Source organism: Dendropsophus ebraccatus, chromosome 6 (genome assembly GCF_027789765.1).
Source record: "Dendropsophus ebraccatus isolate aDenEbr1 chromosome 6, aDenEbr1.pat, whole genome shotgun sequence".
Taxonomy (NCBI): domain Eukaryota; kingdom Metazoa; phylum Chordata; class Amphibia; order Anura; family Hylidae; genus Dendropsophus; species Dendropsophus ebraccatus.
Genome location: NC_091459.1, coordinates 16,213,837 through 16,323,492, shown reverse-complemented (window position 1 = coordinate 16,323,492; position 109,656 = coordinate 16,213,837). Strand labels below are relative to the sequence as shown.

Genomic DNA, 109,656 nt, shown 5'->3' with positions numbered 1-109,656 from the left:
TCATTTCTCTCCTCCTCAGGGCATTCCCGGCGCTGCCCTGCATCTGCCTCCTGGGTTGTGGCTGTCCCTCAGCCACCTCACCGCTCAGCCCACCCCCTGTGACGTAAACCCTCTTCTTTGGAACTACAGCTCCTGAGATTGTACCCATTAAGCAGGGCTGGCTCCAGGTTTTTGTGGGCACTTGGGCAACAGAGCCACAACGAGTCCCTCATCCATCCACTATGGACAAATCACTTGAGACACCACTAACATAAACACAAACTTACTGACACACACTAAGGCTGGGTTCAAACTACGTTTTTGCAACCCGTTTTTTTCATCCGGTGTGTGCATCCATTTTTCCATTGAATTACATTATAAAAAAAAAAAAAAAAAAAAAAAGATCAAAACGGATCAGTTTTTTTTACAGACACAAAAATGAAGTCGACTACGTTTTTGTGTACGTTAAAAAAACAGATCCATTTTGATCCGATTTTTTTATAATGAATTCCATGGAAAAACAGATCAACACGGATACACACGCATCCGTTTTTTGCTAAAAACGGGTGAAAAAAAACGTAGTTTGAACCCAGCCTTACTGACATATGCACTACTGACTCACACACATTACACACACACACACACACAGCACTTACTGCTCAGTCTTCTCCCTCTTCCTCTGTTAGGCTGCTCTCCACACTGTAGTATTGAGGACCTGGACATCCACTGGAGTGTATACATCACCTTCTCCATGCTCAGGCTTGCTTCGTGGGTTCCCAGCACGTCCCGCTCGGCCAATCAGTGCGCTGATTGGCTGAGCGGGTCGTGAAGACGCCGGGAGCCCTGAAGCAAGCCGGAGCGGGGAGCAGGTGAAGTATAAGCTCTGACAGTCGGGGGGTTAATGGGGCGGGCTGTTGATATACTCGCAGCGGGATGTCCATCCCACTGCGAGTTTGTCTGCCCATACAGGGTACAGGGCAGGGATCCGCAGCGAGAAATCTGGTGCGGATCCGTTACATGTGACGGCACCCCTAAGTTAAAATGGAAGAAGGGACAGATGATTCAGTAGTCATAGGGGATGTGGGGGAAAAGCACTATGCGGGAGATTTATCAAACATGATGTAAAATTAAACTGGCTCAGTTGCCCCTAGCAACCAATCAGATTCCTCCTTTCATTTTCTGTGAGGAATGAAAGGTGGAATCTGATTGGTTGCTAGGGGCAACTGAACCAGTTTCACTTTACACCACATTTGATAAATCTCCCCCTATGTCTACCGCCGAAGAAGCTCCAGGTGGCTTTCACCACATCTAAACAATATAGGACATAGACACTTTAAATAACAAATAAAACCCAAATTATGCAGTTTGAGGTTTGTACAGAGTGAAAAAGGAACTTTGTGCCCAATAACTTCCTCTCCACCATGAAGGGAGTGAAAACTATAGTGGTGTGGCGGTGTATTAGCGAGGTGTGAGTGTGGCAGTGAACAACTTTGTGAGTAGGTCCTAGGGTTTCCTCAATGGCAGCCCTGGGTCCTTCTAATTCTTATTACATGACTCATGCAGGGTGCGATCCATTTCCTGGTCTCATGGACATTGGAACTGGTCTTCCCTGGCTCCTCCGGACTCACCCTACCAGGACTATGATAGTTCTCTGGTAGAGATGAGCGAACCGGGTTTGGGTTCGAGTCCAGCTGAACCCGAATGATCGGTATTTGATTAGCTGGGGCCGCTGAAGTTGGATAAAGCCCTAAGGCTATGTGGAAAACATGGATACAGTCATTGGCTGTATCCATGTTTTCCAGACAACCTTAGAGCTTTATCCAAGTTCAGCAGCCACCACTAATCAAATACCGATCATTCGGGTTCAGCTGGACTCTAACGCAGTTCGCTCATCTCTATTCTCTGGCCATGTGTTGATATTGACTTCCTGATTTAGTGGTTTTCGAGGATCCAGGAATGGTTGTGTCCTTGATGTTTTAATGTTGGTATCTGAGTTTGTGTGTGTTCACACCCAAAACAAAATGTAAAAATTAAACCTTTAAAAAAAAGGGCACTGAGAGAGCTTCCCACGGGGCTGTGCAGTTACACTTGAGAGTAATATTTGCCCACAATGCCTTGCTTGGAGCCTCCTGACTGTCCCTTGTTGGAGATGGGTGAAACTGGAAGTGAATACTGGCAGCAGCATTTATTTTTATCTCAGAAAGTCCCTGTAACTGTGTACAGGAAATCCTCCAGAAACTTTATACATGTGTTAGATCAGCCAGCAATCCGTGGCTCCCATACATATTACACTGTCATCACAAATTTCATTCTATAAAAAGAAGGTGCACACCATCAACGAGAATGTATGCTTACCCCCCAAAAGAAGATGAAAGGCTTCATTTTAGTAACGTATTTTAATATTACATGATTTCACTTAAAACTGTAAATCATAATTTTCCACTTATTTAGGCTGCGTTCACACGTAACGGTTTCTCACTGCGGATCCCTGCCCTGTGGCAGCACGCCCCGTTAACCCCCCCCTGGCGGCCGGAGCGTATACTTCACCTGATTGGCTGAGCGGGACATGAAGACATGGGGAGCCCCAAAGCAAGCCGGAGCGTGGACCAGGTGAAGTATAGGCTACGGCGGCCGGGGGCTTAACGGGCTTAACCCAATCCTGTGGATAGGGGAAAAGTTAACTTTCCTCGAATCAAGTTCAGATATCAACTTACACAGAGTGAATAATACTACGGAATATAAAACATCTCTATTACAGCAACTGAAAAAGCCAACGTCCAGCACCCTAGCATGGTTATGAGATAAAGCTCCTGTAGGTCATGACCTTAGGCAGTAGTACCGACACAGCTGGTCTTGCGTCTTTTCTCTATTCCTCTGGGCCATACACAGCTTTGTTCTGCGCAGGTTCTCTGTCGGTGCCCCCACCTTTCACATTAGGCAGCACCGCCTCCACATAGAATCTTTCCAGCTTTGGTTCCGTTTCTTTCCAAAATTCTACGTCAAATTTCACAGGAACAACTGCAGTCTCTTTGTTAGTATGGACGACAAAGTCTGCCTCGCCTATACCAGTGACGGCCATCTGGCACTGTACCTGGGTATAGTAGGCATGCTGTGTCTTCAGAATATAGAAATCTCCATCCAAGGTTAAGCAGAAGTTACGGTCTTTGCAGGCTTCATGTACCGTGCGCTCTCTGTGCTTATACGGACACTTCACCTCTACAATGTTTAAGGTCTGCCCTGTGTGCACGTCCTTCACCAGCCCATCGGGACTTGCTGCCAACCAGTTTTTGGTCGGGTGAATGAATAAACCACATGGTTCCACCCGCACTTTTCTTCCTTTATTGCGTGATGCCAGCCTCTCATAGACAGCCACAGCCTTTTCCTCATTTCTTATACCCCAGTTCATGGCAGCAGTCTGTACGCTGGGTGCTGTACCCAGTATGGCTTTCAGATAGGACTGTGGAATATCATTGGTCTTTCGATTGGCAAATTTACTGTGAGCTACTTGATGCGCTAAAGAAGCAGTGATGCGGTTCTGACGCCAGTGATACCACTCCTGATTGTCTCTCTGCCCGAGGGTCTGCCGTTCGATTTTATCGACATCTTCTTTAGATAATTGTGCAGGTGTCCTTCCGTTCTGCCTTTTCGGGCTTTTGGGTTCCTTTAATGTTGGTGAATACTTCTTGTCCGTGGCGGCCGTTCTTGTAACATCTGAGGAGCCTTCTGCGCTTCTTGTTGTTGGATGAACACCTTGTCTGCTGACTCTCTCAGGTGGCTCACTGGCGCTGCGGGGCCCTTGGGGTTTTTCCGGCCCTTTACTCCCGTGAGGTGTTCTGGCTGATGCGCTACTTTCAGGCCTGTCTATAGCCGGCGAAGCGCTTCCTCTTGGCGCAGCCTTTTGTGGATGTTTTCCTTCAGGTGGCGGCATTGTAAATTTTAAAGAAGTTTAAAAACCTAAGGGAAAAAAATTAATCACGTTGATTGTTAAAATTGTGACAAGTGAATAAGGCCTAAAGTGTGGGCTTAGAAAATCCTATGCATGATCCTTCAGATGGTTCCATATTTTATGTAGAACAATTCTGACCATATATTGAGACTGAAAGGAGGAACTTTGAGGGAAACGTTAAAGAGGTACTCCAGCGAAAAAAACTTTTTCTTTCAAATCAACTGGTTTCAGAAAGTTATATCGATTTGTAATATACTTCTATTTAAAAAATCTCAAGTCTTTCATTACTTAACAACTGCTGTTTGTCCTGCAGGAAGTGGTGCATTCTTTCCAGTCTGACACAGTGCTCTCTGCTGCCGCCTCTGTCCATGTCAGGAACTGTGCAGAGCAGGAGAGGTTTTCTATGGGGATTTGCTGCTGCTCTGGACAGTTCCTGACATGGACAGAGGTGGCAGCAGAGAGTACTGTGTCATGCTGGAAAGAATACACCACTTCCTGACAGACATACAGCAGCTGATTAGTACTGGAAGACTTGAGATTTTTAAACAGAAGTAAATTACAAATTTATATAACGTTCTGAAACCAGTTAAAGGGGTATTCCACTCAAACAAAACTTTTGATATGTTGCTGCCCATGGTGAGACTAACAATTCCTTCCATACTTATAATCTATTCATTCTCCTTCCCCCAGTTCTCAGCTACTGCTGTCTGCTGGAGACACAAAAATCTGTGTGTGAGCTTTTCTCTCTTTCTCCCCTCCCCTCCCCCTCCCTTCTGAGACAGCTGATGTAAAAAAAAAATCCCCGACTGGCTTTCTCTGCAACAATGTAGCTTCTTTGTAATGCTGGGAGGATTAATCACAGGGAGTTCATCAGCAACTTGACCTCGGAATAACCCTCCCAGTATTACAAAGAAGCTACAATGTTGCAGAGAAAGCCTGCCAGGGATTTTTTTACATCAGCTGTCTCAGAAGGGAGGGGGGAGGAGGGGAGACAGAGAGAAAAGCTCAGACACAGATTTTTTTTTGTCTTCAGCAGAAAGTATAATCTTTGGTGCACTGGGGGCAGGACTACAGCCTTTGGTGCACTGGGGGCAGGACTACAGCCTTTGGGGCACTGGTCTGCCCACCCTCTTTATGAATATTTAAGTGGAGCTCTGCAGTGACTGGATATTCATTAAGAAGAGGGGGCAGACCAGTGCACCCAAGGCTTTAGTCTGCCCCTAGTGCACCAAAGGTTGTAGTCCCGCCCCAGTGCACAAAACCATCTTTCTTCTTCAAGAGTCCTCGGACCTATAGGGACATAGCATAATAGATTCTTCTAATCTGCTGTTAGTTTCCCTTCAAATGAGAAGTCCCGGAGAGGTTAAGCAGCACTGTGGTGGCACGGGAAGAGGTAAGTAGTGCTTGTTTAAAGGGAAACCTGCTGCCCCCTATATTGCCACGGTCACTGAGGAGGAAGATATGTGTCTTACCTTCCTCCTCGGCGCCAGTCTCCCACTGTGAGTTGGCGTAATCTTTGGCCAGGAGCAGTGCCCCGCCCCCACAGCGTCATCCAGCCCACCTGCTGCACTGATTATCAATGGACGGATGACACTGTGAGGGGCGGGGCAGTGATCCTAGACGAAGATTATGCCGACTAACAGCGCATACCATCCTCCTCCTCCTCATCCTGCTGCGTCTCTGATAACCGCACCGCTCTGTGTGAACGGGTCTGATGATCAGCAGTCACTGAGACTAGTGTTATGTGATCTATAGCTTCCATTATTCCTACCTGTCACTCACTGCCTGTAGATCACAAGAACAGACCCCCCCCCCCCTGGCAGGTGTGAGGAGGATAGAACCCCCCCACCACCACCACCACCACCAACCCAGCAGGTGTGAGGAGGACAGGACAGTACCCCCCCCCCCACCACCGGCAGGTGTGAGGAGGACAGACCCCCATGGCAGGTGTTAGGAGGACAGACCCCCCCCCCCCCCCCCCCGGCAGGTGTGAGGAGGACAGACCCCCCCATGGCAGGTGTTAGGAGGACAGACCCCCATGGCAGGTGTGAGGAGGACAGACCCCCGGCATCTTACCCAGGGCGTATTGACAGCTGCTGCTGCCCTAGGCACTAAACCTGAAGTGGTTTTGGCCACATGCATTTCTCTACATGTAGAAATATTGTCTGAATTGTGTTTTTCATGGTTTTTAACTGCTTAAAAAATAAACACATTTCCACATTGAATCAATGATTAGAGCCGTCTGCATATTGTCTGAGGGAATTCTCACCACAGGATTGGTAAATGGGTAGGTAATAGCTTCAGACATGAACAGTTTCACCAAAAAGACACCAGGTTTACTAGCAAGTCTGAATGGGAGGTGGGAGCCCCCCCAAAAAAAGTTGTTTCTTTCCCCCTGCTCTCTGGTGCTGCCCCATGCACCCGACCATGGGGGCCTAGTGGTAAATACAGCGCTGATCTTACCTGCAGTCACCGCTCGCTCCTCGGACACTTCTCACAGATCAGTTACTGAGTTTCGTTTCTTCCTCTTTGCTTCCCCTGTGTCATGTGTATCCATCCTCCTCCTCCTCCCCCGCCCCTTCTCTCTCAGCTAAAAGTAGAGGAGGACATGTCAGGACATACCCCGCACTGCCGGCTCTATGTCGGGGGTCACACACAGCACTGGGGGGCGCTATATGCTGTATCCGAAGCCTCAAATGTTTCCTATAAGGAAAGAAAAGGAAAAATACTGAGAAAGTTACATGGCTGTCAGGTACAACATGGTGTACATACTGTACATAAACATGGGGCATATACATAGTGTACATATACATGAGCCATATACATGCTGTACATAAACATGAGGCATATACATAGTGCACATATACATGTGGCATATACATAGTGCACATATACATGAGGCATATACATAGTGTACATATACATGTGGCATATACATAGTGTACATATACATGAGGCATATACATAGTGTACATATACATGTGGCATATACATAGTGCACATATACATGAGGCATATACATAGTGTACATATACATGTGGTATATACATAGTGTACATATACATAGTGTACATATACATGTGGCATATACATAGTGTACATATACATGTGGTATATACATAGTGTACATATACATGTAGCATATACATAGTGTACATATACATAGTGTACATATACATGTGGCATATACATAGTGTACATATACATGTGGTATATACATAGTGTACATATACATGTGGCATATACTTAGTGTACATATACATGTGGTATATACATAGTGTACATATACATGTGGCATATACTTAGTGTACATATACATGTGGCATATACTTAGTGTACATATACATGTGGCATATACTTGTGTACATATACATGTGGCATATACATATTGTACCACAGGAATGTATGAGGTGAGGTGTATTTTCTATTCTCATAGAAAATACAAGGCAATGGATCCACAGCAGATATCGCTGCAAATTCGTAACGTAAAATCCGCTGCGGATCCGGTACATGTGAAGGGAAACTATCAGCAGGTTAGAAGCATTTAACCTGCTCATATGTCCCTATAGTGCATGGGGCCTTGAGGATGAAGGTAAGTTTTCTTAGGGCCCTATTACATGGCCGATATTAGAAGCAAGTGAGCGCCGACCTGTCAGGTAAGCGCTCGCTTGCTCCTTGTTCTGTGCTCGCTGACGGCGCTATTACATGCATAGACAGAGCGAAGAGCAGTGCTGGGGACCCCAGGAAGCAGCGTGAGGGCCTCTCTCCCATAGGAGAGTGCGGCGGTCTGCTGCCACTGCTCCTATTACATGGAGCAATGGCCAGCAAAGTGTCGCTGTTGTTATCAGCAGAGGCGGTCTTGGCATTTCTGGGGCCCCAAGCGAATTTATGTCTGCCCCCCTCCCCTCCTCAACACGCACTCCACAACAATAGACCGCTGTGTGCTGCCCCCAGTAGTATATACCCCTTGTGCGCAGCCGCCAGTAGTATATACCCCTTGTGCGCAGCCGCCAGTAGTATATACCCCTTGTGTGCTTCCCCTCAGTAGTATATACCCCTTGTGTGCTTCCCCCAGTTATATATTGCCCCCCGTGTGCTCCCCCAAATGTATATAGACCCCCTGTGTGCTATAGATGCCTGTGTGTTCCCCTAGTTATATATAGCCCCCCCAAGTGCTCCCCCAAAAGTATATAGACCCCGTGTGTGCTATCCCAGTTGTATAGAAACCCCCTGTGTGCTGCCCCCAGTCGTATATACCCCGTGTGCTGCCCCCAGTTGCATTTACCCCCTGTGTGCTCCCCCACTAGTATATAGACCCCCTGTGTGCCCCCCACTTGGATATAGACCTCCTGTGTGCTCCCCCACTTGGATATAGACCCCTGTGTGCTCCTCCAGTAGTATATAAACCCCATGTGTGGTTCCCCCAGTAGTATATAGACTCCCTGTGTGCTCCACCAGTATTACATAGATCCCTGTGTGCTCCCCCAGTAGTATATAGACCACTGTGTGCTCCTCTAGCAGTATATAGACCCCCTTGTGTGCTGCCCCAGTTATATATAGACCCCCTGTGTTCTGCCCCAGTAGTATATAGACCCCCTGTGTGCCCCACCAGTAGTATATAGACCCTCTGTGTGTTCCCCCAGTATTATATAGACCCCCTGTGTGCCCCACCAGTAGTATATAGACCCCTGTGTGTTACCCCAGTAGTATATAGACCCCCTGTGTGCCCCAACAGTATTACATAGATCCCTGTGTGCTCCCCCAGTAGTATATAGACCACTGTGTGCTCCTCCAGCAATATATAGACCCCTTGTGTGCTGCCCCAGTTATATATAGACCCCCTGTGTGCTGCCCCAGTAGTATATAGACCCCCTGTGTGCCCCACCAGTAGTATATAGACCCTCTGTGTGTTCCCCCAGTAGTATATAGACCCCCTGTGTGCCCCACCAGTAGTATATAGACCCCTGTGTGCTACCCCAGTAGTATATAGACCCCCTGTGTGCCCCACCAGTAGTATATAGACCCCTGTGTGCTACCCCAGTAGTATATAGACCCCCTGTGTGCTACCCCAGTAGTATATAGATCCCCTGTGTGCTCCCCCAGTAGTATATAGCCCCCCTGTGTGCTCCCCCAGTTGTATATAGACCCCATTCTGCTACCCCAAGTAGTATATAGACCCCTCTGTGAAGCCCCAGTAGTCTAGAGCCCCCTTGTGTGCTCCCCCAGTTATATATAGCCCCCCTGTGTCTTCCCCCTTATATAGCCCCACTGTGTGCTCCCCCCATTTATATAGACCCCCGCTGTGCACTCCCCCAGTTACACAGGCCCCTGTGTGCTTACCCTCCCATATAGTATATAACACAATAAAACAAACACTTATACTCACCTGGGTCCGGGCGTCTCCTCTTCTCTTCACTCTTGTGGCCGCGCTCCCCTTGTCCTGGCGCCGATGCTCCAGTGATGTCACACTTCCTGCGGCCACAAGAGTGACTGACAGGAAGGGAGCCAATGGCTCCCGCCCTGTCAGTGCTGCTGCTGCATGTAACTGTGAGCGCTCATTACGAGTGCTCATAGTTCAGATCACAGCAGCGAGCGGGTCCCTGTCTAGCGGTCTTGAGCACAAGAGAAGAGTGGGGCGTGGGGGCTCCCCTGGACGTTGGGGGCCCCAAGCGTTTCTGTAATATTAGCTGTTTATCTTCTACACTTATTAGGGGTTATTCCACACAATCGCTGAATTACCATAGTAGATAAACTGCTCATATGACAGAAATGGCGGCCAGGGGCAGATCGGTGCACTACTGCCCTGTGCACCAACATGCCTAATTAGTGTAGAACACAGGCCTTCCAGCTGTTACAAAACTACAATTCCCATCATGCTAAAGCCTTGCTGTCCAGGCATGATGGGAATTGTAGTTTTGCAACAGCTAGAGGGCCTGAGTTTGACACCCCTTAGGGTGATGGTAAGTAGAAATGAAGGGACACAGTGCTCAAGTGCTTCTGTACCTATGTTCTAGCAATTGTGGGGTTCTCAGTGGTCACACTTACCTATCACAACTGACACATCTACTGCTGTATCAGTCATGTGGCAATTTAAGGGTAAATTCACACAGGCGGATCTGCAGCGGATTTAACGCTACGGCCCTGCCACAATCACTGATTGGCTGCCTGATTGGCTACTGATTGGCTGCGTGATTGGCTACTGATTGGCTGCGAGGGACCTCCGGGAGCCGGGAGCCGCAGATGACGCTGGATCGCGGTGCTGGTAATGTATCATCCCGGGCGGCGGGGGTTAATGCGGCCGGCACTTACATACTGGCAGCGGGATGACAAGCGGGATCCGCCCGTGTGAATATAGCCTTCAAGCATTTTTTATTGCTGCAAATCTCCCGTTTAGACAGAGTGATGTGTAAATGATAATTATTTTACAGATCTTGCAAATGATCAAATCAGGCGACGATCAGCTGATCATCGGCCCTTTTGCACAAGCTACTTATGGGGTGAATTAAACGATAATCAGATCTAAAGCTGCATTCACACATTCACGGTAGGTTCACACGTACCGGATCCACAGCGGGGGTTAAAGGGGCCGGGTCCCATACAGGCAGCGGATTCGCTGTGTGTATGGGACCCACTCAGCTTCACACTACAGGATCCGCAGAGGATTTCGCTGAAAATCGCAGCATGAAATCCGCTGCGGATCCAGTACGTGTGAAGCTACCCTCACTGTTTTTCCTGGTCTGTGAATGTAGTCTTCTAGCTACCTCTGTGATCCGTGAAAAATCGTCCGTGTTTACATCCGTTTTTCATCCACGTTTTTTCACGTATCTGTTGAAAGCATTTTAAATTACACTGATTACATCACATTTGTGAAAAAAAAACAACACATATCTGATAGATTTCTATGGGGAATCTGTGCCGTGCTTTTGTTCCAAATTATGACATGTCCTATTTTTAAACGGAACGGATTGGACATCCGTGAAAAGCCCAATACAAAGCAATGGCCTATAAATTTGTCCGTGCACATCGTCAACTTGATGGAACGTGTGAATGCAGCCTTAGGGGCTTAAAACGAATGCACTATTTGCTAAGAGATTTTTTTTTTTTTTACCACCTTGTTAGTACCAGCGCAGAGATCCTGGTGGCACAGGAAGACACTGGGGAGGGAGCATGGTCAGGTCGGCCCGGCATCACTAAAGTAGCAATTCGCTGTCGGCAGCCAATGATATTTACACTAATTTGCCTGATCTGGCCTGATCTGTGTAATAAGGCCCTTATGCTGTACAGATCACTTTACAGCAGCCTCCTCTTATCACCACACAGAACAGGAAGTCTCAGCTTTGTTTTAGTTTTAGAGGTGGAAAGGAAAACAAGATTTCTAGATTCAGGGGTGTCAAACTCAGGCCCTCCAGCTGTAGCTGCGGCTGTCCAGGCATGATGGGAACTGTAGTTTTGCAACAGCTGGAGAACCTGAGTTTGACACCTGTGACATAGATCCTAAATCATAAATGGAAAAATTTAAATCCATGTGTACCATAAAGCTTAATTCAAACAATATTTTATTTATTGATGACACATTATGTAATGTTCAAGAGTGTTTTTATTAAAAAAAACACAAAAAAACAGTTTTATTAAGAAACTAAACATAAGAACAAGGGGACACAATCTGAGGTTAGTTGGGGAAAAGATCAGAAGCAACAAGAGAAAATATTATTTTACTGAAGTAGTAGTAAATGCTTGGAACAAACTTCCAGCTGATCGGGTTGGCAGGTCCACAGTAATTGAATTTGAAGGGGTGTCATTCTTAAAGTGTCACTGTCATTATAAAAAAAAAATCTTTTAACATACCTAAGAGACATGTCAAAAGTTTTGATCAGTCTGGGTCTGAGTGTTCACACCTATACCGATTGAGAGAGCAAGCGGGGAGAAGACCGTGCTTCAGCGCATCCACTCTGCTCGGAATTAAAAGAGACTTTTAATGGGTTCCTATGGAGGCCGATTTGAAAGAATTTTTTTTTTCTTGTAAACAACACCTTTAAACACACAAGGAATAAATATATTCTAAGCTAAAAACAAAAACAAAAAAAAAACATAGCAGGCTAGATGGACTAGGTGATCTTTTTCTGCTCTCAATATTCTATATTGACATATTCTATAATTTAAAAAAAAAATGCAAATAAATATTTGAATTAAACAAACCCTCCCCCAAAAAATAAACTGATATGCTGTGTCATCCCTGGTGAAGAGCCTGAAGCAAACGTGCAGCACTTCTCTTTCTTCTGATGTTTTTCGAGCCATATGCCATCCCCACCTAGTGTAGTTCAGCCCACAGCTAAATATCACGTCATAGCCGAGTGAGGGTTAGGCAGAGTGCCCACCACGTACAGCACCATAGGGGGAAACGATACAATTCTTCATGTATCTACAGCCAGCACATCGCTATGAATAATTTAGTACTTGTTTATTCCTCTTTTTTAAAAAAAATATTTGTTTATTTTTATTTTCAAATTTTTTTTTTACAAAAACATGAGATAATAGAAAGGGCAAGAATCAAAACTCACCCATTGGTCAGAAGAAGAGTACACAAACTCAGTGATATAAAGACGGTATATGAGTACTCCAAGAGCGGAATATTTTTTTCCCCAATAAGATAAAGACAAGAGATATATAGACCAACATTCCAAACATTTGGATCAGGCAACAACAATAACACCCCTCCCCCCTCCCCCCTGCCCTTGGCCGTAGGATACATTAGTAGCTGCACGTTATAGAAAGTACCATAAACTGGAAGCACTGCCAAGACTTATCATGGGACTCTTAGTCTCCCCAAAGTACCTGCTACATCTTTCTTACGGTACCACAGAGTGTCCTTAAACGGAAGCATTAACTGTGATATCTCAGATGAGGAAAGGAAGCTACAAATAAAAGTCTTCCATTTCTTAAAGAACCCAGGTGTCGTTTTTTCTTTATTTCGTAAGACTTCTAACTGGTCCATCTGCATGTATCTCTTTACTTGAGTCCTCAGGGGTGGGCATATATGGGACCAGCCAGTGCGACAGAAGACATCGCTTGGCCACTAGAATAAAGGTGTGGGTGAGTAATGTCAGTGTGTCATCAGCGTGTGGGATATGAAACATGAGCAGAAGAGGGTCTAGAGATAGGGTAATTTTCAATTTCTGGGACAGAAGTTCCTTTAGTCGTACCCAGAAGTGCCTTACCAAAGGGCATGAGACCAGGCCATGGACCAGATCTGTAGCTCTCGCATTGCAGTTGGGACAGGCCTCGAGTCGCTCAGGGTGTTCAGGAGTTTTAGGTACAGTAAATCCATAGATGGCGTTGTGCATAAATTTAAATAGCGTTTCACGCCATATCTCGTTGATAACTGCTTTACGCACGGGGGACCAACCATCTAAGATCGGTTTTGTTAGATCTGTTCGACCAAAATGTGTCTCCCAATGATGAAAAATATTCTGCTCTATGCTTCTCGAGGCCTGTCTCCGCATCGCCCAGGACAAATAAGAAAGGGAGTGAATTGGCGAATCCACCTTGAGGACGTCATCTAGAAATGACGTGTGATATAGTGAGGTTAGATCCCGCAATCTAGGTTTCAGAAAGGCCATTAGTTGGTTGTACACTAGGAAGTGTCCCGCATCAAGACCATATGTGGTAAGTATCTCTTCAAAAGTATCTGGAAAATTAAGCCCCCCTCTGATGTAGATGTAGCTGTAGCTTTTTCATTGCGATACGAGGGCGCTTACCCCCCCCATATGAACCGCAAGAAAGCAGAGGTGAGTTTTCGAACATCGGCATGTTTCAGAAGGACAGGAACCATCAGATACCGGGGTGTCTAGCATTTGAGGGGTGAGTCTAGATGAACTAGCACGCAGTACTAATAGCGCACTCTTAGAAATGTTCACTCGAAATCCCGAACGAAGGCCAAAATCAAGCAAACACTCAAAGACCACGGGCAAGTCCCTAATCGGATTGTCTAGGAAGACCAAAAGGTTGTCCGCAAAAAGTGCTACCTTTACAGAGATGCCCCCTACCTCGATCCCGTCCACTGGCAGCTGTTGGGCCAGAACTCTAGAAAGAGGCTCAATGGCTATATTGAACAGCAGGGGAGATAGTGGGCATACCTGACAAGTACCCTTTTCTGGAGAGAAGGGGGGCGATAACAATCCAGGGGTGCCTAATCTTGCTTGTGGGGAAGCATACAGGAAATGTAGATATAACATAAATGACCCATCAGAACCCATGGCGCCCATGACCCCCCACACCCACTCCCACCGCACATTGTCAAACGCATTCTCCGTGTCGATCGACAAGATAGCAGGGGAGGGGTGTAGGTCAGGTCGCAAGTGGACCTCGTCCAAGACACTGATGACTTTGCGGAGGTTGGTCACTGCCGAGCGCCCCTGGACAAAGCCCACTTGATTTGAGGAAATCAAGCTAGGTAGCACAACCGCCAATCTATCCACCATGATTTTAGATATAACTTTAAGGTCTAGATGTAGATGTGTCTCTTGCAGAAACACCACATCGGGAGCGAGTTTCTTCAGGTGGCGCGGCACCATATGCCTCTTGTGAGGGGATCTGAGCCCATTTACATTCTAGGAAATAATACGGACCATATTGTGAAAGCAAAGGAAAATCTAGCTACAGCTACCAATGTATTCCATCCAAAGGCCGAGAGCAACCCCACCCGCCCCAAACCTCCCCCAAGAACACTGAATCCAAACAAAACTTGACCAAAAATACAACGTGACCTACTCTAGCAGAGCGGAGAGAAGCGGTCCCTCTGACTGGCAAGGACCAAGTGACTTCACTTTTTTCCATGTGTGGAAAACCAGAGACATATGCATAATATGAAACATCCCCTTCCATCCCCCTATACCCCATGTAATATATAACTTAACAGAGGGGAATTGGTAACCAGTAAAGTAACCAGAGAAAGTAACTTGGAGGAGAGATTAGATAGATCAAGATGAAGATGGAAGGAAAGGGAGACTGTGGAGACCAGAGAATAAGAGAAAAGCAGTCATAGATTGCAGAGAAGGGAGCAGCCCCCCACAGAATGGGGAGAGGAGACCCATAAGGGGAAGAAATACCTCCTACTTAGTACGCTAACAGTGACCAGTAGAGCCAAATGTACTTATATAGCCTAGCAAAATGGGGAATACAGCAATGGGCACATGGCTATTTGTTCACTCAAACGCCCCCATCATCCATTTTAGATACCCCAAGTCCCGAACATACGGGGTCCGCTAGAGTCAGGTAGGTTCCACGGATGGTCTCCGGAGCCTCTGCTCCTAGGGGGAGGCTTTACAATGTCGGTGAAACATGGGGTCCGAAGAAGAGGTTCCCACATCAAGTTGAGGCGGTGGACGCTTCCTGACAGGCGAGGACGCTGGACGCCCAGGCTGGTTGGATAACACCCATGACTTGTCTTTGCTTAGATACTCCGTAAGGGAAGCAGAAGCCTCGTCCACACTTGTAAAGGTAGAAAACGAGCCATCCTGGTGGAACACTTTCAGTGTGGCAGGATATATCAAAGCAAAGCGCACCTGCTGTTGGTAGAGGGCCGTGCAAATCGGCGAAAACAGCCTGCGCCGTCTGGTGACTTCGGCGGAGAAATCTCCAAAGATCAGAAGCCTATGGCCATCCAGCTCCAGGGGTTCCCGTCTATTCCTGAAGGCTTTCCGGATGGCTACTTTATCAGTAAAATCCAGGTATTTTACAATGCTCAGTCTGGGCCGTTCCTTTTGCTGCAAACCTGGAGGGATGCCTTTATTGGGACCAGAGCGCATATTTGGCCCTAACCTGTGAGCCTTCTCCACTTTACATGGATGCTGTATCCCCAGCATAGTAGGTAAAGTAACCTCACACAAGTGTAGCAAGTCAGATTGCTTGTAAGATTCTGGGACCCCCACAATACGAAGGTTATTCCTCCTTGATCTGTTCTCCAAGTCTTCTACCTTGTCCCACAATCTCTTATTTTCATGCTCAATGGCCTCAATCCTTGATTGAGGAAGTCGTTTTTTCCTCTTTGGTATCATCACTGATTTTGCAAGGCCGGGACTGCAATAGGACTTTTTCTCAAAGTAAGGTAGAATGTTACCAGTGAAGAAGGTTTCTAGTTTGGCCTCTGTCTCTTCCCAAACACTATAGTCAAAATGCACCGGCAGAATAGCCGTCTCCTTATGTGTATGGACAAGTAGCTCTGCGTGTGACGTGTTAGTGATCGCCATATGGCACTGAATTTCGGTGTAGTAGGCATGGTCCATTCGCAGGGTATAAGATGTGCCGTCCCATCTCAAGCAGAAGGAGCGATGTGTGCATGCCTGTCTCAGTGTACTATCAGGATACTTGTGCAGACACTTCACCAGCAGCGGCCAGCTCGTTTTATCCTCCCTGTTTGTCACCCATCGGCAATAACTTACCAGCCAAGACTTTTCAAGATGGCGGAGAACGTCGTATCTTTCTACCTGTAGTTTGTGATTCAGCTCTTTGTACTTTTCAATGGCTTCTTCCTCCATACAATGAATCCAGCTTTGTCTTGTCCTCAGTTTCCTAACTCCCGAGCTCAGCAGAGTATTTACCTGGGATACCGGCATATGCTCATTTGTATTTTTGGCAAAGCGACTGTGAATTATGTCGTGCACAGAGGAAGCCATTATGCATTTCTTACACCGGCGCATCAATGTCCGTCGTTTCGGTTTATACTGATAATGTGTTATGCGATTGAACGGGTTACATATTCTCCAGACGCTGTTGAATGCAAAGGACCTCTTCACAAAAGGCTTTCTTGTTGCAGTTTTCTTCTTGAAACTACTTTCCAGATCCATCATAGCATGATCTTCTCTGTCAAGACGTAGAGACGGCTTCTGGACGAGTTTAGGAGAACATTTGTTTATGGACATCGACGATGGACGTGTCTGGCGTTCTTCATAGGATTTGTCAAACTTTTTAACTCTTATTGGTGGAGGAGAACTTGTTGGAAACAGAAGCTGGTCGAGATTAATTTCAATGGGTGTTGTTTGTCCAGTCAATGGTTGCCCATCGATAATGTAATATCTGAACGATTTCCTTTTAGAATTTACAAAGGGATTGCACTCGGAACGATTGTGGGTTTTACGTCGGTTCTTGATGGCGGGTTTTGGCGTGGATGGTAAGGCAGCGGGTATAATCCTAGCTATTGGATGAGGCTGGATGTTGGTAGGACTGGATATGAATGATGTGGTGGGCTTGAAATGTGGGGGCACGGTAGCTTTGTTCTGTTTCTTGGTTTTATTTTTGCTTTGCTGTTGAGAGTTCTTTGAACTTGCCTTAACATTCTTTTTGTTCTTGTGTTTTTTTGTGGCTGGATCAGAACCGCCGTTGACATTTGGATTTGTTTTGCTCTGATTTTTTGGAGTTTTTGGAGCACTATTATCCAGAATAGGTTGATCTCCGGCCTTCGTTGTAAGTGTTTTATTGCTTTTGCAGTGGAGTGTTGTTGCAGAACCCAAACCTTGCATATGGTGATTTGCATTCTCAGTAACCTTAGGAGCCGCGTTGCTTTCAGTTATTGAAGCCGTATTACTCTGAACAGTTTGATCTGCATTCTTAACATGGGGACTCTTATTATGATCAGTCCTTGGAGCTGGAGAAGCTCCATTACACTCTACGGATTGATTTGGGCTCTTTGTATTAACAGATTTGGTCACTGGGATTGGTATAAAGTTGCTATAAACTCTATTTAAAGTGAAAACGTTGGTAGCCAGGTACATTGGTGAAATACTGCAGTACAAGTTGCCTGTGGACGTGCAATAGACGTGTCCTGTTGCTGGACATTGTAGATACCTTCTGTTTGGGTTCTGGGAATCTGTTGGCACTGGCAGAAACAGCCACGATTTATCCAAAATAGGAAACACTGGAGCTTCTTCACCATTCATGATCAATGGAATATGAGGTTTTTATATCCAGCAATGAAATAAAGTATATATGACTGTAGTGACTGCCTGGATATAAGCAGATGTGCTGCTCAGTTAAGGCTGAAAGCAGAGATGGTATACGATGCAAGTAACTCTGAAAGATAATAAATGTTATATATAATATTACATTATAAGAGGTCATTTCTACCATATACTATAACAATAAACACAAATATACAATATGCCTATTGCAGACATCCGAACGTGTTTGTGTTACTGATGCATCTCAATGGGCCTGACTTGTGGTAGTCACCAATTTTAAATATTTATATAGTCCAACATTCTTATGAGGACTCGTCCTCATGGATTGGAGGAAAAAAACTCCATCATTTTTGGTTTTTATTTTTAGGGAGTTTCCTGTGCAGTAGAAATAACATGTTAATTTAGTTTTTGTTATGTTTTTGTATTTTATTTTTTTATATAAAGGGGGGCTCCAGCGTTTTTTTTCTTCCAAATCAACTGGATTCACAAAGTAATATGGATTTGTAAATTACTTCTATTTAAAAATCTCCCGTCTTTCAGTAGTTATCAGCTGCTGTATGTTCTGCAGGAAGTGGTAGATTCTTTGCATTCTGACACAATTCTCTCTGCTGCCACCTCTGTTTGAAACAGGAACTGTCCAGATCAGTAGCAAATCCCCATAGAAAACTTCTCTTGCTCCAGACGGTTCCTGGCATGGACAGAGGTGGCAGCAGAGAGCACTGTGTCTGAATGTAAATAAAACAACACTTCCTGCAGGACATACATCAGCTAATAAGTATGGGAAGACTTGAGATTTTTAACCCTTTAAGGACATGGCCCATTTTCGTTTTTACGTTTTCGGTTTTTCCTCCTTGTGTTTAAAAGGTCATAGCACTTGCATTTTTCCACCTAGAAACCCACATGACCCCTTATTTCTTGCGTCACTAATTGTACTTTGCAATTAAAGGCTGAATTTTTGCATAAAGTACACTGCGAAACCAGAAAAAAATTCAAAGTGTGGTGAAATTGAAAAAAAAAACGCATTTCTTTTATTTGGGGGAAATGTGTTTTTACGCCATTCGCCCTGGGGTAAAACTGACTTGTTATGCATGTTCCTCAAGTCGTTACGATTAAAACGATATGTAACATGTATAACTTATATTGTATCTGATGGCCTGTAAAAAATTCAAACCGTTGTTAACCAATATACATTCCTTAAAATCGCTCCATTCCCACGCTTATAGCGCTTTTATCCTTTGGTCTATGGGGCTGTGCGAGGTGTCATTTTTTGCGCCATGATGTGATCTTTCTATCGGTACCTTGATTGCGCATATACGACTTTTTGATCGCTTTTTATTACATTTTATCTGGATTTGATGCGACCAAAAATGCGCAATTTTGCACTTTGGGATTTTTTTGCGCTGACGCCGTTTACCGTACGAGATCAGGAATGTGATTAATTAATAGTTCGGGCGATTACGCACGCGGCGATACCAAACATGTTTATTTATTTATTTATTTGTTTACTTTTATTTAAAACCTGGGGAAAGGGGGGTGATTCAGACTTTTATTAGGGGAGGGGGATTTTTACTATTAACAACACGTTTTTTTTTTTTTTACACATATACTAGAAGCCCCCCTGGGGGACTTCTAGTATATACACTTTGATCTCTCATAGAGATCTCTGCAGCATAGATATGCTGCAGAGATCCATGAGATCGGCACTCGTTTGCTTTCGGCTGCTGCAGCCGGAAACAAACGTGTGCCGAGCCGAGGACGGCGCCATCTTGGACGCGTCCCCGGCCGGCATCAGCAACGGAGATCGCTCCTCCGGGACAAGGTCCCGGAGGAGCGATCTCCCCCACTAGACACCAGGGAAACGTTGCCTCCGGTAATCGGAGGCAGCTGTCAACTTTGACAGCTGCCTCCGATTAGCTAATTAGCGGGCACGGCGATCGGACCGTGCCCGCTAATAGCGGCGGTCCCGGGCTACACGCGGCACCCGGGACCGCGGCGCTTCAAAGCGGGGCCGCCGCGCGGCCCCGCTTTGAAGTGCTAATGAGGACATAGGACGTACCGGTACGTCCTATGTCCTTAAGAGGTTAAATAGAAGTAAACTAAAAATCTATGTAACTTTCTGAAACCAGTTGATTTGAAAGAAAAGGATTTTCGCAGGAGTACCCCTTTATTGACAGAGGAGGACTCCCTTAATCCAACTACATGTGGTGGTTGTCGGCTGTAGTTACCAGCCATCATCTGTCTGAGTATATAGCAGGTTCAGCTTCAGACCCCGCACATTAGTCCCATGTCCCCCTCTAGGATCTTTGGGTATTACATGTCTCTGGGACTAAGGCAACAGGGGAAAGACATATACATAATGCATCTAACATATCTAGATATTTACTCCTCATGTGCACAATGTAAAACCAACTACATTTAGGCTATATTCACACTACGTATATTTCCGGCCGTAATTTGTACGCAGCCGGACATGTGCGGCTGAAACTACGGCCGTGGGAAAAATAGACATGCAGCCGGATTGCGAACATGCGGGCGAACCGCGAACATACGCCCGTAGTACAGTTATGCTTCCCTAGCTTGTTTCGAAGCGATCTGAAGCAGGTCATTTACTTGGAAATCTTCGCCCAGCCCAATAATACACACAGAACCTTTTGGATCTAAAAATCAAGTTCAATTTGTCTGAAATAAGTACTCCGTACGGGACCGCATGGAAATCCACGGCCGTGAGTTGGAACAGTTCCGGCCTCAAACAACGGTCTTGTTCATTTTTCAGGGCGCCGTATACGATCTGGCCGTAAGCTCATACGTAGTGTGCATTGTGCGGGCGTATATCGTATACTTTCAAGCGAACGCATCAACCTCAAAACTACGGGCGTATATTCGCGGTTCGCACTATGGCCGGAAATATACGTAGTGTGAACATAGCCCTATATTGTGTTGGAGAAACTACTTTATGTAATGTAGCATGGGGTTGTTCTATAATTCTTTCTATTTGATACTGATATCAGAGGTAATGGAATCTTTTATTTATCTGTCTCCACCTTGAGTTTTGTTCTCTGGCATTGAAAGGAAACAACACCCATCCTGCCTTGTAAGTTTGCTTAAAAAACAAATCCTATGTTACTGTTTTTGTCTCAGCATAATAAGGTACTTAATAAGGTCTAAAGGGTCCTATTATACAGGATGATTTAAAATTGTGATATAGCAGTACGGCTGGATGAACATCATTGGATTTCAATTGGAATGCAGGCAAATTCGGGTGTGCCCGCAATCCAATTAGCCATAACCCACAATGTAATGTATGGCCAGGAGCCGTATTTATACTGTGAGTACAGGCTATCCTGTACTGCTGCTGTTCACCGAATAGCGGCCGCACACAATATGGACATATACATACACTACACCATGATTCCATACACACTAATGCGATTCCACGCTGTCAATAAACAACTGCCATTGTTCATTGTAAAAATACACTGTGTGAACGTGGCCTTAATCTACATTGGAGGTCTTTTTCTATCCTATCTCCCCTTTACCCCATTCCACTAGTGGTCCTTATTATTCTCTTCTTACTCCTTTGTCTATAACTCATATTGGTGATTTAGCTAAACCATTCCATGGGCTTTATGGGAACAATGTTTTCTGCCATCATTTCTGTACGATTAGAGAAAAGTCTATTCCTATAACCCAGCATTACATTCCTGCTATCACGCTGCACTACACGTCCCATATCACCCTACCTGTGCAGATTTGCCTTCCGTCTCTCCTTTCCTTGCATGCGTCCTGCTGCTGTCAGCTCGGCAGAGTATTACCATCCTGTGGTTACGTCACTCTGTGTGGTTGTTCCTGTGAGTTTCGTTTCTCTCTGATAACTTGTTTTTTTCTCCTGACCTCTAGTGGAGATGTAGTAATAGAACACTCTACGTCAGGGGTGTCAAACTCAAATACACAGTGGGCCAAAATGAAAAAATTGGACAAAGTCGCGGGCCGACTTTAAGAATTATTGAAGCGTGAATGCCGCGGTGTTGACGCTGTCAGAGCAGTGTGCGTTGTTCCTGGCACTGTCAGTGGTGTGCGTCTCCCAGCCCCGTGCACTATAATAAATCACATGATAAATTGCTATATGATTAAACTTAAACCCATATAATAGCCAATCTCCCAAAAATTGCCCCACATATTAGCCAGCCCTCCCCAGTAGTCTCATATAGTAGCCAGCCCTCCCCCATAGTCTCCTTATATAGTAGCCAGCCCTCCCCCATAGTCTCCTTATATAGTAGCCAGCCCTCCCCCATAATCTCATATAGTAGCCAGCCCTCCCCCATAGTCTCCTTATATAGTAGCCAGCCCTCCCCCATAGTCTCTTATATAGTAGCCAGCCCTCCCCAATAGTCTTATATAGTAGCCAGCCCTCCCCAATAGTCTTATATAGTAGCCAGCCCTCCCCCATAATCTCATATAGTAGCCAGCCCTCCCCTGTATTCTCATATAGTAGCCAGCCCTCCCAAATAGTCTCTTATATAGTAGCCAGCCCTCCCCAATAGTCTCATATAGTAGCCAGCCCTTCCCAATAGTCTCATATAGTAGCCAGCCCTCCCCATAGTCTCTTATATAGTAGCCAGCCCTCCCCATAGTCTCTTATATAGTAGCCAGCCCTCCCCCATAGTCTCTTATATAATAGCCAGCCCTCCCCCATAGTCTCTTATATAGTAGCCAGCCCTCCCCCATAGTCTCTTATATAGTAGCCAGCCCTCCCCCATAGTCTCTTATATAATAGCCAGCCCTCCCCCATAGTCTCTTATATAATAGCCAGCCCTCCCCCATAGTCTCTTATATAGTAGCCAGCCCTCCCCCATAGTCTCCTATATAGTAGCCAGCCCTCCCAATAGTGTCCTATATAGTAGCCAGCCCTCCCCATAATCTCTTATATAGTAGCCAGCCCTCCCCCATAGTCTCCTATATAGTAGCCAGCCCTCCCCCATAGTCTCTTATACAGTAGCCATGGCAGGCCAGATGCAATTAAAACTCTGTATTGCCTGGCGGGCCAAAAATAATGGCACCATAAGCCAGATTTGGCCCGCGGGCCACAGTTTGACATGACTGCTCTACGTGCTTTATAAAGCTATCAACTGCGGGAGCATATAAAGTGCACAATAAAAACTGGAATATTATAAGAGCTGGCACCAAGAAACCAGGATTCTGAATGAGTTCTCTACAAACACAGTGCAGCTATGTATACTCTGATATATAGAGACTTATAGATACAGATAAACATGTTCAGAAGAGCAGAACACGTACTTGGTGTTCTTGGTCTCTGGACTTTAGCTATTGTGACCCTAGTAATATAAAGGACTGCTTTATGAAGTGGTAACCTTTAGCCAACAGTATTGTCCGCTTTGTAGGCTGATTGATATTTAAAGGGGTTGTCCAGCAAAACTCTTTTTCTTTCCATTCAACTGGTTTGAGAAAGTTATATATATTTGCAATTTACTTCTATTTAAAAATCTCCAGTCTTCCCATACTTATCAGTTGCTGTATGTCCTGCAGGAAGTGGTGGATTCTTTTCAGTCTGACACAGTGCTCTCTGCTGCCACCTCTGCCCATGTCAGGAACTGTCCAGAGCAGGAGAGGTTTTCTATAGGCATTTGCTACTGCTCTGGACAGTTCCTGACATGGACAGAGGTGGCAGCAGAGAGCACTGTGTCAGACTGGAAAGAAAACAACATTTCCTGCAGGACATACTTCAGCTGATAAGTATTGGAAGACTGAAGATTTTTAAACAGAGGTAAATTAAAAATCTATATAACTTTCTGAAACCAGTTGATTTAAAAGAAAAACATTTTCAAAAGAGTAGGATATGCCAAAAATATTTTATATCTGTAAGTCAAACCTTTGGGACCAGCACCTATCTCAAGATCAAAGGTCCCCAGGCCCCCTCTGATCTGGTTGCAGCTACAAGTATATACCACTATTATTACTCTCTCACCCTTATCCCCTACCCTTGATTTTTTTCTGACAGGAAGGAGAAGGTGGAAGAAATGCGCAGATTTGAAGAAATCCTGAGTTGGCAAAATATGTCACATGGAACACGTCAGAAATTTTGGCCAGTAAGGCTGGGTTCACACTGCATTTCTGCAGTCCGTTTTTTATTATTTAACGTTTTATGCAAAAAAAGGATTAAAATCAGTTTGTTTGTTTTTTTTTTGGGGGGGGGGGGGGGGGGGGGGGGGGGGTTAGTGTACAAGAAAATTCCAAATCCTGCGGCTACACTAGATTGGCCTCTCTGCTGAGCCAATCACTGGCCGGGAGCGCTGCAGCCGCTGGTTGGCTGATTGGCCTTTCAAGTTAAGACAGGCCGCTCTAAAGCTGGAGAGCGCAGGAGAAGACCGGGAATGTAGAGAGGTAAGTATTAACTGTTTGTTCAATCGTGAGCCCTGGGCCGCACATCGCTATCACACGTAGCGATGCGCGGTTGGCGGCCGATGATTTTAAGTCTGGACCTAAAGAAATGATCAACCGATTTGGACGATTATTGCTCTGTGTAATAGAGCAAGAAGACATCAAGGAATTCCAGACTTTTAGTGTCCGGCTCATTTCCTTTTTTTTTTTTTTCCAGTTTTCTTTCATCATCATCATCATCATCATCATCATCATCAAAATTAAATTCCAAATCATCACAAGGTTGTCTCTGCTGAAATATAGAGACGGTATTACTTCTTTTTTGTATCTCGGAGGCCATTTTTTCCTAGAATTAGGCAAAGAGCAGACTGGATACATTTTTTGTTTTTCTTTTGGCCTGTTTTCTGGAAAGTTTTGGTGGATCCGGTGTGGGAGACACTTTCTCTGGAAATAAAATGTCTTGAAAATAAACTTGCATTAGTATGTTAGTGGCACATGTGGTATAAAGTGGGTATGTTAGTGGCATATGGGGTATGTCAGTGGCACATGTGGTGTGTAGTGGATATGTTAGTGGCACATTTGGTATGTAGGGGTTATGATAGTGCCACATGTGGTGTAAAGTGGGAATGTTAGTGGCACTTGTGGTATGTAGGGGTGTGTAAATGCCACGTGTGGTATAAAGTGGGTATGTTAGTGGCACATGGGGTATGTAGGGGGTATGCTAGTGGCATATGTGGTATGTAGGTGGGTATTTTAGTGGCACATGTGCAGGGGCGTAACTATCACTGTAGCAGCCATAGCAGCTGCTATGGGGCCCACTGCATCAGGGAGCCCTATAGCCTACTCCTGCAATACTCTGGGCCCCTTGAGCTCTCATCATTTGCAGAACAAGTTGGCCGAGTGGGCCTCCCGGGATCTGCAAATGTCCCTTTAACTGAGAGCACTGCAGTTATGACTACACTTCACAGCTTAGTGGTCAGTTGGGAGGGGGCCCAATCAAAAGATTGCTATGGGGCCCAGCCATTTCTAGTTACGCCACTGCACATGTGGTGTGGTGTGTAGTGGGTATGTTAGTGGCACATGTGGTATGTAGGGGTGTGTTAGTGCCACGTGTGGTATAAAGTGGGTATGTTAGTGGCATATGTGGTATGTAGGTGGGTATGTTAATGGCACATGTGGTGTGTAGTGGATATGTTAGTGGCAGATGTGGTATGTAGTGGGTATGTTAGTGACGCATGCAGTATGTAGCAGGTATGTTAGTGGCATGTGGTATGTTTGTGGTATGTGCACTATGTAGCGGGTATGTTAGTGGCATGTGGTATGTTTGTGGTATGTGCACTATGTAGCGGGTATGTTAGTGGCACGTGGTATGTTTGTGGTATGTGCACTATGTAGCGGGTATGTTAGTGGCATGTGGTATGTTTGTGGTAAGTGCACTATGTAGCGGGTATGTTAGTGGCATGTGGTATGTTTGTGGTAAGTGCACTATGTAGCGGGTATGTTAGTGGAATGTGGTATGTTTGTGGTATGTGCACTATGTAGCGGGTATGTTAGTGGCATGTGGTATGTTTGTGGTATGTGCACTATGTAGCGGGTATGTTTGTGGTATGTGCACTATGTAGCGGGTATGTTAGTGGCACGTGGTATGTTAGTGGCACATGTAGTATGCAGCTCGTGGAGTATACCAGTAACAGCTGCAGCAGTAGCTTTACATACCGGAAATTCTTTTATGCCGTGCTGACGCTTTTTATTCTGTAGAGAAGGCTTTTCAGCAGTCTCCTCCTTATCATCATGGACAGGATTACAATGACAGTATAAACATACAAGATCAGACTATTCACATTAGGAGTTGTTCAGAGACCTCCCCGCCCCCACACACAGCTGGGGAGTCAAGCAGTTTACATTACCTGTCCACGAGAACAGGAGAAGACCGGGAACATGGACAGGTAATGTATTGGGCAGGACAGGTACTGTTTCAGCAAACAAAAAAGACAAATTCGGTAAGCTCTCCTACAACACTATTCACACTAGGCAGGAGCACGTTGCTATGGCTGAAACTGCAAACACACAAACACAGACAAAAAAAGCAACAGCTCACCGCTAATGGCAAGATACAGATATGAAAAGCGCTAAAAGCACCCCCCAACTGCTAAAAAAATCTCCACAAAATTAATGAGTCTCTTGGTTACCATTTGCAAATAGTGTAAACCATCCCACCACGATAAGGTGGCCTCATGCTCGGATGGACCCACACATCTCACATCACGCCATTTAACCCCTAAGGTTCCACAGTTAACGGTAACTGCTGCCATAAATCACTGCTAGGATCCATGGGGCCTGTACGGAGCCTCATGAATCCTGTATGGACCCCCCAATACTCACTCTGCCAGTGGGAGCTGTGTGGAGTAGCTACCATAGATACCATGGATCACCGCCTCCTCCCCCAGATGAGTATACTCCTTTAAAAAATACAAGCCCTCACACAGCTAACCCTTCCTGACCAATTATACGAATTGAGTGTACTCACTGTCACTGACTGGTATTGGAGCTCACTCTCCACTCATTTAAAGGGGTTTTGTCACAACCAGTCTATAGTGATGCATTATGTTAAAAGAAACATATTTTCACTGTACAAGCATTGCTTAAAATGTATAATTTCAGAGACTCAGTCCTCCCTCCATTAGTTTTATAACCTCTTGCCCTAGGTAGCAGCCTGCCAGGCATCCTCTTTCTTGCGTTGCACATGCTCAGTTCAATCACAGTCACATGATCTGTCTAATTAGTACTGGCAGTTGGTTTTCACTTCAATTGTAGGCAAGGGGGATTGTGGCAAAGTGTCTGCACTGTTGCCTGGCAACAACATGTCATTGCATGCTCATGACATCACATCAGAACATGACAAGCAGTGACATCAAGTAAGTGACATAATTGGTGATGTCATCCCAGGGCCCTAGAAAAGAAGGTGCAGAGCCCCAGACTCTCTGTTCTTAGGAACTCACTAGCGATCACACTGCCTGTACTACCTGTGCGTTCTGCCTGTGTATACTGACAGTTTATTTCTAGTGTTTTGTTACTTTTATCAATCCATGGAGAGAGAGGAGAGGATTGACAGGGATCTTGCCATTTTTGGCAACCTCCTGTGTTATGTGGTTCCAATCCTGGTGGGCTGTCTTTCCACCAGACACCCGCTAGTCTTGATTGAACCCTTCTTCAACCCGCTGAGCTGGGGCAATTCCATCAGTGACCCGCTCAGCTGGGACAACGCCACCAGGGACCTGCAGTGGCCAAATGCTACGATCAGAGACCTCCCGACGTGGAACTCTACCATCAACAACCTGAAGTGTCCCAACCTAACCACCAGAAATTTTCAGAGGCCCAGCTCCAGCACCAGCAACCTACAGGGTTCAATTACCACCACTGGAGAGCTGCTGAACTGGAATGTGACCACCGGCGACCCAATAAGCCTGATCTCCATCACTGGCCATCTGCAAAGCATGGAAAGCGCCTTCTTTGCTCTGCTTAGATGGATCACCGCTATTAGTGATGTGCTCAGCTGGGTGTCCACCACCAGTCGCCTGCTGAGCTGGATTTTCACAGCCTCCTGCTCACCTGGATCACTGCCACTGTTCAGCAGCTGAGTTGGATCACCACCACCAATGATTTAATATCCTGGGTCTGCACCACCAGTGACCTGATTATCTGGACCACCACCCTCACCTGCAGCAGCTACCTGCACATCTGGACAAGCGCAACCAGCTGAATCACCACTGCTACCACAGGAGAGCTGCTAAATTTGATGAGCAGAGTCAGTGAAAATCTGGTCTGGATAGCCTTAAGTATTCAGCTTCTCACCTGGGTGACCAGCCTCTGCAACCGGTGGGTCTGGCTCATAACCGCCAGTGAGACTTTAAGCTGGATCAACACCACCTGCAGAATGCTGATCAGCTGTATGAACACCACCAGACTGATTGTACGATGCTTCACCAGCACCAAGGAGCTGAGGAGATGCATCGCCGTCCTCTCCCAGGAGCTGCTCATTGGCTTCCCCGCCACCACACCACGTTCTAAAGGGCATCCGTACCGCCGCCAGCGAATTATTTAGAATGCTAAATAAATGTTTTATTTGCCAAAAATGTGTACTTTTTGTTATTAGGAAATAGATGTAGGGGGAATTTATTATAGACCAGAATTTTATTTGTTGATTTGAAGCAAAAATACATCTTGAGGTGTCCCAAGGGTGTAAGGGTCCTATTCCACGGGCTGAGAAGGGCCTGATCAACGATGTAAACAAGCACTGATCTGCTAGATCGGTGCTAGTTTACTTGGCCTATTCCATGGCCCGACAATCGTTTAGCGAGGGCTGCAGGGACATCGTTACCGATGTCCCTGCAGCCCTTGTTTCATACATTACCTGCCTGGGCGCAGGTCTTCTCCTTCTCCGAGTCCGGCACCACAGCAGCTTCAGAGCGGCCTGTCTGAACTGACAGACCGCTTAGCCAATAACTGTCCGCAGCGGTCCCGGCTGAGTGGCCTGTCAGTTCAGACAGGCCGCTCTGAAGCTGCTGCGGCGCGGAACCTGGGGAGAAGGAGAAGACCTCCAGGTCTTGTACAGGTAATGTATGATGTTTGTGAAATCGTCGGTCGACCGCCGCACACCGCTATTCCACGTAGCGATGCGCGGGTGGCAACCGATGATTTTAGGCTGATCGTTCCATCTATTCCACGGACCGATAATCGGGCGAATCGGGCCGATTTGGCCGATTATCGCTCCGTGGAATAGGCCCCTAAGTGTGTAAAAATGACTATAAACACCATGCACCACCTCTCTTACACTATACCTGTCAGCTCTGCGCCGCCTGGTGAGGAGTAAAGGGCAACTACAACAAACGTGGACGGCACACAGGAGCTCCCCCTGCTGGTCACTCTCCTCCTCCAAATCTTCTTTCTCCCACTGGTTGTAGGAGTATACTCTGCCTGTTTATTCTGCCGGACACCAGACAAAAACACCCGGTGGGGTCTCGGTAGATTTTTTCACACAGATAGCAACCAATCACAGCTTAGCATTCTCATATTAATTTGCTCTTGTAAAGTGAAAAGGGAGCTCTGATTGGTTGCTATGGGCTACTAAGGGAGATTTATTGTGCTGTCTTATAGTAAGAGACCCATAGCAACCAATCACAGCTCAGCTTTCATTTCTCACAATGCTCTGGGAAAATGAAAGCTGAGTTGTTATTGGTTGCTATGGGCAACAAAGAGACTTTTACCATTAGAAAGGGTAAAAAGAGCCTATCACAACATTTTTACTTTATATTAATGCAGAGGCCTTAAGTGCCATTTCATAACTGTAACTATATGTAATTATTTTTATGGCCTCTGTGAGGCGCTATAGCAATTTTTAAGAACTGTCACTTTTACAGATAGGTAAAGTGCGGCGGAATCACTGTGCGCTATACAAATAAAAGCATTATTATTTCCAAAGAGTCGGAGCGTGACAGCCCCGCCGCATGTTCCCATCATCCCCTGGGCTCTTGAGCTACAAAGCAATCTCGCTCTGAAGTTCTCACTGTTAATAATGTCCCAATCAGGGCTGAGCAAGCTGGAAGCCATGTGATGCGCTTCAGCCAATGAAAAGGCTGCTGGTGCGCAAGTGCACCAGCAGCCTTCTCTTTCCCATTCACTTTACAAGAAGATGCCGAGGAGGAAGAAGACCTGGCCCGCCCCTGCTGTGACAATATTGTCACAAAATGTGTTCATTTGAGCCCCACAGCCTCTTCTTTGCTTACCAGTGCTAGTAGCTGCATCACTTTATTTGTTTATTTATTTAACTTTCCAAATAAAGAAATTACTACACTATATCACTATAATATTTTTAATTACACTTTCCAGCAAACAAATCACAAACAGCACCTGCAAAGGTGCAAATAATAACATATAATAACAATAGGACAACATATTTCAACGAAAAAGATGGTGCAAAAACGATAATCGTAATATAGAAAATAAGGGCCATCACTTTATTTTTAGTAGCAAAGGTTCAAGGTATTGCAGAGTTGTCCCATTCAAGCGAACAGGAAGATGCTGAAGAACCTTTCACTATTGCTGCTAAATGGACAGCAATGAAGGTATGAGAGCGCTGTGGCACCTTCACCAATCTAAGGATGGACCATCAATTCTATAAGGTTGGATAATTCCCATGAAAGCACTAGCTGAAATCATCTTCATATGCACTGTAAAATAGTGAAACCATGCATATATAGTAGTAATATAAATTCAGACCACTACATCATACACTTATAGTTATTAGGTTATTCTTTTATTAGGTCACTAGTGTTTTTGCAGTGTTAGGCTATGTTCACACAATGTATTTTTTCGACTTTATACGGCAGTTGTTGCAATCGGCAACAACGGGCGTATGAATACGAAAAAATACGTTGACCGGGTGTCTATGGTATCCTGGCCGGAGCGTATACACATAGTATTAGCGATGTCCGTGCAGCCCTTGCCCTAAACTGGTAAAACCTGTCCACGCTCCCAGTCTTCTGCTTACTTCCTGGCGCCATGGCTGCAGCTTTATGGTGCGTTCACACCTACAGGATCTGCAGCTGATTTTCTGCAGCAGATTTAATTTAAATAACTGAACACAGCATCAAATCTGCTGCAGATCTGCTGCAGATCCTGTAGGTGTGAACGCACCCTTAGGGTAGCTTCACACGTACCGTATCGCTGCGTTTTTATCGCTGCGTTTTTAACACTGCGTTTTTATCGCTGCATTTTTGCTGCGTTTTTTACATGCGCGTTTTGATTTTCACATGATTTTCATGTGAAAATCAAAATGCGCATGTAAAAAACGCAGCAAAAACGCACCGTTAAAAACGCAGCGATAAATACATGTGAAGGCACCCTTAGAGTGGCCTGAGCTGACAGGCTGCTCAGCCAATCACTGGCCGGGACCGCTGCAGCCAGTGATTGGCTGAGCGGCCTGTCAGCTCAGACAGGCCACTCTAAGGGCCCTATTCCACCGGACGATTATCGTTCAGATTATCGTTAAATTGTTCGAATCTAAACGATAATCGTTCGGTTGAAATGCAGTTAACGATTAACGACTGAACGAGAAATTGTTGATCGCTTTATAAGACCTGGACCTATTTTTATCGTTGCTCGTTCGCAAATCGTTTGCTTTGAAAAAGACGTTGTTCGGTCGTTCGCAGTAGATACGAACACAATAGCGAATAAATAGCAAAGAAAAAAGGATCGCAAATATGATCATAAGTAACAATTATCGTTCCATGGAAATGAGCAAACGTTTTCAGGTCTTTTGCAATATCGGTCGTTTGAGATCGTTAATAGTTAACGATTATGCGAACGATAATCGTCTGGTGGAATAGGGCCCTTAAGCTGCAGCCATGGTGCCGGGACTCGTGCAGGAGAAGACCGGAAGCGTGGAGAGGTAAAGTATTAATTGCTTGTTCAACTGTGAGCTGCCGGTCGTGCATCACTATTACACGTATCGATGCACAGTCGGCGGCTGATGATTTTAGGTCTGGACCTAAAGAAACGATCAGTCGATTCCCCCGATTATCGCTCCTTGTAATAGGGCATATCAAGGAATTCCATTTTTTTTGTGTCCACCTTATAGTTCATGAAGTCCTGGGATTCCGTGAATTTACCTCCCCAGATGACACATCATTCACCAAACTGTAGTAGCATTTGAGCGCACAGTTCATGTACAGCAAATCATCACGCAGTCTTTACATGACCTGAAGGTTTGAATTTAATCCTCAAATATGTTTGTATGCACGAGGCGCTGGCACATAATTTTCTTCTTTTTTACAGTTTTCCTTGTAAAATCATCATCAAAATTACATTCCAAATACATCATCACAAGGTCGTATCTGCTGAAATATAGAGTCGGTTTTAATTTTTTTTTGTATCTTGGAGGCCATTTTTTCCTGGAAGAGCTCACCGGAATAATTTCTGTTTTTCTTTTGGCCTGTTTACTGGAAAGTTTTGGTGGATCCGGTGTGGGACATAAAATATCTTGAAAATGAGCTTGCATTGGTCGTACTGACTTAATCCCGTAATGCAGATAGAACTGGACGTACACGAACGATTTTCGCTTATTTTCTGGGGAGGGATTATAGACGCGATGACAGACGTCTTCACCTTTCTTGGGGGTTTGGCTTGATAAAGCTGTGTTCTCGAAGCGTAAATAATTCTTTACGTATGGTGTGGTAGGCTTCAGTTTCAGGACCACAGTCGGTTTCTTCTGTTTGCTGGACGCAGGTTTCTTCTCAGAACCTGCACTCTGATTTTGCTTTTCCTTTTTCTTTTTTGCTCTTTTACTACGTGCCTTCTTTTTTTTGTTTGTTGTTGAATCAGAATTACCCTGAATAAATGCAGGAGAACTCTTTGCACCTGGTACAGGTGGATCGGCTTGAGTAGGTGTAGTGGCCTTACTCTTGCTGGGAAGTAAACTGGGAAGTAAACAAGGCCCCCTCCCTTGAAGTAACGATGAAATACTGTCAGATAGCGGTATAATTTGTATCCTCCTGTATAGGCTTCCTGTTGACGTGCAATAGACGTGGCCTGTTGCTGGACATTGCAGATATCTTCCACTTTGGTTTGGTGGATCTTCTGGTAAATATACAAAGAAATATGATTTATCCAACATTAGAAATATTGGAGCTTCTGGCTGATCCATGTTTAGTGGAATGAGATTAATATATTAGGGATGAGAAGGATGATGCAGGTGCTGTAATGGCTGGCTGTATAGAAGCTGGATAGGTAAATCACTCTCTGCTTGTAGAGGCTGAAGAGAACAATCTAAGCAAAAAACAAGAACAAAGATATTTGTCACATTCTCATTTCATGATTTACTCATCACAAATGTGAGATCACATACAAAGAGACTGTAAATGACAAAACCAATAAATATTATACATTACACTTGGGATGCCGGTGGCGCGATCCTTTTTTCGAATTGCTGCCCGATGCCAGTATTTTCAGGAGGACCGCCCCGTCCCGGAGCACTGGGGGCAGGCCCACCGACCGCGCAGTGTGACGATATCCACTCTGTGACGTGGCTCAAATAATTCTAATGAGGGAAGGGGATAACGCCACACTGGGGGGCGGCAGGCCTGCCCCCAATGCTTCAGGGAAGGTAGGTGCTCCAGAAAAGACTGGAGGGGAGCGAGGGGACGAGGAGGCAATTCAAAAAAGGACCACGCCACTGGCATGCACGCAGCGGTGCTGATCGATACAAGAAAAGCAGCGATGTACCTGATAGTACATTAAGTTTAACCCCTTAACGACCGCAGGCGTGTATTTACGTCCTGCGGTCGTTAAGGGTGTTCAGAGCGAGGCTGCGCGGCGACCCCGCTCTGAGCCGCCGCAGTCCCGGGCTACATGCGGCACCCGGGACCGCGACGGCTCAGAGCTATTAGCGGGCACGGTCCGATCGCTGTGCCTGCTAATAAGGTAATCAGATGCAGCTGTCAAAGATGACATCTGATCCCGACTCGGCATTCGGTTGCTTCCGGCTGCAAGCAATCGAGTGCCTATCTCATTGATCTATGCTGTATATCCTATACAGCATAGATCTCAATGAGAGATCAGTGTGCTTATACTAGAAGTCCCCCAGGGGGAATAACCCTAACCCAAGGGGGAATAACCCTAACCCCAGGGGGACTTCTAGTATAAGTGTAAAAAAAAAAAAGTGTTATTATTAATAGAAAAAAACCCTCCCCTAATAAAAGTTCGAATCACCCCCCTTTTCCCATGTTATAAATAAAAATAAATAAATAAACATGTTTGGTGTTGCCGCGTGCGTAATGGCCCAAAGTATTACTTTATCACATTCCTGATCTCGCACGGTAAACGGCGTGAGCGCAAAAAAATCCCAAAGTGCAAAATTGCGCATTTTCACATCAAATCCAGAAAAATTGTAATAAAAAGCGATCAAAAAGTCGCATATGTGCAATCAAGGTACCGATAGAAAGAACACTTAATGGCGCAAAAAAAGACACCTCACACAGCCCCATAGACCAAAGGATAAAAGCGCTATAAGCCTGGGAATGGAGCGATTTTAAGGAACATATATTTGTTAACAATGGTTTGAATTTTTTACAAGCCATCCGATACAAGAAAAGTTATACATGTTACATATCGTAACGACTTGAAGGACATATATAACATGTCAGTTTTACCCCCAGGCGAACGGCGTAAAAACAACCCCCCCCCCCCCAAATAAACAAAATGCGTTGTTTTCTTTTTCAATTTCACCACACATTTATTTTTTTTCTGGTTTTCCAGTGTACTTTATGAAAAAATTCAGCCTGTCATTGCGAAGTACAATTAGTGGCGCAAAACAATAAAGGCTCATGTGGGTTTCTAGGTGAAAAATTGCAAGTGCTATGGCCTTTTAAGCACAAGGAGGAAAAAACGAAAACGCAAAAAACTAAATAGGCCCGGTCCTTAAGGGGTTAAACAGCAAAGTAGTTCTCTTTCAATGCAGCTAACACAGAGGGAGTCTTAAAGCTTATAGAAGATGGGTTTGTAAGTACTTGTACACATTCGATCTTTGGAGCCTCCATCAGCTGAGACACATTGGATAGCATTTGGCCAACTGATATTGAAGGTGTATGCCAACCTTAATAAATGAAATGAAAAATGTATAAAACATTTAGGTGGCATGGATGCATTCAGTTATGCTTATTATAAGAAACAACCACTTTAATGCCCATGAGGGTCACTCTCTCCGCCAGGTCCCTGGCACTGGAGTCACTCATGCACTTGCAGAGCCTGGAGGAAAAGGAGACTGTAGTAGACCGCCATGGAGCCAGATGAGTATGTGTGTTTTTCTTTTTCACAATGGAGGGGGTGCCTACTGAGGTTTGGGAGGCTTACTAAGGGGGGCGGGGTTACCTACCAAGGGGGGTGCCTACAGGGATGCGAGAGGTTTACTAAGAGGGGTGTATTTAATTACAAGGGGGATGCATACAGGGGGAATGCCTAAGGAGGGATAGCCTATGAGGGGTGTTACCTATGGAAGATGGCATTGCCTAGAGGGTGATTGTCTACAGGCGGATTACCTATAGGGGGATTGCATGTAGGAAAATTTTCTGCTGTTTTTGTTGCATTCTTTAGGTCCAATCATCTATGTTGAAGGTACTCTCAACAGAATCAGGTCTGAATCCAACCTTGCATATACACTCATACATACTGTATTCCCTGGGGTGAAAGGGACCTTCCAGCAAGACAATGCAACGTGTCTCACATCTACAAATGTCTGACATTGAAGTGTTGGTCATGATCTTACAACCAAAGTACAACCCTGGTCCTCAAACTCTCAAACTTGAACCCAGTTGAGTATCTCTAGGAACATCTCGATAGTAAGACTGGATGCGACCCTGTGAGCGGTCAGCCGCCCATGACGGGGTAAAACAGCCATGATGGGGTTAATAGCGGGGGAGGAAGGGCTTAGAGAGCGGGAGTTGCTAGGGGTGGAGAATAGGTGGATCTGGAGGGTGTAAATAGGTCCTACTCATGTTAACACTCGGGAGGAGAGGGCAGGTAGCAGAGTCCCGCCCGCCCTCCCTAATGTAAGTTGGTAGTGGAGGGGTGGCTTTTGTCATGCACATAGTACAAAAATAGCTGTAGGTGATGCCGCCGTCCCTTTAAAACCACTTTTTATTCGTATCGGGCAAAAATATCCATACAGATGGAAAAAAGTGACATGTTTCGACGTATACATGTCTTAATCACTGCACAAAAGACATAGGGGGACATTTATTAAGTTCGGCATTTTTTGCGCTGGGCGTAAAAATGTCCCAGCAGCGCCGACAGTATGGAGATTTTTGTAGAGGTGCACCGCCTCTACATAAATCCCGCGCGCACCAGTGTGTGCGCCAGGAAACCTTCGCCAGCGCAGAGGCGGCGTAGGTTTCCTTATGATTTTTCGGCGAGACCCAGAGGCTGTGCCCCCTTTCCACCCCCTCCCCGCCATAAATTTATTCGCATCTGGCCATTTTACTCCAAAAATACAACTTTTTCCTTTAATAAATTTCCCCCATAGTGTGCACACCAGGACGGCAGAATTGCCTACAGCTTTTTTGGACTATGTGCATTGCAACCCAGCGAGTCTCTAGGTAGGGGCGAAGCCTCCCTGTTCCACATGTTATTTCTAGGAGATGGTTCACACTGATTGTGGTGGCATGACTATGGTTGAAGAGGTTTTTGCTTGTTTTTAAATGTTTTTTGTCATAGCTGCTCTTTGGCGGGTCCTTAGGGGTTGGTATCAGAAACTGATGGGGGTGGTGGTGGTGGTGGGGGTATGTAGTAAGCAATCCCCCAATGTACTTGTATTATCCAGCACCAGTTGATTTGAAAGAAAAAAACCCGATTAATGACAGATAAGCTACTGCTCTAATGGCCAGAATTGGAGAAACCTCAATAGCGACAGCATCTACATGGTTTCAGACATTTTTGACAACCCACCCAAAGGCATGATGGGGCTGCCATAGTAGCCTAAGGTGTAACATTTGATCTACAAAGTACAGACGCATATCAGGCTGCCTGCCAGAAAATTAGTCCCAGGTGTAATACACTGCATGTTATAAGTAGTGCCGTCTAGTATGTAAACAATGAAACAATTGCATTGTTAACTGTAAATAATTAAAGAAACTTTAGACTTCAAACCCGCAGCCTGATGAGGAGAATGCAGATAGGAAAGAAGTGATTCAATTCATTCCTACTGTAAATTGACTCATCTCTAGATTACCATTCAGTTATTACTGTATATAAACCAGCTATTGCGCCAGCAGTTCCCGTGGTTCTTACCTCAGCAGCCTTCTCTCTCTCTGACTCTCATCTGCTGTATCAGAGGACGAGCCTGGAGTTATTCTGCTTTTGCTGGTTGCTGTTCTAAGTTTCGTTTTCCTTTCTGTGAACTCATCTTCTCTCCCTGGCTGGTGACTATAAATAACACTCTGTATCTAACACATAGTCATAAAGTCCACATAGGTATGAGAAGGAAAACAATCCCTTCACACTAGAGCTGAGCGATAAAGCCAAAAAGAAAATCTCCATTTTTTTAAAAAGATTATTTATGGACGATTCTATGGACCATTTTTTGCCTCAGATACTATTTTAATGATGTTTGAGACAACAACTGTATAGCTGAGTGTTGTAGTAGTACAGGTATAGATGAGGGGTGTAGTATTACAGGTATAGATGAGGGGTGTAGTAGTACAGGTATAGATGAGTGGTGTAGTAGTACAGGTATAGATGAGGGGTGTAGTAGTACTAGTATAGATGAGGGGTGTAGTAGTACTGGTATAGATGAGGGGTGTAGTAGTACAGGTATAGATGAGGGGTGTAGTAGTAATACTGGTATAGATGAGGGGTGTAGTAGTACAGGTATAGATGAGTGGTGTAGTAGTACAGGTATAGATGAGGGGTGTAGTAGTACTAGTATAGATGAGGGGTGTAGTAGTACTGGTATAGATGAGGGGTGTAGTAGTACAGGTATAGATAGGTGTTGTAGTAGTACAGGTATAGATGAGGGGTGTAGTAGTACTGGTATAGATGAGGGGTGTAGTAGTACAGGTATAGATGAGGGGTGTAGTAGTACAGGTATAGATGAGTGGTGTAGTAGTACAGGTACAGATGAGGGGTGTAGTAGTACTGGTATAGATGAGGGGTGTAGTAGTACAGGTACAGATGAGGGGTGTAGTAGTACAGGTATAGATGAGGGGTGTAGTAGTACAGGTATAGATGAGGGGTGTAGTAGTACTGGTATAGATGAGCGGTGTACTAGTACAGGTATAGATGAGGGGTGTAGTAGTACTGGTATAGATGAGGGGTGTAGTAGTACAGGTATAGATGAGGGGTGTAGTAGTACAGGTATAGATGAGTGGTGTAGTAGTACTGGTATAGATGAGGGGTGTAGTAGTACAGGTATAGATGAGGGGTGTAGTAGTACAGGTATAGATGAGGGGTGTAGTAGTACTGGTATAGATGAGGGGTGTGGTAGTACTGGTATAGATGAGGGGTGTAGTAGTACAGGTATAGATGAGGGGTGTAGTAGTACTGGTATAGATGAGGGGTGTGGTAGTACTGGTATAGATGAGGGGTGTAGTAGTACAGGTATAGATGAGGGGTGTAGTAGTACAGGTATAGATGAGGGGTGTAGTAGTACAGGTATAGATGAGGGGTGTAGTAGTACTGGTATAGATGAGGGGTGTAGTAGTACAGGTATAGATGAGGGGTGTAGTAGTACAGGTATAGATGAGGGGTGTAGTAGTACAGGTATAGATGAGGGGTGTAGTAGTACTGGTATAGATGAGGGGTGTGGTAGTACTGGTATAGATGAGGGGTGTAGTAGTACAGGTATAGATGAGGGGTGTAGTAGTCAGGGCCGATTCTGGGGTTTCTGCCGCCTGAGGCAAACCTCAGGCGGCCGCCCCCTGACAACCCCCCCCCCATCCCCCCCCCCCCGCCGCCGTAACCGAATCACCCGCGCCTGGACGCCCCGCACCCCCCCCCCCCCCCCCGTAACCGAATCACCCGCGCCTGGACGCCCCGCACCCCCCCCCCCCCCCCCGGGCCGGCCCTGCAGCCACTCACCTGTCCTGCAGCAGCCGTCCTGTCCCGCTCACCGCTGTCTCCCGACCCTGCAGCCGCTCACCTGTCCTACCGCAACCGTCCCGTCCCACCGCTGTTCCTTTCCGCGCTCCAGTGCTGTCAGTCAGCAGCTGTCATCGCCCTCCAGAGAGTCGTGAGTGCCTGGGGTCAGCGGGGGCATCGCGGCCCCCGCTGACCACGGGCACTCACGACTCGCTGGAGGGCGATGACAGCTGCTGACTGACGGCGCGGGACAGCGGTAAGCGTTGGCGGCGGGACCGGACGGCTGCGGCAGGACAGGTGAGCGGCTGCAGGCGCAGGGCTGCTGTCTGCCGCCCCCTGCAGGGGCGCAGAATCTGCCGCCTGAGGCGGAATACTCATTCCGCCTCATGGCAGAAACGGCCCTGGTAGTAGTACAGGTATAGATGAGGGGTGTAGTAGTACAGGTATAGATGAGTGGATGAGGGGTGTAGTAGTACAGGTATAGATGAGGGGTGTAGTAGTACTGGTATAGATGAGGGGTGTAGTAGTACAGGTATAGATGAGGGGTGTAGTAGTACAGGTATAGGTGAGGGGTGTAGTAGTACTGGTATAGATGAGGGGTGTGGTAGTACAGGTATAGATGAGAGGTGTAGTAGTACTGGTATAGATGAGGGGCAGTTATAGATAAGATCCAGCATGGGGCACCCTCCCTTCCCAGGCTCTGGAAGCTTCAGCTCTGGCAGCTGGAGGCTGTCACTAACACGCCTCCTGCCCGCATTGGGGGGTCGCTGAGCGTGCAAATTTTTTTTTTGAAAATTGAATTTACGATTTTAAAAAGAAAAATCGAAAAGATTTTTAAATTCTGAGCGAATGAATAAGGCTGGGTTCACACTGCGTTTTTGCAATCCATTTTTTTCATCCGTTTTTTGCAAAAAACGGATGAAAAATGGATGGGAAAAAACGGATGCATTAGTGTGTATCTGTTTTGATCAGTTTTTCCATTGACTTCCATTGTAAAAAAAACGGATCCGTTTTTTTTTTAACAGACACAAAAGTAGTGTCAGATACGTAAAAAAAACGGATCTGTTTTGATCCGTTTTTTTACAATGGAAGTCAATGGAAAAACGGATGGACACAAATGCATCCGTTTTTTTCATCCGTTTTTTGCAAAAAAGGAGGACAACACAGAGGGGGGCCATCTATAAAGGGGAAAAGGTGACACAGAGGGGGGCATCTATAAGGAGAACCACATAGAGGGGGGCCATCTATAAGGGGGGTGAAGTGACACAGAGGGGCCATATATAAAAAGTACTTCACAGAGGGGGCCATCTATAGGGGGGGGGGTGACACAGAGGGGGTCATCTATAAGGTGGACCACACAGAGGGGGGCCATCTGTAACGGGGGGGGGGGTGACACAGAGGGGCAATCTATAAGAAGGACTACATAAAGGGGGGCCATCTATAGGGGGGGCCACAGAGGGGGTAATCTATGAGGGGGGGGGGTGACACAGAGGGGGGCCATCTATACGGGTAATCTATAAGGTGGACAACACAGAGGGGAGCCATCTAAAAGGGGGGATGACACAGAGGGGGTAATCTATAAGGTGAACTAAACAGAGGGGGGCCATCTATAAGGTGGACTACACAGAGGGGGGCCATCTATGAGTTGGACTACACAGAGGGGGGCCATCTATAAGGAGTACTACACAGAGGGGGGCCAGCTATAAGAAGGACTACACAGAGGGGGTAATCTATGAGATAATACACAGAGGGAGCCATCTATAAGCAGAACTACACAGAGGTGGGCCATCTATAAGGGGGGGGAGGGATGACACAGAGAGGGCCATCTATAAGGAGGACTACACAGAGTGGGGCCATCTATAAGGGGGATGACACAGAGGGGGCCATCTATAAGGAGGACAACACAGAGGGGGGCCATCTATAAAGGGGGAAAGGTGACACAGAGGGGGGCCATCTATGAGGAGGACTACACAGAGGGGGGCCAGCTATAAGAAGGACTACACAGAGGGGGTAATCTATAAGAGATAATACACAGAGGGGGCCATCTATAAGCAGGACTACGCAGAGGGGTACCATCTATAAGCAGGATTACACAGTGGGGGGCATCTATTAGCAAGACTACAAAGAGGGGACCATCTATAAGTAGGATTACACATAGGGGGCATCTATTAAGGAGGACTACACAGAGGGGGGGGGGCATTTTAAAGGGTGACTACACAGAGGGGGGCATCTTTAAAGGGGAACTATCTATAAGGGGACTAAACAGAGGAGAACTATCTCTAATAAAGACTACAAAGAGAGGGGACATCTTTAAGGGGGCTACACACAGGAGGGCCATCTATAAGGGGGTCTACTCAGAGGGGGGCCATCTTCTATAGGAGCGGTGGCCAGGAGTGGTAACACCTACCCCCAGACACATGGCACCGGACCTTTGGTAGAATTAGTGTGAGGTGCGGAGACAGAGATGACACAATGCTTAAACTTTACTTGAAAAATATTTTCAGTTGAATACAAAAAAATATAACAGTGCTTCAGGGGTCCTGGCCAAAGCCAGGCCCTGGCTTAACTTCTGCAGGAACTGGTTTTGTTGTGTCCTCTCTCACTGAAAACTAATACTCAACTAACTCCCTTCCTACACGCGGTTAACTCCTCCCCTACAGGGGTAATATTTAAACTCTCCTGTGAGTGGTGGGGCTGAGTGTGGGTGAGAGAAGAAGAACAGGAAAGTACAAGAAAGAAGAGCAACTGCAACTGGTCAGCATACAACACATGAAACAAACAGTTAACCCATTACTCTTCAGCTGTGTATAGGATACATAAAAACAGGTTACATCTAGTGGGGGAAATAAGATACTTCATCTCCCACTTTGTTTAACCTGAGTGAACGACTGGGGTGCATATACAACACCCGTGGTGGGACACTACACCAGAATGTGTGTGAAGTGTGTGACTTAAAAAAAAACCCTTGTATTCATGTTTAGATAAGTCTATGTTATCTCACCACCTTCTGCTTATACCAGTGATGGCTAACCTTGACACTCCAGCTGTTGCAAAAGTACAGTTCCCATCACGCCTGAACAACGAAAGATATGGCTTTGGCTGCTTAGGCATGATGGGAATTTTAGTTTTTTAACAGCTGGAGTGTCAAGGTTAGCCATCACTGGCCTACACAGTATCGGTGACCACCCTGTTAGGTCGTAGGAGTCCCAGGCCTCTGTCTCTGGGTGAAGCTAACTAGCTTAAGTTTTCCCATGTAGTCGAGCATTTGTTAGTCTTTGACACATGGGAATACATTATTTGAAGGGGAAATTCCAGCAGGTTTGTGCATATGAACCTGCTGATATCCCCTCTACAGCGGTGTACCTAAATGATCTAGTTAGGAGCACTGGGAGGCGTTCCTCTGTCTCATAGAACGCCTCCCAGTGCTCCAAACTAGCTGATTTGCATATTTGCTCTGACAAGCACATAGTTGCCAACATTTTTAATTTTTTTCCAGGGACATTTTAGCGTTGACAACAAGGGGTGTGGCTTATTGTGGGTGTGGTCTTGGTGGGTGGGGCTATCATGGGTGTGGTTTGTGGGTGTGGCTTGTTTTTTCCGCTCAGAATTTTCCAGTTAAAATTTTACAGCCAGAACAACACAAAAGTAGCATTACACACCACAGTATCTGGTCCCCAGAACTGCTTGGAAAAGCTCCTATTGTGAGAGCGAAACAACGCAGATTTGCGTGGAATAAACACCTCACCTTTTTTTTTACTTTATTCTCTGAGTGCTGTGGTTTTCTGTATATGTATATGCTTGCACTTGTGGTCCTTCAAGTGCTGACTGCATTTGCACCTACATTTTGTCTATAAAGGAGTTCTGCAGGACTTGTTTGATTTTTTTAGAGAGATAGATAGGAGATAGATAGATAGGAGATAGATAGATAGATAGATAGATAGGAGATAGATAGATAGGAGATAGATAGATAGATAGATAGAAGATAGATAGATAGATAGGACATAGATAGATAGATAGATAGATAGATAGGAGATAGATAGATAGATAGATAGATAGATAGATAGATAGATAGGAGATAGATAGATAGATAGATAGATAGATAGGAGATAGATAGATAGATAGATAGATAGATAGATACAGTGGCGGTCTTCGGCACCAAGCACCCCAAGCGATCGCTTGGGGCCCCCAACATCCAAGGGGCCCCCAAGCCCCGCTCTTGTGCTCAACACCGCTGGACAGGGCTGCTGCCCCGCTCGCTGCTGCCATCTGAACTGTAACTATGAGCACTCGTAATGAGTGCTCATAGTTACATGCAGCAGCACTGACAGGGCGGGAGACATTGGCTCCCTTCCTGTCAGTCACTCTTGTGGCCGCAGGAAGGGTTTTCCCTGCGGTCACAAGTGGCAACTTTGTCCTTGTGGTGCCGGCGCTCCAGTGACATCACTGGAGCATCGGCGCCAGGACAAGGGGAGTGTGGTCTCTTGTGATCGCAGGGAAAACCCTTCCTCCGGCCACAAGAGTGAATAGAAGAGGAGACGCCTGGACCCAGGTGAGTATAAGTGTTTTGTTTTATTGTGTTATATACTATATGGGAGGGGGAGCACACAGGGGTCTGTTTAACTGGGGGAGCGCACATCGGGGTCTATATAAATGGGGGGAGCACACAGGGGGGCTATATAACAGGGAGAGCACACAGGGGGCTATAGACTACTGGGGCTTCACAGAGGGGTCTATATACTATTGGGGGCAGCACACAGGGGGTCTATATACTACTTGGGGCCGCAGAATGGGGTCTATATACAACTTGGAGAGCACACAGGAGGTCTATATCCAAGTGGGGGAGCACACAGGGGGGCTATATACTACTGGGGGAGCACACAGGGGTCTATATATTACTGGTGGGGGCACACAGGGGGTCTATATACTACTAGGGGAACATACAGGGGGTCTATATACTACTTGTGAGGCACACAGGTGGTCTATATATAACTGGGGGAGCACACAGGGGTCTATCTACTACTGGGGCAGCACACAAGGGGTCTATATAATACTGGTGGGGCACACAGGGGGTCTATATACTACTGGGGAACCACACAGGAGGTTTATATACTACTGGAGGAGCACACAGGGGTCTATATCCAAGTGGGGGAGCACACAAGGGGGCTAAATACCCCTGAGGGAGCACACAGGAGTCCTATATACTAGTGGGGGAGCACACAGGGGGTCTATATACAACTGGGGCAGCACACAGGAGGTCTATATACTTCTGGGGGAGCACACGGGGGAGCTATATATAACTGGGGGAACACACAGGGGTCTATATACTACTGGGGGAAGCAAACAAGGGGTATATACTACTGGGGGAAGGACACAAGGGGTATATACTATTGGGGCAGCACACAAGGAGTATATATTACTGGCGGTAGTGCACAAGGGGTATATACTACTGGGGGCAACACACAGCGGTCTATTGTTTTGGAACGTGTGTCAAGGGGGGGGCCCCAGACATAACTTCGCTTGGGGCCCCAGAAATGCCAAGACCGCCCCTGGATAGATAGATAGATAGATAGATAGATAGGAGATAGATAGATAGATAGATAGATAGATAGGAGATAGATAGATAATAGATAATAGATAATAGATAGATAGATAGATAGAAGATAGATAGATAGATAGATAGATAGATAGATAGATAATAGATAGATAGATAGATAGATAGATAGATAGATAGATAGATAGGAGATAGATAGATAGCGCAGAGGGGGAATATATACTACTGGCGCATCGCACTGGGGGTCAATATACTACTGGGGGAGCACACAGGGGTCTATATACTACTGGGGAGCAACAAAGGGGCTATATACTACTGGAGGAGCGCACAGGGGGGCTATATACTACTGGGGGAGTGCACAGGGGGGGCTATATCAGGGCTGGTGAGAGGGAAAAAAACTGCCAGTTTTCCCTCTAATAAGGCTAGGTTCACACTGCGTTTTCAACATCCATTTAACGGATCCGCTTTTTGCAAAAAAACGGATTGCAAAAAACGGATACATTTGTGTATTTCCATTGACTTCCATTATAAAAAAAAAACGGATCAAAACAGATGCGGTTTTTTTTACACAAAATAAAGTACTGTTGACACTACTTTTTTGACCGTTAAAAAAAACGGATCCGTTAAACAGATTGCAAAACTCAGTGTGAACCCACCCTAAGCATCAATTCTATATGTGAATAATTCAACAATAGAGATGAGCGAACCTGGAGCATGCTCGAGTCCATCCGAACCCGAACTTTCGGCATTTGATTAGCGGTGGCTGCTGAAGTTGGATAAAACCCTAAGGCTATGTGGAAAACATGGATATAGTCATTGGCTGTATCCATGTTTTCCAGACAACCTTAGAGCTTTATCCAAGTTCAGCAGCCCCAGCTAATCAAATGCCGATCATTCGGGTTCGGATGGACTCGAACCCGAACCCGGTTCGCTCATCTCTATTCAACGACATTTGTAAAAAGTAACAAAACACGTTTTCTACTGATGTTCAGCTTGGACCTTCACTAAAAGTTGTTGAGTACCCCTGCTGTAGTCCCTGCTGATCTGATTACTTCCTGCTGCAGGGTCACATGCACTCAGGAGAAAGGAGGTGGGTTTCTTAAGGCGGCCTTTTAAGGTGGCACTGGCAGCCAACACTGTTGCTGCTCATTGCTGGGCCTTGTAAAGCTCGGCAGCAATCAGCTTCAGCCAGGCTGGGGGGGGGGGGGGGGGGGGGGGGGGGGGGGGGGGCGGCGCGGCCCAAGAGAGTCTCTTCCAAAGCGGGACTGTTGGCAACTATGCAAGTGTGAGGTCCAGGCACTTGCATGGACCTCCTGATAGTTTCCCTTTAAATTAGCTCTTTGTAGTTAGAATGGGGCGGTTAGAAGGACGAATCATGTCGTCCTGCTCAGTTATTAGGAGCTCCTATTGATAATAAATGGGAGTTATGTAAGCAGCGCATTTGCTGGTTACTCCCATTGACATCAATAGGACTTGGAAACTATAGAAGTCAGTCCCAGCTGTTCTCAGCTTGTTGACCATCCACAGAGGTGGCCATGAAGCCAACTTTTAGGTTTGTGGGGAAACCCTGTTAAAAAAAAATCAGAGATGTTCCATAAAATACATGTTATATGGATTCCCTAAGTAAAAATACCATGATTTTAATAGGTAATAACAAAAAAAAGAGGCCACTACTAAAAACTCCATGCTAGTCTACTATAGACAAGCCTGGGGAACCATCAGCCCTCCAGCTGTTACAACACGTTCTCCATGCCTAGTCTATATCCTCCTTCTAACAACTCCATTCCCACAGAACATCCCGCTGCTAGAGCGTGCGGCGGCCATGTTTGTGAAGCCTGAGAGCGGTCGCAGACGACCTCAATAAATCCCTAGAGGCGACCACTTCCTGGCAGGGAAAGATCCCTGTTTCGGCCGCTAAGCGGTCCGACCTGAGCTGGGCATGCGCAATGGAGGCTGTCCGTACAGCGGGACAGTTTGAAGGAAGAAGCGGGTGTATCTCCAAGGTAACGGAGTCAGGCGGCACGAGGATCAGGAGGACGGACGTCAGAGGAAGGGAGCGCTCCTAATGGCCGCCCTCATAGAGCCTGCTGCTGCGGTAAGGAACGCATTGTCCCCGTCTATATAGCACCGCTTCATAGGAGGGCACTAGCTTTAGGACGTGTTCACACTGCCCCCGGCCATTATCATTAGAAAGGGGCAGGGGGTGGGCAGTGCTACTAATGGGTGCCCCGGCCGGAATGGATAAAGGGGTACTAAGGCAAAAATCTACTTCTTTCAGATTAGCTACTTTATGAAAGTTGTGTAGATTTGTAATTTACTTCTATTTAAAAATTTCCACTCTTCCGGTATTTATCAGCTGCTGTATGCCCTGCAGGAAGTGGGGTTTCCGTTCTAATCTGACACAGTGTCAGGAACTGTCCAGAGTAGGAGAGGTTTTCTATGGGGATTTGCTGCTGCTCTGGACAGTTCCTGACATGGACAGAGGTGGCAGCAGAGAGCACTGTGTCAGACTGGAGAGAATACACCACTTCCTGCAGGACATACAGCAGCTGATAAGTACTGGAGGACTTGACATTTTTGAACAGAAGTAAATTACAAATCTATATAACTTTCTGAAGCCAGTTGATTTTGAAAGAAAAAATATTTTTGGTGGAGTATCCCTTTAACTTAGGTTTTTATTGCACATATATACTCATGTAAGTCGGCCTGATTGCAGTGGTAGACTGTATTCTTAGTTATTTAGGGGTTTACTATTATGTTGATTAAAGGAAACCTGTCACCCCCCGTGCCGGGGTGACAGGCTCCCGACCCCCGTTAGATCCCCCTATACTTACCTCATCCCGCAGGGTCCCGCTTCCTGAGTCGGTCGGGTGACTGAGATTTCTGCGCCCGAAGCCCAGCGCGCGCTCACAGGAGAATCAGATGCTCATAGAGAATGAATGGGAAGTCCGATGCTCCGTCATTCTCCATGGGCATCGGACTCTCCTGTGAGCGCGCGCGCCAGGCTTCAGGCGCAGAAATCTCAGTCACCCGACCGACTCAGGAAGCAGGACCCGGCGGGATCAGGTAAGTATAGGGGGATCTAACGGGGTCGGGAGCCTGGTCCTCTTTAAGTCATTTGACATGATTTTTCTCGCTGTCCACAGGGGGCAGCACGACCAGTCATCTCTCCACTCAGAATTCTTCCCACCGCTCCTGAAACCTTCTCTGTGTTAGAGCAGCGGATGCGTGTAGCAGAGGAACAAGCGGAATCCCTGATCAGTGATCTGCAGGCCCTGGGTATAACCAGCCATAGGTGAGGAGACTTGTGCATGTCAGTGCTGGGTACAGGATAATCAGAACACGGCCTAATGTAAATCTGCTACATGATGCTTTTATGATATATATATATATATATATATATATATATATATACACATACACACTTATATACACACACACACACATATACACACACACACACATATACACACATATACACACATATACACACACACATATATACACACACACACACACACACACACACACACACACACACATATACACACATATACACACACACACATATACACATATACACACATATACACACACACACATATACACACACATATACACACACACACACATATACACACACACACACACACACACATATACACACACACACACACACATACACACACACACACCTGTCTCGCTATAAACTACATTAAAACTGCTTTCCCTTTCTATAGGGAATAGAGGTTGATATACTTGGAGGTGAATGACAAATGAGTCAGTGGGTAGGTGGTATAAACAGTGGAAACTGCAGTTGATTGTTTTCAAATGTAAGATAATGTACTTGAGGAGAAGAAATGTTATATTACTAAAAGAGTAGTCGTTGCTTAGAAAAAAAAAACTTACGGCAGGTGTGGTTGGTAAATCCACTGTAAGGGCCTCATAACACGGAATCAGGCCGATCACCCCGTGTAATAGAGACAACGATCATCAGGTGTTAGGCACTATTTTTTTTGTCCGTTAAAAAAAAAACGGATTTGTTAAACGTATGCTAAAAACGCAGTGTGAACCCAGCCTAATAGTGATGCGCAGCCAGTGACTGTGAAAAAATACAAAACTCCTACATACATCTCTTGGCACTGTCCCCATGATTGGCTGAGCGGCCTGAGACTTCAAACTGTGCCAGGAGCGCGCTGAAGCTAGGAGGATGTCAGGGATGTAGGAATATATATAATATATATACAGTGGTACCTTGGATTATGAGCATGATTCGTTCCGGGACTGTGCTTGTAATCCAAATCCACTCTTAAACCAAAGCAAATTTTCCCATAAGAAATCATAGAAATTTAGACAATTGGTTCCACACCCCAAAATAATGATTTATTATTCTGAATAACATGTAGAGCAGATGAAACAAACGTTTGGAAACAGCAGAATCTGTGATATTATAAGTTACTGTACAGTATAGCAATCAGCATGTGGTGTATAATGTATAGCAGGGGTGTCAAACTCAAATAGACAGTGGGCCGAAATTAAAAACTTGGACAAACTCGCAGGCCAACCTTGATATTCATTGAAACGCACAAGCAGCAGATGTGGAACTTTCAGAGTGGCCTGCAGCGTTCCTGGCACTGTCAGAGTGCGTCACCAAGCACTTTGCACTACGATAAATGATATGATAAATCCCCACAATGGTGCCCCATATAGAACTCAGCCCCCCCAAATGTTTTTATATATATAAATATAGTGTCACATAGTAATAGTGCCCCATATAGTAGCTATTTCCCCACAATACTGTCCCATATAGTAGCCATCACCCCCACAACAGTGCCCAATATAGTAGCCAGCCCCCACAACAGTGTCCCATATAGTAGCCAGTCCTTCCAATATTGACCCATATAGTAGCCAGACCCCCACAATAGGGTCCCAAATAGTAGCCAGCCCCCACAATAGTGCCTCATAGTATCCAGCCTTCCACAATAGTGCCCCATAAAGTTACCCAGCCCCCACAATAGTGCCCCATGAAGTAGCCAGCCTCCCGTAATAGTGCCCCATGTAGTAGTAAGCCCTCCCACAATAGTCCCCATGTAGTAGCCAGCCTCCACAATAGTGCTCCATGAAGTAGCCAGCCTCCCGTAATAGTGCCCCATGTAGTAGTAAGCCCTCCCACAATAGTCCCCATGTAGTAGCCAGCCTCCACAATAGTGCTCCATGAAGTAGCCAGCCTCCCGTAATAGTGCCCCATGTAGTAGTCAGCCCTCCCACAATAGTGCCCCATGTAGTAGTTAGCCCTCCCACAATAGTGCCCCATGTAGTAGTCAGCCCTCCCACAATAGTCCCCATGTAGTAGCCAGCCCCCACAATAGTGCCCCATGTAGCCAGCTTATCTTCTGCACGTAACGCTCACGTGCCAGGAGGAGAGGAGGGGCAGAACCCGGATCTCTGTGCGGCCTGAACCTGTCACCCCTGGACGGCTCCCGAACTCGCTCTACCCCTGGATGCGCCCCCTATACTTACTTCATGCTGCCGGTCCCGCTCCTGATGTCAATCCCGCCGCGGAGAAACTGCCGTCCTTGCAGATGAGCGGGTGCTCGTATCTCCTCAGCAGGAACAGCATCAGGAGCAGGACCGGCAGGATGACGTAAGTATAGGGGCCGTATCCAGGGGTAGAGAGAGTTCGGGAGCCGTCCAGGGGTGACAGGTTCCCTTTAGCACAACAGACTATAGTATGGGCAGTCCAGAACACTGCCCATACTATAATCTGTTGCAGTGTCCTATCGGCGGGCCAGCTCTAGGCAATCAACTGATTTCCTAGGCGGGCCAAAAATAATGGCACGGCGGGCCAGAGTTTGACATGTCTGATGTATAGTAAGTGCATAATTCTGAAACAACAGCAGCAGTTTGTAGATACAGGATGGGGCAGCAGATCCCCATAATACAGTAGCGTCTACATCAGGCTAGAATAGGGAAGCAGGGCTGTCATATGACAGCAATGGGGAAGGGGTGTGTTCAGCATGGACTAATCAGGAAGTGAGAATCACAGAGCTGTGCAGGAGGACAGTGACAGAAACTTTTACAGCAGTGGAAATGGTGTGTGCAGGCAGATTATAGCAGCAGTGTGTATAGCTGAGTGTAAGTGCAGGCACGTTATAGCATCAGCGTGTATAGCTGAGTGTAAGTGCAGGCACATTATTGCTGGAATGGAGAGGATGGGAAACACAAGGGCCAACAGACTGCAGGGAACATGAAGGAATGAGCAGGTGGTCACCAAGATAAGATGGTTTCTATTCTTGTAGAGCTATATTGTTTTAGATAATCTCCTTTCTTGTTTCTTCAGCATCGGATCCCATAATCAAACCTTTGTGGTTACTCTTTGATGTATGATGCTTCTACTCAGGGACACCATCGTTTTCATGTTGTTTTTTTTTTTGTTCTGGACTAATTCACGGTTCATATCTCATATTTCTACACTGTGAACTGCACCTTACAGTGCATCATACTTGTATGCTAATTTGGAAAATGTCAATAAAATATATAAAAAAAAATAAAAAAAATAAAATGAATGAGCAGGGCAGATGTCTGGGGAGAGAGTGGTTACAGCTATAAAGAGATTACCTCCACAGTCCTGTCCTCTGATGTAAGCCCCAGCCTGAAAGTAGATCTGCTATGATTTGGAAGGTGAGGGAGACCTGGGTCAGAGGACAGTGCTATACCAACACTCTTAAACCAAGGTACCACGGTGTGTGTATGTGTATATATTTTTTTATTTTTCGCAAGGGCTGCACGGGCATCACTAACTGTGTGTGTATGTATGCATGTATGTATGTGTGTGTGTATGTATGCATGTATGTATATAGGCAAAATTTACTCACCGAAATTTCTTCTTTTCATGAGTCCGTAGGCAGCACGGAACACGATAGGGTTAACTTGGATATCCCTACTGCAAGACAGAAAAAACAATTACAATTAATTACTTAATTAAAGCAATTAAGCGGGCTCCATAAAAGGCCTATAGAGACAAGGAGACACTGTGTTAGTTTGCAGCAATAAACATTTATTAGGGGGGGGTGCTGTGCTGCCTACGGACTCATGAAAAGAAGAAAATTCGGTGAGTAAATTTTGCCTTTTCATTTCGTCCTACGGCAGCACAGAACACGATAGGGAAAGCAAAGCAATAACAGACAAGGGAGGGTAAGCTAACTAGTAGACGCCACTTGAAGCACGTTTCTGCCAAAGGCCACCCTACAGTTGGAGATGACGTCGAGCTGCTAGTGCTTCAAAAATGTAAACGGAGACGCCCAAGTTGCCGCTCAACATATTTGTTCCAAGGATACTTGAGCGAGTTCTGCCCAGGACGTACAAGTGGAACGAGCCGAGTGAGCTCTGATCCCCGACGGCGGAGACAGACCATTAATTTTATAACACTCAGAGATGGTGTCTTTTATCCATCTGGATAAGGAAGCTTTTGAGGCAGCTTTGCCACGGTTAGGACCCTGGAACTGGATAAAGAGAGCATCAGAACGTCTAAAGAATTCTGTGTGGTCTAGGTAGGAGAGTACAGCTCTCTTAACATCTAAACAATGAAGTTTTTCTTCTTCCTCTTCCTGAGGATGTTCACACAGAGTAGGAAGCAGGATCTCTTGGTTGATGTTATCCGGAGTGGAGACCTTTGGAAGGAAACCTGGACTAGTTTGGAGGATTAGGCCTTCTTGATTACACAGGAAATAAGGTTCCCTGCAAGAAAGGGCCTGGAGTTCCCCTACTCGCTTCGCAGAAACGATAGCCACGAGAAAGAGAGTTTTCCATGATGACAACTTGATTGAAGCTTCTTCCAATGGTTCAAATGGAGAATTGGTCAAGGAATCTAGAACCAGAGGTAAGTCCCATGAGGAAACCATACTTTTTACAGGCGGACGTAGATTTTTAATAGCCCTAAAAAAATCTTCTGGATAATGGCTGGTTTGAAAATTTTCCTTCAAATAGGTAATTGATGGCAGAAAAATGGACTTTCAAAGTATTATATTTGAGTCCTTTAGCGTAACTTTCTTGCAGGAACTTGAGGACGTCTGACAAGACTGGAGAAGAAAATCTGTGATCTTTACACCAGGAGGAGAATACCCTGGCAATCCTGCTATACACCTTTTGTAGTTGCTGGTTTCCTGAAAGCTTCTAAGATGTCCCGTACTTCTTCAGCAAGGCCCCCGTTTGTCAAACTTAGCCCCTCAATTTCCAGGCCGTCAAATGCAAGTTGTGTGGAGACGGATGGATGAGACCTTTCTGACTCAGAAGGTCCGGGCGAAGAGGAATCTCTGCAAAGTAGTCTCTCGAAAGTTTCAATACGAGAGGGAACAAGGCCCTTCTTGGCCATTATGGGATGACCACAATTGAAGTCTCCCTGTCCTCCTGGATTTTCCTGAGGACTCGCGGGATCAACGGCAGGGGTGTAAGATAGCATCCCACTCCAACTGATTGATAGGCCGTCTACATGATCCAGATTGTCCCATCTGCGGATGGAACTAAATTTTTTCACCTTCCGGTTTTCTCTGGTCGCCATCAGATCGATGTCCGGATAACCGAATTTGTTGGTAATCCAGGTGAAGGATTCTGGGTGAAGGCTCCATTCTGCTTGAGCAAGATGATGCCTGCTTAACCAATCTGCCTTGGTGTTCAAATTTCCTGGAATGTGGACTGCTTTCAGATCCTGAAGATTGGATTCTGCCCATGACATCAGCATACGGCATTCTTCCATCAGGGGACCCGACCTGGTGCCCCCCTGTTTGTTGACATAGAATACCGTGGCCAGGTTGTCTGATTGTATGAGGACTTTGCGATGGTATACCAGATGCCCTAAATGACTCAGGGCCAGACGAACTGCCTTCAACTCCCGCAGATTCGACGAACTCCGACCCTCCATTGATGACCACTTGCTCTGGACCCACTGGTCCTCCACATGTGCACCCCAGCCTGACTTGGACGCATTGGTGGTTAAAACCAATTGCGGAGCACTGGACAGATCTCTCCCGATACGCACCTTGTCTGATCTCAACCACCATGTCAGGTCTCTCCTGGTGAAACTGAGCAGTGTCATCTGATTGTCTAGACCCCGTTGGAGGTGGTTCCACTGTGAGAGAATATTTAACTGGAGTGGACGGATGTGAGCCCTGGCCCACGGTACGGCTTCCAGCGAGGCAGTCATCAGCCCTAAGACACTCATCGCTTTCCTCACCGACACCTGACCACAGACTAGAAAATCTTTGATGCTGGATGTTAGCTTTATCACCCCGTCTTCGGTGAGGAAAAGCCTCATCGCTGCTGTATCCACTATAAAACCCAAGAATTTGCAGATTTTGGATGGGACCGTGTTGGATTTCAGATGGTTTATTAGAAATCCATATTGTCCCAAGGTGTCCACTGTCATCTGAAGATAAAGAAGAAGTTCTGCCTCTGAGGATGCTTTCACGAACCAGTCGTCGAGGTAGGGCACCAAGAATACTCCCTGCAGACGCAGCGCGGCTGCCAACACTACGATAGTTTTCGTGAAGACTCGAGGAGCTGTGGAAAGACCAAAAAGAAGACATGTAAATTAAAAATGCAACATATTTTTCCCTTGGGATATTGCAACCCTCAGAAACTTGCGATGACACCTTGCAATAGGGATATGGAGATATGCATCTTTCAAGTCAAGCGTAGCAGCAAAATCATCCTTCTGCAGTATAGAGACAACTGATCTAATTGTCTCCATCTTAAAATGTTTGCACTTTATAAATTTGTTAAGGAAAGAAAGACCGATAACAAGGCGCCAATCTCCTTCTTTTTTTGGTACTGCAAATACCCTAGAATAGACACCCCTACCTCTCTGATGAAAGGGTACTCTCTCCAGAGCGCCTTTGTCCACGAAATCCTGAAGTAGCTTTAGGAGGAGGGGTTTTCCTTGGTTGCTGAAGAAAATGCTTGGTGGAGTATCTGAGAACTCGATCATGTAGCCTCTTGATACGACTGATTGAACCCAGGCGTCTGAAGTAGTGTTCATCAATACTGAGGCAAAGTGTCTGAGCCTTCCTCCCACGCCCGGGACCATAGGCATGGCGTCATGATTTTTGGTTTTTGTCCTCAGAGAATTGCTTCTTCTTGTATGAGGACTGATTATCTTGATTTCTGGGCCTGTAGTGTGTTTTGCTGTCGGGGACGCCTTCCCGCCGGGGATCGGCGTCCTTGTCTACGAAAGGGCCGAAACGTTTTTTTTAGGCTTGGAAGGCAAAGGGAAGGCAGCCCCTTTAGTAGTGCTGAGGGACTCAAGTATTTTCTCAAGTTGTGGGCCGAAAAGACCTTCAGACTGGAATGGGAGGGAGCAAAAGTGATTTTTCGATGCCAGGTCTCCTGGCCACTCCTTCAGCCACAGAGCCCTCCTTGCCGTGGTAGACATGGCCAATGCTTTTGAACTAAGACGTAGTGAGTCCAGAGCAAAGTCAGCTAAGAAGTCTGCAGCCTTCTTCATATTAGGGAGGTCCTTAAGGAGATCTTCTCTTGGCACGCCTCCCGCAATGTCTTTTGTAAGCTGACTCATCCTGAGTGCCACATCCTGAGTGCTTTTGCCACTGGGACAGTGGCCATAGATGCTTTTGCATTAAAGGCTGAGGTGGTATATAGCCTTCTTAGAGTATTATCCACTTTCCGGTCTAGAGGATCTTTTAGAAGTGCTGATTCTTCATCAGGGAACAACTGCTTCTTAGAAAGCCGGGCCACTGCTAAATCAACTTTGGGCGCCTTTTCCCAAGATTCTGAGGCTTTGGGATCTAGCTTGTAAACAGCTTTGAAACGTGAGCTGGGATCCACTCGCCTTTCTGGTTTAAACCAGTCTGCTTGCATAAATTCTGTAAGCCATTTATGAGCTGGCAAGACTGTGTGCGGAGTCTTGGGAAAGAAGAATAGTGATTCCCTCCTAGACAAATCAATAGTAGAAGGCTCCCCCTCAATAGTATCTTTTACAGACTTAATAAAGGAATGTGCAGACTCTTTTTTTGAACATATAATAGTCCTCTGGTACCCCTGTGTCAGAGTCTGAAGAGGACAACTCCCCTTCAGATAAATAGCGATCCTCTGGTTCAGATAGAGGGAGAGATGAACTTTGTATTTCTGATCTCCTTTTCTTAGAGGGTCTACTAGGACCAGCCTCATCAAACATCTTGTTCATTTTGGTCTTGAACCAGGAAAGAAATTCCTGTGCTTCAGAACGAATATCTGGGCAACCACTAGGGGGAGTGCAAGCATTGCATATATCAGACTGAGATTCGTCTGGCAAGGGTTGTTCACATTTAGAGCACAACCTGTGCCTGGATTTAGACTTCCTTTTTCCTTGAGTATAATCACTAGCCATCTGAAAAAACAAAATAGCGGAGGCAGGTGGATTAGTAAAGGAATGGACATACAATATTAGTCCCACTGGAGTAGAGGTATGGTACCTTAAGCCCAACAGTACGTGCTGCCCGGCAGAGTGCTGGTACAAGTCTGCCACCGCGCACCTTAAGAATACAAAAAACCCGGGAAAATCACAGACAGGTGCAGTATACCGGCACTCACCACTCATTCGCCGGATGCACCAATCAGTGTGCGGTCCCCGGTAGATCCTCCTTTCCGAGCTCCCGGAAGCCTTGATGACCCCGCGGGGCTCACCAGAAGTGCGTCACTTCTCCGCGACCGGAAGTGTACGCCGACTAACTGCGGCCCGCCGGAAACACGTCACTAACCGGAACCGGAAGTGATGTTGTCTCAATGGAACACTCACTGTAGGCCATGCGGAGCTTCACCTACAGTAGAGGTAATCCGAGAAAGAGAGGGGACTGCGGCAGCCCAGGACAAGACACTAGGAGCTATCGGCTGCCACTAGTGTTGTTTACAATAGACGTAAGCAGAGCCCTAAAGACGGAGCTATTGGGGCCTCCCTTCACACCGGTGTATATCCAGCACCGGAGGCTACAACCGCACCAGTGGGAGCACAGGGGTTATGTGCGAGGCCCTTAGAGACCGCACGCCGCATAGATGTAGCAAAAACTTCTGGAGCTTAAGAGCTCCTAGCTGAACTTCTGCCTGCAGAAAAAACAAAAACACAGTGTCTCCTTGGGAATAGCCAGATATTCCTCTCTCCAAAGAAGGAAGCTCCAGAGAGGGATATCTGGCTATTCCCGTGTTTTGAGACTCGTAACTGAGGCTCCACGGACCCCTTTTTTGCATATTCAAATTTTGTATGGGACAATCAATGGAGACTCTTAAATGAGTACTCCATTGGAATTTTTCGCTGTTCTCCCTGAGTTCAGTGATTGTTGTGTTTTGTTGGTCTATTCGTCATTGCCCCAGTAGCCAGAATTCTGCTCCACACTGACGAGGGGCAAATACCCCGAAACTGCAGTCTGTGGATGGATGCCTAGCCTTGGTAACCCTTGTCTTATGTCGTTATACTCGCCACAGAGTTAGACTTTGACTTACAGGGGCCACCCTGGTGTTTCCCTATTTAGGTCCCAAAGCTCGCAACAGAGTGAGGACCTGAGGGACTACGTATCAGGGTGGTTTGGTGATCTCCCCACTAGGAGGCACCCCTTGGCAATGGGCTTCCTTCTCTGGAGAGAGGGATATCTGGCTATTCCCGTGTTTTGAGACTCGTAACTGAGGCTCCACGGACCCCTTTTTTGCATATTCAAATTTTGAATGGGACAATCAATGGAGACTCGTAATTGAGTACTCCATTGGAATTTTTCACTGTTCTCCCTGAGTTCAGTGATTGTTGTGTTTTGTTTATATACATATATATATATATATATATATATATATATATATATATATATTTTTGTTTATATACATATATATATATATATATATATATATATATATATATATATATATACATACACACACACACACACACACACACACACACACACAGCCCTTGCTGCCCTATTATCAGGCAGTGTATGGGCTCAGTAAGTTTAGTCACTAGTTTTCTTCTTGAACCTCAGAAATTAGGAGCAGTGATGCATCCATTTTTGCCGATCTCCTTTCCACAAAAATACCTTTCCACCGTATAAGTTCAGGTCCTTCTTTATGGCGCAGCGCATTAGCCGTCAAAAACATATCTGTTTTCAAAATGGACGTGAGCTGTTGCATTTTTTGTGTTTTTTGTAATTTCAGCCATAGCAACGTGCTCCTGCCTAGTGTGAATGGTGTTGTAGGAGAGCTGACCAAATTTTCTCTTTTTGCGTAAGTTAGTGTCACCATGCCTGGGATTAATATAAATCTATCCCAAGATAATAGTAGAAGGTCAGAGTAGAAGGACCAAGTGGATTTTTTTTATTTTTTGCTGACAATCTATGTTTCTGTTTAGTCCTATTCAATATTTCTAGAGATTTGCTTTAGATTATGTTGGAATTCTATTGCACTCGTCCCCTTAATATCTAAAATGTATCTTGTGCTCTTTTCCCATAGATTCACATATCCGAAAGTGTCAGAGTCTAACAAACTTGTTCGTCCGATCAGCCCTGTGAGGGCCCGGCCAGCGTTCACAGGAGATGGCGATACGTTATGGAGAAACTGTGAAAATCTCGTCACCCGCATGTGTCACATGGAGAGCATGCTACACACTTTGAAGCTTAATGTTTTTCGACTGCACACAGATCGGGAGCTGAGCACAAAACACTCAGGTAAGTAAGGACTAAACCATAGACTAATGGTCCTTTTAGACGGAACGATTATCATTCGAATTTGCATGATAACGATCGCATTTAAGCGATAATCGTTAAGTGTAAACACAGCAAACGATCAAGCGACGAGCGAGAAATCGTTCATTTTGATCTTTCAACATGTTCTCAAATGGTCGTTGATCGGTCGCAAAAAATTTGCAGATCGTTCCGTGTAAACAGTCTTTCAACGATTTCAAGAATGTGTGAGATAGGCTTAAGCGATGGCAAAACTATTTTTCCGTACGATGTATCGTTATAAAAAACACATTGTTCATTCAAAATTGTTAATCGTGCGATGGGGCGAATTATCGCTCCGTCTAAAAGGACCATTGGGCTCCTATTAGACGGACTGATCAATCAGGTAAATGAGCGCCCATCTGATATGTCGTTAGAGATGTCTGTGCAGCCCTGTTATACATTACCTCTCCATGGTCCTGGACTTCTCCTGTCCTCTTCTTTCACTCCCGGCGCCGCGGCTGCAGTATCAGAGCTGACAAGCCGCTCAAACAATCACTGTCCGGGACCGTCATGGCCAGTGAATGGCTGAGCGGCCTGCTTGCTCAGAGCCCATTTTGAAGCTTCAGTGGCGGCCCTTGAAGCAGGAGAAGACCAGGAGCATGGACAGGTAATGTGTAACGGTTTATTATTCTATCTGTCAGCCTCTCATCACTGTTACACACTAATGTGATGTACTGATGTGCGGTTGGCGGCTGATGATTTTAGGTCCGCAACTAAAAAAACAATCAGCCGATAATCGTTGTCTCTATTACACGGATGGATTATCGCTCCGTGTAATAGGGCCTTTAGAAACCCCAGAAAATGCAAATGTAAGGACCATTTACATACTTCAGGTTTGTTTGTGTTTTAAAAGTCACATATTTTTGCCCAGTACAACTTCAATTTGGAGCACACTAAAAGCCCTATTAAACTAAACAATCATGGGCCTTACTTGGTCGATTAACGACCGTTCAGGCCGATAATCGTTTAGTGTAATAGGACATGTTGAAAGACCACGATTTGTGCAGCGACGGTCTACTGTGCAGACAGGAGGCCAAAGCTGACTTTAAAGCGACTCTGTACCCACAATCTGTCCCCCCAAACCACTTCTTTTTATCCAAGAACTGTCCTGGGGTCCGATCGGTGTGTGATGCAGTTATTGTCCTAAAAAACAACTTTTAAACTTGCAGCCCTGTGTCAAACGGACGTGGCCTGGATTGTGTATGCATTAGGCTGTCCCTCCTCCCCACCCTCTTCATCATTAGGAATGCCCCTAGAACATTTTCTCCTGTCTGAACACTGCACAGGCACCTTAACGATCCAGCCCATGTGCCGTGCTGACACAGCTGATGAATAGTAGAAAATCTGCCTGGAGCATTCCTAATGATGAGGAGGGCAGAGAGGAGGGACAGAGAGGGTGTTCCAGCCTAATGCATACACAATCTAGGCCACGGCCGATTGGCACAGGGCTGCAAGTTTAAAAGTTGTTTTTCTAGGACAATAACTGCATCACCTGCCGAATGGACCCCAGGACAGATCTCGGAATAAAAGCAGCTATCCAAAGGTACAAGTGGTTTGGGGGGGGGGGGGGGTGTCAGATTGTTGGTACAGAGTCGATTTGATGGGCCGGCTAAACGATCTAAGGATTGTTTGGGTGGCCCCTCCCGCTTCTCCTCGTTTGCCATGGGCAGTGAGAGGGGAACAAGGGGGAAGTGAGCACTGAGCGGACAGGTCGGCACTCGCTTTCCCTGGATTATCATGCTGTGTAAAATGGCCTTTACAGTCAGCAGCGAGATTCATGCCCTTGTTGCTCTGATAGACATTAAAAACCTGGACTTAGACATAGACTTACATACAACCAATTTACTAAACATTATGTGACTGTTTGATATATTGTATATTACTTAGAGGCATAAGAATATTTATTTATAAATGTTTTTTTTTTTTTAAATGTTGATAAAAACATTTTGCATGTTCAATATCTTTTTTTTTTTTTTATCAGATAATTTTTATTCAGTTTTTGCATGTTCAATATCTACATAATCTTATACCCCTAGGTGAACTTGAGCATCAGTTGCATCAAGTGCAAGAAGAGCACGCCCAGGAACTGAAAGAAGCACAACTGGAATTAATGAGATTGCGCCAAAGGTTGAACTGTGCAATTGAAGAGCGGGAAAGGGAACAGGAAGCCAAAGAGCGTCTGAGCATAGCGCTGGAGATTGCCACAACCACCAAGGTGCTAAAGACATAAAGAAACCAGCTGGTGTAAAAGCAAGCTAGACAGCGTAACAGAACTAGACAACCTAGGGATTAGGCAAATTTATGGGAATACAAATCTCTGGTGTAGCCTTAGGGCCCTATTCCACGGGACGATTATCGTTCAGATTATTGTTAAGTCGTTCAGATCTAAGCGATAATCGTTCGGTTGAAGAGCAGTTAATGATTAGCGACCGAACGAGAAATCATTGATTTTTTTAATAAGACCTGGACCTTTTTATCGTTCGCAAATCGTTCGCATTGAATAAGACGTCATTCGGTCGTTCGCAGTAGTGACGAACGCAATAGCGACGACAAGGCGACCGCAAGAACGATCATAAGTAACGATTATCGTTCCATGTAAATGGGTGAACGATTTCAGGTCTTTCGCAATAGCGGTCGTTTGAGATCATTTATCGTTAACGATTATGTGAACGATAATCGTCCCGTGGAATAGGGCCCTTAGACTTTCTAGTCCTGGTTTCAGAGCTGATTTTTTATACCAGCCTGAGGTTGTCTTTAAAATCTGTGCCTCAGTAGTTGGTGCATTTTGGTGCAGTGTTTGTCACAATTGTGACCATACCTCCTCCAATTAAAGCCGCACCTCTCTTTATGATGCCACTCACCATTGTTAAAAGGGTACGCCGATGAAAATCTTTTTTTTTTTTTTCAAATCGATTGGCTTCAGAAAGTTATAAATGTTTGTAATTTACTTCTATTTAAAAATCTCCAGTCTTCCAGTACTTTTCAGCTGCTGGATGTCCTGCAGAAAGTGGTGTTTTCTCTCCAGTCTGACACAGTGCTCTCTGCTGCCACTTCTGTCCATGTCAGGAACTGTCCAGAGCAGGAGAGGTTTCTATGGTGACTTTTTACTGCTCTGGACAGTTCCTGGCATGGACAGAGATGGCAGCATGAGACTAAAAAGAATACACCACTTCCTGCAGGACATACAACAGCTGGTAAATACTAGAAGACCAGAGATTTTTAAATACCGGTAAATTACAAATCCATATAACCTTCTGAAACCAGTTGATTTGAAAGAAAAATATTTTTGCTGGATAACCCCTTTAAGTTAGATGCAAACAGTGGCTAAAACACATAAAAAAAGCATCTTAGCATAGATTCACACGTACCCGATCCGCAGCGGATTTCACGCAGTGAGTTTGCAGCAAAATCCGCAGCGAATCCTGGTAGTGTGAAGCTGAATTTGTCACATACAGGCAGCAGAATGTTCATTCCGCTGCCTGTATGTGACCCAGTCCCTTTAACCCACAGTCCCCGGGCCGGAGCATACATCACTTGCTCTGCGCCGCGGCCGTGTGTGAGGCTCCCGGCTGCCCTTGCTCCTCATCAGCCAATCAGTGCACGGCAGCGCTGATTGGCTGATGGGGACCAACGGGAGTCGGGAGCCTCACACACAGCCGCGGCGCTGAGAAGGTGATGTATGCTCCGGGTCGGGGATTGCGGGCAGCCGAGGGTTAAAGGGGTTGGGTCACATAGGATATGTAACCCCATAGACCTTCACAGTACCAGGATCCACAGCGGATTTCGCTGCAAATTTGCAGCGTGAAATCCGCTGCGGATCCAACAAATGTGAAGGCACCCTTAGGGTACATTTACACAGAAAGATTATCTGCTCAAGATTTGAAGCCAAAGCCAGGAATGTATTTGAAAAAAGGAGAAATCTCAGGCTTTCCTTTATGACCTGATCTCTGATTATAGTCTGTTCCTGGCTTTGGCTTCAAATCTTTGGCAGATAATCTGTCAGATAATCTTTCTGTGTAAATGGACCCTTATGGTGCGTTTACACAGGCAGATTTATCTGACCAATTTTGGAAGCCAAAGTCAGGAATGGACTTGATAAGACACGGAATCTCAGTCTTTCCTTTATGACCTTCACCCTGTTTATAGTCTGTTCCTGGCTTTGGCTTCAGAAATCTGTCAGATAAATCTCTCTGTGTAAACGCACCATTAGGCAGAAATGTGCCACACTCCAACAAATCATCCGCAATGTAGAACAAAATTGTTTATAAAAAAATATTAGCATAATAAATATTCTGGCTGTATCCTACCTAATGATTTTTGATAAGTTTAATTTTGTTCTTGCCCTTCTATATATACGAGTAATCCATACATACGTTCTAGTTCATAGAAAAAAAATAATTGAAAATTACAGGTTCCGATTTCTCAAACTGTGTAAAATTTTAAATTGGCATAAACTGCCCAGCAACCAATCCCAGAGATGAAAGCTGAGCTGTGATTGGCTGCTCTAAACAGTTTGATAATCTGGGCCACATTGCTTTAATAACGTTATATTACTTTGTAACATAACTTCATTTAAATAAATGTATGATTATTTATAGAGCCGCTAGCAGAGGTTTTTCGCACCCAGCGCAGCTGACCGCCAGCTTCCCCTAGTGTACTGTATGTTCCAATGCATAATGCAGAAGTGTAGTCAAACGACTACAGGACCGAAGACCAAATCCACACCAGAAACGATGAGCGCAGGAGTATATACAGTTTGCACACGGTGGTGCAGCCAAAGGTTATCCAAAAGTAGATGGCGTAGTAAATCAAAGTTCATTTATTGCAACGCGTTTCGGCCCTATATTATCTAGCATGGGCCTTTATCAAGCATACAAGGCAGACACTGCATGAGGTATATATAGGCACAACTTGATGACATCATATGGGCATTCCGGGTCAATGACCTCAGGAAGTCCAAAAACAGGGTAAACAAACATGAGCACATGGTAGATGAACATAAACAGATAAGTCCATGTGGCCAGAATAGGCAGATATAAATACATGCTAAAAAACAATCAGATAAAAAACAATCAGATAAAAAATGTGTATAAATAAATAAATAAATATAATAAATATAAACCCATAATAAATAAATAAGAAAAACAACAGTCCATAGATCCATAAGATTCCTAAAACATATCGCTATGAGCTCATAATAAAAGTACGTAAATGAGCAGGCATATGTTTTTTCACTTACATCGCGGGGTTAACCGGCGCATAAAAACCATTAGTCCAACTAGCTGTAGGCGGTATAAGGTTATTGGAATACATGATTAATTAAGGGAAAACATGATAGTATGAAGTGAGATCCATAGTTTTACCGTGTTGGGGGCTATAACCCCCATCGTAGCCAGACAGCCGGAGTCCCGATGATGTGGATGAGCGGAGTAATCTTCTCAGGCGTGTGACGTCATCCCGTCTACGCACGCTAAGTCTGTATGCTAGCGTACACTAAGTCCGGAGATGGAATGGTCCGTTGAACGTGTGACATCATCGCGTCATCTACGTAAATGTCGCGGTACGATATTCTTGAAAAATGGAGTAGCACACGTTACGTTAATTTGAAAATGCAGTATTCTTAAGTATTGAAGTGAAGTTTGCAATAAATGGAGGAATCAGGGACTCTCATGTACGTTTAGGGAGCGAAAGTATGTAGGGATATGTAGAAATATATAGGAATAAAAATAAGGTAAGGATAAAATAATGGGAGAAGGGTGACAAAAATAAAATAAAAATAAAATAAAAATAGATCTTATAGTAGGATGTTAGTGCCCTCTGATGGACAAGAAGTGGTAATGTATATTTATGTATGTTCAATGCATTCATTAAGGCCCTCAGGAATTAGTGTCTGTAATTTGTATATCCAGTATGACTCCCTTTTACATAGAGTGGACCAACGATCTGCATTTTCTTGTGGGATCTGTTCGATGGGACAAATTGAGACGATATCAAAGGAGCGATTATGGAATTCTGTTAAATGTTTAGATACGCTCTGTTTGAGAAAGCCCCTAAATGTGTTGGATCTATGACCATTTATCCTTTTGTGAAAGGCTTGTTTAGTTCTTCCCACATATTGTATACCACAGGTACAAGTTAATAAATAAATGACATAAGCGGATGAGCAGTTCATGTGTTGTCTAATGGGAAATGTTTGACCAGTACTATTGGATTTAAAAGAGGTAACTCCATGTGCAATATTTTTGCAGCACAGGCAGTTTGGTTTCTCGCATCTGTATACACCTTTATGTAGTGGTATTGTTTTTTCACTTCCTTTCGTTATTTTAATGTTTTTAACCCTACTTGGTGCGATTATTCCACGGATAGTTTTACCTCTGCGGTATGTGAACCTAGGTTTAGTTGGAATTAATTTCCTGAGATAAATATCTGATTGAAGAATTGGCCAATGTTTTTCAATAATAGTTTTGATGATAGAGTTGCTGTCATTAAAATTAGTGATGAAGTTGTGCTTAGTGACTTGTGTATTGTTTGTTCTTATTTTAGGTTGTACCAGATCACATTGTCTTAGATTAGCATGTTTTCTCACGGCTTCCTTAACTAGACCACTGGGATATCCTTTTTCTAAAAATCTTTCTTCTAAAATCTTCGTTTGCTCATTAAAATCTTTATCCTGTGTGCAATTCTTTCTAATACGGTGAAATTGACTAAATGGGATGTTTTGAACCCATTTTCTGTAGTGTCTGCTTTTAAAATTTAAAAAGCTGTTAGAATCTACAGTTTTAAAATTGGTTTTGGTGGAGATCTTCCCATCCTCGTGACCAATGACCAAATCTAAAAATACTATATTGGTATCTCCAATAGATGGTACAAAGGTTAGTCCCCAATCGTTAAAATTCAAGTGGGAGATAAAATTCTGGATTGACGTATGATCCCCTTTCCAAATAAAAAATAAATCATCGATATATCTTCTGTAAAGGACAATATGTTCTGTGTACCAGGGGGAGCCTGCGATATACAGGGACTCGAACCGCCCCATGAAGAGGTTTGCATAACTTGGTGCGGCTCGAGTCCCCATCGCAGTCCCCCTGGTCTGGCGATATAAAACATCTTGAAATTTAAAAACATTATGTGTGAGAATAAAATGCATACTTTTAGATATAAATTCCATTTGGTTGTTATTATATAATTTACTCGTAATTAAGGCGTGTGTAAGTGCCTCCAGACCTCTGTCATGTGAAATATTTGAATACAATGAACTAACATCAAGGGTAAAAAATAAATAATCATCTTGCCATGGAATGTCTAATAGGATGTCTAATAGGATTTTAAAACAATTCCAAGTACAACAATTAGTAATACGAATATATCTAAGGGCGAAAAACGAGCTTTAAAGGACCTCCAAAAAAATCCTAATATTATTATCCGTGAAGCTGACAAGGGAGGGAGCATTATCATACAGAACAGGGAGGACTACTTAAACGAAGCACTTCGAATTCTGAGTGACACGGACTATTATGAAATCCTCACTGTAGATCCACAATATGACTATGAAAGAGAATACAAGAAATTAATTGAAGATAACTACAGCCTAGGAATTTTAAATAAGAAAGAAAAATTTTTTTTAATGATCCAGGAACCAAAAACAGCATTTTTTTATCATCTACCTAAAATACATAAAGATCTTAGTAACCCACCAGGTAGACCGATTATATCGGGCATAGGAAGCCTGACGTCTAATCTTTCCCATTACGTGGACCTCTGCTTACAAGATATAGTCACCCAACTACCATCATATTTGAAGGACTCCACTACCCTCATCAGAGAACTATTAGACATTCCATGGCAAGATGATTATTTATTTTTTACCCTTGATGTTAGTTCATTGTATTCAAATATTTCACATGACAGAGGTCTGGAGGCACTTACACACGCCTTAATTACGAGTAAATTATATAATAACAACCAAATGGAATTTATATCTAAAAGTATGCATTTTATTCTCACACATAATGTTTTTAAATTTCAAGATGTTTTATATCGCCAGACCAGGGGGACTGCGATGGGGACTCGAGCCGCACCAAGTTATGCAAACCTCTTCATGGGGCGGTTCGAGTCCCTGTATATCGCAGGCTCCCCCTGGTACACAGAACATATTGTCCTTTACAGAAGATATATCGATGATTTTTTTTTTATTTGGAAAGGGGATCATACTTCAATCCAGAATTTTATCTCCCACTTGAATTTTAACGATTGGGGACTAACCTTTGTACCATCTATTGGAGATACCAATATAGTATTTTTAGATTTGGTCATTGGTCACGAGGATGGGAAGATCTCCACCAAAACCAATTTTAAAACTGTAGATTCTAACAGCTTTTTAAATTTTAAAAGCAGACACTACAGAAAATGGGTTCAAAACATCCCATTTAGTCAATTTCACCGTATTAGAAAGAATTGCACACAGGATAAAGATTTTAATGAGCAAACGAAGATTTTAGAAGAAAGATTTTTAGAAAAAGGATATCCCAGTGGTCTAGTTAAGGAAGCCGTGAGAAAACATGCTAATCTAAGACAATGTGATCTGGTACAACCTAAAATAAGAACAAACAATACACAAGTCACTAAGCACAACTTCATCACTAATTTTAATGACAGCAACTCTATCATCAAAACTATTATTGAAAAACATTGGCCAATTCTTCAATCAGATATTTATCTCAGGAAATTAATTCCAACTAAACCTAGGTTCACATACCGCAGAGGTAAAACTATCCGTGGAATAATCGCACCAAGTAGGGTTAAAAACATTAAAATAACGAAAGGAAGTGAAAAAACAATACCACTACATAAAGGTGTATACAGATGCGAGAAACCAAACTGCCTGTGCTGCAAAAATATTGCACATGGAGTTACCTCTTTTAAATCCAATAGTACTGGTCAAACATTTCCCATTAGACAACACATGAACTGCTCATCCGCTTATGTCATTTATTTATTAACTTGTACCTGTGGTATACAATATGTGGGAAGAACTAAACAAGCCTTTCACAAAAGGATAAATGGTCATAGATCCAACACATTTAGGGGCTTTCTCAAACAGAGCGTATCTAAACATTTAACAGAATTCCATAATCGCTCCTTTGATATCGTCTCAATTTGTCCCATCGAACAGATCCCACAAGAAAATGCAGATCGTTGGTCCACTCTATGTAAACGGGAGTCATACTGGATATACAAATTACAGACACTAATTCCTGAGGGCCTTAATGAATGCATTGAACATACATAAATATACATTACCACTTCTTGTCCATCAGAGGGCACTAACATCCTACTATAAGATCTATTTTTATTTTATTTTTATTTTATTTTATTTTTGTCACCCTTCTCCCATTATTTTATCCTTACCTTATTTTTATTCCTATATATTTCTACATATCCCTACATACTTTCGCTCCCTAAACGTACATGAGAGTCCCTGATTCCTCCATTTATTGCAAACTTCACTTCAATACTTAAGAATACTGCATTTTCAAATTAACGTAACGTGTGCTACTCCATTTTTCAAGAATATCGTACCGCGACATTTACGTAGATGACGCGATGATGTCACACGTTCAACGGACCATTCCATCTCCGGACTTAGTGTACGCTAGCATACAGACTTAGCGTGCGTAGACGGGATGACGTCACACGCCTGAGAAGATTACTCCGCTCATCCACATCATCGGGACTCCGGCTGTCTGGCTACGATGGGGGTTATAGCCCCCAACACGGTAAAACTATGGATCTCACTTCATACTATCATGTTTTCCCTTAATTAATCATGTATTCCAATAACCTTATACCGCCTACAGCTAGTTGGACTAATGGTTTTTATGCGCCGGTTAACCCCGCGATGTAAGTGAAAAAACATATGCCTGCTCATTTACGTACTTTTATTATGAGCTCATAACGATATGTTTTAGGAATCTTATGGATCTATGGACTGTTGTTTTTCTTATTTATTTATTATGGGTTTATATTTATTATATTTATTTATTTATTTATACACATTTTTTATCTGATTGTTTTTTATCTGATTGTTTTTTAGCATGTATTTATATCTGCCTATTCTGGCCACATGGACTTATCTGTTTATGTTCATCTACCATGTGCTCATGTTTGTTTACCCTGTTTTTGGACTTCCTGAGGTCATTGACCCGGAATGCCCATATGATGTCATCAAGTTGTGCCTATATATACCTCATGCAGTGTCTGCCTTGTATGCTTGATAAAGGCCCATGCTAGATAATATAGGGCCGAAACGCGTTGCAATAAATGAACTTTGATTTACTACGCCATCTACTTTTGGATAACCTTTGGCTGCACCACCGTGTGCAAACTGTATATACTCCTGCGCTCATCGTTTCTGGTGTGGATTTGGTCTTCGGTCCTGTAGTCGTTTGACTACACTTCTGCATTTTCTTCTCCCACCGTCGGTGGAGATGTCCCCCAGTACAGCTGCGGAGTACACCCCTTCATGCTGCATTTAGAGTTGTGCCTAATATTCGCACAACCTACCCAGGTGAGTGGATCCCTGCTAGATCTTTCTTCCATCCACCTGGTCATCCTTTTCCTACACAAGGAAGCGCCCCCTGTCTCCCCTCTTCTCATTCCAATGCATAATGATATATTTATCTCTGCAGACTGATGTGGCTATCGCTGCTGAGGAACTAAAAGCTACAAAAGCTTCTATGAGTCAAAGGATAACCAAGGTATTTTTGTCTCCCTGGTTAGTGGGGTAAAACTTAATAAATTTTGGTAAGATAAATAGATTTTATCTACATACTGTCCACATTGCTAGGATACTGTTTTAACTGAATCATTTAAAGTGACACTCACCCCCTTCCTGTATAAGCACTTCCGTACACAGCAGTTTTCAGACCTTACACTTACAGATTTCTTGGCGCTTGGTCCAGTGTAAAATGCTTTTTATCTTTGGTGGTTTGTGCCACCTGGGCGGGGCTTCACGCCCCCAGTGCCACTTGGCCCTGCCAACATCGGCACCATAGACCCATCTGTGACATCATCAGCATCTAGGCCACACCCCCTCGGTGCCCATTGGAATGGGCCAGCCTAGAGGGGGTAGGGCCTAGACCTCTATGTCGGCCTTTTCCAATGGCTGATGAGGGTTGGGGCCTAGACACATGACGCCATGATGGGGAGAGGCCTATTGCCCATGTGTGTGGGGCTAAATGATGCTGTAGGTGTGAAGCCCCGCCCAGGTGGCACAATCCACCAAAGATAGAAAGCATTTTTCACTGGACCAAGCACCAAGAAATCTATAGTAGAGTAAGGTAGGAAAATTGCAGAATTTAGGTTTTACAGCTGTGTAGGGAAGTCATTATACAGGCAGGGGGTGACAGTGTCACTTTAAATCTTTTTGTTAGGCCATCAGTGTTTGATCAGAGTAGTTCTGACCATCAGTTCCTGCAGAAGAGGTTCCTTTTATTATTAAATGTGTCAACTAAATTTTCTTTTACTGATTAAAGTCAGATACTAAAGCTGGTTCTTTCATTCTAATCTGTTTCTATTTTCTGAATTTTAATTTATTTTATTTCACTTTTTGTACATTGTTATGGGGGCTGCCATATTGCCTGGGCTGCTGTTAACAGCATTTAGTGACATGCTTTACAGCAAGACTCATGGGCATAGACTACAATAGGCAGAGTCTGTCCCCTTGAGATGAATGTAAATAATTTCTGAGCACGCTCTGTGACCTGTGAAGAGGTCATTCCACAGGGAGCTGCTATTGTCTCCTCTATGTACTGGTGTCACATGCAATGCTGTACAGATCACTTTACAGCAGCCTCCTCTTATCACCACAGACACAACAGGAAGTCTCAGCTGAGTTTTATCCCCAGTGGTGAGAATGAAAACAATAAGTCATTATTTAATTCTCATGAGGAATAGGACTATATTGAGTAACTAAGAGTAGGTCAGTAGTTTGTAGGTTCACACCTGGCATTAATGGCAGTACATGGGTTTGTCTTGCTTGTTTTAATGTTATGTTTGCTTTCTTCCTAGTTACAAGAGAAGTTATCACAAGAAGCTGCTCTGAGGGCATTGCTGGAAGAGGAGCAGGCAGTGTTACTACTTACAGTGCAGGACATGAGGAACATTGTAGAAGAGGAGCGGACAAAGGTATTTTGGTGTCCTAGGTAGATAAGGCAAATAAAGACTCTGTTAGTGTTTTGCCCTACAGTAGGTTGTTGCCACTAAGTAGGTGCGTAGGTAGCTGGTGTAAATAGCCCCCGCCATAGGTAGATGGGTATCACTTTGTAGGTATTTGTCCCCCATAGAAACATAGAAGATTGTCCACAGAAAAATACCGCCTGGTCTGCCCTTATGTTATTTTCTCTCTTGGTGGCTCAATTCAGCCTACAGGGTTAGTGATGGAATGAGGAGCTGCAGGTTCCATTGGCTTTCACCTGCAAGCAGCACCCGCTACCACCGGGGGGTGCATTGTTACTCCCAGTGCTCGCCGTTGTTAACAATTGCGCTACAAAGACATGGCATTAATTGCGTTGATGTACTTTCTGTATAACTTTCAGGTCCAGGAGCTGCAGCAGTACTGCCACAAAATCAACACAGAAAGCAAAGAAATGAAAGACAAACTAGAGAATTCAGAATCAAGGTGGCAGGAAGCTGAAAACAAGAACAAGCAGTTGTGGAGTGAAATAGGTATTTATGTGGAAAACTAAACAAAACCTGTCACCTTCCAGTCGGTCACATTCCATACTTGATCTACATTTCCAGCTCTTCTAAATTACATTACATGTTTTTAATCTTAAAACCCCTTAAGAACTGATGATGTACCTGTACGTCATCTCACCCTTAGGGAGTTCAGAGAAAGGGTCATGTCATGCTGATGTTAGCCCGCGCCCGGCTAATTAGCCACTTAAATGTAGCTGTCCAATGGCTTTTTTTCCCCCTATCTCTGGTGTCTAGTGGTGCAATTGCCCCCCCCCCCTCCCCATGCGATCGTTGAGGAGCGATCCCTGCTTCTGGCCAGGCTATGCCGCAATAATGCTGATCCCGGCTCAGCGTTCAGTTGCTATGGGCTCCAGCAGCCCATAGTAATCGAGCACTGATCTCTTAGATCAATGCAGTACATAAGTACTGCATTGATCTCTATGAGAGATCAGCACAGTTAACAGAGAATTCTCCCAGGGGGACTTTAAAAGGGGGAAATTAAAAGAGTCATAAGGATGGCAATAGAGCAATTTTTTTTGTTTTATTTAAGATTTTAATTTAAGTCTGTCATTGCAAAGAACCATTTTGTTATTTCGCCAATGCTTTTAAAATATAAAATGAAGCAACCTATTGGTCTTACTGTTTTCTATATACTATGTGTCTGTATAGTTGCAGCCAAACCTTTTTATTAATGTCTTGTGAATTTTTATTACTTAGAGACAAAAGACTCCCACGTGAGCCAGCTGCAAGAGGAGATCAAGGTAAGAATTTAAGGATTCTCCCTGTATGCATGGTGTCAATCTAGCCTAAAGGGTGAGAAGACTGCATCAGGGGCATAACTACCGCCATAGCAGCTGCTATAGGGCACTGTGGCCCACTCCTGCAATACACTGGCCTGCCTCAGCCATCATCATTTGCAGCACCCGGTGGCTGAGCAGGCGTCCTGGATGCTGCAAATGTCCCTTTAACTGCAAGCACTCTTGGCGAGCACTTGCAGTAAAATAGCAAAGATTATGACTACACTAAACAGGTTTGTGGTCAGTCGGCAGGGCCCAATCAAAAGTTTGCTATGGGGCCCATGCATTTCTAGGATGGCCTGGTGAAAATAATTAAAAACGTCTGCACCCTCTCTCGTCCATCACAGCAAGCGCTTTTTAAAAGAGTTTTCTGCTTCATGCAGCTGAGGTGATCAATGTTTGAATGCTGTTCTCCTCTCCTATCAGTTCCTGGGGTCGGTGTGTGAGTCACTCGGGACAAGGTCCACTTTAAAGGGAATGTATTGCCCAGATTTTCTTTTACTGATTAGGGCCAAATAGTAAAACATGTTCTATTTTTCCAATCCACTTCTTTTTTCTGATTTTGTAATTTTTTAATTTATTAAAAAAAAAATTTGTACATTGTTATGGAGGTTGCCATCTTGCCTGAGCTGTTTTCAACAGTATTTTATGACTTGTGTAAACAGGGGATTTGCGGCCTGTAGTGAATGAATTTAAATGGCCGCAAAGTACGGTCTTCTCCCGGCTCGTTCTCCCGATCGGTACAGGTGTGAAACTCAGACCCGAAACAATCAAAACTTTTGACATGTCTCTATGACGTTTAAAAAGTTTTTTTATGGTGACAGGTACACTTTAACATAAAAATGTGATGTAAACTGACAGCACTGACATTTAAATTTCTGTGCCTTCAGTTTTCATGGCTGCACTTTTTTTTTTTTTGCCATTAGGCTATGTTCACACTACGTATTGGACTGGCTGTTCCGTGACCCGGCCAGGTCACGGAGTGGCCGGTCTCTGCAAAGATCATCCCGACCGGTACTGCAGTACCGGCCGGATGACACACCTGGCTGCAGTGTTGCGGGCGCATCAGCACGCGCCCACATCAGAACTTCATTGTGTGAATTGATATGTCAGTTCTATGCGGCTCCGTATGGGATCCTGGCCGGAGCGTATAATATGTGTATACGCTCCGGCTGGGATCTCCTAGCAGATAAGGCAGTGTTCCACACCTTACAAAGTACAGCTGTTGTTGCCGATGGCAACAACAGAAGTACTTTTACGTAGTGTGAACGTAGCCTTACTTTGCTTTGTTTCTGAGAGGAATAATGTTGACCTGCCAGGGATAAACCTATATCTATTTGTTGAATCTGTAAAAATTCAAGTGAATGTTCTACTGGGTGAATAAATTTCTTTCTTCTTCTCTGTGATACCGGTAGTCTTATTGGCATCTTCTTCACTGTTAGATTATTAAGCAGAAGTGTGAAGGACAACAGGCTGAACTGGGGCAGTTGCGAGCAGACTCTGTGGCTCTGCGGGAAGCAGCAGAAAAAGTTCAGGTAAGAGAAGAGAAGGCCATGTTTTCAGGTCCACATATTGTATGCAATATCCTCAATTATAGCACCCATTGATTTCTATGGCCCCATGCCTTTGTTTGTATTTTTCACTGATTCCTGTTTGGGGCCAAAATCCATTCAACAAAAAAAAAAAAAAAAATAGGATCTCCACTTATATGTTCTGTATCTGCTGCACAGAGCTGCCCATAGACGTCGATTGCTCTATGAAAAATACAGTCGTCATACAGATTTCCTCCAAATTGTCATCAAATTGTATAGGCCCAGACGCGACAGTTCGTGATTTGTGTGGGTCATTGACATAAATGGTGTAGTGCAGATACTGCAGACATCAATGTGACTAAGTGATTGAACAATAAATCTGCTGCAGATCCTGTATGTATGAATATATGCTAAGAATACATTTTGGCATCATAGAGAATGTCTGTCTGACAAATGCGGTCTCTTGTTCCCTCGAATGGATACTAATATATTTACTCTGTATTCTGCAGTGTTTAAATCAGAGGTTGGAGAATCAGTGCTCGGAACTTACTGAGACTGTGCAGAAACTTAACAACCAAAACCTACATCTTGTGACAGAACATCAGCAGGATCTCAAGGTATACCCAACATTGGATTACTTTCCATGTTATATTTACACATAGCGTATATGCTGGGGATTCTATGCTCCAGATTTTATTCTGTATTCAAATGTATGTCAGGAATAAATCAATATAAATGAACAATTGAGTAAAGCCTGAATACTCTGTATGAACATACCCTTAAAGAGCTTTATTACATTGATGGCCTAAGCACAGGATAGGCAATCATTGTGTGATTAGCAGGGTGCTGATCGGTGCTTATACACAGTGAATGGTGCCAGAAGCCGTTCATCTACTGTGTATTGGTGGTGTGGGTTGCTGCTGCTTAGCTCCTTTTGAATTGAATAGGAGCTGAGCTTTAGTTACCCATGCCACAACTACACAGTAGGCAGTCAGCACCGTATGCCAGTGGTGCCAGTGCAGTGGCTCCCCCAAACAGCTGATTGGTGGGCGTGCTGGGAGGGCCTATCCTATGAATAAGCCATCCGTGTTATAGGCCTAGAAAACCTGTTTAAAGTGACACTGTCCCCCCTTTTCTGCATTCTGACATCTCTACACAGGTGTAAAGGGTAAATTTAGCAGTTTTCACACCTTATTTTATATCATACATCATGGTGCTTGTTCAAGTAAAAAGTGATCTTTTATGAACTGCAGATTTGCCCCGCCCCCTTGGCGACCATTGGTGGGCCGGCCTAGAGGGGGTGGGGCCTAGACCTTTAGACCAGCCTGTTCCAATGGCTGATTAGGGGGCGGGGCCAACTGTGTTATGAGCGGGGCTAAGTGGCGTTAATGTCGCGAGGCCCCGTCCACTTAACATAATCTGCAGTTGATAAAAGATGACTTTTTACTTGAACAAGCACCATGACGTATGATATAAAATAAGGTATGAAAACTGCTAAATTTACCCTTTACACCTGTGTAGAGATGTCAGAATGCAAAAAGGAGGTGACAGTGTCACTTTAAGTTCTAATTAGTGGCTATGCTCTTGTTCTTTGCATTGGATTCTTAAATTTTTATATATATAATTATTTTTCAAATGACTTCCAGGTAGCACAAGATGCAATGACAAAAAAATTTCAAGAACAGGAGACCTTGCTGGCGGTTTTCCAGACAAACCTGGGCGCGAAAGTCCAGGAAATGCTCAGAGAGCGAACACAGCTGGAAGCAGAAGTGTAAGTTACTTGTTACTGCATTGTTACAGGGGTCATACAGGATTAGAAAACCCGCTGCTGCTTTCTTCTAAAAAGAGCACCACTCTTGTCCTCAGTGTCAGTGTCAGCCATGTTTTTCTGTTCTTGGATAACCCCTTTTACCCTGTGAGTACTGTGTAAAAGTGGTGGTTTTACCCATAGCAACAGCTGTTAACTCCATTGGAGTGTAAATGCTAACTGCTTGTAATTACAGCTTGCATTTGATGGGGTACTCCTGCAATTTTCTTTCTTCCCAATCAACTGGCGTCAGAAAGTGCCGGAGATTTGTAAATTACTTAAAAAATTAATTTAAAAAAAATCTCTCGTCTTTCGGTACTTGTCAGCTGCTGAATGTCCTGCATGAAGTAGTGTTTCCTTTCCAGTCTGATACAGTGCTCTCTGCTGTCACCTCTCTGCATGTCAGGAACTGTCCAGAGGACTAGCAAATCCCCATGGAAAACCTCTTCTGCTCTCCAGACGGGAAAGAATACCACTTCCTGCAGGACATACAGCAACTGATAAGTACTGGAAGATTTGAGGGTTTTTTTTTTTATAGAAGTAAACCACAAATCGTTGCCGCTGAAGGGTCAGATAGCTGTTTAGGGAACGCTTTAGAATTTACCCATCTCGATAGACTCTGAGGGTGTTGGCAATAGCTGTTTCTGGTGGGCCTATTCACCTATACGGAGATGGATAGCACAGGCCTGTTTTGTTTGCTATCAGAGGTTGGAGCCGTAAAAGTCTGACCTGCACGTATGTTAGATTCAAATACTTTTTTGACAAGTTAAAGGAATTATCCAGCACTACAAAAAGATGGCCACCTTCTTCTAGAGACAGCCCCGCTCTTGTCTCCAGTTTGGGTGCAGGTTTGGCTGCTCAGTTCCATTGATGTGAATGGAGCTTAATTGCAAACCAGTCGTGTTGTCTCTGAAAGAAAGTGGCCATGTTTTTGTGGCACTGGATGACCCCTTTGAAGAAGTAAAAAAATAAAAGGAGGGGAGTGGTTCACGAGACAACATGAATATCTTAGTAAAGGTTATATGGCAAAATGGCCTGCTAGTCATCATTAACCATGAATGTGTAATTCCAGAGCATCAATCCGCGCTGAGCACAACAAGTGTACAGAAAAAGCCATACATACAGAGCAGAAAACCAGTGTGCAAATGGAGATGCAGGAAAACACCATTGCTGGTCTGAGAGCTCAACTGGACTCGGCCCTTCAGGACAAGACTGCTATAGAAAATGAGAAGAGATTGCTACAAGAGGAGGTATCACACAGTCACATACTGCATATTCCTTACATAGGTTTCTGTTTGGCATTGTGTGTAACCTCTTAGATCAGGGGTGTCAAACTCATGCCCTCCAGCTGTTTCAGAACTACAATTCCCATCATGCCTGGACAGCCAAAGCTAAAGCTTTGGCTGTCCAGGCATGATGGGAGATGTAGTTTTTGTAACAGCTGAAGGAGTTTGACACATCTGTTTTAGATGATGATGTTATGTGTAGAGATGAGCGAACCTGGAGCATGCTCAAGTCGATCCGAACCCGAACATTCGGCATTTGATTAGCGGTGGCTGCTGAAGTTGAATAAAGCCCTAAGGCTATGTGGAAAACATGGATATAGTCATTGGCTGTATCCATCTTTTCCAGATTTATCCAAGTTCAGCAGCCACCGCTAATCAAATGCTGAACGTTCGGGTTCTGATCGACTCGAACCCAAACCCGGTTCGCTCATCTCTAGTAAACATGTGCAGACATTTTAGGCTATCACTTGGCACACAGTCTTTCTTTTTTTATCAGTAGAATAGTGAAGACGTCAGGCGATGCCTTTTAGAGGCTGAGTATTTGATTGTAAGCGTTCAGGAGTCTAGCCCCCTCCGTCAGACATGATGTTATACAAAGCTGAAGAATTCACAGACCTATATATACACACTAGACAGAGCTCATCAAAGGATTTTAGAAATTTTAAGAATAACAGAATACAAGAGAAGAGTCTGCAATTTACGACATGTTAATAAACTAAACCTTGTGAGGCGTGACAAGAGGATGCTGAGCACTGGCTGCTGTTTGTTATCAAATTGTATTGTATGGCCTTCATAGCTAGAACAGGGCACACATAGGCCGACATGAAGCTGTTGTGTCATAGCCAGAACAGGGACACACCGGCCGACATGAAGCTGGCATGTCATAGCAAGAACAGGGCACACATAGGCCGTCATGAATCTGGTGTGTTATAGCCAGAACAGGGCGCACATAGGCAGACATGAAGCTGCTATGTCATAGCCAGAACAGGGCGCACATAGGCCGACATGAAGCTGACATGTCATAGCCAGAACAGGGCACAGATAGGCCGACATGAAGCTAGCGTGTCATAGCCAGAACAGGGACACCCCCGGCCGACATGAAGCTGGCACGTCATAGCAAGAACAGGGCACACATAGGCCGTCATGAATCTGGTGTGTTATAGCCAGAACAGGGCGCACATAGGCAGACATGAAGCTGCTATGTCATAGCCAGAACAGGGCGCACATAGGCCGACATGAAGCTAGCGTGTCATAGCCAGAACAGGGACACACCGGCCGACATGAAGCTGGCGTGCCATAGCCAGAACAGGGACACACCGGCCGACATGAAGCTAGCATGTCATAGCCAGAACAGGGCACACATAGGCCGACATGAAGCTGGCATGTCATAGCCAGAACAGGGCACACATAGGCCGACATGAAGCTGGCATGTCATAGCCAGAACAGGGCACACATAGGCCGACATGAAGCTGGTGTGTTATAGCCAGAACAGGGCGCACATAGGCCGACATGAAGCTGGTGTGTTATAGCCAGAACAGGGCGCACATAGGCCGACATGAAGCTGGTGTGTTATAGCCAGAACAGGGCGCACATAGGCCGACATGAAGCTGACGTGTCATAGCCAGAACAGGGACACACCGGCCGACATGAAGCTGACGTGTCATAGCCAGAACAGGCGAAGGGACCCTGACTCCTGAAAGCTTTCAGTCATTTATATTAAGTAGCCTCTAAAAGGCATCCCCTTATGTCTTTACTATTCTACTGCTTTCTATGGATAACATTGTATAAGATTACTCTAATTTTTTTTATCAGAAAAAGCACACATGCTAGGAGTGCTGTTATGTGTAGAAGTTTTCTGAATGTCACTTGTAGTAGTGAGTCCAGCGTGTACTGTGTGATATAGACACCTACATATTTTTTTGTCTATTCTAGTAAATTCACAAGTTTGGGTTCATGTTTTTGCAATCTTTTTTTTTTTTTTTTTTTTCCATCCAATTTTTCCAAAAACTGATGGAAAAACATATGCAATTGTGTGCATCCATTTTGACCCATTTTTCCATTGACTTCCATTATAAAAAAAAGCATTAGGTTTTTTTTTATTTTACTGTAGACAAACATAAGGTCACGTGTTAGTGTATGTTAAAAAAGGACGCGTTTTGATCTGTGTTTTTTTTTATTTATTTTTTTTATAATGGAAGTCAACGGATCAAAACCGATGCACACAATTTTACCAAAAACTGATTAAAAACACAGTGAACCCACTGAGCCCCATTCTTCATTCTCTTACTGGTTATTGACGGCAGTTTTTCACATAATAAATACTGCTACATTTGGGACCAGACTCCAGGTCAGTAGAGAACAATTAAACGCTTGTTTGACGGCTGATTGAATCTTTTGTGCGGCCACATCTCCTAATCTGAGCAGGGAATGTGCAGCCAATAACAATGCATTTAAATGGCTGCACATACAGTCCAGTAATCGTTCGTGTGGCCTGGCCACACAATTACACATTACATTGTTGAGATGTTCTACATTTGCATGGGACTCTATACAATTCTTACATGTAATATTGTATTTGTGGTGTGTGTGTGTGTCTTTTTTTTTTTTTTAAAGCTTAACAGGACTCTTAATGACTTCCTGGAGAAAAGCCAAAACCTGGAAGTTCAATTGACTGAAAACAAGGTAATTATTATACTTAGTATCACTTAGCTTTGTGCCTTTACATCAGGGATGAGGAACCGGCGGCCCTGCAGCTGTTGCAAAACTACAATTCCCATCATGCCTCGACAGCCAAAGTTTTAGCCGTATGGTTATGGTTACTTTTGAGTAGCAATGAGCGAATTTACAGAGGGACTCACCCGTGGGCTTGTCAGCCGGCTGCTGTGCCGCTCCCTTCCAGGTGCCTAGAAAAGCTGCATCCAGTCCAAAGGCAGCAGGCTGACAAGCTGACCGCCGAGCCTGGGGAAGCACTTTGCTACTACTGCAAATTTAACTCATCCCTACTTGAGTAGTCAGCTTGTTTTCTTTAAGTCTATCCCACATGTCATCTTTTTAAATGTCATACAATCTTTGCAGCTGGAACAGGAGTTGCTTCAGAGTTCCTTGTGGGTACAAGAGCAAGAAAATAAACGTCTTGTAGAACATGTGGCAGTGCTAGAGCAAGAGCAGGTACAATAGCTGAATCGCCTCAATGACTAATAAAATGTGTTAAAATGAAACATACATTTATTACATTTATTAATAAATACAATAATTTATGCAATTTAATGCAATAAAATGGTGCATTTACACAGGCAGATTTATCTGACAGATTTTTGAAGCCAAAGCCAGGAACAGACCTTAAACTGGGAAGGGGTCATAAAGGAAAGACTGAGATTTCTCCTCTTTTCAAATCCATTCCTGGCTTTGGCTTCCAAAATCTCTCAGATAAATCTGCCTGTGTAAACGCACCATAAGAGTGGCTAGTTGGTGATCTGAGTGCAGGGAATGTCATCTGAAGCCCAGTACCCAGATTTAAAGGGTTACGCCCATGAAAATCTTTTTCTTTCAAATCAACTGGTGTCAAAGTTATATAGATTTGTAATGTACTGCTATTTAAAAAAAATCCAGTCTTCCAGTACATATTAGCTGCTGCATGTCCTGCAGGAAGTGGTGGATTCTCTCCAGACTGACACAGTGCTCTCTGCTGCCACCTCTGTCCATGTTAGGAACTGTCCAGAGCGGGAGCAAATGCCCATAGAAACATCTCCTGCTCTGGACAGTTCCTGACATGGACAGAGGTGGCAGCAGAGAGTGCTGTGTCAGATAATTGATTGGTGTAATATGGCCTTAAGGGCAAGCCCCCAATTGGTAACACCCAGTTGGTTATTGAGTCATATATTTCTAAAATAAGTGAAGAAGAGCACATCACAGATATATACAAATAGGTGATCTGGAATTGTGGTTTTATGGGCAATGCATGTATTTGCAAAAATAAAAACAGACCAGGAGTGGTCGCAGGTCCCCTTTAAGAGGCAGAACTAGAACTGAGCACTCTGAGATGCCCTTTCACATCCTATCTTTACTTATTATACTAGATAGCTTCATGTATATTCCAGCTAGCTTAGCTGCTTTACTGACTGATTTTGTTCTCTTTTTAGCATGCAAAGAGACAAGTGGAGTCACTACTGAATGAACTTACAGATAGTAAGAACAAACTGGCCTATGAGAAAGGGAAGCTACAGGTACCATCTACCAGACTTGTTATAACAATCACTTATAATAAATATGATGGAAATCACATATACAGTTGAATGTAGATCATAAATGTACTTTTATTGGTTTTCTCTCCATATTTTTAGAGGTCACCTTAAGTTCTACTATGCTTCAATTGTTTGATTAGTATACCGGTGATGCATTTATGCCTGCTATTTTATTTTCCCCCATTTCTCAATGTAGAGCACAGTAGAGCTGTTGCAGTTAGATTTGCAATCCTTTGGTGATGCCCATTCTGAGAATTCCAAACTCTATAAACTTAATGCAAGCTTACAGGCTAGGTACACACAGGTAAGCATTTATACATATACATTTCCAGTTTCAGGTTGTGTACATGCCAGAGCCGTCTGCAGAAGGCTGCATGGCAGCACATGGTGGCACTATAATGCCAGGTCCTTTCTTTAGATAAAGGCTGCACTGAATAGCAGAGAAGTAATGCTCCTGTTGGCATGAATCTAACCTGCTGATATGTCCCTACTGCACAGGAGACGTCGGGGAGGAAGCTATGTCTCTTACCTTCCTCCTTGGTGCCGTTCCCGTACAGTTAGTCTTTAGCTCCACAGTCTGTAGAAACTGTTAGGAGCGCTGGGGCACCTGTTAGAAGCACTGCCTGCCACCATAACGCCGACCCACCCCTAGCCAGCCTGCTCCTTTCTAAAAATGGGAACGGATGGGGCCATGGGGGGCAGCAGTGCTCCTTACGGTGTCACCGGACTGTGGCACAAAAGACTAACTGCACCGGAACGGCACCAAGGAGGAAGGTAAAATGCATACCTTCTTCCTCAGCATCTCCTGTGCAATAGGGACATATCAGCAGGTTAGATTTGTCTAACCTGCTAATAGTTCCCCTTATTTTTAGATGATTAGGTGTATAACAATTAGTTACTTCATCTAGCCTATTATTCCTGCATTCAGCACATCAACCTCCATACCTCATTGGCCACTTCCTGTCTGATACAGCCCACCCCTTTACATGTTACCATTGTCTTGAGATACTGAATGTCATTTTCTATGCCTGTCAATGGCTGAATGTTATAGCATATTATGGCCCTATTACACGGGACGATTATCGTGTGGAAAATCGTTAAATCGTTCAAATTTAAACAATAATCGTTCTGTGTAATTGTAGGCAACGATCGAAAAATCGTTTGTATGTCGTTGGTCGTTGATTTAGATCTGAACCTAAAATTATTGTTAATCGTTCGCTAATCGCTGTAATTCCCCGTTTGTTCGCTCAAGTTCCAAATTTTTTCACCAATTGTTCAGTGAAATTTCACATTGTCCATTGTTTTGCTGGGATCAGAAGGAATAAACGATCTTAGTAACGATCATATTAACGATCGTAACTAACGATTATCGTTCTGTGTAATATGGTGAACGATTTCAAGTTAACGATAAAAATCTCGTTTGCGATCGTTTATCGTTAGTCGTTAAAAATCTTTCAGTGTAATAGGACCCTTAGGGCCCTATTCCACGGGACGATTATCGTTCGCATAATCGTCAACGATAAACGATCTCAAACGACCACTATTGTGAAAGACCTGAAACGAACGAGCAACAATAAAAATAGGTCCAGGTTTTATTTATTAAGCGATCGACGATTTCTCGTTCGGTCGTTAGTCGTTAACTGCTATTCAAATGAACGATTATCGTTTAGATTCGAACGATTTAACGATAATCTGAACGCTAATCGTTGGGTGGAATAGGGCCCTTAGTGTGTCCCCGCTAATCATCTGGCTGTCTGCTTGCAGTCTATGCTGTCTCAATTGTATGTACAAAGCCTTTTCACTGGCTGGATTGTGCAGTGACATGGCTTTCCCTTTCCCACTATAAAAATACATATCAGTTTTAAGCATGGACATCAGTGATGCATTATTATGACCTGCTCTAGGATTACTCCTACTAGTATGCTGTTGAGCATAACATGAATATTTTTTAGTCCTTATGAAATTGAAGGTATAATGAGGTTCATTGGTTTCCCATGCATCTCTGTTCATCCCCTATGACTCCTCTAAATGACACGTAATACGACCATGGGCATGAGGCCCATATAGATTACTGAGATTTCTTTTCTTGTCTTTTAGTTAAATTCAGAACTTGACTCAAGCAAAATCCGACTGCAGAGATTAAAAGCAAAATGTCAGCAGGTCAGTCATGAGTGGAAATGACCTAGCGTTACCTAAAAACAAGTGCACATTTAGTACATAGCCTTTACCATTGTTTGCTTACTTTTTGTAAGAAAATTCCACCAATCCCTTTACACTCATAGACGCCATAATACAATATGCATCAGAGTGTAACATTCTGTGAAAATACATTAAAAAAATTGTGTTTGCGGCTAAAAGTTTGAGCTAGGCAGATTCTGACCAGGCAGAGCACCTGCTAAACATTATTCATGCACTTGCTAACCCTTTGGTTTGGTTGTGCAAAAACATAGGTACAGTTACATACAATAGGGACATCTTGTGGCGAAACCTAGGTCCTGCTTCATCACCAGCGTTTACTTAAAGTACAGACTTTTGCGAAGGGTGTAACCATAAGCAACACCCAAGGTGGGACACCACATATGAGCAGAGGTTCATAGTCTTACTCCTTTGGTACAGAACATAAGTCCTCTCTAGTTTGTGAAGGCAACGGTAACATGAAGAAAAGTTCATCAGAATAATCTCTGGATCAAGGTCTTATTTCCAGACATCTAGCACGCATAACTTGTTTTTGCTTGGGCGTTTTATTGGGGGACACAGGTAACATAGGTATAGGCTTTCCTCCAGTTTGCTCTAACAGGGCTTTAGCTTCTGGCCGCTCTTCCTTTAAGCCTAGATCCTAAAGTGTACCTGTCGTTATAACGTTCAAAATCGAAATGAAAATGGGATGTGATAGAAAGCAAGTTTGCAATGTACATTCATTATTTTTTTTATTTTATGATGAAAAACCTAGCACTTCCTGTGTTTAGACTGTAAGAAAAAAAAGTCTAAGTACAGCTTTGTTTGACAGCATGTTAAAAAAAAAAAAAAAAAAGATGAATGTAAATTGCAAACTTGCTTCATATCACATCTACTGATGATTTAGATTTTGTTATAACAACATTATAACATTGACACCTTAAGGCCCTATCATCCTGAAGACCCACCCCCACTTGAGTCTTTTCGGTTGGGGGCCGTCTCCTGCTACTCCATTGAAAAAATGGCTTGCTTGTGTGGAGGATGAGTGTGTTCAGGATGTGTTGCAAGGATACAAAACCTGTTTTATTTTTTCCCCTTCATTTTTCTGTCCTGTCCTCCATGGTCCCCACCCAGTGGGTTTGAGCAGGCTCTCCAATCCCTTCTCTCACGGGTGATCATTATTCCTGTTCACTTTCAGTCTCTTTGGTTATCCATAGAGCCAGACAAATTTTTCCTGCACTTACATTGGGGCAGGTCTCTCCCCCTCCTGGATCTTAAGTATTGCGTTTCTGGCTTATCTCCTACAGGAGCTCCAGTGGTGGTGGCCTCTGTCCTCACTAAAATCCCTGGGCTGCCCCTTCCTCCTGATCCACTATCACATTGTGACCACAGATGGCAGTATTTAGGGCTAGGGAGGCATCTGGCAGCATCAGACTACTCAAGGAACTCACAAGAAGCTCAACTCCCAGTAAACGTATTGGAGCTCCATCTGATCCGCCTATCTCCCCCTCTTTGGCAGAACAGCTCGCTGAAAAGCCAGGTTTTAACTCTCCATTTTTTTTGCCAGTGGCCCATGGCCTTCATTTTTCAGGTCAAGGGCGCACCCCTTCCTCCTGACCGTCATTTCACCCCTTTCTGGGATTTGAACCTAGTCTTGGATGCCCTTCAGGCCTTCTCCATTCAAGCCCCTCTAGGATGCCCAACTAGTCATTTACCTCCTAAGGGTGGATATCTGAGCCGGCGGCCATTTTATGACACTCTTCCTTCCCAGTTATACAAGGCGTCTGGTTGCAGAGTGGTTAGATATTACATGTCTATATTACAGGTTGCAGAGTGGTTAGATATTACATGTCTATATTACAGGTCTGATGATATATATACAGTACATGTATGTAGTTTTCTGAAAATAACTATTTCCTGTGACATTAAGTGTGGTATATCATCAACAGACTGAACACACATTACGTTGTAAAGATGAAGAGCTTACATTAGCCATTCAGAGCCGAGATGAAGCCATCAAAGAAGAGAAAAGAGTCAGGCAGCAGATTGACACCTTAGAGGAAACTGTGAGTGATGGCTTATAAATTTGCTGTCATTTCAGGAACGTCTGTTTATACTTTCCTATAACATTTCTTCTATTGTTTTTTTGCCATATAGAAGGCCGTCCTCCAGCAGCAACTGTCTCAGGTGTGTGAGGAGAGGACCAGGATGTCTGAAACTTTAGAAAATGTCTTGTCCTCTCACACCAAGCTCCAGAAAGAGCTAGAAATACTGCAGACAGAACTGGGACGGAAGGATAATGACCTATCGAGTTTACGGAATGACAGGTAATGTATAAGTATACTGACTTATAATCTGTCAGATGTAAATAAAGGACGGAAGCTGTTAAAATAGATGCAGCAAACAGCAATGCAGGACAGGATTTATTGAATTATTGCAGTTAGTGTGTTTATTACATATTATTGCCTCTGTAAAGGTCACTGTCAGTGGGGTCCTGTCAGGAAACGAGTGCCCTTTAAATATAGGATCTGTCATATAGTCTTAATAATAACCTGCAAATTTGCACTGTCTGCAATCCGCGGTGGTTGTATGAAAATGTATCTCTTGGAATAAAGTGCTTAGTTGGATAATAATCAGATCTGACGGCCTTTGGGTGTCCCTTCTAGGATCTTTCTGACTCTCTCATTGCCCCCTTCCCCCATGATATTTTATATTGCATATAGTTTGTAAAATTAATAAAAGAAAATCTGAAAAAAAATAAAATAAAAAAATCAGACCTGACTATTACAATGGTCCACCTTCAGCTTAGGCACAGATCACACTGCGTTTTTGTCAGTTTCACTGTTTCCATTTCAGGGCAGTTATTTTAAACTTATAGAATAAAAAAAAAATTTGTGTAAGAAGAAAAAAAGGAATGTGTGTTTTTTTTTTTGTTCTTTTTATAATGTAAGTCAACGGGAAGTGGATTTTGCATCCATTTTACCATCTGTTTTGTATCTTTTTTTTTTTTTAATTTATTTTTTTACATATATGTTAAATGCATTAAAGGGAATGTGTCACCTAAATTTTCCTTTACTGATTCAAGTCAGATACTAAAACTTGTTCTCTTATTCACTTCTTAGGGTTGGAAGCCAAAAGTATGTTAAGAAACTAACAGCTGAACTTGCAAAATGCAACGCAAGGCTACACGCTACCGAGAGCCAGTATCTGGGAAAGGTAACATGAAGTAGAAGTTTTCTTTTTTGTTTTTTTTTTATGAATGTGCCATCAGGAAAAAATGCCATTTTCTCCCTTTTATGTTATGAACAGATAGAACCGCTGCAGAAATTTGTTGAAGTTGCTCAAGAGGATAACCGAAAGCTTGCACAGGCGTTGGACCAGGCGTTACAGAGAAACGCTACGCTTCAGAGTTATGTCAGTAAACTGGAGAAAGATCTGCAACGCAAAGAATTACAGGAAAAGTAATTGTCACACTGTATTTAATGTAATCCCAATAATCATTCTGCATACACATACAACAAGTTCCCTAAGATTATAGCTCATTTTCCTTGCAGGAAAAAAGCCGAGGAAGATCACAGAATAAAGGAGAAGCTGTTTCAGGAGCAAATTGCATTACTGAAGAAACAGCACCAGCTAGAGAGTAAGGAGACAAAGAAAGCGGCAAGAATGGAGGTTACAGAGGTATCGTATGCTTGTCTCCTGCAGAAAAGCGCTGCAGCACAGACAGTACTTTCTTTTTGGTATTATACCATTAAAGAGGATGTTCCATTGATTCTAATGAAGCCGTGTCATGGAGGGGCCTCCCACTGGGGGCGGGCCGGCCCGCCTCCAGTGCTTCACCCCCAGCCAGGTAACCATGAATAGAATGGGGCTGTACGCGGGAATCGCGCCACGGTTCAAAAAAAGGACTGCGGGACTGGCTTCCCTGTGCCGGCGCCATTCAATTCATGTGTGATTTTAAAGAGAGTGTACCTGATGGTACATCCTCTTTAAGGCTGCATTCACATGTTCAGTGTTTTTACAGGGCCGTGGATGTAATCTGCTAGCTACATCCGCGATTTGTGCGAAACCATTCGTGTTTACATCCTTTTTGCATCCGTGTCCCGTGTTTTTCACGGACTGGTTAAAATTGCAGTGTACTAGTTTAAATCCTTTTTTTTTTCACGGATGTACATGGATGCCACATCCGTGAAAAACACGGATCTCATTGATTTCTATGGGGGAATCCTTGCCATGCTTCCTCTCCAAGTAAAGACGTGTCACGTGTTTTTTCATGGAACGGATAGGGAATGCATGAAAATTGTGAATATCTGAAAAGCCCAATACAAAGCAATGGGCTATAAATTTGTCCGTGCGCACAGACAACTTCACAGAATGTGTGAATGCAGCCTAAGGGTGTGTGCACACTACGGAATCCCGACAGAAAACTGGTCTCGGGTGGAAATGCGCGCGACTGCCAGAGCCTTTGAGCTGGTGCGAGCTGCGGAGTCCGCAACGGATTTTCCGCCGGAATTCTGTAGTGTGCGCACACCCTAAGACAGAGCGGGATGTCATGGCCTCTCAAGCTCTGGACTCAGAATGTATTGCCCCCTTTTACTACTGATTTATGTAACACAATAATGCATTTATAAAAGCAGTGTTACCCAAAACATGACAGCTCTGGAGTATATTTCCTAAGGGTAAATTCACACGGGCGGATCCGCAGCTAATACGCACTAACCAAACATGCTGCTAAAAACGCACTAAACCTAATGGAATCATTATCACAGCTGAATCTTGTGTGGGAATACTCGCAGCTTGAAACTCCTGCGGATTCGCACGTGTGAATTTACCCTTAAAGCTGTGTGTGATGTTCTTCCTCTTTTTCTCTTACTACAAATGTATGACTAAAAGACCAACAGGGTGTTACTAGCTGGGGGCGTGTCCTTGTGCTGTCTGAGACTTTCCAATGAAAACTGACAGTACCATAATGTGTAGGGACACGCCCCCCCCCCCCCCACTAGTAACACCCAGTTGGTCATTAAAGGGGAACTCCAGATGAGAAAAACTTGTTTTCTATTAAAAGTACATTAAAAGTTATATAGATGTGTCTATACAATGTATTACTGTATCTGTGCGGTTCTGTCACACTGGTAGCTGATAGAAATCCAGGAAGTGAAAAAAAAATGGCCTCTGTGCCAATTCACATTGTCTCCTGCTCCCTCTGCTCTCCCACCTTAGGAGACAAATCTTCCATGCCTCTGTCTCACATTGTGTGTGTTTGCTGATGATACAGAAAGGGGGCAGGGCGTGATCTCACAGGAGGCGGGGCTGGATAACCCAATCCCCTGACTGATTCACCATCTCAGACCAGCCAGAAGCAGGTGCAGCACTAATTTTACAGATTGTATTGGGTGGGGGCTGTGATGGTCACATGAGGGAAAGTATTGCATTCTGGGAAATGCTAAACCAGGAAAGACAGAAAAACAATACAGAGCAAACCCCCCCCCCCCCCTAAACATATGGATTTTTGGTACTTTCAAAACAGGAATAGACAGGTAAGTAATGCGTTATGCTTCTGCAGAAGTTTCATTTTTTTTAACCTCTACCCGGAGTTCCCCTTTAAAGTGTACCTGTCATTATATTTCCTCACTCAATCAGCGCACAGTGACTCCTTCTGCCAAAAGTACGGGTAACTATGGATATGACCATGTCAGGTTGGTTCTGTTCACAAGCCTTATTCTGATTCAATAGAGCTCATGCATGGAATTAACCCAGCATGGTCGTATCCATAGTTACCGGAACTTCTGGCAGTAGGAGCGATTGCACGTTTATGGGATGAGGAAACATGATAAGTGCACTTTTATGTCATACATTTTAAAGGGAATCTGTCACTAGGTTTACGCAGCCTTAAATGAAGACTGCACAAATTAGTGACGGAAATTTTAAACAGATCAGTGTATTACTATATCATTCTGTTCAGCCGTTCTCCTAATATGCAGGAGAATAGGAATCTTGTCACCCCCCTCCCCCCAGCTGCTGATTGACAGTTGAATGTGTATAAATAGCATGGATAGATAACTGCCAGTCAGCAGCTGGTGGGCGGAGTTTTCTGCTTCTCATGAATATCCAGGACTACTGGGCTCATGCACATAATGTAGAGGACTACTCATAGTGCATGTTATTCAGGAGGAGATCTCTGGATCAGCTTCACAGGATAATATAAGTGATACATCATTCTGTTCAGCTTCTCTGTCACTAGTTTATGCTACTCTGAGATAGGACACCATAACCCTACTGACAGAGTCTCTTTAATAAACAGGAAACATCATTATTGAGCCTTGGCTTGGTTGTTCCTTCCCGGTAGAAGGTCTGGCTAGCTCAATGACGTTGAGAAACACATGATGGTGTCTCCGCAGTGTTTTGGTTGATTTTCCCTGAGGTCATCCATCATTCTCTTGAATGCATTTTAATAACAGCACAACACATACACTCACCGGCCACTTTATTAGGTACACCATGCTAGTAACGGGTTGGACCCCCTTTTGCCTTCAGAACTGCCTCAATTCTGCGTGGCATAGATACAACAAGGTGCTGGAAGCTTCCTCAGAGATTTTGGTCCATATTGACATGATGGCATCACACAGTTGCCGCAGATTTGTCGGCTGCACATCCATGATGCCAATCTCCCGTTCCACCACATCCCAAAGATGCTCTATTGGATTGAGATCTGGTGACTGTGGAGGCCATTGGAGTACAGTGAACTCATTGTCATGTTCAAGAAACCAGTCTGAGATGATTCTAGCTTTATGACATGGCGCATTATCCTGCTGAAAGTAGCCATCAGATGTTGGGTACATTGTGGTCATAAAGGGATGGACATGGTCAGCAACAATACTCAGGTAGGCTGTGGCGTTGCAACGATGCTCAATTGGTACCAAGGGGCCCAAAGAGTGCCAAGAAAATATTCCCCACACCATGACACCACCACCACCAGCCTGAACCGTTGATACAAGGCAGGATGGATCCATGCTTTCATGTTGTTGACGCCAAATTCTGACCCTACCATCCGAATGTCGCAGCAGAAATCGAGACTCATCAGACCAGGCAACGTTTTTCCAATCTTCTACTGTCCAATTTCAATGAGCTTGTGCAAATTGTAGCCTCAGTTTCCTGTTCTTAGCTGAAAGGAGTGGCACCCGGTGTGGTCTTCTGCTGCTGTAGCCCATCTGCCTCAAAGTTGGAGGTACTGTGCGTTCAGAGATGCTCTTCTGCCTACCTTGGTTGTAACGGTTGGCTATTTGAGTCACTGTTGCCTTTCTATCAGCTCGAACCAGTCTGCCCATTCTCCTCTGACCTCTGGCATCAACAAGGCATTTCTGCCCACAGAACTGACGCTCACTGGATGTTTTTTTCTTTTTCGGACCATTCTCTGTAAACCCTAGAGATGGTTGTGCGTGAAAATCCCCGTAGATCAGCAGTTTCTGAAATACTCAGACCAGCCCTTCTGGCACCAACAACCATGCCACGTTCAATGGCACTCAAATCACCTTTCTTCCCCATACTGATGCTCGGTTTGAACTGCAGGAGATTGTCTTGACCATGTCTACATGCCTAAATGCACTGAGCTGCCGCCATGTGATTGGCTGATTAGAAATTAAGTGGTAACGTGCAGTTGGACAGGTGTACCTAATAAAGTGGCCGGTGAGTGCATATCTATAAGAAAAGGTTATTTTATGAGGATTTCTTGCATTTATTAAAACCTATAGGTCAGGAGAGTCCTGATGAAAACCGATAAATCTATGATGCTGCAAACCAACAGAACACGCTGTGCTGGCGGATGTATTCACGTTTTCAACAAATGTCATTATACGTGAACGGTAATCTAATCTTCCCCTTTTCTTCTGTAACCTACCTTACAGCTGAAGAAAGCATTGGACTCTGTCACTGCAACATCTACAGAACTCTCACAGACAAATAGAGAATTGAGAAGCAGGGAGTCTATGCTTCACAAGGAGACTTTACAGCAAAAAGACCTTATATGCAGCTTAAAAGCACAGCTTCAATCCTACCTAGAGAGCAAGGAGGTCAGAAAGCAAAAGGAAAGAATACAAGTGAGTGGTATGCTTATGAAGTGTTTTACTGTCTGTGACATAGAATGGTATAAATAGAACCGTAAACTATAAGCTCCATGCTGCTCTCTTGTCTTGGATGCAGGTTACTGTCTCTCATACACAGTTCTTCATGGCTTTATTAGCAGCTTCCTCTTATTCTTCTACTATGCTTTACAGAAGGCATGGCGAACATTGCAGATATCGTGGCCTAAACGGAACTGTTTCCTACCTTTTTTACGTTTTTATTTCTATAATTTTACACTTGAGGTCCAGAAAACCATTTTCAAGTAACAGTATCAAAAAATTTATTATTTTTATACTGTTGTATGCTTTTTATTTATAAATCTTTTATTCACATTTTAAAGAACATTAGGACACTTCATTCCATTATTTTACACACTCGCACACTCACACACTTTGATCAGTTTTTGACTTTTTTTTTAAACTCCTTTTATTGAAGGATAAAGAACAGACACAAGCATTACATATGTTATATCGTCACATGTACATAACAGCTCATCAGAGCAGAAAGAAGTAAACTTGCATCCAAGAAATAATAAAACATAAAACAAAATTGGCTGTACAGAAAGTAGAAGATAGTACAATGTAGCAAACATTACACAGGTTACATTATAACTAAAAGGAACATCCGCATATAGTCATTACACCAAATCATATTAGTCCCCTCCTTGAGGGGAAGGGAGATTGTGTTCTCCAATCCGTATAAATCTACTAGGCTGAAATGCCGTCAGAGGTGAGTCACACCACCAGCCCCACACCTTGCGAAACTTTCCCGGGCAACCTCTGTGCTTGTATACAATAAACTCATACGATAGTGTGGAATTGACTAGTTTTTTCCATTTACCCACTGAAGGGGGTCTGACGTCCATCCATCTCATCGCAATTGTCTTTCGAGCCATGAATAGAGATTCTCTAAGGAAAATTCTACAGTGATGAGGCCACTCCTCCTCGTCCAGTAAGCCTAACAAACATATTTTGGGGGTACACGGTACCGGGATTCCTATCATCTGAGACAACTGGACTGTTATTTCCTGCCAAAAAGATCCAACATCTGGACAAGTCCAGATCATATGCCAAAAGTCGGATCTCGGGCAGTGGCATCTATGACATTCCTCTGAGGGGTATCTACCCATTCTATGCATTCTAACAGGGGTGAGGTAACTTTGGTGGATGATAAACAACTGTGTCAATTTATTGTTAACGGCAGGGGAAACATATAGATGAGAGGATAGGACGTCAGACCACTCGTCCTCAGACAGCTCTCCTAAGGAAGAGCGCCACCTGTCTTCCACTGGTAAAGGATTATTCTCTATTCGGTACTGTATGAGGAATGAGTATAGTGCAGAGATCAGGCCACCAGGGCCCTGAGATCTAAACACACCGATAAGAGGATAATCTGAGAAGGGTAGAGAGGGTCGCGGGAATTGGGTGTTGAAAGCGTGCCGAAGTTGTAAGTATCTGTACATGGATCCCCGTGGTAAGTCAAACTTGTCTTGCAATTGTTGGAATGAGCAGAAGACCTGGCCCCGACACACATCCCCCACTGTACAGACCCCATGTCGTATCCAGAAGCGGGGTTCCAGGTGTTCAGAAAAATGTGGCAAATTAGGGTGATACCATAGGGGCGTCTCTATCATCACTCCCTGATAATGCAATAATTTTTTGACTGCGCCCCATACTTGTGATGCTAATTTGTGTAACGGTAAAAGCCGGGACTGTTTCAAATAGCCACCCTCCAAGACCGGCCATAAATGTTGGAGGTCCAGGAAGTGAGCCAAATGATGTTCCCTATTAGGTAAAATCTTTGCCTCCACCCACCTCTCGAGATACCTCAACTGTCCCGCCAGATAGTACAAGTAAATGTCTGGTAGAGACATGCCACCATACGCCTTGGGCCTCTGAAGTGTCAGTAAGCTCAGTTTGGACCTAGATGCCCCCCACACAAAGGATGGAAATAAAGAGTGCAAGTTTCTGAAAAAGGACATGGGAACCGGGGCTGAAGCATGTTCCAGTATATACAGGCATTTAGGCAATATCACCATTTTAATGAGATTAATACGTCCAGGAACTGCTAGAGGGAGAGTCGACCAGATCCTAAACTTGGATTTTATGTATTCCAATAGGGGATAAACATTTGCCTTGGCATCTAGAGAATATTGTCTGCAAATTATGATGCCCAAATATTTAAATTGGGCCACCACTGGCAGTCCTTGAGCATTAGCCATCCAACCATCGGGACACAGTGGCATAAAAACGGATTTGGACCAATTAATATAAAGGCCAGAATATCTACCAAACAGATTAATAAGGGATATCGCTATTGGGAGAGTAGTTTGCGGAGAGGACATAAATAGAATAGTGTCATCGGCATATAGCCCTACTCTATCCTCTCTATCACCTATTATAATGCCTTTATATAGGGGAGCTCTCCGTATCCTCAATGCCATGGGCTCAATGGCCAGGGCAAACAATAGGGGTGACAATGGGCATCCCTGCCTGGTCCCTCGAGATAATGGAAAGTAATGGGAATACACGCCGTTCACCATGAGCCTAGCTTTTGGGGCCTGGTATAATAAGGATACCCACTTAAGAAAATTAGGACCAAACCCAAACCTCTGCAAGACTTCCAGTAGATAACACCATTCCACAGAGTCAAATGCCTTGGCCGCGTCTAACGAGGCCATGGCCCAATTCTCGCCTTTCGCACCCCCCACCTGGACAAGAGACTGCACTCTACGGATAGTATCCGAAGTAGAACGGCCCGGAATGAATCCCGCCTGGTCGCTGTGGATAATCTCAGTAATATAGTTGTTAAGTCTTTTAGCCAACATTTTCGTGAGGATTTTATAATCTAAATTAAGTAAAGAAATGGGTCTATATGAACTACAATCTAGGGGATCCTTGTCAGGCTTCAATAATACAATGATAGTGGCCTCGTTCATAGAGTCTGGGAGTCTATTCTCATCAAAGGCATATTGAAGCATGCTGAGCATGAGGGGGGGGAATTGATCTACATAGCGATTAAAGACCTCAATCGGGATTCCATCCGGGCCGGGAGCTTTACCTGTCTTAATATCTGAAATAGCTTCCAATAGCTCCTCGGAGGTAAACACAGCCTCCAAGCTCTCTCTACTATCTGCGGACAGGGTGGGAAAAGAAATACCATCCAGATAGTCATTTAGTTCGGACTTGGTGTAGTCCACTTTGGTTGTGTACAAGTCCACATAGAAGTCCGTAAAACAAGCTGCTATATCATGATCCGAATCGTGAATCACGCCCTGGGAGTCCCTAACTTTAAGTATAGCAGGGGAGGCCGAATTTTGGTGAATCAGATGTGCAAGCATTTTACTCGATTGGTTCCCCAGTTCAAAAAACGTTTGTTTAGTAAAGAATAATTTCCTGCTCGCTTTTTCTTTAATGTGAAGTAGATATTTGCGACCTGCCACCAACCAATCCTGCTTATGTGAGTCGCTAGGATCCCGTATAAATTGCTGCTCTAAATGTGTACATTGTGCTGCTAGTTCCATCTCCTCCCGGGCGGACTCCCGCTTCAGATATGAAATCGTGGACTGCACACAACCACGCAAGTAAGCCTTAAACGTTTCCCATAGTACATTCTTATTTTCATGAGCATCGTTAGAAAGAACAAACTGAGCTAGCTGGTCAGGGATTCTGTCATGAGAACCTATCAGAGAGAGCCAAAAGGGGTGTATCCTATGGTTTCTGGCCTTATAGGCTCCAGCGGTCCGAACATGCAACAGCATTGCCGAATGATCTGAGATCCCCCTCTGTGAATAGAATACTCTAGAAACGGCAGATGCCGTAGAAGGGGTACCCAATGCATGGTCTATCCTAGATAAGGAGTGTCTACCAGCTGCATGACACGAATAGTCCCTCCCATTGGGATGATAATGCCTATAAATATCTACCCACCCAAGTTCAGCTAACAAGGATCCCAATTGTGAACCAGATTGTGAGCTTGTTGATTGTCCCCCACAGTGTTTATCTATGAGAGGGTTAATCATCATGTTAAGGTCCCCTATACATAGCACTCTCGCCTGCGGGTATGTAGCCGCAAACACCGCAGCTTGATGCAATACCTGTAAGGAGGCGTGTGGGGGGTTGTAGATACCCAAAATTACATAGGGGTTACTATCAATGTAAGCAAAAACAAATATAAACCTCCCTTCTTTATCCCTCCGGACATTAATAGGATCCCATTTGAGAGATTTATTGACTAGTAACGATACCCCTCTGGAGAAGGAAGTATGACAGGCATGTTCAGACCACTGGACCCACTGTCTCCTCAATCTATGAGATGTGTCAGGCGTGAGGTGTGTCTCCTGTAAGCACAAAATATGGGGGTTAAAGCGTCTAATATGTGAAAACACCATAACACGTTTCCTTGGCGTGCCCAAACCTCTGACATTCCACGACATTACAGTAATAGACGCCATATCTTACCTTGAGATAAATAATGCATAGCAAAGGTGTCCCCCATAAGGAAACAGCTCACATAGTAGGTACATTGTGTAATGAGATGCGACATGTGTAATATAATAAACAAACAGAGAACTGTACTAGCCCAGTGCTTAATGATCATATCACCAAACCGTGGTGACAAAACAAATTGAAACCAAACCAACTGTGGAATAAACAGAGAATAAAACGTCTCCGTTGCACTAAAGTTCGTGACAAGTGTCATACGGGGGAAGAACCCCGCTGCATATTAGAATACACGTAGTCACGCTTTACACTAAGAAAGGGTATATGATGAAAAGAAAAGCAAAACCTCCCCCCGGATGGGGACCGTAGCAGTAGCCAAAAGAACATATGTCTGCCTACTTCTACGTATGCAGAGCAGGAGGACCTGCATAGGACCCGAGCCCCAGTTATAACAACTAAGTAAGTGTATACCGAATCATAGTGGTAGAGGGATGCACTGTCAACTAACAATAATAATAATGAACACATAGCAAAGAACATGAAATATAGAACAATGCTGCCCTCTAGTGGAGATGTACAGGTGTTGTTAGTACATAACGAGACAGTTACACTTAGGGGGAACAAACATGGCATAACACGCATAAGAAACAGAAGAGAGAGATGTAACAGAAACCACCTCCAGATCATTATAAAGTAGCTGAGATCCCCCTATCAACCTTTACGGCCATCATTACAGTAGTACTATGTTGTATATGAATCCCGTCGCCTAGGAAAGTAACACAAAAGGAACCCGAGCAAAGTAGTTATAACAACTAAATAAGCATATACTGAATCAAAATGGTAAAGGGATGAACTATGACATGAGAATAATAACCCGCATACAACAGAGAACGTACAAGATAGAGCAATACTGCCCTCTAAGAGTGGGTCACAAGTAGTGCTGGTGTATAAAAAGACATCCACACTTCAGGATGAACAAACTGGGACCGACACATACCATAGATAGAAGGGGAGGCTGTGATTAAGACCACTTATAGGGCATTGTATGATGGCTGAGATTCCACTATAAACCTTCAACGCCAGCATCACAGTGGTAATATGCTGTATAGGAGTCTCAGCACTCAGGGATGCAGCACTAGAGGTGTACAGTGAAAGTAGTTATAACAACTAAATAGGCACATACTGAATCAAAGAGGTAGAGGAATGTACCATTACATGAGAATAATAACCAGCATATAGCATAGGGTATGTGATATGGAGCAATGCTGCCCTCTAGCGGTAGGTTACAAATACTGTGGGTACACAACCAGACAGCCACACTCAGGTTGAACAAACAGGGGTCCACACTCACAAGAGACAGAAGGGAAACCGTGACAACTACCACCTTTAGAGTAGGGTAGGTGAGCTAAGATCCCACTATAAGCCTTTAAGGCCATCAGCACATTGGCAATATGCAGTATAGTAATCCCATCGCCCATAGGGGCGACATTAGAGGTATACGGTTAAGGAATTAGGAGTCAATCAGTCATTTTCCCATAAATGCGAAATAAACAGAAGCCCATCACAATTCTTCTTAGAACAGACCATGTCGTCAGCGTGTCCGTGGGCAGCTACTTGTAAGGAAACTTGAACAATCCACCATATTAAGTAGCATAACATGTGTACAACCAGATATCAGCCGATATTCATCTACAGGAACGTCCATGTTCTCAGGGACGGTTAGGTGAGCGTCTATTCTGGCGGTATAACCATTCCTCCGCCTCTTGTGGAGTCCCAAAGAATACCGCTCTCTCACCATCTACCACCCTTAAGCGAGCAGGATATGCCATAGAGTAGGGAATATTCTTCTCACGAAGTTTACGTTTCACCACCGTATACGTTGCCCGTTTTTTCTGTAGCTCCGCTGAGAAGTCAGGGAAGATGGAAACATGAGCACCATTATATGTAATTTCTGCCAACCGCCTGGCATGGCGTAGTACCAAATCTCGGTCTGTGCTATTTAGGAGACGGGCCAAGAAAGGTCTAGGAGGCGCTCCAGGCTGCGGAGGCCTAGCAGGCACCCTGTGCGCCCGTTCAATGGCGAACGCAGATGAGAAAGTCACCTCAGGCAATAATGATGTCAGCCACTGTGTGGTAAAGGCGATCGGATCTTGCCCTTCAGCCCTCTCTGGCAGGCCTATAATCCGCAGGTTATTGCGCCTTAGCCGGTTCTCAAGGTCGTCAGCTTTCTGGCGCCAACCCTCTGCTTGGTGTTCCAGGGCCGCTACTGCTGCAGGGATCGGTTCCATCCTGTCCTCTAACCCGGACACCCGATCCTCCACATGTCTGACTCTCTCCCTGAGTGCCTGCATGTCCTGCCTCAGAAGCCCCACATCTATTTTTACCTCTTCTATCTTCCCTGTGAGGGAAGTAGTGCTGGCTGCAATAGCCTCCAGTACTGAGGCAAGCTGCGCCGATACCTCCTTCAGTGTAGGTTCCGGCTGATCTTCCCCGTCAGAGACGAAGGGGTCCGGTGCGCCGCGCTCCGAGCGCTGTGACTGAGAGGGGCCGGCGCCATCTTGGACCTCATGGCGGGCAAACTCCGCCAGCCGCTCCGCCGCTGCTTGCCGCGCTCTGGTGGGACTCATGTCGGGGGTAAGTGATGCCACCGGTCTGCCACCCAAGTTTTGCGGTGTAAAGCGTGCTCAGGATAATTGTAGGAGGATGTAGACAGCGGGATCCTCACGGAGCAGCTCCTACATGCGTCTGCTCTCCTTGCTGTCCAGGCCACGCCCCCCAGTTTTTGACTTTGATAAAAAAAAAAGGGGATTTTATTTATTTTTTTTAGCATACACATAAACATGGTCAACCATATTTTTGTCTATGCTAAAAAAGGATAACATGGTGATGTCACGACCCGACTCCCGAAGCTGTGGCTGCTGGAGAGGATGATGGCAGGGGGACACTGAGGGACACAGGGCACTGGAGGGACACTGAGCATCCCTCTGCCATCATCCTCTCCAGCAGCCACAGCCCGCATAGCTCAGGGAGTCGGGTTGTGACATCACCGTGTTATCCAGGTTGTGACATCACTATGTTATCCAGGTTGTGACATCACCATGTTATCCAGGAAGTGACATCACCATGCTATCCAGTAAGTGACATCACCATGCTATCCAGGAAGTGACACCACCATGTTTATCCAGGAAGTGACATCACCATGTTATCCAGGAAGTGACATCACCATGTTATCCAGGAAGTGACATCACCATGTTTATCCAGGAAGTGACATCACCATGTTATCCAGGAAGTGACATCACCATGTTATCCAGGAAGTGACATCACCATGTTTATCCAGGAAGTGACATCACCATGCTATCCAGGTTGTGACATCACCATGCTATCCAGGAAGTGACATCACCATGCTATCCAGGAAGTGACATCACCATGCTATCCAGGAAGTGACATCACCATGCTATCCAGGAAGTGACATCACCATGCTATCCAGGAAGTGACATCACCATGCTATCCAGGAAGTGACATCACCATGCTATCCAGGAAGTGACATCACCATGCTATCCAGGAAGTGACATCACCATGCTATCCAGGAAGTGACATCACCATGCTATCCAGGAAGTGACATCACCATTTTATCCAGGAAGTGAATCCTTAATGCAGTAGTAAAAAAGGAAAAAAGCACTTTATAAGCATTTCCCGTAATAAGTATATTGGTGATTTGTATAACTTTTGGGGGGCAATATAATACTTTAATAACATTTTTCACCATACTTCTCCTTTTAACTAATTTCTCATTAGTTGTCTCCATTATATTATGTAGGTTTAAGTTTACACCAGATTGAGCTACTTTATTGTTATTACTTGCATTGTTACACTCTACTCATTTGTGTATGTGGTTATTCAGTACATTACATTGTGCAGGACCTTGCCAGCTTTATGTAACACCATTGATTGTACATGTGGAGGGAAGCTTTTTAATGCATTACATTGTATGTGTGACTGTGAGGGGGGGGGGGGGACCTTCTCCCCCCTCCTGTTTTTTGTTTATGTATACAGAATTTTCTTAGTCTGCGTTTTCTCAATTAAATTTTTTTTTAGCTACTGGATGTGCGTACTTTCTCAGGCTTTTCTCTTTTTTTATTGTAATTTAGGAACTAGAAGCTGAGCTGACACATATGAAGAACATGAAGGAATCTTATGAGAAGAAAAATAATGAACAGGTGAGCAGCGTTACAATGGTTTATAAAAGATAGAACAGACATTTTGTCCAGATGGGTCCACACTGTTTTTTGCAGTCCGTTTATCGTAAAACAACAGATGAAAAACAGACGAAAAAACAGATGTATTTGTGTGCATTCGTTTTTCCATTGACTTCCATTGTAAAAAAAAAAAAAGCATCAAAATGTAACTATTTTTTTAAAGTACACAAAAACGTGGTTGACCACGTTTTTGTGTACGTAAAAAAAAAAGTGCTTTGAACCGTTTAATTGTGTTTTTTGTTTTTTTTTATATAATACGACAATGAAAAAAAACAGATCAAAACGAAAATAGAGACTGCAAAAAACGCAGTGTGAACCCAGCCTTACTATTTAGATGGACCAAGAGTAAGGGTGGTATTACACGGGCTGATGGGGGCCTGATAATACCTGTAAATGAGTGCCGATCTACTAGATCACCGCTTGTTTACTGTGCCTATTAGACGGCCCGATAATCGTTTAACAAGGGCTGCAAGGACATTGTTACCAGTGTCTTTGCAGCCCTTGCTTAAATCATATACTTTACCTACCACCCTCCAGTGCTGCTCCTGCGGTCCGCTGCTCCGGCGGTCCACTTCTCCCCGGGTCCCGCGTGCTGTAGCTTCTGAGCGGCCTCTCAGCTGACAGGCCGCTCAGCCAATCGCAGGTCGGGACCACCGCGGCATGTGATTGTCTGAGCGGCCTGTCAGCTGACAGGCCGCTCTGAAGCTAGAGCGTCCGGGACCCGGGGAGAAGCTGACCGCAGGAGCAGCCCTGGAGCGTGGATAGGTAAAGTATATCATCAGTCGCCATTACACGTAGCGGTGCGTGGCCAGACAAATATAGGTTCTAACCTATATCAACGATCAGCCGATGATTGTTGTCATCGGCTAATCATTGTATTTATTATACGGAGCGATAATCCGATTTGGCCGATTATCGTTCCGTGTAATAGTACCCTAAGTTACTGATTCTTCTTTAGAGTAAACGCATTCAAGAGTTTGTGAATGAAGTGGAAAGCATGCGCAGACAGATTGCTGCCGCCACATCACAGGATGAAAAAGAATCCAATCTACAGAGACAGTTGGGGGAAGAGGCGACATCCAGGCAGAAGCTGGAGCAAAGGTGTAAGGTAAAAAGGAATGTGTTAGAAACATGCAGATACTTACAGATAATTGGCTGTAAGGAGCATGCAGAATAAAGACCCACTTCTTACATCTTTTTGAAAAAAACTGATGGAAAAAAAACTGATGCATTTGTGTGCATCAGTTTTGATCTGTTGATCTGTTTTTCTATTGACTTTCATTATAAGATCAACACGGATACTTTTTGAGGTCAATTATGGTTTTTGTGTACGTTAAAAAAACAGTCCTGTTTTGATCCTTTTTTTTTTTTTTTTTTAATAATGAAGTCAATGCAAAAACGGATCAAAATGGATGCACACAAATGCATCTGTATTTTTCATCTGTTTGTTGCAAAAAACGGATTGTAAAAACGTAGTGTGAACCCAGCCAAACATCTACCTTATAGTTTTTTTTTTTCTCATAAGGAACTAGAATGTAGAGTCCAGAAGCTGCAGCAGGAGACATTAGGCACGGATATCCCTTTCATAGATACCAGGGAACAGTCTGAACAAGTAAGGGCCGCCTTGATCAAAAACTGAACTATATCTTGCATGTGGTTTGCTTATGTCTAATTTGCATAGGAAATAATGAAATTAGACAAATCCTATCACAAATGCTTGCCATGGTTTGTTACTTTTACCACCAACATTTCTTCCTGCTTCAGGTTTTCTCATCTCTTTTGCTTACTTCCTTGTTTTATTAAAAATACTCCCCAAAAGAATCGCCAAATTCTGCGTGTGCACATGACCCAAGACTATTTGCCTTTATTCACCAACAGATCACAGTTACCATTCAGGAAGCCCTTAGTTGGTTGCAGTCCAATGTTAAAGAGACAGAAAGACAAAAGAGCATGAAAGAGGTAAGACGCTTATAAAACAATAGTATACACAAACCTATTACTGTATGTAGTCTGCAGTCTTCTATGACTAAATATGTACACATGCTGCTTCCAACACTGAGACCTACTGGTTTTTATTTGTGTGCTTAAAGGGGTACTCCAGCGAAAAGCTTCTTCCCAGTAATTGAAACACATTACAAAGTTATAAAACTTTGTAATATGCTTCAATCACCTATCTGCCCCTCTTACCTATCTTTTTCCCCCTCAATCCCCCACCAGCAAGTGAAGTAAACTCTTACCTAATGACTGTTGACCCCAGGCTGCTCTGTGGCAACCATTTTGTGACAGTGACATCATCAAGAGGTAGGCGGGTCTAAGCCCTGTTAGGCCAGCCTCCCTTTGTCAGATGACTCAGGTTGCTGAGCTCTGATTGGCTGAGCAAGCTGTAAGCAATCTAACAGTTTTACAGAGTCAGTTAGACATCACAGGAGACACAGTGCATCATGGGAAAACCTAAAGCAGGAAGCTGATGTCATTGTCACAAACTGGCTTCCACAGAACAGCCTGGGGTCAACAGTCCTTAGGTAAGAATGATTTTACTTCACTTCCTGGAGGGGGGTTGATAGGTGATTGAAGCATATTACAAAGTTATATAACTTTCTAATGTGTTTCAATTACTGGGAAAAAGCTTTTTGCTGGAGTACCCCTTTAGTAAAAAGAAGAAGATACATAGTTATAATATTTATCATGGGCTAACATGTTTTACAGACCCTGACAATAGGAAGTATCTCACTGTGTCAGGGTATGTTCACACGACTGAATAGGCGAGGAATTTCGAGTGGAATCCATGTTGCGGATTCCGCTTGAAATTCCTTGTCTATTCCATAGTGTGAACATACTTATAGGCTTTATTCAGAGGACCATATTGCAGCCACAAGATCCTGGCTGTATCGCATGTCTTATGGTCTGATCAGTAGATTGATGATGTTATTGATCATTACATCTGTGATCTGACCAGGACTTGATCTGTGATACAGACAATAACATATAGTCCTCTGATTGATGCCTCATTTTCAGCTCAGTAGAATTGTCACCCAGCACAGTCCACATCACCTGGATGCACAGTAGTTGTCAAATGTTCATCTTTACTGATGTGATACTTTCCTCACAGTACTTTCTCTCCCTCCTATAGGATTGTAACAATTTGAAGATTTCACCATACTTTCCGACCTCTACTTTGGAACACTGGGAGACCAAACAAAAGCTCCAGCTGATTTCTAGAAACGTGCTGGTTCAAGATAAAAACCACCTGAAGTTATGAAGCAACGTCCCTACGATCAATGCTGCTAGAAGTTCTCGCTCATCTCACTTATGTCTGAACAGAGTTATATTTTATTACTATAAATTTATAAATGTACTTTCTTTCAAAATCACCCATTTATTTATTTATTTATTTTTTACCTATTCCTATTTTATTTAACTACTGAACCGGGTTCGGGTTCGAATCCATCCGAACCCGAATGATTGGCATTTGATTAGCGGTGGCTGCTGAAGTTGGATAAAGCCCTAAGGCTATGTGGAAATCATGGATATAGTCATTGGCTGTATCCATGTTTTCCAGACAACCTTGAGCTTTATCCAAGTTCAGCAGCTAATCAGATGCCAAACGTTCAGGCCCACGCAATCCCCCCACTACACCACCAGGGTCAGCTGTCAACTTTGACATAAAAGGGGACATAAAGTGTTAAATTAAATAATGTAAAATGTTTTTAAAAACACACCATAGCCCCTCCCCCCAAATAAAAAATTAAATCACCCCCTTTCCCATTTTATAAATAAAACGCATAAAAAAAATCAACAAACATATAATATACCATAGCATGCTTAATCGCCCGATGTATTAAAATAAAACTGTGAACGGCATTTTATTTTTTAAAGAATTAATAAAAATTGATCTTTTCGTCTCATCTACACAAATATGGGGGGAGATTTCTCAAACGTGGTGTTAAGTGAAACGGGCTCAGTTGCCCCTAGCAACCAATCAGATTCCACTTTTCATTCCTAACATACTTTTAGAAAAATGAAAGGTGGAATCTGATTGGTTGCTAGGGGCAACTGAGCCAGGTCTACTTTACACCATGTTTGATAAATCTCCCCCATGTTGTTAATAAAAACTAGAGATCATGGCGCAAAAATTGACGTCCCGTACATGAAACAATAGGGGCCATTGTAATCACACCAGTTTGCGCAAAAAAAAAAAGTTTTACTGTTAATAAAAATAGGAAAACAGTAGAAAAGCTAAATAAACTGCATGTTGCTGTATTCAGACCGACCTATAGAATAACAATATCAGGTCAGTTTTCCTGTACAGTGCATTACATAAACATGGAAGCCCACAAGAATTTTGCAGAATTGTGTTTGTTTGTATTTTGCCAATTTCACCCCATAAAGAATATTTTGGAGTTCCATCATAAATGTTATGGTAGATTGAAAGGTGCCATTACAAAGTACAACTATTCCTGGAAAAAAAAAAACAAGCCCTCACATGGCCATGTAGATAGAAAAATAAGAGTCATGGCTCTTAGAAGGCGAGGAGGAAAAAACGAAAATTAAAAAACTGAAAATTGGCGCGGTCTGCAAGGCCATTTTGGGCTCCATCCTTAAAGGGTTAAAACTCCACTCTTGAGAGATGCCAAGTTAACAAACATTATTTATGCTGCATTTACACAAAGCGATAATTCGCCCAGTCCATCGTTTAACGATTGGTTTTTATAACGATCAGTGTTTGGACGAATAAATCGTCAGAAAATTTGTAAGAATAATTGTTATTGCGATCATTTTTAAGATTGCTTAAAGCGTAACTATAAAATATTTTGACCATTCAGTTTTAGTTAGCTTAGGACATGGTAAGAATTTTTGCAATATACATTAATAACCTAAAATGAACAGTTTTTTTAAATACATGAAGCATAAAGTCCCCATTAAGCTGTGTTAGCCTCTGACTTATTTCTGCATTCCTGCTGGACACGCCCCTTCCCTGCAGATCCGTACTAAGGCTGCATTCCCACATTCCGAGATCCTGACGGATCACGGACGTGGAATGCATGTACTGGGAGACTGTATTCATAAGCGCCACGCTGTAATGAATCAGCCACGCGGTGCTGTTACTACAGCACGACGCTTATGAATACAGTCTCCCCCGCTCCCAGCATCTAATTACAGATGCTGTCCGGGCGCGGGGGGGCTCCAGTACATGCATTCCACGTCTGTGATCCATCAGGATCTCGGAACGTGGGAATGCAGCCAGCAGCATCAGATAACAGCCCTGACACAGAGAGAAACAGAAACAAAACCTTCTCCCCCCCCCCCTCCTAGCAGCACCTTCTCCCCCTCCCCTCACAGAGGTGGCTTAGCAGAGCTGAGGGTGTTGTGTGTGAGGAGCAGCGAAGGGGAAGAGCTGGATGGAGGGACAAATACCCAGAGCTTCACCCAGGGAGGACATGCCACCATGACTCCAATGTACTGCATGAGGGAGAGTGGGTGAGTCACTGAGGGGAAGATTACAAGTCCCAGCACAACACAGCTGTAGTCCTTCCATAGTACATATAACATTCACTATCAGATGTCTGCACCAGGTGCCCCCACCTCCATGGCTGACATTATCCTACAGTGTAATGAGAGCAGATGACTGTATCTAATCCCACTGTGTGATACCATCTGCTGGGGCTTTGTATCTAATCTTACACTGTGATACTGTATGCTGGGGCTGTATCTAATCCTGCTATGTGTGTTACATCTGCTAAGGTGCTGCTCAGTGGATAGAGGGACGCAGCCAGGGAGATGAGGGATAGGCCACGCCCACTTTCTCTCAGCCAGGAGAAAAATTCATTTATTCTTCTGAGCCAAACAACTGGGGATATCTCAGCGAGCGTACACGCTATCAACACAGTTTAGGGCTCTTTTTAAAGGGTAACACATGGGCTTTTTATTTGAGGAATTTCATTTTTTGGCTACTGAAATTATAGTTACGCTTTAAGCCTATCTCACACATAGGGTGAATCTTTGAAAGACTGTTTACACGAGCCGATTATCGCTCAAATGCCATCGTTATTGTGAAAATTTGAACGATATACGTACCGTATAAACGCAGCATCAGTTCATCTGTCAATTTTAAAGGGTTATTCCTATCTCCCAAAGTTATCTCCTAGCCACAGGATTATAACAAGCTGATCACGAGAATGCAGGGAAATTGCTGCCACCAAAGGAGCATGGTAATTTCCTTGCGTTCCTGTGATTGGTGGTGGTGGTGGGGTCTGACCACTAAGACCACCACCAATTAGCTAGTTATCCATTGTCCTTGCATAGGGGGATACCTTTGGGAGGTTGGAATACCCTCTTAAAGGGGAACTATCAGCAGGTTAGCCGAATCTAACCTTCTGATGTGTCCCTATTGCACAGGAGACACCAAAGAGGAAGGTATGTCTCTTACCTTCCTCCTCAGCAACATTCTGGTTCAGTTAGTCTTTTGTTCCACAGACTGGTGAGACTGCCCAGCCCCATAGTGCCGTTCCAGCCCTCCTAATGGTTCCCCAGTACTCCTAACAGTCCCACTAGACAGTGGAGCAAAAGACTAACTGCACCGTAACGGGGCCGAGGATGAAGGTAAGAGACTTTTTCCTAGGGATATAACAGCAGGTTAGATTTGTCTAACCCCTCTAATTATATAGCTCATTGGTGTATGTATGACACTAGATGGCACTGCTTTATTACTCTGGATAAAACCCCACTTATTGCCAAGTGGTCCTTATGGTCCCACTCATTAATAGATGCAAAGTGTGAGAAGAATAAAGCATCACGTTGCAGAAAACTTCTGTCAGTGTATCCAGCACTAAGCTAACAAGGAATTCACTGTTCTCTAAAAGTAATAAGGAAGAGGCTGCCAAGTTCACCCCCGTGCATGTATAATTAGCTGTGTGTACACGCTCATCAGATTTGTTGAATTTAATTGGTACAATGTATCAAGCTGCTTGGAAACTAAATGAACAGTGCCGAGCAGGAAGCGTACATATGGCGATTGTAAATGTTGCTCACCCTGATAAGTTTATTTAGTTTTTGTCGGATTAGAGGTTCTGGTATTGCAATCGCCTGAATCTGACCCGACTCATTGTTTATTTTGGTGCAAATATTTATTTGGAGCAAAGAAACAAATACAATTCTCCACGTCCAGACAGATGTTGCCTTGTGGTCACAGTGATAAGGCCTGTGTTAATGCCCCACAAAGGGGGAACCACAGATAGTTAACCCATTCAACACCTTGATTAAAAAAAACTGGAGGTGCAGAAATGTAGCGCTTTGTGGATAAGCGTAATATGTTTAAAGGGAATGTGTCATCAGAAAACGACCTATTGTTTAGGGGGGGGGGGGGGTTCACACACAACGGATCCGCAGCGGATTTCACGCTGCGAAATCTGCTGCGGATCCTTACCTGTCATTTTCAGTGAGATTCCATGCTGGCAGCGGGATTGTCATTTTGCTGCGAGTATGTAAAAGTCGGCCCCCTTAACCCCCTGCGGCCCAGTGCATACATTACTGGGTCTGTGCTCCGGCTTGTTTTTGGGGTTTCCGGCGTCGGGACATCCCGATCTGCTAATCAATGCACTGATTGGCTGAGTGCTGGGAGCTCCGGAGCTTGGACCTGGTAATGTATGTAACGGGCCACAGGGGGTTAAGGGGGCTGACTTTTACATACTCACAGCAGGAAGACAATGGAGTATATAGTCTCATGTGAATTCACAGTGTGAACTCTGCTGTGGATCCATTGTGTGTTAACCCACCCAAGCTGAACCCACTGATCGAACGGCGCCGTCACGGGGAAGCCGGTGCCGCGGTTCGTTTTTCGGACCACGGGCCGGTTCCGGTGCACGGCGCCGTTCTATGCCCTGGAAGTGGCTGGTGCTCAAGCACCGTGGGTTCAGCTTAAAAAGGATGTACCTGGTGGTATATATCCTCTTTAAAGAAGAGGTCCGGTCTCTGTTTGTTTTTTTTGTTTGTTTTTTTTTTAAAGGCAGGGGCATAAGGGAAAGTAACAAACTCACCTCTCCCCATGCCTCTTCAGCCCCAGATCGCCGCTCCGGGATCTTCAGCGCTGCACACATCACGACCCAGCTGATGTACTGGCTGCTCAGCCAATCAGTGAGTGGAGCAGCGTTCCAACCGTGATTTGTAATCACAACTCTTCAGAATATCTGGCGCGGGAGAACATTGCAGGCGCGGGGAGAGGTAAGCAATAGTGATGAGCGAATACTGTTCGATCGAATAGTGAGATATTCGATATTCGTACGAATATCCCGCGAATATTCGATAAATATTCGATATGCGTTCAAATCCCCCAGCTTCCGGTTTTACCCTCCAAATGGTCAAATAGATGTTTTTCCCTAATCGAATACTTGTTCCCATAGACTTTAATGGGATTGAATATTCAATCGAATATTGGCGGGATATTCGTACGAATATTCGAATATCTCACTATTCGCTCATCACTAGTAAGCAATAGTACATTGTTAATATCACTCCTGCTGCCCCGAGAGAAGTCGGCTGAGGCCGGACTTCATCTTTAAATCACATTTTTATGATATGTCATGTCACACATCGGCGCTCGAGTAATCACAAACCATCAATGCATGGTTTGTGTGGCCATTTAAATATATTATCAGCAGCACATCTCTTGTTTACATAGGAAGATGTGAGGCCAGTAGTGATAGATTTTTAGTTTTCCCACACATTGGCTGATTGCCGACACTTTTACACGGGCTGATTATTGCACAAATGAGTATTTTTAGGAATTTTTGTTGTGATAATCGGTCAGTATAAATGGGGCCTTTATAGTGACAGATGATACGTAGATAGAGAGCATCAGTATAAGACCATAGTAGCTCCCTGTGGAATGATTTCTTCAAAGGTCACAGTATGCGCTTCTATTTGTTGTTAAAAAACAAAATGGCCATAACAATAAAAACATTTAACCCCTGAGTGACCGCCTATATATATATATATATATATATATATATATATGTGTGTGTGTGTGTGTATGTATATTTCTTTTTTTTAATAACAGTCACTAATGGGCCTTATTCCAATTCATGCACCTTTTTACGGCACGATCGAAATACACTAACGCTGCATCGCTGAAGATCAGCTGTCAGTAGTTTAAACCATTACATGCCACTTCCAAATCATGACAGCAGCATGTAACATCAGCCGTCGTTCACTTACCCATTGGGAGTCCAGCAATGAGAGCTTTGGCTTCTGATCTGTGTCCATGGCATCTAGGGTCCTTCTAAAGACCCCCCAGGTCTGCCATGCCCATGGCTGTGTAGATTGGCTGTCAGCATAATGCAATACATTGTACTACAGTAGCAGTGCATTGTATTGTGTTTCTGATCAGCAGATCACTGCTTAATATTCAGTAGTAGATCTAGAGTTAAAAAGAAAGTGTTAAACAAAGCATATAAAAAAAAATCGCCTCAAATAGTAAAATGACATTTTAATTCCCATACAAAATGAATTGTTAAATAAAACATAAAAAAAACTAATTGATACGTTCGTAATGACCCAAGCTATTAAATTATACCATTATTTATACAGCACAGTGAACACTGTAAAAAAAAAAAAAAAAAACATTTAAACTGCCAGAATTGCCTAATTTTTTTAATCCACCTTGGAACAAACAACATGAAAGAGATTTAAAAAAAAAAAAAAAAGGTCATAAGTAAATAATGGTATCAGTAAAAACTATACATCTTCCTGTAAGAAAAGAGTCCACAACCAGTTCTGTCACAAAAAAAATAAGAATGCCATGGGTCTTGGAATGTGGCGATAGATTTTGTTGTGTTTTTCAGGAAAACTAAAACTATGCAAAAAAAAAACCCACAAAAACACTTTAATCATAGTGAAAAAATGTATTGTGCTCGCTTTACTGCACGCAGCGCAATAAAAAAGAAAAATAAATTTTTATATTTTTTTAAAGGAGTTTATCAGTAAGTTATGTCAATCACAAATAGCGCAATAAAAAGTAAAACTTATCTCCGGCAGTCAGGGAAAAGGGACCCCCACAAGTATAAATGACAGGA

General features: G+C 44.2%; 3 protein-coding genes across 5 annotated transcripts; 1 reads left to right on the top strand and 2 right to left on the bottom strand.

Annotated features, from left to right (window-relative positions):
• Positions 1 to 12,662: 12,662 nt before the first annotated feature.
• Positions 12,663 to 21,698, bottom strand: LOC138795466 (uncharacterized). The gene is made up of 2 exons (XM_069974556.1): positions 21,618 to 21,698; positions 12,663 to 17,989 (listed from the first exon to the last, which is right to left on the bottom strand). The coding sequence occupies exon 2, from the start codon at positions 17,854 to 17,856 to the stop codon at positions 15,232 to 15,234; it is 2,625 nt and encodes an 874-aa protein (XP_069830657.1). The 5' UTR covers positions 17,857 to 17,989; positions 21,618 to 21,698; the 3' UTR covers positions 12,663 to 15,231.
• A 9,739-nt stretch (positions 21,699 to 31,437) lies between these two features.
• On the bottom strand, positions 31,438 to 37,191 carry LOC138794669 (uncharacterized). Its single transcript, XM_069973466.1, has 2 exons — positions 37,111 to 37,191; positions 31,438 to 33,096 (listed from the first exon to the last, which is right to left on the bottom strand). The coding sequence occupies exon 2, from the start codon at positions 32,972 to 32,974 to the stop codon at positions 32,045 to 32,047; it is 930 nt and encodes a 309-aa protein (XP_069829567.1). The 5' UTR covers positions 32,975 to 33,096; positions 37,111 to 37,191; the 3' UTR covers positions 31,438 to 32,044.
• Positions 37,192 to 46,356: 9,165 nt separating this feature from the next.
• Positions 46,357 to 103,093, top strand: CCDC150 (coiled-coil domain containing 150). Of its 3 annotated transcripts, XM_069974558.1 has the most exons (28): positions 46,358 to 46,544; positions 47,596 to 47,744; positions 57,926 to 58,140; positions 60,234 to 60,412; positions 68,886 to 68,954; positions 70,267 to 70,383; positions 70,794 to 70,923; positions 71,653 to 71,696; positions 73,175 to 73,267; positions 73,774 to 73,881; positions 74,911 to 75,035; positions 76,144 to 76,321; positions 78,971 to 79,039; positions 79,433 to 79,525; positions 80,497 to 80,580; positions 80,795 to 80,902; positions 82,696 to 82,758; positions 84,723 to 84,839; positions 84,931 to 85,100; positions 85,896 to 85,989; positions 86,083 to 86,234; positions 86,328 to 86,454; positions 90,675 to 90,866; positions 99,482 to 99,550; positions 100,548 to 100,697; positions 101,115 to 101,201; positions 101,468 to 101,548; positions 102,720 to 103,093. In XM_069974558.1, the coding sequence occupies exons 1-28, from the start codon at positions 46,515 to 46,517 to the stop codon at positions 102,846 to 102,848; spliced, it is 3,222 nt and encodes a 1,073-aa protein (XP_069830659.1). In that variant the 5' UTR covers positions 46,358 to 46,514; the 3' UTR covers positions 102,849 to 103,093. The 3 variants fall into 3 exon arrangements, with proteins under 3 accessions (XP_069830661.1, XP_069830659.1, XP_069830660.1); XM_069974560.1 differs by lacking the exon at positions 100,548 to 100,697 and having other exon boundaries at positions 46,357 to 46,544; XM_069974559.1 differs by lacking the exon at positions 78,971 to 79,039.
• Positions 103,094 to 109,656: the final 6,563 nt, after the last annotated feature.

Bases quoted from the DNA above. Each gene is read 5' to 3' on its own strand.
- LOC138795466 (XM_069974556.1), bottom strand. From the start codon at position 17,856: ATGAATGGTGAAGAAGCTCCAGTGTTTCCTATTTTGGATAAATCGTGG.
- LOC138794669 (XM_069973466.1), bottom strand. From the start codon at position 32,974: ATGGATCAGCCAGAAGCTCCAATATTTCTAATGTTGGATAAATCATAT.
- CCDC150 (XM_069974558.1), top strand. From the start codon at position 46,515: ATGGCCGCCCTCATAGAGCCTGCTGCTGCG. The intron at 46,545-47,595 runs GTAAGGAACGCA...CGCTGTCCACAG, and splicing joins TCATAGAGCCTGCTGCTGCG to GGGGCAGCACGACCAGTCAT. The intron at 84,840-84,930 runs GTGAGTGATGGC...TTTGCCATATAG, and splicing joins TTGACACCTTAGAGGAAACT to AAGGCCGTCCTCCAGCAGCA.